General features: G+C 42.4%; 1 protein-coding gene across 3 annotated transcripts; it reads left to right on the top strand.

Moving 5' to 3' along the window:
• The first annotated feature begins 39,300 nt into the window (after nucleotides 1-39,300).
• On the top strand, nucleotides 39,301-136,688 carry SLC44A3 (solute carrier family 44 member 3). Of its 3 annotated transcripts, none has more exons than XM_061633737.1 (16): nucleotides 39,301-39,449; nucleotides 41,041-41,148; nucleotides 45,492-45,634; nucleotides 46,400-46,536; nucleotides 54,108-54,201; nucleotides 61,056-61,225; nucleotides 62,469-62,558; nucleotides 64,203-64,327; nucleotides 68,405-68,591; nucleotides 80,385-80,550; nucleotides 93,126-93,282; nucleotides 110,335-110,418; nucleotides 121,951-122,088; nucleotides 131,681-131,917; nucleotides 134,150-134,248; nucleotides 135,883-136,688. In XM_061633737.1, the coding sequence occupies exons 1-16, from the start codon at nucleotides 39,423-39,425 to the stop codon at nucleotides 135,892-135,894; spliced, it is 1,974 nt and encodes a 657-aa protein (XP_061489721.1). In that variant the 5' UTR covers nucleotides 39,301-39,422; the 3' UTR covers nucleotides 135,895-136,688. The 3 variants fall into 3 exon arrangements, with proteins under 3 accessions (XP_061489721.1, XP_061489723.1, XP_061489722.1); XM_061633738.1 differs by lacking the exon at nucleotides 39,301-39,449 and adding an exon at nucleotides 39,775-39,846; XM_061633739.1 differs by lacking the exon at nucleotides 121,951-122,088.
• The last annotated feature ends 7,491 nt before the right edge of the window (nucleotides 136,689-144,179 follow it).

The following is a 144,179-nucleotide window of genomic DNA, read 5'->3' as shown; positions in this document are numbered from 1 at the left end:
GCACATGGCACCATAGCCCAACCCCCCATATATGCAGTACAGGGCTATTAAGTCCACCCAAGTGTCCACCTACCTCTCCTGTCCCTGTGAATGATGTGCACTCTGTGCGCGCATGTGTACCATCAACCAAGATGGTGGGGGGGCATCAGCCCCTTAGGGAAGCCTCTGCCGCCATCTTGGTTGATGGGAGGCATGCACTTGCAGCGCGCATGTCATTCACAGGAATGGGAGAGGTAGGTGGAGTGTACATATGGACTTATTGAAGTCCACACTGACTGTATGGGGAATGCCCAGGAGCTCACTCTCCATGATCCGTGACAGGGTCGGGAGCCGGCGCTGCTGCAGATCACAGAATGGGAGCACTACCTTCCCACCCTAAGGAGGAGCCCTTCAGGGGGTCCTTGGCCAGCGCCCAACCTTGCTGCCCTCTGGCACCAGACCTGTCTGTAAGTTATCAGCATTTTGGAATGCTTTCTGGTTCTGGAAATTTGATGTTGGACAGTGAATTTGACTGTCTGTTGCAGTGTTCCAACTATGCTCAACCTGTATATTTGTAAATGAACTAAAATATTTCAAGACACCAATAAGCCTCCAGTTACCTCCTTTCATTGCAAATTAAACCTAGGTAAGTGTTCCTCCCCTAGAATTTCTCACTTCTCAGAGAAAGAGGGGATAGTGAGTGTAACAAAACTTCTTGTTTCACCACTTAGAGGAAAGCTCTGGATGGGTCTTTGACTGTAAATAAAGTAAAGTAAAGATAGAGGAAAGCTCATGTTTGTTGCCTTAGACTTTTGCCTCAACTGGTGGGAAAAAATGTGTTTAAGCATCTGGCAGTGCTGCAGTCTTCCCACTTCTAAACATGAGGAATCATTTAAATGCCTGTGTCTGCTTACTCATTCATTTTGATATATGGTTTTTTTGTAACTGAGTTCTTCCATAGAGCATAATCATCTGCTACCTAATTCATTGACCAGGGCTGTCCCTTCAAACTTCCTTCCACATGGCACAAGTAAGTTCATCAGCCAGGTAGCTGGATACTATTCACATAGTCATTTTGTCAGTGTATAAAGAGGTATGAAATATTTTTAAATGGACTCATATTTAGGAAGGATTTTGCAATCTGCTTAAAAAGTAGAACTAGTATGTGATTCAAAATGTATTGGTATAAATATCTCATGGCAATGTGCTGCCGGTTTTCACTTGTTTAAAAGTGTGCAGGCTCATCCCATGGCAGTAAGTCCCTTCATATGGAACAATAATGTGGTAGAAAGAAATTGAATATACGAACATACTGAGATAGACCCTGAGGTAGGCCCTGTGTAGTGATTGCAGTAATTTAGAGACATTTCCTTATAAGAAACATTGGAATGGGAGTTTAGAGATGATCCCTGAAGAATGGGGTGAGGGGATGGAGCCTGACTGGCTGAAGGCACTCTTAAAGAAACTAGTCATTGTTGTAACTGCTACTTAATAAAACCACCATGCTAACTGTTGGCTCCATATTACATGGTATGAGAAGTGGAAGTATTGTGCACCTGGACTTGCAGTAGCTCTTCAAAGCATCAAGCAGAAGTCTTTCGCAACCCTGTTTGCTAGTGATATTGGGGATGGAATCTGGGTCTTTTTGCATACATAGCATATGCTGTCTTCCTAACCTATGGCCCTTCCCATAAATCGAGAATCTCCTTTTGCAAGGAAAGATACATTGTGCTTAAAAAAAAAAAAGACTCTCTACATTCATTCTGAGATGGTGCAGTGCAATGAGAAAACTGTACCAGGACCTGCTTTCTACTCTTAAAGCAGGTTGAGTAGCGCATGTTCCATAGTAAGAGATTTCATCATTGCAATTTAAGCATTTACACAGTTATTAGTTATTTCAGTGTGTGTAATCCTTTTGGTAACTTTGAAGTTCCAAAGCTGATGCACCTTATGTTAGTTTAACAAAGCTGCATAAGGGATTACTCACTCTAGACGAGCCTATTTTCACACTTTAATTTAGTGCATTTTAATCTATGCCATACAAGATGGGTAAATTGTCCAGAAAAAAATCACATCACCCCTAGCAAGTGCCTTGACTCCAGTTCCTGGGGATTAAATGGTTTCACCAGATCTGCAGCAAGAGTACGGCAAACCACAACATGGCAAAGTTGCCTGGCTGTGAGTAATAATATAAGACAAAGTCAGAAAAGAGGCTCCTTTGTGTGAGAGTATAAACAAGACCTTATTTGAGTAGAAGAAGCATGAAGTTTCACTTTAGGCAGGCTGGGGAAGGAGCGGTAGAGTGCGTGCCTAGTCCAATACTGTTGTCACTTCCCATTGCAGTGTGTTCAGATCAAAACTTCAGATGAAGATTGCACGCAGGCACATACCCCACCCTGCAAATTGCAGCAGCATTGAGAAAACTGCCATTCTGGATAAAGTTGTAGAAATATAGTGGGAATTGAAATTGGTGTGTAAGACTGTACACCAATGGTTGTGGGGGTGGGTGGATGCAAAAGACCCTTAACCCAGGAGTAGAAAAATGGAGAAATAATCAAGTGTATGGTGTGGTTGTACCTTGATCTCCAGCCACAAATTCACTATGACTTACCCATTCACTTTTACTAAGGCTGACTTATCTGTGATTCTCAAAGTCTCCAGACTCTGTGCTTGGTTCCCGCACCATCCTTACACATAGCCAATGAGGATTCTGGTGCATGTTCTAATTCCCTGTATTATCACATGTCAGTCAACTATCCCAAAATATCATACATAGGCCTTTTGGAGTGACCACAGTACAGGAGAAGTAGCCAGTATATATGAGCAGGGTCTATTCTGAGTGGAACTTAGCTGAATACAACCCAGTGTATGCAATACTGAGCTAGGCGGACCAGACTGAGTAATCTGACTCAGTATATAAGTTTTCTTTGTCTGTATGTACCAATAACTGGGCAGAAGGGGGGCAGAGGTGGCGACTGCAGGTGCTCCCTGTGGCATTTTCTAAATGGAAACCTCTGTGTCACTTTTGCTCCAAGGAGGCACCTGAGTGTGGAGCACTGCCCTTTGCCTTAGAGAGAAAAAGGCAATTTGTGTGCCATTCCTGCTGGGACAAGAAGCTGCAAGGGGATCATTTTCTTAGGAATGGCACACAGAGTTTCTCTTCCCAATGAGCTCTCCCAGGTCACAACCTCCCCAGATAGGAATGGGTGAATTATGGTTTCTTTCATTTCACATTTTTCCAGTCTTAAGTATGTCACATTTCTGCATCAGTTTGTAATGATATTACACTTTTAAAAATGCTCACAAAAATTTATCTGCATTTCAGTGCACATTTTCCCCAACAAACTTATTTTTATGCAGTTTTGACTAATGTACACATTTTTGTCCTAATAAAGCATTTTTGTATGTTATTTTCACTGATAGATTCATTTTAATGCACACTTTCCCCTAATAAATGCCTTTAAAAATATTTCTTGGTGGAACAGTGCAAATTTGAAAGGATGAGTGCAAAATGGATGTGTGAATGTAGAAGGATGGCTGCTTTTTGATTCTAATATTGTTTTGGAAAGTGCAAATTTGGTAGATTTGGCTTTAAGTGTGAACTGAATCAAATTCCTCCCCCATCCTTGGTTATTTTTCACTAAGTTATGCATTTTTGTTCACACTTTCCCCTAAGACACACACATTTTGTGTGCATTTTTTGGCTGCAGGACTGCGACTCAAAGTTCAGACTATTGTGAATTTCAAAGGATAGCTGTGTTTCAATTTGTGTATTGTTTCAGGAAGTGTGAATTGCATATGTTTGGATTAAAATGTGAACCAAACCAAATTTCTCCCCCAGCCTTTCTCTAGCATGAAAATATTCTCTTTGTACTGTTCCTGGGCCTTTTTCTTTTGGGGATTGGTACCCTCATGTCACTTGCCCCTTTGAGAAGAAAGGGTGGCACTGGGAACACTGATAACATATTTCTGGCTTGTATGAGATACAATAATGTTGAAGTTGTGGGAAATTTGTATACCTGTGAACATGAATGTGTGAGAATCTCATAGGGTGGAATCCAGTTGGTGCCCTTGAGCTTATGGAAGGGCTTTTGATCCACTAATGGATGAGATGGAGAGACAATTTATTACCAATTAACCCTTCCCATGCCACCTTCCACCCTGTTCTGGAGACTACCCCAACTCTTTGGAGACAATTTTCAGGGGATGGGGGCATTGAAGGCTGAAGTGGGGAGTTGAGAAGGAATTGGCAAAAACCTCCTTCTCTTTCCTTCCATTATCAGATGCATCTGCTGCAACAAAAACCCTTCTGTGAGAGCAAAGGTACCATTTGGATCCCACCAGTACATATGTTTAAGTATATGTTGAATCCTCATCTCACCTTTTCACCCTAGCAATTATTATTGTGTTTTCACAGAATCATTGCCATAGTCGCCAATAGGTTACAAGTGCAGTTAAATCACTCAGGAATCCCAATTCCCCAATTGTGTAATCCTTTCCAGATTTTAGTCCTCCCTGTGTAGCATTAGAAGTTTCTTGGACCTAAAATGTTTTTAAGTCCTGTTATTCAAACTAATCTGTAAGTTTACTGAACATGATGCAGCTAATAAAGAGGAAAGGATGCAAGTGTTGTTGCTTCATACTAAGGCTTCAAATGTATACATGGAACCTACTTCCAAGTAAACATGTTTAGAATTGCATTGTAAAAGACAGTTTTGTATAGTATCAGACATTCTCATGTGCAACCTAATATCCAAGTAGTGAGAGATTTCAGGGGATCTAGTGCATACCTTGGGTTTGATTTCCTTGGAATTAAAGACACTGGAAATTGGTGACGTTTTCAATGATATAATGTTTTCTTTTACAAATATATACAGGCTAACCATAAGATGGAAAGGCTCACAACATTAGTACTCCAATAGATCCCCATAAGAACGTTGTCATTTTTTGCCCAGATGCACTTAATCCGCAAGTATGTTAATGGACCAATAAATAAATTCTGAGCAGGATTTTGTACATTCTGATATGGTTAGACGAGTGAGGGTAGGCCTTAACAGATCACTTATGGAAGTAGTGCAGGTAGTTTGAGGTGTTAAGCATTGTCTTTTGATTCCTTTTCTCTTTAATATTTTTCTGTGTGAACAATGTGGTCCATATTGTTTAAAAGAGTAGCCGGGCACATCAATATCCAGGCTGGATGATTCACTGTTCCTGAGGAGCTAGTTATCGGAAGCAACTAGAACTAGAGCCAGGAGCTTTTGGCTCTTTTTGTAGCTGCCCTCGACGTGAGCCATAAAACTGGGATTTGGAGCCTGTCCCTGGTCATTGAAGTATTCTCAGGCTGTGGACTGGCCCCACCCATTCCAGGTGGCTATTGTCCCCTCCTAGACAGCAAAGGTCATAACATGTTTCCTGTTTGGGCTGATCCTTTGCTTGAACAAAAGCAGTCTTCCAGGCTTTGGTATGTTCTGACTCCTAGCTTCATCCCTTGGCAATTTCTCTTTGGCACAACTTCTGACTCCACTCTGTGAATTTCCCTATCCCTGATCTATGTCAATAACATTTCAAGGAAGATAAGACTATCAATTGGCTACTAGCCACAATGGCTATGTTCTGGCTATGTTCTGCCTTCACTGTCAGAGGCAGGATGCCTCTGAATACCACCTGATGGGGAGCACAAGTGAGAAGAGTACAGGAGAAGAGTCCTGCTTGTGGGCTTCCCATAAGCATCTTGCTGGCCACCATCACAACAGGATGCTAGACTTGATGGACCTTTGGCCTGATCCAGCAGGGCTTTTCTAATGTTCTTTCTTACATTCCTCAGCAGAATAGGGAAAATCACTATGTAATGATCTCAATCATAGGATGACTCCTACTTCACACAATATGATTGCGTTTCTGGGGGGATTTGCCATGGAGAGACAAAACGTACAGATTAATGTATAGATCAAATATACTAATTACTGGTGATAAAAGAAAATGACATCTCCTTCCTTTCCTGTGTTTTGACTGGAAAATAATAGCTGACAGGAAAAAGAGATGGACTAGCGTGTTCCAGATATCTGATGTCACTACATTTTTTACCATAAGTGGACAATTATTTTGTTGTGATCAAACCAGATTTATATGTAATCTAAGTCAATAATTTTGCAATGGTCTGTGGGAGCACACTGATGCGTTGCACAAGAACTGCTGGTGTTCCATAAGAAAGTCATTGATTGACAGACTGATTGAAGACACCTGTGACCTCAATATACTGTTCTAGGGTAGTCTCCCTGACCTATTGCTTTGGGAATACCTTCTTCCTATAAACCAAGTGGATGTTATTGAATCATTCAGTCACTCCTGATACAGTGAAGTGCCAGAATTATCTGCTCTCACAGGAAGCTGCCCATTTCTTCTCTTCATGAGCTGCTTCTCTGGGCTAGCTTCCTTTCAATCAGGGCTCCACATAGGATGAATAAGTCTAAACGTGAGCTATAAGAGAAGTTTCTCCAATTTTAATTCAGGAAAAAGTGTGCCCCAGCTGTTGGACATATATGTAATTATGACTGTTCTGAATGCATAGATATTCTTGAAAGTACTGTTCCTCTCTGTTGAAAATTATCTTGGCAAATGTGTCAAGATTTTCCTTCATGGTTCTTACTTGCTCCCAAGACAATTGCTTCTAACAGAAGGAAAAATGAAACACAAAACCAAATTGTGGGATTAAAAATAAGCTTCACACAAGTATATTGTTAACATGCTAAGTAATATATGAAAATACTAAACTATTTTTTTTAGTTCTGCTTGTTAGTCATTTACCCCACATCCTTTATATTGCAGAATCTTCTTGCATAATCTTCTTGGGAATCATGCTCACTAACTGTCCTAACGAGTCAGGGGAAGCCACATTTAGTTAACTATGTGTTTATCTCATTTACATAAAAGTGAGAGGGGGTCTAATTTTAATATCAAAATGGGGTGTCTGAGTGGAAGGGGGAGAATCCACCTACCTTACCTATTCACTGTCCATCACCCCAGGCACCTTTTCCCTTTTCCGTAGCCTGGCTCACTTCTCGCATTGGAATCATGAGGGGGTGGTTTAGAGATCAGGCTTCTCCTTGTTGGAGGGCATGGGATCTCTGTACACATTGAAGCTCTTGTGCCCAGAAGGAAACATCACAGTAGGATAACTGGGCACAATCTGGAGAAAATTAGTTACAGCTACTGTTGGGGCATTTTAATCAACATCAAATATGAAATACCATTGGTAAACGTCTCTTATCACCTTGTATCTCTCACACAGTGCTTTTAAGTGAAGTCAGATTTCCACACTCTGCAAAAAGTGTGAAGTAATAAACTGGAACCTGCTGGATCAGACCAAAGGCCTATCTAGTACAAATCCTGTTTCCTATAGTGACCAACAACATACCTAAAATCATCAAGCACAGCTTGTGGTCAATTGCCTTCTTCTGCTGTGGTTCCACAGCAACTGGTATTCAGAGGTATGCTGCCATTGATCCTGGAGAAAGCAGCAAACAGCCATCATGTCTAGTGGCCACTGATAGTCTTCCACAAATTTGACTAATCCTCTTTTTTTTTTTTTGCACCCTTTTGCGGGACCCGATCTATGCCCAGATTCAGATTGGGGTGACTGTGTGGACACAACCCACTTCTAATATATTTAGAATAAGGGTGTTAATGTAATTTTATCTTTGGCTTTCCTCTGTTTTACATATACTCTTAAAATTCATAGGAATTCAGCGATCATTGGCAAATTCCAGGATTATCACCACCACAAGGTTGTTGCTTAAGAAGAAACTCTTAGAATGGTTAAAGAGAGAAGGAAAGCAAAAGCAAAAGAAGATAGAAACATTGTCAGAACCCTAAATGCAACTATACAACGACTAGTACGTAGGGACAAAGAAAACTATTACAATAGTTATTGTATAGAAATAGAAGAGGACAACAAAATGGGAAGAACAAGAGCCCTATTCCAAAAGATTAGAGAAATGAAAGGGAAATTTAAACCACGACTAGGGATATTGAATAATCAACAGAGGAACACACTGACTGACCGAGATGAAGATGGAAACAATATACCGAAGAACTCTATAAAAGAGATGCAAGGACAAGATTCATTCATGGAGGAACCATATGATGAAGAACCAGAAATTTTAGAATGCGAGGTGAAAGCTGCTCTTAAAATTCTTGGAAGAAACAAATCACCAGGAACAGATGGCATACCAAAAGAGTTGCTACAAGCTACTGAGAATGAATCTGTCCAAAGTTTGACAAAAAATTGTCAAGAAATATGGAAAACTAAACAATGGCCCACAGACTGGAAGCGTTCAATATATATCCCAATTCCAAAGAAAGGGGATCCCAGAGAATGCAGTAATTATCGAACAATTGCCTTAATATCCCATGCAAGTAAAGTAATGCTCAAGATTCTACAACAAAGGCTCATATATGGAGCGAGAAATGCCAGATGTCCAAGCTGGATTTAGAAAGGGAAGAGGCACCAGAGATCACATCGCAAACATATGTTGGATAATGGAACGAACCAAGGAATTTCAGAAGAAAATCACCCTGTGCTTTATAGACTACAGTAAAGCCTTTGTGTAGATCATGATGTATCACTGAACACCAAAGTCAGGATCATTCAGACCATGGTATTCCCGATCTCTGTGTATGGATGTGAAAGTTGGACAGTGAAAAAGGCGGATAAGAGAAAAATCAACTCAATTGAAATGTGGTGCTGGAGGAAAAAGACAAATAATTGGGTGTTAGAATAAATTAAACCAGAACTGTCACTAGAGGTTAAAATGATGAAACTGAGGTTATCATACTTTGAACACATCATGAGAAGACATAATTCACTAGAAAAGACAATAATGCTGGGAAAAAGAGAAGGGAGTAGAAAAAGAGGAAGGTCAAACAAGAGATGGATTGATTCCATAAAGGAAGCCACAGACCTGAACTTACAAGATCTGAACAGGGTGGTTCATGACAGATGCTCTTGGAGGTCACTGATTCATAGGGTTGCCATAAGTCATAATCGACTTGAAGGCACATAACAACAACAAGAAGTGTTGTTACAGACTGAGGCATCAACTCCCCACAAAGTTTCAGCTGCAACATAGTAAGCTTTTAAGTGACAATGTATGGTTCTCAGTTGTGTATTTCCATCCTACCTGTTCTCACTGTAGAGCACTTCTCATATGGGGGATTACAAATTCTCAATGTTATGCAACTATTGTTTTAATTGCAAGTACAGAATAGGGAGTATCTTTTATTTTTTTCTGTTTATCTAAGATTATTTTTAATCACATACAGTTAAGACTGCTGAGCTCTTCGTGTGACTCGTAGGAGTGGCTCTCCCACGATGACTTCAGCAGAAAATTGCAATCATGTTTTTGGAGCTGTGTTTTAAATTTGAGGAAGACTGCTAATTAAACTATGTCATGGTGTAAATAATATCACTGCCAGATTCAATATGCTCATGCCAGATTCTGTGGAGTGCACTACAGCAAGGGAAAGAACAGCTTAATAAATCAGAGAGTGTTTTCATATAAGGCCAGACAGGGCTGGTTCTAAAGGGCGGCCAGGTGAGGTCCTGGCTGAGGGCCCCTGGGGCTACAGGGGCCCCTGAGGAGCCCCTCCACTCCCCTTCCACAATGTGTGGCAGGATTGCTGCCGCGGATCGCAGGGCAGTAGCTTCCACCTGTCCACCATTCCCTCGCCCCACCTACCTGTCTCCTGTGTATTAGCATTGCCATTAACCAAGATGGCAGCCACGGTTTCCCTAAGGTGCTGAAGCCCCTGCTGCCATCTTCATTGATGGCAGAGATGCACGCGCATAGCATGCATACGTGCCATCAACCAAGATGGCGGTGGAGGCTTCATCCCCTTAGGGAAACCGTGGCTGCCATCTTGGTTAATGGCAATGCTAATAGACAGGAGACAGGTAGGTGGGGGCGCATGTGGGGGGCGGAGGCACGTGGGGGGGCAGAGGCATGCGCACAGACGCACCGGGGCCTAGGGCAAGCTGATGCCCAAGGGCCCTGGCATACCTGGGGCTGGCCCTGAGGCCAGACTACTAATTGGAACTGGGTGTTGGGTTTATATGCATAAAGAACTTCATTTGTTGCTCATCCATTTCCAAACACAATTCAATTTTTTTTTGCTGTTAACCTTTAAATCCCTACATAGCTTGGGAACTGGGTACCAGAAGGAACCTGTCCCCGCATCAAGTGAGGTTCAACTCTGGGTGCTGCAGAAATGACCAGCTGTGGTTAATATAAGCTATGATTAGTGAACAAGCCACAATCAGAAACCACGGTTTGATCCTGGCTTGTTTCAGTATTTTATTTATTAGTCATATTTGTTAGATGAGTTCTCCAGGCAGTGTACAAAATCAGTTAAAAAATAACAATGGTACAGTTAAATGATCACACCTTTTAAAAATATACTTTAAACTAATCACAGTTTCTCTTTGTTGGACATAACAAACCATGGTTATTAGAAAAATGGAAGCCAATGTTTCCAATGTCTTTCTTGTCACTACCCCAGAAGGAGAGAGAAGTGTGGAGTGTGCAAAATCGAGGCTCTCTCAGACTCATCCTATAATGGTAAATATGATTTAGGAATTTGCCTGAATTGGCCAACAAAAAACAGAAAAAACAAATTGTATATAAATAATCTGATATATTTATATCCACTGTGCGTATTAAATTTTTTAAAGAGCCTGGTATCCAGGTAGTTCTTAGCCATCCCACTCCTTGCACTCAGTTGCCAGGCCACTGTATGCTGGAGCAGGTTGATTCCTTACAGCTAACTGATACCTTAACTGTGTAATTGTATTTAGTGTGTTTGCGTTTTCCTGTAAAAGCAACCGCTGTGGGGTGCCCTGATCAGATCAGGATTGTGATCCTTGGGGCAAAGGATTAAGCCTTGTCCCCTGGCTGCGCCATAGTCTCACTGATAATTGTCCCACTGAAGCTGCTATTTACCATTGGTGCCAATGGCAGCTTCGTTCCCAGAGAACGTCCGGAAGGGAGAGGAGAGAGAGAAAGGAGATTAGGAGTTTCAGGGATTGGAGATTTTGTTAGTGCTGTGGCACAGAGAGGAACACCCCCCCAGTGCACCATGGTCCCTATTCTGATCACTCCCCCCCAGCTGCTATTTTTAAGAGAAAACATCCCAGATGTGTTAAATGTGATTATGCATATTCACATATTGTTGGTTTTGGCCCTTATCATTTGGACTGAATGCCATCTGTTTCTCATGTCTCCATACATTAAAAAAGGCTAGAGACATATTTACTTTAAAATAATAATTAAGGTTGAACATTCAGGAAAAAGGTCCTAGAATATTCGGGGGGGGGGAAGCCTAGCAGACACCAACCATCAGGACACCAACACTGCTTAAAATATTTTTATGTTTTGGGGATTCATTTTAAAAGGTTCTTTGGAAAATACAAGAAGGTAAGGACAAGCTTTTATATGATGAAAGTGGAGATGAGTCAGATCCTTCCATACACTCACCTCTTCACTTCCATTGTCCTCATTTGTTTTCTTTTCAATGATTCTTGTATCTTTGGAGAGAAAGATACAAAAAGCCAAACCAAATGAAGAATGAAATTAAAAGGATAAAGTAAAGTGATTTGTCTCTTCTATTCTCTCTCCTTTTTATATTGTTGCCTCTCAGGAGAATGAACTGTGCTCATTCATGTGACTCAAAACGTGGCAATGGAGGAATCACTTGGTATGCATGCACATGTTCTATGTTCAACCTCTAGGTTTGCCTCTAAATCTTGCTTCTTTATGACAACACACATTGAGTAAGTTATAAACTAGGCCCTAGTAATATAAGACTTAGGAATGTGCAGAGCTTTACTATCAAATTCCAACAAATGGAACTTTGGTTTGTAATGCAGAAGCTGAAGGCAAATTCAGTATCCTCAGGGTGAGTTATTTTTTAAAAAGCACGTTTCTGTACCTGTGTATGGAGAAAAACAAACACGGATGTAACAGATGGGGAAAGACTGTGGCTCAGTGGTCGACCCCATGCTTTGCATGCAAAACATCCTGGGTTCAATCCGTGACTTCTACAGATAGGGCCAGGAGTGACCCTTTGTTTGAAACCCTGGAAAGTTGCTGCTAGTCAGTCACTGAGTTGGATGGATCAAAGGTCTGACTCAATATAACACAGCTTCATATGTTCCTAAAAATCTTCAAAATGTTACACTGCAATTCAGTGCAGTGTCTGAGTGCTGTTCTGCTCTAGCCCCAAGGTGATTCATGCAGTGAGACTGTAGCTTCAGAGAGTTGTTTCTGCACGCACTATGGAAATAGCTTCAGTTTTCGGTTTTGGCCAAGGCATCACTTCCGGTTCATTCACACTTCTGTTTTCAAGTGAAAGCTTCTCTGACTGGAAAGATTCTGAAATTGCCAGCTCTACACTTCCCGAGTCATGAATTCATACAGACTTATGCTAATGGTTTTGGTTGGAGCAGCAATAACCTTTTTGTGAAGCCCAAATATTTATAGGCACACAACATTTAAAAATGTAATTGTAAACCCATCTTTCTGAGGTCAAAACTATTTGGATATGCACTTCTAAGTACATTAAAGACAACTCCATGTGCACACAAAAATAGCACATAAGGCACTCAAAGGGTATTTTAGATGGTACATCTAAAAATGAAAATTTTCAGCTTTTAAAAATGTTTTCAAAGCTTTTGTTTAAAAAGATGTTTTAATATATTTTAAAGTCTGTTTTTAAGATTTTAGAGTGTTTTTAGTGTTTTGTTTGCTGCTCTGGGCTCCTTCTTGGAAGGGCAGGATATAAATTTAATAAAAAAATAATAAATAATAAAATGCTTAGCCCTGTTCACAGTCATAGTGCCAAGCCAATTACTTTGTTCTTTAGGCTTGCTCTATGTAGTAGTTTTAAAATTTTCTACCTTCAGGGAATGCTTTCCACACTGACTAGTCTTCCTTGGAAGTGGAACTCCTACACATTGCAGCAGATGATTCTGCAGCATATTCTAAGCCACATGCTCCATTTTTGTAAGGCACTAGTCAGGCTTGTGGACCCTGGAGCACACCTCTGCCCCTGTTGCATATTTCAGAAAACTTCTTAGCAGTGGGTTTTTCAGTGACATTCCCCTGCCATCACTGATTTTTCTCCCTGGAAACCTCTGATAAGATTCTGAGGAGCCAGAAAGCTCCTTGAAATGCAGGTTGAAAAATGCAGCTCTGTAGTACAAGAAAGAGATTGTATGCTCTACAGAGAAACCATATGCTTACCTGCTACTGCTGCTATGTAATATAGAACCTAACCGCAACATAATCCCCTTCCTGAGAATCCATATTTGAAATTAGGCCAAACACTGAGGGAAATCAAAGATTGAAAATGAGCAATTATGGTGGTGTAGGGAGATTTAGATATGTCTTGCTAAAGAAATTGTTTGGTTTTATGTAGGGATCTTAAAACTGGGTTGGGAGAGAGAAGATTCAAGATAAAACATTGTCTGCTCTCATACCACATAGCTTGACTTGTTCATTTTAATACATTGGACTTTGAAAGAGTACATTGAGAAGTTTCTCAGAAGGTGAGGTGAAAGATCTGAGACCGGAGATCACATTTCCAGTGGCTTCTGCAATTAATTTGGAGATTTTGATTGTAATAGTACACACGTGGAGAAAGGGTTTGTGATTAGAATGTGAGAGAAAGAGACAGGAGTGTGCAACAAGATATCCTGTTTGAAAAGGGAACCTGAGAGAGTCATATTTTCTTGCATCATTTAAATAATTTTAAATAACGTGAGTGCTTTAGAATCCCAGAGAATGGGATCATCGCACTCTCATCCATTTCATCTTTGCTCCTTGATTTCAAGTAATTTCTTAAGCCATTTTCATAAGACACTCCTGCAGTAGCATTAGCTCTTGAAAATACTTCCAGTTCCCAACGGCTTGGAAATTATTTTAAAGCAGTGCTTTACGTGTTATCTAGGATGTAGTGGGGACAACAAGAGTTTGATATATGCTACATATGTTATACACTTCTAATAGACTGTTGAAAACACAGACACCTTCTGCGCAGTCTGACAAAAAAAGAAAGCATGTCAAATGTGTAATTTTCTAATGATATGCAACCCTATGCCAAATATAATTCTTGCCATGGTCAAGGAATGGCAGAATGAATGCTTCCTCAAATACAGTCTGGTAAAACTTATTGAACAATTGAGTCAAACATACTTAGGTTTCACAGAAAGGCTATAAAGTAGCCTTTCCCAACTAGTGGGCCACCAGATGTTGTTGGACCACAACTCCCATCAGCCTTAGCCAGCATTGCCAATGGCGAGGAAAGATGGGAATTGTGGTCCAACAACATCTGGTGGCCCACTAGTTGGGAAAGGCTGCTATAAAGTGAATGAAATAAACAATAGTTTGCTGGAGTGAGCGTTATGGTTACTAAACTATAGCTTGAGCTCTTTTTTATTTTTAAATAATGCTTGACAATTCACATTTGGTCATTTCAAGCAGAGGTTCCCAGCACAGCACAGTATTCAGTGTCAGTTTAAAGGACTGTAGCCACACAGACCACAAACCTAAATGGCTGTCAGCTAACATCCTACATGCTGAATATATGTTGCTGGAGGGATGCTAAAGTAATATTTACTTTGGACTGTGCCTTTGTTGTTGCTCATGCACTATAATTGAATAATGAGGGTGATAAGCAGTGCAGACTGCAAGTGTTTGGGTCTAGTACTCCTTCAGGAATTGCAGCTGTATAAACTACAGAGCACAACAAATGTATTTTCCCCGAGGCCTCATCACAGTGGATGCCTCACTGTGGGAAAAAACTTTTGGGCAAAGCAGGCTAGATTTCTCTGTACTTTTATAGGAAAGGAAATGGAGGGAAGAATCTTCACCATACCTCATCGTTTAGGGCACTTCCAGATCCATCTGGATGGAGGCATGTGTGTGAAGCTGTAGTTTTGAACTTTTTCAGACTCTGGACCAGAGCTTGGAAGTAACTCGTTATTTTTAACGAGTTACTTGTAATTAGTTACAATTTTAAATAACGAGTGGGTAATTCCATTACATTTGGCAAGTAAAGGAACGACTAGTAATTTCCCTACTTTTCAGCTGCAACTTTAACGTTTCCACGTTAGGTTGGACGTTACTTGGGGGTGGGAACAAGGGGAAGTCAGCTCCTGGCTGTGATTGGTTAACACAAGACATGTGCCTCACACTGATTGGACCTCTGCGCAGACTCTCTCTTCCCTCGTGATCTGTGTTAGGAGACACGAGGGAAGAGGTGAATAGGCAGGGCCTGCTACCGTCTGACTCTGAGAGGAAAAAATGGACGCCGGAGGAAAAAGCCAGGGCAAGGAAGGCAGCAGCAGAATGGCGAAGAGTGACGATGATTTGTGTGTGTGCGCCCCGGTGTGTGTGTTTTTGGCTGGAGTCTCTGGTTTTGGTGGGGGCTCCGGCTCTCTGGCTACCACCCCTTACTCTCCGGACTCTCAGCTTCAATTTAAAAAAAAAAGTAAGTTTCTAGGTGGTCTAATTCCCGAGATATACACCAAAACGTCACCTCCCCGCACAACTTTTTTTAAAACAGATCCGTGCTCTAGCTACAACTCCCATCAGCCAAATCCAGTGGCCATGCTGGCTGGGGCTGATGGGAGTTGTAGTTTAAAAAAGTAACTTTTCAAAGCTCTGGCTGTAACCCTGCCCTTTCATGATTGTAGCCAGTGACGCCAGAGTTGTGACTTGTTGATCCAGGCATGCCTAGGCTGAACGTCAGAATATGGTGGCTTTGAGTTTTTTGCAGTTTGCGTAAGTAATATGGCTTAATGTTTTTTTTTTCTTCTGTCCAAGAGTCAGACCCTGGGCTATGAAATATGAAAGTATTTAATCCAATATCTGCTTTTCTGGGAGTAAAGCCATTTCTGGGAGTAAAGCATGTACCTGGAGTAAACCCCATTGAACTCCATTAGGACTTGCTTTTGAGTAGACATGGTTAGGATTGTGCTATAAATTAATGGGACTTGTGAGTAAACATAGTGCAGACTTGTGTTTGTGTTGTAAATCTCTCTCCCTCCAACCCTATTTTTAAAGAAATTAGGCAGGGTTTATCACAGTTTTTATTATGTAGGAAACTAATACTCATTTTTTTAAAAAATGAATGAAGTTTATTTATTTATTTATTTTTATTATTTGATTTATATCTAGGGTTGCCAGGTTCAATCCCTGAGACTGATCCTGTATCTTTAAGAGAAAAGAAAGTCAGCCAAGTGCAGGTGTTCTTGCAACCCTGTAATGGGAAAAACCACCAGGTGGAATTCTCCCTTCTCCCTGCACAACTTTTAAAGAAACAAAAGACCTCTTGGAGTCTGAGCCTGGCAACCAAGAAGTCTATTGTATCTTTAAAAATTGTGTAGGGGGGATGGAGAATTCCACCTGGTGGTTTTTCTTATTACAGGGTTGCAAGAACACCTGCATTTGGCTGACTTTCTCTTCTCCTAAAGATACAGGATCAGTCTCAGGGATTGAACCTGGCAACCCTATTTATATCCCACCCTTCCTCCCAGTAGGAGCCCAGGGCAGCAAACAAAAGCACTAAAAACACTTTAAAAATCATAAAAACAGACTTTAAAATATATTAAAACAAGACATCTTTAAAAACATTTTTAAAAGCTTTAAAAACATTTTTTTTAAGAAAAAGTTTAAAAACATTAAAAAGCAATTTCAACACAGATGCAGACTGGGATAAGGTCTCAACTTAAAGGACTTGTTAAAAGAACAAGTTCCTTATCACTTGAGGCTGCAGTTTTCCCTGGTTGAGTAAGCCCCATTGAATACATTGGGACTTGCTTCTGAGTAAACAAACATAGGATTGCACTATAAATATCTTTACAGGTTATATAAATAAACATATTTGATAGTCATGCTTATATAAATATTTTCATAGAATCATAGAATAGAGTTGGAAGGGGCCTATAAGGCCATCAAGTCCAACCCCCTGCTCAATGCAGGAATCCAAATCAAAGCATTCCGGACAGATGGCTGTCCAGCTGCCTCTTGAATGCCTCCAGTGTTGGAGATCCCACTACCTCTCTAGTAATTAGTTCCATTGTTGTATGGCTCTAACAGGAAGCTTTTCCTGATGTCCAGTCGAAATCTGGGATCATCGAGAAGAGATCCCGGCCCTCCTCTGTGTGGCAATCTTTCAAGTACTTGAAGAGTGCTATCATATCTCCCCTTAGTCTTCTCTTCTCCAGGTTAAATATGCCCAGTTCCTTCAGTCTCTCCTCATAGGGCGTTGTTTCCAGTCCCCTGATCATCCTTGTTGCCCTCTTTTGAACCTGTTCCAGTTTGTCTGCATCCTTCTTGAAGTGCAGAGACCAGAACTGGACACAGCACTCAAGATGAGGCCTAACCAGTGCTGAATAGAGGGGAACTAATACTTCACATGATTTGGAAACTATACTTCTGTTCATGCAGCCTGATATAGCATTTGCCTTTTTTGCAGCCACATTACACTGTTGGCTCATATTCAGCTTGTGATCAACAACAATTCCAAGATCCTTCTTGCATGTTGTACTGCTGAGCCAAGTATCCCCCATCTTATAACTGTGCATTTGGTTTCTTTTTCCTAAGTGTAGAACTTTGCATTTATCCCTGTTGAATTTCATTCTGTTGTTTTCAGCCCAATGCTCCAGCCTATCAAGTTCCCTTTGAATTTTCTTTCTGTCTTCCACGGTATTAGCTATGCCCCCCAATTTTGTATCATCTGCAAATTTGATAAGCATGCTCTGTACCTCCTCATCCAAGTAGTTAATAAAAATGTTGAAGAGCACTGGGCCCAGGACCGAGCCCTGTGGTACCCCACTCATTACTTCCACCCAGTTTTGTCATGCTGTGTCCCTATAAGTATCCAATTGCATACTATGGTTGTACAATACTTCCTTTACATTTTAAGTATGCCTTGGGGTAGTCATGGTTCTCCATTGTTTTCATCCTGAGGGGCAGATAGGCTGAGAAATGTTGAGTAGCCCATGGTCACCCACTACACTTTATAGCTTATTTCCATTTTGAAAAATTAATTAAAACAATTTACATGCAGGCAAAATTTATTAAGCGGATTCACACAATATGTGTAAAGCACATCCAACTCGCATTTAAAGCGCATGACTTCCCCTAAAGAATTCTGGGAAGTGTCATTTCCCCCTCACAGTTATAGTTCTCACCACTCTTAACAAACTGCAGTTCCCATGATTCTGTGGTGGGATTCATGTGCTTCAAATGGGTGTTGAATGTGCTTTAAAGGAATGGTGTGGATCTGCCCTAGGTATGATGTTCATTCAAGAGTGAATTGAAAAGAACAATTTTAAAAGCTACTTCTTACTCCAGACCTCTTTCTGAAGTAAAGGGTCAAATCTGTAAAAACATTTGGAGCAGCCACATTAAAAGATAAGGGCAGGGTATTCCAGGCAGGGGGTTGCCAACCCTGCTTGGATATGGATGTCTTTGCAGAAGAACCCTAGTCAAGGTTTACCAACAGCACAGTCCAAACTATATCTACTTAGAAGTCAGTCCTGTTGAGTTCTATGGGGCTTAATCCCTTAGTATGTTTAGAATTGCAGCCTTCAGGAGCCTCCATCTTTACTCCCCAAAGCTCCCATCTAACATCTCCACAACACTAGGCTCCTTTGTCTCTGCTGTGGCCTTCTGGTGACTGCCCTAGCCTGAAGGCACTTAACCGTTCTTGCTGAAAGCAAGTAAGCTAGATTAAATGTTCCCTACCCAGGCTCATATATATAAAAGATAAAAGATAAACGGCATTTTGTCAAAAGTATTTTTGTCTACATTTTATACCTCATCCTTGGTTTTCCAAGCTTGGCATGGAATGCTTCTCATACAGAATTAATTTGAAATGCTGCATATTTATTATCATAATCATCATATTCAAAATAAAAAATATATGTACCGCCTTCAAGTTGATTCCAACTTATGGTGACCCTATGAATAGGGTTTTCATGAGGCTGAGAGGCAGTGACTGGCCCAAGGTCACCCAGTGAGCTTCATGGCTATGTGGGGATTTGAACCCTAGTCTCATTTTGTTCTCACAACAACCCTGTGAGATAGTAGGTTAGACTGGCCCAGGCAGGGTTATTCAGTGAGCAAAAATGATGCAAATAGGATCTCTTTTAATTGTGCTATCGACCTGCTTACTTCCACTCTGACTGGGGGATCTTGGAGCATGGGGAAGAGATGGGGGCACATCACAGCTGAAGTTCACCCATATAGGAGCATTATCTCTTGTTTATTACAGAGACACCTGTTGCAGGTTTTGCTGCTGAGAGCAGCAGTCAGTTAGTGCGGCCACTTGAGTCACAGCTTGTTGATCCTGAGGAGGCAAAACTAGAAAGTGAGGTTCAGAAAGGAGGCCCTGTGCATGAGGAGGAGGAGGGCATGAAGCAGTGCCAGTTGCCCACAGCCACATCTGCAGAACAGCAAGTACCATGGTTTGGCTTTGAGAAAGCTTGTACATTTGTGAGCCAGAATGGGAAAAATGTTGTTGTACGATGCAATTACTGCCTTCCAAGGATCAAAAATCTGAGATCAGCTGTTTCCTCCTCATCCAATGTGAAGAAACATTTTGAGGCAAGCCTTTGTCATGCTGGTCCTCAAAGAGTGTCCATTGTCTATTTATGTTTAAATTGTGAAGTTCCTCTTCCATTTTTTCTTGGATTCATGCTTTGTTCTTCTTCCTCAGAAGGCACACCCTGAGAAGCTGAGAGCAATTGAAGAAGCAATAAAGGCAAGGAGACGTGGCCTTCCTGAACCAATGCATGACACCCCTCCTCCCAAAATGCTGAAGCAGCAGCAGACAACCCTTGAGAGGTGGGGATCTGGCAGGGAGTCTGTCACCCAGAGCAATCTCGACAGGAGAATCATTGATTTCATTGTAGAGGAGACATTACCACTTCAGACTGTAGACAAACCATCATTCATTAATCTGGTTCGCATTGGACTCCCCAAAGATCTCACCATCATATGTGCCAAGATTCTGAGAGACAGAATTGAGAAGAGAGCATGCCACATGAGAGAAACTCTTGCAAACCGAATGGGTGCTGTGGCATATATAGCAACCACTGCAGATTGTTGGACCAATGGCAAGAAGAGTTACTTTGGGGTAACAGCCCACTGGATCAACCCAACTACCCTGAAACGTGAGGTCGGGGCCTTGGCTTGTAAGCGTCTGAAGGGGCGCCATACATACGATGTCCTTTCAAAAGCACTGCATGATGTACATGTGCAGTACAGGATCCACAACAAAGTTATGTGCACTACTACAGACAATGGCTCCAACTTTGTGAAAGCGTTCAGAGTTTTCATGGCCAAAGAACCAGTGGAAGCTGCAGGCACCAGTGACGATGATGGTGATAACCAGGAGGAGGAGGAGGCTGAGGTGGAGTTTGTGCCTATCTGTGAGATCCTGGACACAGGACCTGAGGCAGAGGAAGAAGCTGCAGACTCAGGAGAGGATTTTGTTTTACCACCACACCAGAGATGTGCTAGCCACACCCTCAACCTTGTGGCAACACAAGACATAGAGCCCATGCTTTCTGACTCCTCCAAAAGTAGTCTTCTTGGTCCTTTCAAGAAACAGTTTCGTTCCTTGATGGGAAAGTGCAGCAAGTTGTGGTCCAAGCAGAACCAGTCAGCCCAGATTGCTGAGTATATCCGTGCGCAGTGTGGTGTGTATCTGAAGGTACCGAATAAGACCAGGTGGAATTCCACCTTTGATGCGTTGAAGCAACTACATGAGCTCCTGTCAACTGTGCCACTAAAAATGCACGCCATAATGGACCACTGCTCCTTGTCCAGGATCACAGCTGCTGAGATTGAAGTGGTACAGGAATACACAGAGATTATGGAGCCACTAGCCCAGTCCCTAGATATCCTGCAACGGGAGAACGGCATGTTCATGGGGTATTTGCTACCAACGCTCTGCAATCTGGACCGCAAGTTAGAAGGACTGGAAAACAAACCTGAGAGGTACACATACTGTTTTCAGCTGCTGAGAGGTGTGCGCGAAGCCCTAAGAAAGCGGTTTGCAGCTATCTGGGAGGACAAGAGGCTTCTTCTGGCAGCCTGCCTACACCCTTGCTTCAAACTAGATTGGCTGGAATTGTGTCAGGCCACCACCCATACCAACAAGTAAGAACATTAGGGAAGCCCTTTGGGTGGATTACTCCAAGGGAAATGTTGTCTCAAGGGAGGCATCAGAGGGCTTAAGGTGGTAGGCAGGGGCTGGGCCTTTTCTTCCTGGGGCTCCTCATCACAACCTTGGGTTGCTGCAGGTAATCCTTAAGGGTCTGCTGTGCTGCCCCATGAGTGTGGTGACTTGGTCACCTTCCTACCTTCCATGTCATCATCCACAGGCTCAGGCTGGACCCTGAACCAGGGGACATGACAAGCATCAGGAAATGAAGAGCAGATGATGGTTTCCTAACATATATGTGTTAACATATCCTCTCTAAATAAAGATGGGTGTACTTAATGAGGACAGTGATCAGTCTTCAGATAAAGACCAGGAAGGAGATGACTTAGAAGATGACTTCTTTAACTTTCTGCCCCAGGGCAAGAAGTCAGCAGTGGACACTGCTGAGGAGGAACTGGTGAGGTACCTGAGGTCTCCCAGCAGGGAAGTGTCATCACTCCATGGCTTTCCACGTGTGCTGCGGTGTTTTTTGCAGCACAACACAGGCATGCCTTCAAGCGCCGCAGTAGAACGCCTGTTCAGTACTGGTGGCAACGTAATGACTGTAAAAAGACATTCCTTGTCTGACATGCTCTTTGAGCATCTTGTTCTTTTGAGACATAACAGAAACATATTATAAAAGCATTTCAAGTGTAAAATCTGATTTCAAGAGTTGGGGTATCTTCATTGCTTGGGGGGATGTGAGATTCTGTTATGCCATTATGTTAATCTTATGGATAAAATTTTTTATTCTACTACCCCTGTGTGTGTGTGTTTATTTTTAATATTGTTTTAGACTTCTTAGATGTGCAGCAGCCAAGGCCAGCACCTTGTAGGAGTTTTTTAAAAAAAAGTAACTGAAATGTAATTGTAGTGATTACTTTTGAGAAAAAGTAAAGTAATCAGTTACTTTCAGAGCAATTGTAATTGTAACAGTAATTACTACTTTTTGGGCCAAGTAATTGTAACTGTAATTTATTACTTTTTAAAAGTAATCTTCCAAGCTCTGCTCTGGACATACCTATAGCCCAAAGCTTGGCACAAAGGATCCACTTCTAATTCATCATATATGTCTGTTTTCTGCTTCTCCTGTCCCTGGACAGGGGCAGCCCTACCATTAGGTTTTATATTGCCTCTGTCTTCAGTTATCGTTGCATTGCACCAGAAGTGTAACTCATTCATCTCTCATGAAAACCAGCATTAATCTGGGCATTATTCAGTATAAATTCCTGATTCATGACCCTTACCTCTTGATGCCAACACATGTATTTCCTGCACAATGTTTTTTTAAAATTATGTAGAGCTCCCCTTCCCTCCCATTGTGTCTTGCGTCCTGTCTATTGTTTGAGTGTGGGATTGTGGCATGAAGAACAACAGGGGGGATGAGAGGAACAGGATAAGAAATAGAGCAGGGGTCAGCAATCATTTTGGACTTGGGGGCACATTTCAAATTTTGAGAAAGTGCTGAGGGGGCCAGTCACAAAATGCATGCCATGGGGTTGTGGCATAACATAAAATGGCTGCCATGATAGGGAGCATGTCATAACACAAAATTAGAGAAAGTACAGTCACTGCTGCTTCTCCCCACTCCCTGAAAAACGCATGTTTGCTATGCATTCCACGGACGGGGGGCCACAACCAAAAAGGACCTCTGTCTTGTTTATTTATTTATTTATTATTATGTTTATATTCCACCTTTCCTCCAAGGAGCTCAAGGTGGTGTACATGGTTCTCCCCCTCCTGATTTTATCCCCACAACAACCCTGTGAGGTACATTAGGCTGAGAGGCAGTAACAAACACCCTTCTCTGAGAATTGTTCAGAAGATGGCAGTGAGCTTCATGGTTGAGCAGAGATTTGAACCCTGGTCTCCCAGGTCCCAGTCCAACAGTCTAACCACTACACCACACTGCCATCTTCTGAACAATTCTCAGAGGGAGCACACAGAGAAGGGTGTTTGTTAATCTCATACTAATGGGCTTCACCAAAGTACCTTCTGGTCCACCATGGGAAACACAATGCTGGACTACACTGATCATTTGCCTGGGAAAGCCTTGAAAAGTTGAATTAGTTCATGGGTTCCAGTATCACTTCATGGATATGAATAAGGGTGTATACAGTTCAGTGAATTCATCTGTGTTATTGTTGTTTTCCTGGGGCTTTCCTCACCAGTTTATGGACCACGTCATTTTCTGATGATGTGACTAGTTCACTATTGTGCTGTAATGACCATAGAACCCTACCATTAAGTCAGTGGTTGGGGGTTTAGTCATTATAAAGAAATCTAACATCCTGTTACCAAAAATACATTTTTTTTCTATTTAAAAGCACACTTCCTACTGAAAAAAAGAGCTTCCCCTGTAGAGATTCTTAGCCTCTGGATAGACTTCCTGTAATAAGACATTGTGCAAAAGTGTCATTCCGTGATTGCATGCACTGGAGCTCTAAAAAGAGGAATAAAAATAGTTAGATTTGCTTTGCAATTCTTCCACACAAGGAACGATCTCAGGGGTAAGCTTGAGATTTCGTGCTGCAGCAAACCAAAATAGTATCTCTGTTAGGCAATATAGAAATTTCCTCTTTCATAAAGAGTTCTTTGAAACACGTAGCAAATCATATCAACTTGTCAGCTGTCTTAGTGTTTTATGTCTTTTCTATGGTTGTAAATGATCTTTTGTTATTGTGTGAATGTTAAACCCCCTGGTGATTCCAGTGTCTGAGGCATGGTGTTTCGTTTTGAGAATTATCTCCTAATTATAGCCCACATTGCTGGTGCCTGTTTACTTTATCCCACTGAACGGTGGAAGCCACTGAGAACTGAGACAGCCTTATCTGCATATCACCCCTCTGTTCTTCTTCTTGGCCATGTTGGAGTGTGATGTTAAATAACTAGCAAGTATTTCTCATAAGCAGAAAACACCTTTTATTCTTTTTACCTCTTTAAAACACAATTAGTTCAATATATTCTAAAAATGTATCAGAAATACAATAAAAGTTTTTGTAGTTTTTTTTAAGCTCAGAAACAACTTTTGAAAAAGAATACACACACACACATTACAGGACAAACTAAAAAAATCTTATTTCTATATTACACAAGGGAGAAAGAACAATATGGAAAAATATTGTCTGCCATTTTTTCATTCCAGAATTAAGAGAACGAAGCCCGTTTCTCAATAAATTTTCTTGTTGATTGCTATTTTGTGCTTTTCTTTTTTGTATGTTAATTTGGTCATTAATGCCATTTCCCAAATTTTGCCTAGTCATTCTGTTATAGCTAGAGGGTTTTTATTTTTCCAGTTTTGAGCAATTCAAAGTTTAGCACTGGTTAATAAGTTTGTCACCAACTGATAATCTGTAGTTCTTACTTCTGGTCATATCATGCAAAGGAGAGTAGTTTGGGGGTTTCTAGATAATGTATAACCAGTCATATCTTGTATACTACTGTAGGCCAAAATTTATTTATATTAGTACAACTCCAAAATATGTTCACAATCAGCTCTACTCCTTTTATACCTCAAACTGGGACAAAAAAAAAACACCAGCAAAGGCAAGCCTGAAACCTTGGGACAACCTGCTCTAGCCTACTTGGATTGCTTTGGACCTGAACTGCCACATATTTAGAGCCAGTCTGAACATCTCTGGTGATATTTCCCTCAGATTTGTGCTTTGTCCAAAGAGAATGCACAGCTCTAGTAATTAGGTTCTTACCATATATGGAGCGAGAAATGCCAGATGTCCAAGCTGGATTTAGAAAAGGAAGAGGCACCAGAGATCATATTGCAAACATACGCTGGATAATGGAACGGAACAAGGAATTTCAGAAGAAAATCACCCTGTGCTTTACAGATTACAGCAAAGCCTTTGATTGTGATAATGAAACACTATGGAATGCTTTAAAAGAAATGGGGGTGCCACAGCATCTGATTGTCCTGATGCGCAACCTATGCTGTGGACAGGAGGCTACCGTAAGGACAGAATATGGAGAAACCGACTGGTTCCCAGTCGAAAAGGGTGTGAGACAAGGGTGTATTTTATCACTGTATTTGTTTAATCTATATGCAGAACATATCACACGGAAAGCGGGATTGGACCAAGATGAAGGAGGTATGAAAATTGGAGGGAGAAATATCAATAATTTAAGATATGCAGACGATACCATACTACTAGCAAAAGCTAGTAATGATTTGAAACAAATACTGATGACATTTAAAGAGGAAAACACAAAACCAGGACTACAGCTCAACATCAAGAAGACTAAAATAATGACAACAGAAGATTTATGTAACTTTAAAGTTGAGAATGAGGACATTGAATTTGTCAAGGATTATCAATACCTTGGCATAACCAAAATGGAGACAATAATCAAGAAATTAGAAGAAGGCTAGGACTGGGGAGGGCAGCTATGAGAGAACTAGAAAAGGTCCTGAAATGCAAAGATGTATCACTGAACACCAAAGTCAGGATCATTCAGACCATGGTATTCCTGATCTCTATGTATGGATGTGAAAGTTGGACAGTGAAAAAAGAGGATAAGAAAAAAATCAACTCATTTGAAATGTGGTGTTGGAGGAGAGCTTTGTGCATACCATAGACTGTGAAAAAGACAAATAATTGACTGTCAGAATAAATTAAACCAGAACTATCACTAGAAGCTAGAATGATGAAACTGTGGTTATTGTACTTTGGACACATAACGAGAAGACATGATTCAGTAGAAAAGACAATAATTCTGGGAAGAACAGAAGGGAGTAGAAAAAGAGGAAGACCAAACAAGAGATGGATTGATTCCGTAAAGGAAACCACAGACCTGAACTTACAAGATCTGAACAGGGTGGTTTATAACAGATGCAATTTGAGGTCACTGATTCATAGGGTTGCAATAAGTCATAATCGACTTGAAGGCATATAACAACAACAACAAAGTAATTAGCGATGGTAGACAATTGTTGATCATGTGGGTAATGGGCTCTACTACTTGAACCACCTTGTTAACATTCTCAAGTTATGATAACCAAAATCCATCAAAGCTGAAACAGCCAGAGTGAGCCCTCAGAGGCAGGGTAGAACATTATGAGTGAAGCACAAGGTTCCTAACCCTGTATTTTCCTCATGACACTAATGCAGAGACTGGAGGACCATTTTCAGGGGATAAATTGTAGGTGCAGGGGAGAATAGGCAGGTGTGGGAGTAATGAAGCATCCCTCCTTTCTGCTCACTTCTCCTATAAGTTGCCCCCTGCCATATCCCATTATTTCAGCTAATGTGGGGTTGTTGTGACCACACTTTTGCAGAGCTTAAGATCTTCTGCCCTCAGAAATGGGGAAGCTTTCTTAAGCAACTACCAACCTTAAGCAACCAACCAACACAAAACATGGAAACCACATGGAGATACTTTCTCACCAGAACTAGTCTTCAAACTATTCCACAACTATAATACAGAATGTTAAAGCTGTCTTTGCTGGCATCTGCTGGGGAGAGTCTGTAACCACAGCAGCTGCTCCTTTAATTCAGGACTAATAACATTTGGTGTTTCTGGAAGCATACCTGTTTGAAAGTAAAATCTATTGCTTTGAATCGCACATGGTTAACTTTTCATATGTGAACACAAACTTGTTCAATGCACTTGAGGAAAAAACAGCTGCTTCTGAAAGAAGGAAAAACTGTTTACATAAAGGGCTATGCTCTCTGCTTTTTTTCTATGCTTACTTTGCTTTCTTACATAATAAATGGCCACCCGTAGCTGACACTTGTCCGGTTCAGCTGCATTCCTTTGAAATGAGCACATTAGTATAGGTACTGGCTGTCGGAATCTCTCCTTAATTATCAGGCAACAACACCTTGTCCCCCTTTCATTCACAACTGGGCAGGGATGAGTATATGTCCAAATGTATACTTGCTATGGTAAGACAGCATATTGGTGATCGATACTGGCTGGATGGCGGCCTGTTTTGGCTTATTTCTCAAATCACTTTCCCGTGTTCACCTTTGCATACTGAAGATTGTTCTTTGGCCTGAGTTCTAGGCTTACTATTTAGAAACAAAGCAGTCTTCAAGGACATGCTGAAATCTGCAGCTCCAGGGGAGGTTGTTGGCCAGTTTTTACAAGCCATTAATCAAGGCACAATCCTTTCCCCTTAGTACATTTGAGGCCCAGAAAGTAAACTTTACAATAGTCTTTTATCAGGGTTTGTGTGGATTTCTTTTGTTTGTGCCACTTAAATTCTTCAGTTTTAAGATATCAAAATACTTAGCATTAGTGAAAATCTCCATGTTCGTCTCTTGCAGCAAAAACAAAGACTCTCATGGCACTTTAAAGACTGTGGGTGATATTAAACAGTCAAAGTCTATTAAACATTAGTGAAATCAATAGGCTTACATAACTTAACTCCATTGATTTTTATGGGTCTCCTCTCAGTATGATTTAGTTAGATATCACCCTAACAAATCTACTGTGGTATACACTTTTGTAGACTCAAGCCAACTTCAACGTCATGGAAAACAGTGGTGGTATCAACTAGCCTGCAAGCACAATCAGAAAAGCCTCAAATATGAGGGGGTTTATCACTGTGCCACCCATGCTTAACCTGTTATCCTGGGTGTAGAAACAAGATTAACACACGCTGCATATATGGTTTGCACGTGATCAAACACCAACCATTTGCAAAATGCTGTGGTTTCCTTCATGTTGAAAATTGAAGTGGACTGCCTTCAAGTTGATTCCAACGTATGGCGACCCTATGAATAGGGTTTTCATGGTAAGCGGTATTCAGAGGGGGTTTACCATTGCCTTCCTCTGAGGCTGAGAGGCAGTGACTGGCCCAAGGTCACCCAGTGAGCTTCATGGCTGTGTGGGGATTCGAACCCTGGTCTCCCAGGTCGTAGTCCAACACTTTAACCACTACACCACACTGGTTCTCTCCTTCATGCCTTACTCTCACAATAAAGGTTTCCATGTGTCACATTGCTACCCTTAATATCTATGTGATGAATGTAGGCAACTGACAAGATAAACCTGCACACATATATCTCTACACACATAGGCTTCTGTTCAACTGTTGGATTCAATCACACAGGGTTCCTGTTCCTATGAAAGTCTACACACACAGGTTTTGTTTCTCATACTTCCACACTTAATGGATGAGCTTTGGGGATGGGGGCAGGGGAGACGTGAGGTTGGGGTTGGGACCATCAACAGCACAGCCCTGCTACCTCCAACACACAGTGCCGTCTTCATATAAGTAATGCATGAAGGGGGTTGTACCTACATACGGAGCATTAAAAGGGGACAAGAAAGTGAGCATGCCAACAAGTAGTTTTCACCTACCCTCAATGCTGGACCCTTGTGGTTATTTGAAGGAAAGGCACTTTTCATATGTACTATCCCCCTCAGAAATGTACTTTGTCCCTTCTGTGCCCTCCCCAATATTTGCTTCTGGTGCTGTCACTGTCTGCATGTTTTCTACTAAAACTTAAGTCCTTGACTTTCTGAGACTTAACTAAGAAATGTAGGATAAACTTCTATAATGTCATAATCATATTTAGGCTTGGTTCCAGAAGAACTGGGTTTAAATCCCTGCCTGCCTAGCACAGAGATGCAGAGATGGGTAAAACAGTTGTCTTCTGTGAGTTTAAAAGTTGTGCAGGGGGAAGGGAGAATTCCACCTTGTGGTTTTTCCCATTACAATGTTGCAAGAACACCTGCACTTGGCTGACTTTCTCTTTTCCCAAAGATACAGGATCAGTCACAGGCCCTGAACCTAGCAACCCTAGTTCCTATTGATGCTTCTACTTATAATTTTGCTGTTAATTTGAGAACTAGTGTTTCGCAGTGGTTAGAGTTGCACTGGGATCAAAAAGGCCTGAATTCCAATTCTCACTCAGCACTGGGTGACTCTGACTAAGATGCTCATGTGTCCTACTTTACAGAGGACAGTCCTCCATTTAATGGGCTGCATTGTCCAAGTCTGATGTAAAGATAAAGAACCCTAAGGAAGAAAAGCCCCTTTGAACTGCCCATCAACTGTTAGCATCAGGGCAGCAGTCTGAGTAGCACACAGGTCGCTTGATGACAATCTATTCCACTATAGGAAGATTTCTATTTAAATGTTAGTAATTATTTCTAAATTTATATCTATACATATAAAGTAGCAACATGCAAATATTATGCAAATCTGTCTCCTTTGTTCCCTTTTTTTGGTGGTATATTTTCTAGGTTCTGGTAATGTATGAGTAGCCACCTTACCTTGGACTAGTAACTACCAACCTCAGTGGTGGCCCAGTACATTTTGCTCCTTAAAGAGAAGATTAAATGCTTCCCCCTGGGCTTGCAGTTAGTCTTGCTGCACCATTCAGATGCCAATTCTTGCCTTCAACTATTCAGCCCCAACCCCCCATAGTGATAACTGAAGGACTTTGTTTCATCCTGTGGCATGGCAGGGCTGGCCTTGGTTAGCCTACTTTATCTCAGAAGATAAAACAGGATCAGCCCCAGGTATGCTGGTCTTTTTGGAGAAAGGACATACTAATAAAGTGATTTTTTTTAAAAAAAATCACCTGTTTTGTCCCTTGCATCTTTCAGTTAGACATCTCCAAAGCCATCTGATACATAGCTGGTATAGCACAGTAGGGAGGAGTCTGTGAGTTCAAATCCCCGCTCATGTTTCCTGGGTGTCAAGGGCCAGCTAAAGATCACCCCCACAGTGAGTGGCTCAGGGGTTACGTGCCCTGCCACCTGTGGAGCCGTGGGCAAGCTGCATAGTCCCAAGGAGCCCAGTTGCACCCCAGCTGGCAGTTGCGGACAAGGAAGGGGCTGGGTTATGCAGCTGTGGCAAGCTGAGCAGGCTCTAGCCAGCTGAGGAGCACTAGCCTCAGAGGGAGGCAATGGTAAACCCCCTCTGAATACCACTTACCATGAAATTCCTATTCACAGGGTAGCCATAAGCCACTTGAAGGCAGTCCTTTTCCAAAGCCATCTGATAACTGATATAGATGACATTAACAGGGACTCATTCAATCAGAATTCTTCTACATAAACTATATGAGTTAACAATAGTCATACCCAGCCATATAGTTTGAGACAATAGACAGATTATTGAACACTGGCATTATGTGTTTGCATGGGCAGCTTCTGCTGAGGTGTTTGTTCTTTTTCAGACATAAAACCTATTAGGGTATTAATTTCTTCAACTCAGAATATTACCCATGCTAGGACTTCCCCTTTACTTTCTCTCTATTGTCCCCTCAATAATGTGAAGAATTTACATATAACTTGATGGAGAGTATGGTTGTGAATGTGATGATGTTACAAAACAGAAGTCTTCAAAACTCCACAGAAAATATATTACATTTTTAAATGACCTAGGTGTATTAGAACTCTGGGCTAAACATAAAATTATAAAATGACATTCAGCAAAGGAAAATGTAAATAATTATAAGGAAAAACAAACAATAAACCCAAGTATCTGAATATTAAATAGAAAAAATCTGACTAGATTTGTCCAAAAGGGTCCAGGAGTAAAAGTTTGAAATGTAACCCTGTTCTAGTAACTTACATTTTAACTACATTAATTTTAAATTATTGTTTTTAATTGGTTAAATAGTTTTTCCTCTCAAATTCCTTGTATTTGTTTTATTGATCTATGTTATTTTAATGTTGTGTTGTAGATTTTAAATCCTTATGGATAGCACCTTGAAATCCACTTTTGGATAATGGTGAAGTTTATACATTCTTAAAATAAAGCAATAAACAAAAACAAATAAATTAATAGAAGTATGTTTGGAATCCAATTGGAATACATTTGGTCTCAGATTAGAAATTAAGTTGTTGGACCAAATTAGAGATTTAAACATTTTTCATGTTATTCAATTTTTTTAAAATCCTTGTTTTCACTGACTTTTTTTTAAAGTCTGAGTGAAGCACCACCTTTGAACCTAATTTTATTACAGCACAAATTTCCTAAGTTATAGCATGCTCCTTTAGATATGAAACATCTATTGTGAAACACATTATTTATTTATTACATTTATATCCTCAAATGCAAAGATGTATCGCTGAACACCAAAGTCAGGATCATCCAGACCATGGTATTCCTGATCTCTGTGTATGGATGTGAAGGTTGGATGGTGAAAAAAGCGGATAAGAAAAAAATCAACTCATTTGAAATGTGGTGTTGGAGGAGCGCTTTGCAGATACCATGGACTGCGAAAAAGATGAATAATTGGGTGTTAGAACAAATTAAACCAGAACTATCACTAGAAGTTAAAATGATGAAAATGTGGTTATCGTACTTTGGACACATCATGAGAAGATGATTCAGTAGAAAAGACAATAATGCTGGGGAAAACAGAAGGGAGCAGAAAAAGAGTAAGGCCAAACAAGAGATGGATTGATTCCATAAAGGAAGCCGCAGACTTGAACGTGCAAGATCTGAACAGGGTGGTTTATAACAGATGCTATTGGAGGTCACTGATTCATAGGGTCACCATAAGTCGTAATTGACCTGAAGCCACATAACAACAAAATAATCATCATAATTTATTACCCGCCCTTCACCCAAAGGTCCCAGCGTGGGTTGCAACAATGTTAAAATATGACATTTAAAAACAGCCTAAAATCCCAAAATAGGGTGGGTCCTAAAAATACATGTCTGAAGTCTCAAAGGTCAGAGTAAAGAGGTGCATCTTCAGCGCTGGCTGAAAACTATACAGCGAAATTGCCAGACACACCTCTGCGGTGAGGGAGTTCCACAACTTGGGGGCCGCCTCAGAGAATGCCCTCTCCTGGACCACCACCACCATCCCAAGCTTCTGAGGGTGGTAGAACTACCAAACAGGCCCCTTCCTGTCGAGCCCCAACCCTCTTGCGAGGGCCTGGAGAGAGGGGATATGAGTTTCAGGCTTCTCAGCTGTCAGAGGGCAAGGATGGCCCAGGAGTTGTTGAGACTCCGCAAGACCTTGAGCGAGGAAGTAAGGAGGACATGTCAGAGGAGCAGCTGGATGATGAGCTGGAGCGGGCGTAAACTCCCCCTTTACCCAGTGGCTCACGGGATGAGTCCAACACTTTGCTGCCACCTGACCTCGAATCTCTGGGCAAGGAGCAGGTTCTTTCGGATGAGGTGTTGGAAGCACGCCCCCCTTCACCACGCTCTCGATGCAGGGAGAAACGGACAGGCCAAGGGCAAGAATGGCGCAGGAGCCAGAGAGTACGCTCCAAGACCCTGCCTATTTAAGCCTGCCACTTCCGGGTTGGAGCTGCTGAGTCAACTTTCTTTCAACATTGCAGAGCATGCCTAGAGCGCAGTTAGGGAATTCTAGTGAGATAGCTTAGAGGTTTCTATGAAGCGTACTGCTTTTGATGTATCCATTACTTTAATAAAACACGATTTAATTGCACCTGCATCTCCGTCTCGTGGATCCCGCTCAGAACATGACACTTCCGCTGATCTCAACACCTGAGTGGGTCCGTAGGGAAAGAGATGGTCTTTCAGATATTTGGGACCTAAATTGTTTATGCTTTAAATCCCAGTATAAGCATCTTAAATTGGGCTCAGAAACAAATTGGCAACCAAAGCAACTGTTTTAAAATGGGTTATATGAGATCTACATGGAATCCCAGCCAGTAATCTGGCTGTTACATTTTGGACCAGTTGAAGTGTCTGAGCTATCTTCAAGGACAGCCCCACATAGAACGTATTGCAATAATCCAATCTGGAAATTACCAGAGCACGGAGTACTGTGGCCAAGTCATCTCTGTCCAAAAGACGTCAAAGCTGGCCAACCAGCCAGAGCTGGAAAAAGGCACTCCTAGCCACTGAGGCCACCTGAGCCTCCAGTGACAATGCTGGGTCCAGGAGTACTCCCAAGCTGCAAACCTGCTCCTACCAGGGGAGTGCAACCTCATCCAGAACAGGCCATCTAGGTCATCTCCTCACCTCTCAGACATGAGGACTCTAGACACATAACACCTCTGTCTTTTCAGGATTCAGCCTCAATTTATTGGGCCACATCCAGCCCATCACTGCTTCCAAGCACCGGTCTCGCACCTCAGCTGCCTCTGAGTTTCAGTGCCATGGCCAGGCCTGAACCCAGACTGGAATGGATCCAAGTAATTTCTTTCCTCCAAGCATGTTTGAAGCTGGACTACCACCACCTTTTTGAGCACCTTGCCCAAAAAGGGAATATTTGCCACTGGGCAATAATTGTTTTAACACTTCTGGGTCCAGGATGGTTTTTTTAAGAAGGGGACACACCACCACCTTCTTCAAGGCAAATAGTACCTCCCCATCACTCCCTGGACCTACTCAGTCAACCCCCTAGAGGTATATATTACAGTATAAGAGGACATGGGCCAGTGTTTTGACTGAGCCACTTTCACAAGAACAAACTCACAAGGAGCTCAGTAAACTGACCTTCCATAACTGCTGATGGAAAAGCACTGAACATTGTTTGATCGTTTTTACTGTATCTTGTATCAAAAGTGCTCGAACTACCTTATAAAATCATGTGTAAGTGTACCATATGGTGGTTATATACCAGGGTGGGGGGATTTGTGGCCCTCCAGATGTGTTGTACTACAACGCCTACCATCGCTGACCACTGGCCATGCTGGCTGGGGCAGACAGGTGTTGGACACCTAATATCCATCCAGGCCAACAATTTGGGTGGCAAGGAGCAGATGCCAGGAGTTTCACCATCCTCTTTTCCAGTATGGCAACAGCATATTGGGGCTCACCAATATGCTCTAGGACTAGAGGTTCTCAGAGCAATGGGGAGAAGAAAAGGTGTGGATGTGTTTTGTGCCTGGACAGGAGTCCACTGAGAGCCTTGTGGAAGCTATCCTGAACATTGTAAAGGGAGTGTGTGACACACATGTAGCAAACATGGCAGCATCCGAAGTAACAGCTTCTTGTTGCAAGTGTGGAACTAGAATAGATGTGTAGCTATTGTCTCTCCTACTGCAACAACTTCCAGAAAAATTATTTGCTGAGGGGAAGCCTTGACAGGGTCTGAACAGGGTGGTTCACGAGAGATGCTGTTGGAGATAGCTGATTCATAGGGTTGCCATAAGTTGTAGTCAACTTGAAGGCACATAACAACAACAACGATGCTTATCTAAAGGCTAAAGTGCAATTGATTTCAATAGAATTTAGGCATGATTTTCTGGATGTGCCCTCAGTCATGAAATCTAATGTTAATTTTAACGCACCCCAAAACAGTTATTTGCAAAGCGTGTTACATCTTATCCTTTTCAGATATTTGGTTTTTGCTTAAATTGTACAGGAGATTGGTACCTTATGTTAAATGATACGCAGAGCGGCTAAAATGTAATTCATACCAACCAAAGTGCGCTACTTAAATCTTAAATATTTTCAAAGTTCTGTTTCAGCTTCAATTTCAGAGATTAGTGCCTTGATGTTAAATGATATGCATAACTGCATATCTGATGTGCAGATCGGTTTATGCTATTGTAGCTACAGAGGCAACTTTAGTGAGGCAAGCGCATGAAATCTGTTTTACTATGCTACCTGTCAGCTGAAATCCAGTATGGAAAGTTACTACTATAAACCAGATGTACAAGTCTGTGCTGCTCCTTAACTGAAATGCCAGTTAGACTTTCAAGAACTGCCCCTGCTCTGCTGTCTTCTGCATGCCACAGAACTGCATTATGTGATGCTGCTATGCCACATCTGGAAATGGTGGCTTTTTTTAGGTCAGTGGCAGTAATATATTTTGATATATTAGTGTAAATGCAGAGAGAAATAAGGGAAAGATATCTTAATGTTCCACTCAGTGAGGCCATTTCTAGGAGACAGATCAAAGTAAATATTTTTATTCTAATCTCGCCCGACTGCAAGATATTTACAGTTTGTAGATACTTTGGGGATAGTCACACATAGATTAGTAGGTATAGACCCTAATCACATTGTGTTATGGAATTTCATTATTGGGAAACAGCAACCAGAAACAAACAGGAGACTATTGTCATTTGGCAGGCAGTAGAGGGAGGCCAAACTGAAGAAAATATTGCTAGCAATCTAAATTAATACAGTATTGGGCTACCATTCCATGACAGAAGATATATGTGTACTCAAGCTCCTCTCTGCCTTCTTAGTCTCTAGTACAATCAGTGGTGGCTGGAGCATGCACTTCCAGCTTTCTTCACCTTACTCCTTACTTTGGTCTATACATCCAGGAATGCAAGTTCCCCAGGTGCTGCCAATAAGGGTTCCCAACATCACCATCACACATTCATCACATATCTTCAGTTATGGCAGCAGCTCACTTATTCTACTGAAGGTTTCTGGTGAAGATACAGCAGTGGAGACCTTCCCTTGTCCATTGGCATTTTATTTGTCCTGATTGCCTCGTCCTGCTTTCGGCAGCGAAACAACCTTGGTTGCCCTGACTGATTACCTTTATCAGGAGAGAGACAGGGGCAATATTGGATCTCCTTGACTTTCAGTTGCTTGTGACACCATTGACCATGGTGTCCTTCTGGAGCAACTGAAGGAGGAGGGAGTTGGAGGTACTGTATTTCAGTGGTTCCACTCCTACCTGCAGGGCAACTATCAGGAAGTAATACTAGGAGATTGTTGCTTGGCTGCATGGCTTTTGGGCTGTGGGGTCCCATAAGAGTCCATTCTGCCTCCTATGCTATTTAATGTCTATATGAAACCATTGGAAGCTGTCATTCAGGGATATGGAACCCAGTTTCATCAGTATGTTGATGACCAGTAGCCCTATTACTCCATTTCATCTGAATGGCAAGGATGTGATGTGTTGGACAGGTGTCTGAAGGCAATGATGGACTGGATGGAATCCAATAAACTGAGGCTGAATTCTGATAAGACAGAAATTCTGTGAGTGGGTGGTTCCAGTGCCTGGGAACTCGCTGTATGATCTGTTCTGGGAGTGGTTGTACAGTCCCTGAAGGAACAGGTTCATAGTCCAAGAGTATTCCTGGATTTAACTTCTCACTGAGTCCCAAGTGGCTTCTGTGGCTCGGAGTGCTTACACCCAGCTGAGGCTGATTTGCCAGCTATGGCAGTTCCTGGACCAGGATAGCCTGGCTTCACTTGTCCTTGCTCTACTGTCTGGATTGTAATGGGCTGTATAGAGGGCTGCCCTTGAAGACAGTCTGGAAACTGCAGCTAGGGCTAGACTGGTAGGGGGAGCAGCTTGAAGGGACATTGTGTCACTGGCTCTGAAAGCTCTGTACTGACTGCCAATGAGCTACCAGCCCCAATTCAAAGTGTAAGTACTAGCATAAAAAGCCCTAAGTGGCTTGGGACCCAAGTACTTAAAAGAGTGCCTTCCCCAGAATCAATAAATCTTGATCCTACAATTTTCAGTGGTGGCTCCCCATTTGTGGAATGCCCTCTCTGGTGAGGTGAATTTGTCTCCATCGTTATTGACTTTTAGGAGGGATTTGAAAACATTCCTGATTACCCAGGCATTTGATGGCTGAAGGAGACTGTTTCCTGGCAACCTGGAGATTACTGTACGAGATGTTTTAACTGTGAATGTTTTTAACTGTTTTTACAATGCTTTTTTGTTGCTGTTGTTAAATTGTTTTGTTTATGTGTTTGCCACCCTGGGTTTCTTCAGGAGGAAGGGCAGAATATAAATTCAATGCTAGATAGCTAGATGGACTGCCTTCAAGTCGATCCCGACTTATGGCGATCCTATGAATAGGGTTTTCATGGTAAGCGGTATTCAGAGGGGGTTTACCATTGCCTTCCTCTGAGGCTGAGAGGCAGTGACTGGCCCAAGGTCACCCAGTAAGCTTCATGGCTGTGTGGGGATTCGAACCCCGGTCTCCCAAGTCGTAGTCCAACACTCTAACCACTACGCCACACTGGCTCTCCTAAATTCAATAAATAATTATTTATTTATTTAACCAAATTTATATACTGCTTGATTGTAAAACAACTCTAAGTGGTTTACAAAAGATAATTATGCTTATTATAGCAGTATGCTGCAAGACAGTTCTCTGTGTAGGATCTGACCAGTTTTCCTTGAAGGAAAGGTGGCTTATAAATGTAATAATAAATAAATAAAATAATTAAATGACCATTTGCAAACATGACATATATTACAAAGCAGCAAGTAGTGTTCTGTTGAACACAATGGCTACCTAATATGCTATTTTGTACATTGCCTCTGGGGCATTTCCAGACTTCACTATTTTGGGGTGGGATTCAATTACAAACCAGCAAATTCAAGTTGCACAATTAAAGTTGATTTGCAACCAACTCACTTCCCCCCAAACTGGTCTTTTTGCAATAAGGAAAGTGAAGGTGAAATGCCCTGGAAAGTGTGGGATAACATTCGCCCGATGCAACATTGTCTAATCTTCCTGTGAACAAATTAAAATGAATATTAATAAATAGCTGACATTGTCTAACCTCCCATGAAACTTTATGTAAACAAATCAGGATGAATGTTCAATAAATAGATCACCTGGAAGCGACCCTGGTTTGCCTCAGCTTTATTCTATGATTAAATTAATAATAGCTGCAAAATAGCCTTTCCTACATAACAACACAATTCATTTTAAAAAGTGAGAAATCTGAGGATGTAATTGTTTTGTGCGTGAAGGCAGAACCAGATGCTATAATGACTTAAGTTTTCAAGTATCTGAAAACAAAATATCTTCTGGAGGCAGCAAAGAGCAAAAAGTGTGCTTTGAAAGGCACCGAGGGAATAAATATGGGCAAAATGTTTTATAGAAGTATAGCCTTATTTTGTTTTTACCTCCGAAACTTGAAACTGATGTGATCATGAAAGCTCTGCTGCACCCATCTGTGGTAAAAAAAATTCCCAAGATGGCACCATCCTTTCATTCATTAACTGGGAATACAATCCACTAAGAAGTTCTGTGCAAGCACAAATAAAAATGGGAGCTGTGCAAGACCAGGATGGGTATGCATATGGATCAGGGCTGTCTCTATTACACTCTACTGCCCTTAAAAGCATTCAAGATCTGCCACTTGAGACAGGCACATCACTTGCCACATATTAACAGTGTGTTGATAGCTATAAAGCATATTTGCAATTGTAGATTAATAATGATGTTTACGATGTAGCTGCAAAACACTCCTTAATGCCCAAGACACTCTACCCCTGTGTTGTGAGGGTTTTGACCATCCACAAAGATTAAAACATGGCAACCCTATTGGAAATGTGGTTACCACCTGTTCAACTGCTTGGCAAGTTGATGCTGTAATATCTGACTGTTCAGTATCTGTCATGCAGCTGTTATGGCAAAGGAGCTCTTCTAAAACTTTAGGAAGGGTGAAAACCCAAACAGGTATGTGAATTTCAGCAAAGCGCTAGTAGGTATGTGGGCAAATGGAAATGGGCACAGGGTTTGAGGGGAAAACGATTAGTAGACAAGGTGTTTTTTTAAAAAAAGCATTTTCTGAAGAAAAAAGCAAGGTGGTAAGGTAGGTTCCTTTCCTGTTTCTTCATGGTGACTTCAAAAAAATTTTTTTTAACAATATGTTTATTGTAAAGGTTTTCAAATATATAAAGTGACAGGACATAACGTCCAAGTTTCAAAATTTATTATGAGTGAAGACATCTCTCCTGTCACAACAACGCATCATATATCCCTTCTCTATGTGCGGGTGTACACAGTCACACCGTGCCTAAACGCAGCATTCCTGCACACCTTTTACCTGGGCATCTATCCTGGTAAATTTTACTTCCCGGTAACCCTGCATAAAAAAGGATTGCAAGCGACATTTGTGCGAGGAGGGCGAGCTCACTTGGCTGTTGACTCACGTGAGGGGGGGGGGTCTGGTCAATGCTTATATGCGCGCGGAAGGTTATGTTGCATTTTAAGCACCTCAAACTTCTTAATTGAAATCTTGTGCTCCAGAAAGGGAAACCCTTAGAGAAAAATATAATGAAGGAACAATGACTGCCTGGACACAGTCGAAGGGGGTCAGGGGAGGGGAGTTAAACACGGCAACGCTTCCCCTTCAGGGCGCTGGGCTGCAGGCGGGCGAGGCGACGGGTAGGTAAGGAGGTGGGCGGGTAACTCCTGCTAAGCAAGCAATCCGCGCCCAGCTTTGGCGCGGGCCGTGCTTTCACAAGCCTTGCTTCCCGAGGCTGGCAAAGCAGGACGGAGCCGCCCAAAGGGGAAGGCGGAGGTGGGAAGACAGGATGGCGTGCTACAGCGGGGAATACTTGGTAAGAGACCACACACAACAGGACGCTCGGGGGGGGCGCGAGGAAAGGGGTGCGAATGGCGGCGGCGGCGCCACAGCATTTTTCTGGCGGAAAGTATTGAGGAGGAAGCCCCTGAGGAGAAAAGGGCACTTTCAGCGGCGGCTGACAATCCTCCTCTGGGGGAAAGGCTGTTCTTCCCTCAGGTGACCAAACAGCGCCGCCCCTCTGAATGCCCCGACAAGGCGCTGAAAATAATCCCCCCTTTCCCCTTAAAACGTAGTTTCCTCTCTCAAGCTCACACACAGTGCATTACGATCCTGTGGGTTCTGTCGCTTCCTAGGCCGACAGGTGCATTACTTGTCACTCCCAGTGTAACGAGGCCTCCGTTCACGCTAACTTTTTCTATTACGGCTTTACCGTAAGTTACACATATTCAGAGAAGCGGGGGTGGGTGGTAGCTGGGAAGGCAACATACAGCAAGAGTTAAGGAGGGAGAAGGAGAGGTAGCTGGCTCTGATTTGAGAGCATTTCGGAGCCTGATCTCTGCAAACTTCTGCTATGATTCGCCCTCGGGGATAGTTCGCCAGAATCTAGCATTGTAAAATTTTAAATGTAATGTGTAAACTACCCTGAACGCATTCTGTGTATGGAAAGGATGTAAATCAAAATAAATAAAAACCATGTGGCTGCTTTCTGTAATTTTATAGTAGCAAAGCAACCCTAGACTAGTCCAAAGAGTTCCTATGTCTGGAGTGATTTTTATTTTGGTTTTGGCATCATAAATTCAGTAACCATGCAGCAAGAAAGATGCTGATTGGGAGTGATGTTGATCAGAGTAGGTGTTTTCATGACATTCATCCATTAACCATCAGATCATATTGTAAACACACTCAAAGATTACACAGTGACAGATTTCCATATTCAAGTGAATTGGATGTGATGCCTAGTGTGAACAACAGCTCAAGATTATAAAAAGCAGTCCAGCCATGAATGCATTTGTATTGGCCTAGAATAGAGAAAACTTAATTCATTGCACTGTGAGAGAAAGTTTCTGAGATTACATATATACAAATATAATGTCCACACTTTACATTGTTGGGTATTGGCCAATGAACAAGAGCGCGGAACAAGAACTTGGATATTCTGTGCCAATACAAATAAATTCAGTTTTACAATTTGGGTGTGACTGTGTATGAAACAGAAAACTATACAAGGGAAAGCTTGTGCTGCCATCATTCCTGTCAGGAGTATACCCTCGTGGCCTATAGTATTTCCTCACATCTTCAGATCAGAGAGATGGGATAACATAAAATGGACTGAAGACAGGCGCTGTATGAGTTGTGAGAATTGGATATGATAAAACAGGTTATTTGATCCGTGAAGAGTATGGCCCATATAGACACATGCATAGTCTGTGTGTATTGATACCTACTAACTACATCTGAATGTTCCCAGATTTTCCATTACTTATAGACAGCTAATCTTTTTAATGCAGCGATGATTGTATACACTGGCTATATTAAAGGCAAAGGCAAAGGTTATCATACAAGAGGACATTTTATCCACATAAATTTCTTTCATTTTTAATTATTCAAAATATAAATATATCTAGGTTTCTGAAGATGGGTTGCCTGAACCAAGAAAGTGGCGACCACTGATGTATAAGAAATGCACAGACCCCATTTGGTTGATGATATTCTTCCTTTTTTGGTCAGGTTTGGTAAGTATTCCAGTTAAAATGAATTTACTCAAAAGAACAAGACTTTATCGGTGTTGCTAGTAATCTGATCAGAAATCTTATTTTATCAGAGCACAGGTATAAATCTTGGTTCTTCTCCCCCCCCCCCGACTATTTTACATTGGTTTTGTAACCATGTTATACCGATGTTATGGGGAGGCATTGTAGCACAGATGCTTGGGCTCAAGTAGTTCAATCAACATTTTCCTTCCCACACCCCTCAACATTTTATGGTTTTTGGAGACCACGGAGCGTGCTCAATTGTCATTGGAATGCTTTGGGATTTTTCCTTCTTTTAATTTACAAAGAAATATATTTCCACATGCTTACCTATGAGTGGACACATTTCACGACCACACCAATAGATATAGAACTGCCAAGTTTAGTATTAAAGTAAATAAGTGAGAACCATCAACAAATGTTGCAGTATAACCCAGTTCCTACAGGATTATTTTGGTTCAGGGCTCCAGGTAGCCTGGAGAAGTACCCTGATAATCATGTTTGGAGATTATGTGGATAAAGGAGAGGTTTCAAGAGCAGGAAAGAAAAAAATTGTATTTTTAATTAAATTCTCTTGAAATCATTGTGATATATAGCACTAAAGAATTTGGGGCTGCTGGCAACCCTGAACAATTTATTCCTATATATCAGGGCAAGTGCAGGAAGGGCAAATGGTATCCTTTTCCTCCTATCTGAAACTTTTGTGTATCATGCAATAATGATAGTTTTACAGGCTCATGCCACATACTCCCCAACCATAATTTCCACCTCCGCATATTTACTCTAAACTGTTAATGCGATGGTGGGTAATCTGTGGCTCTTGGCTTAATTTCATGCATGTGGCAAGGATGGAAAGAATTAGGAGAAATGAGGTGATAGAAAGGGAGAGAAAAGGGTGACCCCATCTACTTTTTTGCTCTGGTCCCATTTATTGCTGGTATGCATACACACACCCTGATTATCCATGAAGTAATGTGGTTCTTAACAGAATAAAGGTTGCCCACCTCTGTTTTATGATCTTGAGCAGACCATTCTTTTTCTTATCCATTTTCACTTTCTTTCCCCTCTCAACATTCTATGGAATTTTAAATAATTTTAAAAATTCTTGGCAAATGCCAATGTCTATGCTGTACACTTTCATACGGCCGGAGTTCGATTCCAACGAAAGAAGAAAGTCGAATCTCCGGTAAAAAGGGGTCGAGGTCCACTCAGCCTTCCATCCATCCGTGGTTGGTAAAATGAGTACCCGGCATATGCTGGGGGGTAAAGAAAGGCCGGAGACGGAACTGGCAATCCCACCCCATATATATGGTCTGCCTAGTAAACGTCGCAAGACATCACCCTAAGAGTCGGAAACGACTCACACTACAATGTGGGGACACCTTTACCTTTTTTAACTGAAAAAAGTGGCTTACAACAGCCCTGCAGTGTATCCTACTGTTAATATTGTAGTTCAGAAGTGGGGCTGAAGCTGGTCTTGATTTCCAGCGAAAAATCCCTCATACAAAGTCCTCTTCAATTTATAGCAAAGAATTACCCCCTCAGACTCACCCAGCCAACATCCACACTCAATTGCATCTAGAATCCTTGTGCTTCATTGATTTGTATGCAGCTGCAGTTCAGCTTTTAATGTATATAAAAAAATTGAAACCACATTTTTATATGAAATAAAGCTGAAGTTAGAAACATTGAAAATGAACTCCTGAATATCTTGTAGGTTTAATATATTTAACTAAAAGCCTCTTTGATGATCATGATATACTGCCTTTGATCCCGACTTATGGCAACCCTACGAATAGTGTTTTCATGGTAAGTGGTATTCAGAGGGGGTTTGCCATTGCCTTCCTCTGAGGCTGAGAGGCAGTGACTGGCCCAAGGTCACGCAGTGAGCTTCATGGCTGTGTGGGGATTCGAACCCTGGTCTCCCAGGTCTCAGTCCAACACTTTAACCACTACGCCACACTGACTCTCGAAAAATTTCTTGCACAAATTTAAACTACCATGATCTGGATATACACCACGTGATCAACCTTTCACTTTCAGTTCTTATCATGAGTGCCCATTCCTTGATTTTGGCCAGTGCACATAACTGCCCTTTCGTAGATTAGGCACTACTACAGACACTGGCTGCACTTAGATACAATGCTGATCTTCTGTGGTTTAGTGCTGTGTGAACGAACCTCAGGCTTGTGTACTTTCTCCTACACTTCTCCAGCACAACTGCAAGGAGGAGAGCAGAAGAATTTACTTCTCTTTTCATAAGTATGTTATGATCAACCAGGACAAGTTGTGGTTAGTTTTAACTGTGGTGTATATATAAAAAAAGCCAATTTCAAATTGGATAAATCATAGTTAAAACTGGTTTCAGTCCCCCAATTTGGATGACACTGCAGAAGTGTTTTCAATCTCCTTGCAACTTAATCAGAGGAGAAGAGGGAGCAGGCTTGTATATGTAACACTAAACTTCATCTAGTAGTAGTCACTGACTTCTAGTATGGCTGGAACAGATCCAGTTGCCAATATGGGGACATCAGTTTGCTTTTTTTGCTGGTCTGGGATTCTTTCATCTGATCATGTGGGCTATTTTGCTTATTCGGTGTTTTAGATTTAGGCTGCCAGAAGCACTTGATGTCCTCTGAGCTATATAGCAAAAAATAAGGGGGAAACATTAACACAGAACTATTTAGCTATTACACATCAGTCTATTTCCAGCTCGTTGGTTCACCAGTTGTGACTATTCCCAGACTTTGATAGCTTGATCATAATATTCCATGTTCTGATAACTTCCCATTTAGAGTATTGTGCTCTACATGGGGCTGCTCTTGAAGACAGTTTGGAAATGACAACTAGTTCAGAATGTGCCTGCCAGAGTGTTGAGGGAGTAGCATTGGTTGCTTGTACACTACCAAGTCCAGTTCAAGGGATTGTTGTTGTCATATGAAACCCTGAATGATTTGGGACCCAAATACCTGAAGGACCACTTCGTCCTATATAAATCTTTCCAGGCCCTATGATCTGGAGAAACCCTTCTGCAGGTCCCACCAGTACTTGTGGTACATCATAGGAACTTGGCATAAGAACTTTTCTATGGTGTCACCATGGCCATGGAACTCCCTCTGATCTTTGGGATGGTATGGGATTTGATGCCAGCTGAAGACATAGCTCTTTACCAAGACATTTGATGGCAATTGATCAGTGTTGCTTGTATGTAATGGGGGACAGCTTTCTTCTGTTGGCTAGATACAGATTTTAATGTGTGACTGTAATTTTATAGTTTTAAAAATTGTACATGTGTAAACTGTTATGAGGTTATTTAAGATGGGTGGTATAGAAATTTATTGAATAAATAAAATAAGTCTCCACTGAAAAAGTGGTTTGATTATGCAGTACTAAAAATAAATCCTAAATGGTATAATGGTTTCATAGTGGATCTCAGTAGACATTTCACTTTGAATACATCATTGTCTTTGCAAATTTGTCCCTAATATGTGAAATGTATGCATAAAATGTTCATTGGGAGACATGTGTAACAAAGGAGCACTTGCTCCCACCTTCCTTGCAATGGAGCACAGATTGGAAGGTGCCCTTTATGTTACCTACTGCCAGTAGCTGCTGCCACCACATTAGAAATCCTAAATCTGAACATGTAGAAGTCCAGCTCTGCAGAGGTTTTTTAGAGAGGAATGCCAAACCTGAGGTCAAACTTCTTCCACTATTTAGTATAATTAGACATAGCATCTGACTGTGGCTGAGATAATCTAAAAGGCTTTTTAGCCAAATCCAGGTTTCCAATTCAAGATACTGGATTAAAGATTAATCAACTAGGAGAAATGAGGTTGCATTTAAAATAAAAACAATTTGCTAGCTAGCCCTAATCTAGTTTCAATAACCTGAATGTGAAAGCAAAGGCCAAATAAATAATAAAGACATGTCCAAACTGTCTGGTTTTGTGTTGTGCTCTGGGTGCGTGGGATAAGGAGAAAATCAGGTAGGATCCTGGGCTTTTTAGGTTTTGCACGTATGCATAGATAGTGATACTTAACACATTGTTTAGCTCATGGAAATAACTTTAAGAGATATCCTTCAGGAGGTGCCCTGGAGAAGATGTCTTCATTCCCTTCCTGGTAGACAGGGTTTCCCAAGGAAACCACTATCTTGTGGATTTAAGCAAAGGGTCAGGCTCAGGTCTGCAGCGAGTTAGCCTCCTTGTTATAATGGAAGGAAAGAATCCTTGGCAGATGTCAGTGATTCTGAAGGAGGAAAAGTTGCTGTAGATTCCATTACAGCATGACATAGTGTGACAGATATCATATATGTTCTTACAGATGTTTATAACTGGCTATGCTATAATGGCTGGAGCTGCAGAAAGACTTGTGTTTGGCTATGACAGCTATGGAAACATATGTGGTCGGAAGAATACTCCTGTGGTAGGTGCACCATTGTCAGGACAAGATATGAGAAACAAAAAGTGAGTATGTTGTCGTCTTAAAGGGCTTCACATTATCAAAATCTATAGCAAATAAAATTTGAAAAATCAGGAATACATAATTGATGTTTCTACTAGGTAGTATACATTAAGACAAGAGTGTATAAATACACCTAAAGTAACAATTGTAAGAAGCAATATATTGACTTCAGTGTGGTTGAGATGTACTGCTGAATGTGGGAACTGAATGTGGCCCTCTGGCTCTCTCTGTCTGGCTCTTTGGCCTCTCTCACACCATGCCCCTTTCCAGGCCACACCCACTCTTGCCAGGCTGTAACACTCATTGACCTTCTGCATATCCTACTGGAGTACTTTTGCATGGTTAGAATGTATCCTTGGACTATAATAATAACTATTGCTTGCCTGGATGGAGGGACATGTATGACTTTTGTGTGGCATCACCCACGTTTGCCTCTGGCTCTGCCCATTTTGCCTCTGGCCATGCCTACCGCTGGCATGTGGTCCTCCGAAGTTTGTATATGAGAGAATGTGGCCCTTGCATTAAAAAAGATAATTAGCTCTAGGACATCAATATTATTCCCTACTGAGTTAGTAGTAGACTTTCATCTGTATTTTGATTACAATAAAACTATTGTACATTATGTAGCATGTGAGGGAGAATCACTTTTATTTATTTTGTAAATCTAAAAATTCAGTTTTGCATAAGAAAAACAGATTGTCAGAGAGGCAAAGTGAACATTTAGTTGTTTCTTACAAAGAAGCTCTCTCTCTCTCTCTCTCCCCTAGATACGTTTTCTTTTTGAATTCATGTAATTTGGAAATAAAAAATCTTAAAATTAATTCACTTGCATTGTGTGTATCAAGTTGTCCACAAGAGCAGCTTACTTCCCTGGAAGAAATTCAACTTTTTGCAAAGAATAACGGTATGTGATGAAGTCCTTTATATATATTTATGTGCATGTATGATTTCTTTTTTTAAACAACTCTTTATTAATAATATGTTAATAAATATACTTTTAAAAGATAGCAAATGCAAAGGTATCATTGATAAGCAGCAACATCAACATGGAAGTGCAAACATACTGAATATATATATATATATATATTTAATACATTTTATTTCTTCTTTGCCATACAAATATCAGAACAGTAGAAAACAATACATAACATAACCAAAGAAAGATAAAAAGGAGCACTATTCACATCATTGCACATAAAGAATTCATTTTTGTGTAAATTGCCCTTGTTTAATAATTGTTCTCTTTCCACTTTGAGTTTTCCTGTATAGTCTTTTTAGAGTTACTCACTCATTCATTCACTCACTCACTCACATAACGCCATATCCAATAAGACATGACCAAGATGCTCAAACATTTTCTACTACATTTCTTAAATTCTTTCTTTTTGGTCTTTCTTTTTGTTTAAAATCAACTTCTTAAGTGTACAAATCAAAAACTTCATAACAATTTAAATGTGTGTTACAATGTACTGACATACATCTTATGTATGATTTCTTTCTTTTGTAATATCCTAATTGGTTACACAATAAAGACTTGATTTTAGATACATATGAAAGAGGCAATATTAAATACATGTGGTTGAAATGTATGTTTGCCATCAGCTTGATAACAATAGTGTAGCCATGCTTTAAGGCTGCAATCTTATACTCTGTGAGTAAGTCCCATTGCTGTTTTCCAGTGTATATACAGCTGGAGAAAGGAGAATTCTACCTGGGAAGTGCATATTATTATTATTATTATTATGTATACATGCTTAAAAGCAATACACTATAGATTCAAAAAGGCAGCTATACATCTAAAATAATAAAAAAAGTTTAATGGCCAAGATCCATAAAGCTACTTTAGATGCGCCAAAGGCTTAAGTATGTATGCCTCATGGGATTTTTTGACTCATTTCCCTTGAACAGCAAACTCCTTTATGCCATAACCCAATCTGCTTTCAAAATTCCTCTCAGTTTCAAAAGTGATTTGGCATGTGGCACAGAAGACTGCTGTTCAAGAAATATGACCAAAGTCCTGTTTGGCATGCAGAACTAATTTCTTTCTTTCTTTCTTTCTTTCTTTCTTTCTTTCTTTCTTTCTTTCTTTCTTTCTTTCTTTCTTTATACATATTTGAACTACAAATAATATTTATTTATTTACCTGTACTTCACCATAAGGTGTCACGGCAGGCCACAGAAATTAAACATAAAATACGAAAAACAGTGTAAAACAAATTAGAATCACAAGAAAAGGGTGGGTTCATATCTATAAAGTGTCAAAGGCCAGGATAAAGAGGTGTATCTTCAGCATATGACAGAAACTATATAATAAAGGTGCCAGATACACCTCCATGGGGAGGGAATTCCACAATTTAGGGACTAGTGCAGAGAATGCCCTCTCTGGGCTGCCACTTCTCAAACCTCTGAGGGTGATGGAACTGCCAATAGAGTCTTTACACCTGAGAGGGTCTGTAGGGAAGTAGATGGTCTTTCAGATATTTTGGTCCTAAGCTTTAAATTCTAATGTGAGCATCTTGAATTAGACCTGAAAATGAACTGGAAACCAATGCAGTGGTTTTAAAATGGGGGTTATATGAGTTCTAAATGGAGCCTCAGCCAGTAAATTAGCTGCTGTAGTTTGGACCAGTTGAAGTTTCTGAGTCATCTTCAAGGGCACCTTCATGTAGAGTGCATTGCAGAATCCTGTTTGGAAGTTATTGGAGCAAGGAGTATAGTGGCCATCAAGTCATCTCTGTCCAAAAGGGGCCATAACTGGAAATAGGCTCCCCTATCCACTGTGTCCATCTGAGCCTCAGTGACAGTGTTGGATCCAGAAGTACCCCCAAGGAACAGGTGTGCTCCTTCTGGGCCATTTACCCACCTACTGGACATAACACATCTGTTGTTTCAGGATTCAGTTTCAATTTATTGGCCAACATCCAGCCCATTACCGCCTCAAAGCACTGGTGTAGCACTTCAACCGCCTTTTCCAATTCAGATGGAACAGAGAAAAGAGTTGGGTGTCATCTGCATATTGATGACACCTCACTTCAAATCTCTTGATGACAGCTCCCAGCAGCTTCATATACATGTTAAATAACATGGGAAACAAGAAGGAACCACAGGACAGCTGCTGAATATCCACTCCCCATAACTACTTCTTCTGATTCTGAAGGTAGAGTAGAACCAATGAAGTATAGTGCCCCCAACCCCTACTTCCCTGAGGTGCTCCGGAAAAATACCATGGTCAGTTGTATTGACAGCTGCCAAGAGATCAAGGAGAACAAATAGAGTTGTACCCCCCATTCTCCTGACAAATGTCATTAAACAGGGCAGCCTGGGGTGCCTGGGGTGCTCTGCAGCTGAGGGGCAGAAGGAGCTGGATTCTCAGGAGGCTCCTCCGTGTCTCCTGCTGCTCCTGGGTCTGCTGCTGTTACTCCCGAGTCGTCCTCATCTGAGGAGTCCTCTGACGGGGCCATGACACTAACGCTGATACCATAGTGCATCCTGCCCCCTCCGTGGCCGTGTACTTAGCCATCTGACAGTGTATCCTACCCCCTCTGTGGTCGTACACTGTCCCTGTTCGGGTCTCTACATTCTGCCCCCGCTGTGGCATGTACTGTTGATCCTCTACCAAGCCGCCTGAACTGTGCATTCTGCCCCTACATGGCAGTGTACAAGACTGTTGATACATACAAGGCTGTGAATACTATACAAGCGGCTTGACTTTTACCCCACATAAGAGCCGTCTTAACTGTTAACTCTATACATTCTGCCCCATCGTGGCAGTGTACTTAGCCATCTGCCAGTGCATTCTGCCCCAGTCGTGTGCCGTGTACTGAGCCTGTTCTAAGCCTGTTCATAGTGTACATTCTGCCCCATCGTAGCAGTGTACTTAGCCCCATCGTGGCAGTGTACTTCGCCATCTGCCAGTGCATTCTGCCCCAGTCGTGTGCCGGGTACTGAGCTCCTTCAGGTCTGTACATTCTGCCCCAGTCGTGTACCGTGTACAGCTACCCTAATATTTTTATGATGGCAGAACAGCTGGAAACAACCCAGGCGCCCATGCCAAAACATCATACGGAGAATTGCATTATTTTATTGATGTATGTATTGCTATATTGTATTATTGTATTTATATATTTTGATTGCTTTATTGTATGTACACCGCCCAGAAAGCCCTTGGGCTTAGGGCGGTATATAAATAAAATAAAATAAATAAATAATAAATAAAGCCAGGCGACCAAGCCTAAACCACTAAGGTGGTCAAACATAAGCATACGAAAGCGGTTGCCAAAACAAATCACCTCTCTGGCTATAGCACTGCCAATCGGCCTCGCTATGTCTCTGTTCCGACTCCTCAGGGGTCAACCCCTGCACAGCTAACTACCCTTTTTCGGTCTCCTGCTGCCTCCTCTGACGAGGAGGACTTTCCAGGTTTCCTGAGCAGCCAACTGTCATCCCACCAGGGGCTTACTCTTCTACCCTACCCGTGGGGCCGCCCATTCCACCTGCCCAAGAGCAACCGTCCACTGTTCCAGCCCTGCAACTATCCCAGGAGTTTATCTCACAACTCCAAGGCATACTCTCATCTTTCACTCAGAGACAGCCACCCTCACAACTTCCTGCTATCCCTCATCGCGCTGCAGATGAAGGAGATGATTGAAGTGACCATTCTGAGCATGAACAGGACACATCCTATCGCTCCTTCGACGCCTCAGACTACCAGCCTCTGGCGCGCAGAGTGTTGAACACCCTTGGCCTTCAATCCACTCCAACTAGAATGGGCTCACTCCCTACAAGCACACCGCTTTATTAACATTGCGGGCAGACTTTATGCTTTGGACCCAGACTTTGTTACCAAACTGGACGTCCCTGGCAAAGACGAGCCTGTTTCTAGCTTAGTTTCCAGATCCCTCTTGCCAAAGGAAGGAGAATCTCATTTGAAGGATGCTACTGAGCGGAGACTGGACTTTGCACTACGCAAAACCCATGAGGCCACCGCCTTTTCTATGCGTGCATCAACCTCAGCTTCTATCTTCGCCAGGGCAGCGATGATGTGGTTGGATGACCTCATCAAGGATCCCAATCCAGATCCTTTTTCAATGCGCAGATTGCTTATAAAATTCCACAAAACAGCTGCCTTCGTGGCCGATGCCACCTTGGACGCGAATCAACTAGCAGCACGCGCAAGGACATCTCAAGTCATGGCCCAACGGACCCTCTGGCTTCGTCACTGGCAGGCCGAACCTGCGGCCAGAGTTAATCTCTCATGGGTACCTTATGCCGGGTCATTACCTTTTGGCGAGGAAGCACTAAAAGCGGTGCTTGTTGACCCTAAGGACACTCGAAATCCCGTCTTGGCCACTGTCAAAAACAGGGAGCATAGACTTTTTAGGCGTTTCGCTTCATACCGCATGTCTCAGCCCTTTCAGGAACGCGGCCTGGGGGACGAGACCATGAGTTCCCTACATATGATTTCCACTCCTCCAGAGGAGGCTGGAATAGACGCTTCCAGGGTAGAGACCCATGGTTGGCTAGTCAGCTTCAACAAAACCCATCTACAACCAACGCAACGTCTACAGCATCTAGGTGTAATGTTGGACACCCTGCAAGCGAAGGTGTCCCTATCATCAAATCACATAACCGCTATTACAGACATCGCAAGAGCTCTGATGCACAAATCCTTCGCAGACGTCATGCTCCTAGCCAGGGCGCTCGGAATGCTCATTTCTACTATCCAAATTGTGCCATGGGCTCGAGCTCATACTCGCCACCTCCAGTGGGCCTCGAGCTCATACTCGCCACCTCCAGTGGGCCTTGCTACCGTCCCAACATGATATTGCCAGCTCAAACCACCGAGCAATCCCCTTAAACTCAGCTCTCCGCCTTTCATTCCGCTGGTGGACGAGGGTCCAACATCTTTCCAAGGGCATTCCTTTCAGAGACCCCCGCAGGACTGTTCCTCACCACAGATACCAGCCTCATTGGCTGGGGAGCCCACTGCAACTCCCAGTATGTTCAGGGGGTCTGGTCCTCGGCAGAGCAGACTCAGAGCATCAATTGGCTGGAGCTAAAGGCTGACCACTTGGCTCTACTTCATTTTCAGTCTCTGTTTCCTTTGGTCCATGTCCTCATTCGAACGGACAACACATGTGTAAAATCACATTTGAACAGACGGGGGCACCAGGTCCCGTCCTCTGCAGGACCTAGCTCTCCTCATCTTCGGCTGGACAGAACAACATCTGCAATCCCTGAAAGCAGAACATCTCGGAGGGATCTGGAATATGACTGCAGACTGGCTCAGCAGACAACAGTTCTTTCTGGGAGAATGGAAACTTCATCCAACCGTTTCCCATCGTCTCCAGTGTCGGTTCGGCTACTTTGCCATCGACTTGTTTGCTTCCAGCCGCAATTGCCAGCTTCCCAGGTATTTGGCCCGATACCTAGACACAACAGCGGAAGCAGTAGATGCTCTGTCAATATCGTGGCCAGACGGTCTTTTGTACGCCTTTCCTCCAATACCATTGTTAGCCAAAACCTTGAGGAAGGCGTGGAATGAGAGGGCACAACTGGTTCTGATAGCACCATATTGGCCACGTCGACCATGGTTTTCGGATCTTCTTGCAATGTCAGTGACGGATCCTTGGACACTTCCAGTCAGGCCAGGGCCCAGTGTGGCATCAGGACCCCACTTGGCTCAATCTTAACAGCGTGGTTTTTCAACGGGGACATTTGAGGTCGGCTGGCCTGTCTGACGCTGTTATTGATATTATCTTGGCCTCAAGAAGACCATCTACCACTCGGATTTATCAACATACTTGGGTGGCTTTCTCCAAGTGGTGCCAGTCCCACCATCACGATCCATCCCAGGCAGGTGCTACAATTTCTCCATAACGGATTCATGATGGGACTTAGACCCAACACCTTATGTCGACACGCCTCGACTTTGTCGTCTATTCTATCAGTTTCTTCTTCTGGTGCGACTATTGCCTCACATCCGTTCATCAAACGTTTTTTGAGGGGAGTCGCCCTACGATCTCCGGCTGTTGTCCATCGGTTTCCCTCATGGAGTTTGCCGAAGGTTCTGCAGGCGTTGCAACGTCCTCCATTTGAACCCATCAGGACTGTGCCTCTACGTATGCTGTCCTTCAAGGTCTTGTTCCTGATCGCAATCACATCTGCCAGACGAATTTTCGGAGTTGGGCGCATTGTCTTCTGCTTGCCATCTCTGCGTCTTCCATAAGGACTCTGTTGTACTGAAGACTGATCCTTCCTTCCGTCCTAAGGTTGATTCAGTTTTCCATTGCAACCAGGACATTGTTTTGCCTTCCTTTTGCCCGAATCCTACCCATCCTCTCGAGAAGGCTTGGCATTCGTTGGATGTCTGGAGGGCTCTCAAGACCTACCTGTCTAGGACCCAGGATATAAGATGAACTGAGTATTTGTTTGTATCCTTTCATCCAAGGTTTATGGGGCATAAAGTAACCAATTCTACCTTATCCCGTTGGTTAAGGGCATTACCTTAGCATATGAGTCCCTTAAGCTGCCAGTTCCAGCTAGTATAACAGCTCATTCTACTAGGTCAGCTGCCCCTTCGGCTGCTTTTGCTTCTAATTTGCAGGGCTGCTGTTTGGTCTACCCCACACTCGTTTATAAGGCACTATAAAATAGATCGTTATGCCTCTGCCGATGCCTCCTTTGGCAGACGAGTGTTGCAACAGGTTCTTAATGACGATTATCATGTGGGTGGTCCCTCCCTATTATGGGCTGCTTTGGTACATCCCGCTGTGAGGACCGGACTCATATGGAAAATGGACCATTGGTCTCACCTGAAGGGTGATTTTCATGAGAGTACGGTCCTCACGACCCTCCCAGTTGGAGGATGTATAGATTTATTACTAAGCTGTTATATTTTACTGCTACGCTATTATATTTAAATTTAAGAGTGAAGTCAAGACTTCTAGTTCTGTTATATCGCTATGTTGGAGTCATGTTATTATGCATGTTACTATTGTGTTATTTTCCTGCTGGCAGGCCTGTTGGCCTTGTTCTTGTATTTTTAGATTTTCTCTATAGACTCGCTGCGAATGAACTGGAGAGTGGGAGGGGCCTGACGCCCCTAGTCTTGACTTCAAAGACATTCTTGCCTTCGCACGATAGGTGGAGCCATTACCCGCTGTGAGGACTGTACTCATATGAAAATCACCCTTCAGGTGAGACCAATGGTCCAATTTATACACAGTTTTAATAACATGTGTATTTGACTTTATTAGTCGTTGTTTTCTTCTGCTTATTGTGTCCTTCAGGTATTTTTGATTTCTTAAATTGTGTCGTACTTTCACTGTAATTTGGTTCTTGCATTGAGAAATGTTATGCTGGAAGGTGGGCTATATATTTTCTAAATAAAGAAAAGTAAGTTGCATTCATATGATTTCTAATTTTTTAAAATTATCACCAGAATATTATTTTATGGGGATTTGTTCTCTGTAGGTTCTTGCCTTTGTGTTTACAATTTGAACGTTACCAGTTGTACACACAGACTCAAAACTGCTGAGCTTTGTCCTGCCCTACCAGTTCCACCAAGGTAAGGAATACTGTGGATATTACTTTAATCAGAATCAAATACCTAAATTTGCCTACAGGTTAGTTTTGCATTCAGAGCAATTTAACCACGCATTTGTTTATTAGTATTTGGTCTTCAGGTTTTGGGGAAGGTATTGTATATTACCAGTTTGAATATTATTTCTACTTTCTACCTGCTTTTTTATTCTAATACATTTTGTAAACTTCTTAGGGTGCAATCCAACTTACCTTTCTGCCAGGCTAGGAAGAGTTGGATGCTGGCAGGCTCCTGGTGCCCCCGGGCTCCACTGGCAGCAGCCCTCTGCCGCGGCTGAGCTGCATCGCCACCAGGGATCTGCTGGGGATGGCTAGCCTGGCAGATGGAGGGCTGGAGGAACCAGCAGAAGCCCTGAAAATAGGATGTGGTGGGGGCGTGGTGGGGGTGGAGCTGAGGGGCAGGACTTACGTGAGATCCTCTTCATGTTCGGAGCCCTCCCCTGGGTCCTGATCTGCCAGGAAACTCCGATGGCAAAAAGGCCAGTTCAGTAAAAAATTGTAATGGGCCTCTACAGGGAGCGCTTACTCCCTGGGAGGCTGATTCGTGGGAGCTGGCACTTCCTGGCCAGCTTGTGTGCATGGCTCCCGATGGAGCTGGTGCTTAGCTGGACGGGCAGCTCCTGAGCAGGAGGAGGATCCCATGGTACTTTCTGCTGGCTCCTCTTCTGCCAGCCCCCGTTTCGCCAGCTTCCCAGCATTTGGATTACTCTGCTCAAGGTTCTGTTTACAATCAAGCAGTATATACATTTTGTTAAATTAAAAAAAAGATCATTTTTCACAACAAGCAAAAAGGACTGAATTTCACCTATAGCCCAGACAAACTACCTACTCACATAATCTTTGCCTTATTTGGCTTCAGCTTCCTAGGCAGCTATAACAACCATACAGAGCTGACTTGTCAGGAGCTGCTCAGGACTTCATGGGTGCCTTGACAAACATAGGACTCTCCCAGTAAGTCACCACCACAACCCTGATGTTCTTGACTAGCTGGGAAGATGGTGACCTGGATGTGGGGGACTTTTCATGAACTCCCTTTTCACATGGTCAGATCCCTACTGCTGAGGTTTAGGCTTGCAGTAGCTGTTCTATTCTGCACAGATGTTAAATGTATTGAGACTGGTCTGCCCCATAGGCCGATGGAATCTAATAGATTCATACATGCCCTTGGGATTTTCCAGTTGGTATGATTGGTGCTTCTGTTGTTACTTTTGTTATTTTGTGGAATGTGGACGTGACCAAGAATAAACGACACAATCACTTCTAAGCATTGTCTCGCCCACTGTAAAGCATGTTCTGCTGTTTCGTTTACTGGGGAGTTGAGGACAGTGAAACAGGATGGGCAATGACTAGACTGCAAGTGGTGAAAGACTTGATATGAATTTGATTGGATACAGGAAGATGTCATAATGAGCTTCCGTGATGGCAGTGAAGAAGCAATACATTTGCAAAATGTTTGCATCCTCAGAGAGATGTCCTGTGGAGCTTTTCCACTTGCTTCAGAATGTCTACTCCAACTTGATCCCTGTCAGAGGTCCATTGTGATTTTTTTACAAAGCACTTGGAGAGAAAAATTCTTGAATTTTCCTCTGCTTAGATGTCACTTTTTAAATGAGGCAATCCAGAGAAGAAAAGTGACATCCACTGTACCTTCTAATCTGGTTTTGTAGGATGAGTTTCATTTGTTGTGCCCGAGGATGTGGACATAGTGCTTGTAGGGTTCTACTCTATTGCTTGTAAAGTTGTCCCTTTCCCTTGATGGCTTAATTACATCTAGCAAGGCCCAGAAGGTTATAAATGCCTGTTTGGCAGAGGTGTAGATCATGTTGAAGGAAGTTGTTGTAACATAACTCCATAAGAAAGCCTTCTTTGATCACCCAGAGGATTATAATAACTATGGGCCAGTCACAAATGTGTACAAGGTGTCAGAGTGATTGATTGTCAGCCAACTCCAAGCATTATTGAATGAAATTGATATCTGGATCCATTTCAATCTGGATGCAAATCTGGATTTGGAAATGAAACTGTCTTGGTCATTCTGATGGATTAGCTGTACCAGGAGAGAGACAAGAGAATGAAATCATGTTGATTCTACTGGATCTCTCAGCAGCATTTAATAGCATTCTCCATGTTATTCTTCTAGATAGGCTCTCTGGGTTGGAGAGTGGAGGTGGTTTGGGGGATTTTACTTCAGGATCATGTTATTTACATGATTTGCTCCCTCAGGGTTCCATTCTGTTCCACATGTTGTTTAACATTTATATAAAGTCACCAGTGCTGTGGAGTCGGAGTCGTGGAGTCAGAAGCAATTTTAGGTGGAGTCGGAGTTGGTAGAAATGTACCGACTCTGACTCCGGCTTCAAACTAAATTTTGATTGACAATTTAAAAAATATATAAATTCACAATGTCAAAGAAGCTTCCCATGAAGTCAGCTGTAGTTGAGCATTTCACCATAACTCAAGATGAAAAACATTTTGTGTGTCAGTGTATGACACAGGACCCAGATGAAGACAAATGCTGTGATGCCAAGATCAGCGCATATTCAGCAGCGATAAAAATGCTCCTATGAGAGCTTCCAATTTAAAAAGATTTACAGAGCTTTCCAGGGCTGTGGAGTCGGAGTCATGGAGTTGGAGTCGGAAGCAATTTTGGGTGGAGTCGGAGTCGGGCAGTAGAAAAATAAAGGAGTCGGAGTCGAAGGTTTGGTGTACCAACCACAGCCCTGAAAGTCACCGGAATGTAGTGGGAGAAGGAACATAGCTCAGTGGTAGAGCATCTGCGTTGCATATAGAAGGTCCCAGGTTCAATCACTGGCATCTGCAAGTAGAGCTGGGAAAGACTCCTGTTCTGAAATCCTACAGAGCCACTGCGAGTCAATAGACAATACTGAGCTAGATTGGCCAAGGATCAGACACAGTAAAAGAGAGCTTCTCAGGCTCTTGTGAGGTCATCAGAAGATATGGAACTGGATATCATCAATATGCTGATAGCATCCAGCCCTTTTTTTTCTTTTCCGGCTTAGTCAAGTGAGGCATAGGAAGTGCTGATCTAGTATGTCGGAGTAGTAGTATAGTGGGTGAAGATCAATATATTGAAACTAAATTCTGACAAGATGGAGGTGTTGTTGGTAGGTGGTTCATCTGCATAGGGAATTGATTTTCAACCAGTTCTGGAGGGAATAGCAGGGGTAGCCTATTTGGTGCCCTCTAGCAGGGCCAGGGCCAGACTTCAGGGGACCTTGAGCATGGTGCGGCAGATACCCCCTCCTCTGCCACAGATCCTTCTCTTTGTAGTGGCAGTACTGCTGATCCTCCTCTATCTCCTTTGGTCACTGTGGATGGAAGCCAGGCCTGGTAATGAATGAGTGGATGACAAATCAGGCTGGTGAAGAGCCTTTCTGACTCCTAGGGCCAATGGCCAGTGCCTAACCTGGCTGACTGCTGGTGATGGGCCTGCCCTCCAGAAGTTGTTGGACTACAATCCCCATCATCCTTGCAGTTGATCATACTGGGTTGCAGTGATGGGAATTGTAATTTAATAAGCATTACACCACACTGGCTACCTCTGCCCTAAAGAAGGGGTTGCCAATCCAGTGTCTGTGGGTGTTATTGTTGGAAGTGGGGCAAGAGCAATTCCTGTATGGGTTCTTTTGTTTGTATTCCAGAAGGAAGATAGAGTTCTCCATTGTAAACTGATATGCTCAGGGAAGCTGACTTGCCCCTCCTTCCATTGTCTTCTTCTTTGACTGTCCACCTGGCACCCCTGTTACTATCATTTAGGCACCAGACAAAAGCATTTCTGTTTTCCCATGCTTTTAAGTATTGCTAATATCAGCCTTTTTCACTGAAAGTGTTTTTTATTTTACTGTCTAGTTCAGGGGTAGCTAATGTGTTGCCCTCTAGATATTGTTCGGCTATACTTACCATTTCTGACCTTTGGCCATGCTGGCTGGAGTTGATGGGAGTTTGAGCCCAGCAACATATGGAGGACATCACATGACTACTCCTGGTTTAGTTGAATGGATTGTTGCAGTTTTAGTTGTGTTAATTTGCTTGCTTTGTTTTATTATTTTAATTTTTGGGATTCCTTTAATGTTTTGTATGACATAAATTTATTTATTTATTAGATTTATATCCCATCCTTCCTCCCAGTAGGAGCCCAGGGTGGCAAACAAAAACACTGAAAACACTCTAAAACATCATAAAAACAGAATTTCATGTGTATTAAAACAAAACATCTTTAAAAACATATTTTTTTATAAAAAACATCTTTTTTAAAAAAAAGTTTTAAAAAAACATATTAAAAAGCAATGTCTACCATCAGCTGTCTTAACGGGTCGTTATCAAGGTATCCCGCTAGAAAGACGCTACTGTATTTGTAATCAGAATTTACCTGAAACCCTGGAACATGTCCTACTTAACTGTGAGATATACAGTGTTCCAAGAGTTATATTAATTCTACCATCCATTTCTACCTTTTCTGATAGAACACCAGAATGGATTGTTCACTTTCTTTTGTCCGATAAAGACAAAACTCTAACAGAACTAGTTGCCAAATTTCTCTATGTATCACAATCCATACGTAAAAACCAGGTTCGAATTATGCACTCTTGATTTAATGACTTATTTTAATTCTCTGTTCTTGACAAATTGCTAGACGAAGAATTTTGCCTATTAGCTTAAAACTGAACTTTGGCTTATTTCTATCTTGTTTTACTTTTAATTCTATTACTGTTAAATGTACTTACCTGTATATTTAAATTGTATATAACCAGCTCGGGTCTATGACCGTAATAAATAAATAATAATAATAATAATTAAAAAGCAATACAGACGCAGACTGGGATAAGTTCTCTACTTAAAAGGCTTCTTGAAAGACGAAGGTCTTCAGTAGGTGCCAAAAAGATAACAGAGATGGCACTTGTCTAATATTTAAGGGGAGGGAATTCCAAAGGGTAGGTGCCAAATTTATGTGGAAGATGTGGGATATATATTTTGTATAAATAAACTTCCACAGGGTAGAGCAGTAGTTCTTCAGCACTGTGCTGAATGCTGCCAAGGGGTCTGGAAAAATCAACAGGGTCACACTCCTTCTGTTTCCTACCCAGAATAGGACATCCAACAGAGTGACCAAAGCTGTGTCTATACCAAACCCAAGCCTGAAACTACATTGAAATGGAACTAGGTTATAAACATCATCCAAGAATGTTGGGAGTTGTCCAGTACCACTCACTTGAACATTGTATCTCAGAATGTTTATTGGATTCCAGTCAGCAATTAGCACAGTCATTCTCGTCTAGTGTCCCACCTCCCCACAGGGCTACACAACCATCTTCTTCATTGCAACAGGATTATTCTCTCACACAACGATATTGATGACTTCCAGAACCCAAATAGTCAACCCCACCCCTGTTATATGTTGTAAGCCAAGATGCTTGTACAATCATATCTAGTAATGCAATTTGTGTCTGTACCTTCTTCCTACATTGCAACCTCTGTAGTGTACATATCCCTTACATAGCCATTTTCTTGTAATTTCTGTGCATGCAATATGGGTTGTGGGTTCTATGGGTTGTGATGTGCCTCTCTCCTACACAAAATGTAAATGCGTTATTCAGGAAAGTAAAGTGCATCAAGGATACTCAGAAGTGTTATGCAAGATTTTTTTGAATCCCGAAGTGTGTCTGAAAGCATTCCACTATGGTTGCGATATTTCTTATTTAAAGCAAAAATGTCAAAAGTAAAGTCACTCCAAGACTTACCAGTAAATTATAACTGGGAAGATAATGCTGTACTGATTCAGTTTATTTTAGATCTCAAATCCTTCCAACAGCCAAATGTCAGTAAATTTTCTTGGGAAATGCATAACATATTCTGTGCTGCATACGTTCATTTAGATGTTCAGGTTTAGCTGGGCTGTCAATTTGCTTGTCAGTCATTTTGCAATTCAAATGTTTGAGTAACTAAAGTGCTACGTGAAGTTTATGTATGTTAGAAATATTTGTGTTGAATAAGATTAATACACCCTTTTACAAGCAAAATTGCTTGTTTTCATCCCATCTGAAAATCAGGTCTGGAATCACCTCCTAGAACCTGTTAAATCAGAATATGTTGAATATGTAGAATATGTTGACTCTTATTAGAAACCCACCATGTCTTATCTAAATTAGTACTCAATAATGCATATTTACCATGCTGTCTTAATACTAAGAACTTGTTTCGCTTTACTAAAGAATTTGTATGCACACATTTTTGTGAGTACCTATTTAATTTGGCTAAGCAATTTGTGACCAGACAAGTACTTGCAATATTTGAATATGCGCATATTAGAAGCAAACGGTACTGCTGTTTTGCAGTAGTAGATGTGCAGAGGTTAGCTGTGCAAATGAGTAGCTAACAAGAGACTTCTTATTCTTCCCTTGCACTCTCTGGGTTTTTCTGTGCAATCAGAAGAATCAGGAAAACGTCAGCTTATCATTCATGTAGGCATTCACTTATACGGAGGCTGCTCTCAGAGACAGCATGACACTAAATCTGGCTCCAGTCACCTCAGTTTTTTGTGGAGAGTTTTTTCCCCCATTTTACAAATATGAAGTTTAGAAAACGTTCCAGATTCAAGTTTCCCCAAGCAGTCTAATGCACACAAACAAAAACCATGGGAAATTTGGGGTCTCATATTTCCTATAATGCCAGAAGAAGCTCTTGGATCTGTTTATCCAGATCAGTGGTGAGTAATTATCCTCCCTCTCCTCCCTCCCTAAATTTAACAATGCATCTGAAACATTTAGCCCAATATCTTGTCTGTTTTTTTTTAAATTCCAGTGTATCTTTCCCATTGTTTAATCGATGTGTTCCACGAAACGCTGAGTGCTATTCCCAGTTTGCATCGGTATTGATAGATGTGGTTAACGAAGTTGATATTTTTCATCGTGTTCTGGGTGGAATTATGGCAGGAAGAGATACAGTAATAGGACTATGCTTCCTTGCACTAGGTAAGCTAATAGCTATATTTATTTTATATAAATTGCAGTATTTCATTTAAGAAGTGGACTGCACTTACTATAATTTATTTGAATATGCTGAGTCTTATTATTTAGTAGTTTACAAGATGTCTTACATAATTATTGATCAGACAAGAGTTACTTACAGTAAAAGAGAGGTGAAATTTCCCAAAGGACCTCTGAAGAAATATTCTCTAATAATGGATTTAGTTAAAGAACTCTTGGTGATGTCCAGTTATGTCTGCCCGATTAAGCAACAGACTTCCAATTGTGCAATGGAACTTCCCCCCTCTCCTCCCCACTGTAACCCCCTGCACATCCTCCAAATATTTTCCAAGGATTCTCTTTCTCCCCCCCCCCATATAGGGAATGGGGAATTTGGGGGGTGTTGTGGGGCTGCAGGGGGAAGGAGAGCAAGGGGAAGTCCTTGCATGAGTAGAAGTCCACTTCAGCGGCACTGGGTGCAACCCTCTGTGTTCTGCATGAAGCTAATGTGCCTCAGGAGGGATTTGGTTTTTTATTTTGAATGTTTATTGAAATACAGAACAACACAGAGTTGCTATCTTAAAACAATCCTATTACTGTTTCAGAATTTATTCTTTATTTCTCTTTCAAGAATTAATAATTACTGTTTTGCTAATGTTAATAAATTGAACATACACTATTAATCCTTCACATTTATGGTACAACTGAGAAAGATTAATAAATGAATTTTGGGAATTATATAGGACAGTGTTTTGCTTAATCGCTAAAGAGATAAGCGAACTGACTTGATGTGAATGCAGTGAAAACAAAAGAACAGCCTGAGTAGAATCGAAGGTTGATCATAGATCTCTAGCATGATCAATCAAAACTAAATGTTGTACATAGAAATATGGCACTGATTCCAATGGGACATTGAACCAACCAGAATGCCAATTCTGTACTGAATCAACACACATACAAAAGAAGGCTATAAAAGTTGTCAAAATTATTAATATCAAAGTCTGCAATCATGCACACAGTAAAGCTGCTTAAATTCCTTTTGGGTTCGTTGGTATTTTGACAGAGAAATTGGCAGGAATTTAGTAACGTCTAAAATTCCCATGTAAACCATTTAGGCTGCAATCCTATATACACTTACCTGGGAGTAAGTCCAATTAAACTCAGTCTTCTGAGAACACATGCATATGATTTTGTTATTAGTCATCTTGATTAATCAGTCAACTATTGCAACATTTTGTTTTACTTTCAGCCTTCTCTGTAATAATCATGTTAGTCTTCAGATTCATCAGCATGCTTCTGATCCATATTTTTCTTACACTACTTATATTTGGATTACTGTGTAAGTATTGATCCTCTTCATATATATTTTCATATTACTTTTTATATATATTTAGCAAGGATGGGATTCAAAGTACCATGTGCAATGTTCCACATGTACATAAGGGCTTTTTAGTGGTCTCCTTAAAAGAGCGATCTCCCCTTCAAAGGGCCCTCAAAGTTCAGGAGTTCCCTAGAATGAAGGACTGCCTCTGGAAGAAAAAATGTCCCCCATATACATGCAGCATCACTTTGCACACATGCATGTATCACTGGTAAGATAATGCTTAAATCTTTTAAAAAAGCAATTCTGATTTCTGTTAGGTGTCTACCAGCAAGTTAAATTTATTGTGGGGAGAATTCATAGCTGAATGACAGACTGCATGCTTCATGTGTAAAAGGTTCCTGGTTCAATCCCTGCATTTTTACTTGTAAGATCCGTGTCTGAAACCTATTGCTCTCTTCTTAGATGGCCATCTTGATGGCTTTGAGGATATCACCTGTCCCATTCCTCCTTGTTTATTAGTTAAAGCATTGATGGGGCAGTGCATTCTGCTATTTCCAAAATTTGTTTTCAGATCAGAAAATTCATGCCACCCAGTCTTCATTCAGCATCATGTAGTCCTCACTGGACAAGCATGTTAGTCCCTGACTAGTAAAGGCATTAGCTCACTTTAATACAACTAGTTAAAGTACTTTTTAAATATTGTAAGCTGGTTAAAGAAATCAGCAGAGGGAGATTTCATTTAATATCTTAAACATTGCAATCCTGTGTTTACTCAAAAGTAAGTCCCACTGAGTTCAGTGGAACTTATTCCCAAGTAAGCATATATAGGATTGTAGTCCTACATGTTTGTTTTAGATAGTTGCTTACAGAAGACTTGGCTCTCTGTTCCAAATAAGGTACTTATTTTGGGTTGTATTTCTTTTGTACTGCCTGCAATTAAAGCTGATAAGAGGAACCTTGCTAGGGGTAGGGTGGCAGTAGAAGTCTCTGTGGAACAAAGTACAAATCTTGGAAGCAGGAAAAAATCCAAACTTCTTAAAATATTCACTTCTTGTTATCAGGTTAAAGTAAATATGTCACCTACAGAAGTTCTTTATTTGTTCTTGCAGCTTACAATTTGTACATAAAATTGTCTAAGCATAAAGTTGTCCTGGTGATCATCTTATCTAATTGTTTTGCCTTAAGCTTTCTAATAGATACCTTGCATTGTTTCCATTTTTATTCCAAAATGACTCTGTACTTTATTTGAGTATTTTATTTGCACTTCATAATGTAGTGTTCCTATTTTTCTCTGTTCACATTATGATTTTTATATTATCGTGGTCTATTATAAATAATAATGTTGATTTGAACTGAAATTTATCCCCAATTTTTATTTACCTTTACACTTAATGATTGCATTTAACTATTACAACTGGCTCAATATGTAACTTTTAATTAGCAGGCTTTTGGAGTAGAAGGCCCCACACATCAACATTGCTTTCTTTCAAGAGTGCAAACTAGAGTACAGTTTTATATTTTTATTCTACCATTTGATAACAGCCTAATTTTTCAGTTTCTTTGGCATTGCAGATGAACTGCAGGTAAGGCAAGTATACCTAGATAGCATACATCTTTCAGATGAAATAAATGTTGCCTGTATTTCTGTATTTGTTCTAGTTGTTTCTGGAGTCATGTGGTGGTTGTATTATAATTACACCATCGAGGCCAGCATAGAATTAGAAACTGAAAAGGAAAATATGATATTGTTATTTGGATTTTCTATCTTATCTACAATTATTACGGTAAGACAGTTTATCACATAATCACTAGTATTTTGTGGACAATTGGTTCAACATAGGGTATTGAATATGATAATCTGGAATGCTACAGGTAATTTTTTGGTTTTTGTTTGCCACACCACTGCAGGACTCTGGCAGGCAAAAATCAATTATATCATTTTATTTCCTTCCAAAGGAGCCCAGGGCAACAAACACATGAACAAAACAATTCAACAATATTCTAAAAACAATTAAAAACATTCTAAAAACAGTTACAGTTAAAACGTTCTTTCATCCAGTGATCACCAGGTTGCCAGGAACAGTCTCCTTTAGTCATCAAATGCTCAGTCAGGGAGGTGGTTAGGCAGAAGGGTGGCTGATACACCAACAAGATCCCTCTTCTGTCTCCCAACACCATGGGATTTATTCCCATGCAATCATGCTTAGAATAGGTAAAACTGACCATGGGGGAAGGGGGCGGAGGGGATGGGGAGGGGAAGGGAGGGGGAAGGAAGGGTCAAGAGGGAGGGGAGAGCAGGTTTGATCATTTGCATGCTTTTTGAGTTCAGTGGGATTTACTCCTGTGCAATCATGCTTAGGATAAGTGAAACTGACCCGGGGGAGGGGCAGGGAGAGGAGGAGGAGGGGAGGAAGGGGAGGAAGAAGGGGGAGGGGAGAAAAATGGATGGGTGGGCACTGGGCACAGGGAAAGTCCCTTTCCTTTCCAAAAGGAAAACATTGGGAACAGTATCATTCTTTTTCAGGGTTTCCCCCACTTTTTTTATTCTATAGCAGGCACATATAGCCTCCCACCCAAATTTAAACCAAAGCTGTCCCTGGCCACATCCACACCAGACCTTTATTTCACTTTACGCAGTCATGGCTTCTCCCAAAGAATCTTGGAAAGTGTAGTTAGTGAAGGGTTCTGAGAAATGCTAGGAGATGTCCTGTTCCCTTCACAGAGCTTCAGTAAGCTGACTGTTAAACCCCTCTGGCTGACTGTTAAACCCCTCTGGCCACTGGAGCTCTGTCAGGGGAATAGGAGTCTCCTCTTAGCACCCTTCACAAACTACACTTACCAGCAGGGCCGGCTCCAGGCATGCACACACACACACGTGCACGGCCCTGCCACCCCCACCTACCTGTCTGCTGTCTTTTACCATTGCCCTTAACAAAGATGGCAGCTGCGGTTTCCCTAAGGGGATGACGCCTCCGCCACCATCTTTGTTGATGGCACGCATGCGTGCTACGTATGCGCATCTCTGCCATCAACTAAGATGGCAGCAGGGGCTTCAGTACATTAAGGAAACCGCGGCTGCCATCTTCGTTAAGGGCAATGGTAAAAGTCAGCAGACAGGTAGGTGGGGGCAGGTTGCGGGGGGCCACAGAGGGGCTGCTGAGGGCCCCCCTGTAGCTCCAGCCTCCAGGGGCCCTCGGGCCAGTGCCCCACCTGGCTGCCCTTTAGAACCGACCCTGCTTCCCAGGATTCTTTGGGGGAAGTCATGACTGTCTCGAGTGAAATAAAAGTTTGGTGTGGGTGTGGCCCCCTGATTAGGCAAGCCCAGCAGCTCTGAGTCTGGCTTTGAGAACACTGACAGTTCGTTCTTACTGAGCATGCCCGGGCTTATCATTGAGTTCAATGCTAAATTTTTTAAATTAATTAAAAATCAGCCAGGCATTTTTTTAATTTTTAAACTGCAGAAGATGCAGGTCAGAGTATGGGGCAAGGTCAGTAATAGGATTACAGGTACTCTGTGAACATGGCTGATTTTTAATTAATTTCTTCTTTCTCTCTTTTTACACTTTGAACTCTCAATTCTCTCTGAGTGTTTCGTGTATTGCCATGAAAATTTAGGGGGTTGCTAAGCAATTGTTTCTGAGTTTTGAACTATAAGTTTTGTAAGGTTTTGTTTTGAAATGAGCTTATGGGAAGTATCAGAATGGCATGGGGGTATTTTCAATTTAACATTGGGGAATGTGAAAAATCCATGCTGACTATAGTATACAGCCACTCTCATGGCTGTATAATAATCAAATTAATTACATTGATAATCCTAATATTATAATATTTTAAATTATGAAATAGCCACTTCTCCAGTGAGCACTAAAACACCCCTGAGTGAGTAATATGTTCCTCCAGCAATCATTAACACACATACTGTATCAATTAATATTATTTATGTTTAATTTATTCATCTCATTCCTTTTATGAATCACTTCCTATAAAATATCTTGATGTAATTTAACAATAAAAACATACGCAATAAAAACATTTATAACAATGTAATATATAAAACAAAACAATTTCATATACAAAACAAGTTTCAATACAATACAGTTACAGACTGAGATAAATTATTTATGTTAAAATATATAAACCTGATTAGCATATGATAAAACTTCCCAGGGCAGTCAGGTATTAATAAATAATATAACCAGCAGCCAATTCTTCCAAAGTGGTAAGTGAAGAAAAGGGCAACCAGATTTCTTAGCACAGGGGTAGCTAACCTTTTTTTGGACTGAGGGCTGCATTCACCTTTGAGGATTGTATGCCAGCAGTGGTAGTAGCCAGCCACACTTGGGCACACACTCTTGCATGTTACACTTACAGAGGGCACACACAGAGGCACATAGCCCCCTCCTTTGGCTTATCTGTGCAGATCAGCCAAGGAATGGGGTAATCGCTTCTCTCCACACATCAAATCTAGTGACTGGAGAAGGGGTGATTTGCATCTCCATCAGAGTGCTGGGCTTTGCCCACCCCAGTGCTGGGACTACTTTAATTTTTTTCCTTCCTCCAGTCTGAAACAATGAGGCCAGAAAATATCTTGGGGCAGTGGAAGACAGAAAATAGTGTTTGGTAGCTGGATCAGGCCCGTGATCTGCATGTCAGACAGTCCTGTCACTGAAACAGATGCTGTCTGATATGGCCTACTCTCTCTCATGGTCTGGTGCAGTGACAGAGGAAGGGATGATGATCAGTCTCTTTCCCTGTTGCTCTAAGAAGTCACAACTAATTTAAGTCGTAATTCCTGTGGAACTTGTATACAACTTATTTGCTGTAGACCCAACTCAGCCACACTATATAACTTAGTATTAAATGTGAATAATTAATGGAACAATTTGCAATTTGTCTAGTTTATGATTTTCAGATTGCAGTGGAGTAGGGTATGCTTGTATATTGTTGATAATGTTGCAGAAGAATTCACCTTAGTTACATATGACCATTTGTTATGCTTAAATTCATGTTACAGTGTAGCAGAGAGAGAAAGCAGCATTGAGCTGCTGTATAGATGGATTATAGCACTATGTAATAGGCATCTGCGAGCCATTTTCAAAGATAAGAATGGATTTAGAGAGCACAAGAGCCCGTAAAGATACATGTGAGAGAATTCGATCGGCTGGCATACTCTGTTGTTGGCACATGGTGGCAGCAACTATGCTAGGAGAACAAGTATGTTTTTCTACTTTTGAGATGCATAACTTGTTTGCACTGTTAAAGCTGAAGCACAGACATCTTTTGCTGCACAAGAAACAATAATACTTCAGCAAGGTGTAACTTTGTGATCTAGTATCTTTCCTTTACCTATAGATGTAACAGGTCTCTTTAATTTTATAGTAGTGATTCTCCTTTATTTGTAGCTTTTCGTGTTAGAAACAATAATGAAACTAGAAAATGGTACGTGACCTAAGAATGTAATCATTTTATTTTTATTATTTATTTATTGCATTTATTTTCCATTTTTCTTCCAAGGAGTTCAAAGTGGTATACATGGCTCCCTCTCCCCAGGTTTATCCTCACAACAACCCTGTGAAGTATGTTAGTTTATTGAGCTTATCAGGATAACTTGCACCTATAGTCCATGGAAGAGACAGCATATAAATGTAAAAAGTACCGTTTTTGTTCAAAATAAAGTTATGATTGAGACTGATCTTAAAATGTAATTCTTCCCCACCACCAAATTTTTCTAACTTGCTCACTGAAACATTTTTTCATCTGTTAATATATTTTAGAGAGTACAAGAGCCATATATGATAAACAATAGTAGCAATTCCCCCCCACTGAAACATTTTAATGTATTATTTTTTCTTTTTTCATAGGTTATCCTAATTCTCCTGATACTGATACTAAGGAAGAGGATTCACCTGGCCGTACAGCTGTTTCGTGTTGCCAGTAAAATAATTGGCAATGTCCCTTCTTTGTTCTTTCAGCCTCTTTGGACTTTTATAATACTACTTTTCTTCTGGGTGTACTGGGTGGCTGTGTTACTTAGCTTAGGAACTGCAGGTTAGTAGTCTTGTTTTTTATGATACTAGGCTGTAAAGTATTAAGTATTTTCTGTGCGATAAATAAATGTCTCTGTGCCTTCTGATGGTAAAAATATACACAAGGATGAGTATGAACGTGTATGGGTTTTTTTGGGGGGGGCTGAACTGCAACCACACATTTTTTGTACTGTAACCATAAATGAAAGATAAGTGGTCTGGCACACTACTAAGGTTAAGCTTGTAAAATCCAATAATGTTAGTCCCTAAAATAGCTCTTACATGTATTGAATTTGTAAAAAGGCCTTGTCTTCTGATACAAACACTGTACCTGTTCAGCTCTGTAGTGTGCTCAGAATATGTGTTGACTGCAGTTGTCAGTAAGGAGCTGGTGTGTATTGTACCCACTTCTAGGTGTCAACCAGAATTTGTCCAGCCCTCCTTGAAGCATTTTCTGAGCCATGTGGTTTCATTTCCTATTTTGATTTGCTTCTCTTGGCATCATTTATAAAAGCGAGCATTTGCTAGCAAAACTAGGGTTGCCAGGCTCAGGGCCTGAGACTGATCCTGTATCTTTAGGAGAAGAGAAAGTCACCAAGTGCAGGTGTTCTTGCAACACTGTAATGGGAAAAACCACAAGGTGGAATTCTCCCTTTCCCATGCACAACTTTTAAAGATACAGAAGACCTCTTGGAGGCCAGGCCTGGCCATGTGGTGCCAGTGTGTCCAGAGAGTATATCCAAAAGTTCTCCCTTTTAGTCAATGCTGCTGAATCTGTTGGCATCTCTATAGCTGTTATAGAAAAGTCCAACAGGCTGTGACCCTCATTGCTGAAATGTTTTGCAACTGGTTGCTCCACTTTTTTTTGTTAAGATTGCCGATTTGTGGTTTCTGAAGCATGTCCGTGGGTCAGTTGTGGTTTTTCCTACGTATTTGATATGACATCCTGGTCTTTTGCATTCGATGACATAAATTATATTATATATAATAGAATCATAGAATCATAGAGTTGGAAGGGGTCTATAAGGCCATCAAGTCCAACCCCCTATCAATGCAGGAATCCAAATCAAAGCATTCCTGACAGATGGCTTTCCAGCTGCCTCCTGAATGACTCCAGAGTCGGAGAGCCCACTACCTCTCTAGCTAATTGATTCCATTGTCATATGGCTCTAATAGTTAGGAAGTTTTTCCTGATGTCCAGTTGAAATCTGGATTTCTGCAACTTGAACCCATTATTCCGTGTCCTGCACTCTGGGACGATCGAGAAGAGATCCCGGCCCTCCTGTGTGTGACAACCTTTCATGTACTTGAAGAGTGCTATCATGTCTCCCCTCAGTCTTCTCTTCTCCAGGCTAAACATGCCCAGTTCTTTCAGTCTAGTCCCCTGATCATCCTTGTTGCCCTCCTCTGAACCTGTTCCAGTTTCTGTTCCTTGTTGCCCTCCTCTGAACCTGTTCCATATATATATAGTTTGGAGCCTCATTTTCCCCGACTTATCGGATCATCCTCATATCGGGTAAATCTGAATTAATAGGGGAAAAGTATCAAGTTTGGTGTTGTTTGAGGGTGACGCTGTATGGACTACGGAAATTAAATGGGAATGCAAATAGCTGCAAGCACACAATAAACTTGGGTGTGAACAAGCCCTGTCACATTTTAAGGAGGTTTGAGTAGTTGTGACCTTGAGTTGGGAAGTTAGTGTTGATAAATCCATGCTTTTCTAGAACACATAGCTTATTGTTGCAGTAACAGAGTATACAGTGTTTTGATTCAATGAACCACACCTGTTAAGGAAATATTTTGTTTCTGCTGTAGAAAAAGTGAGGAGAGAGTCAAATGTGTGCAGATGATACATAAGATAATAATGAAGATTGTATGAGCACAGTTGTATATCAACACAATGGCCTGCTTCACCCTAAGTTTGGCTTAGTGTGTCATGTGAACCTGAGGTTGTGGTTTAACTCTCTCCTTACTAACCGCAAGTTTTAGCCAAGATAGTGGAAGTAAAAAAGTCTGAAGAGGAGCAAAGTGGCTGCAACTTCACCTTGAGGAGCCCACATGTCTGTTTGATCCTTGTAAGCCATATTTTGGCTTACTGTGATGTACTAATGAAATTTGATGTGTGAAATTCGATGGGCAAACTGCTAGAAGCAATAATTTCCTTTCAGTGGAGAGTCAAAATGTTTTTTGTTATTCCTTAGATGCCAGTTTCATCGTGTTGTTGTTATGTGCCTTCAAGTCAATTACGACTTATAGCTACTCTATGAATCAGCAACCTCCAATAGCATCTGTTAGAAACCACCCTGTTCATATCTTGTAAGTTCAGGTCTGTGGCTTCCTTTATGGAATCAGTCCATCTCTTGTTTGGTCTTTCTCTTTTTCTACTCCCTGCTGTTTTTCCCAGCATTATTGTCTTTTCTAGTGAATCATGTCTTCTCATGATGTGTCCAAAGTATGATAAGCTCAGTTTCATCATTTTAGCTTCTAATGATAGTTCTGATTTAATCTGTTCTAACACCCAGTTATTTGTCTTTTTCGCAGTCCATGGTATCTGCAAAGCTCTCCTCCAACACCACATTTCAAATGAGTTGAAACGTATCTCCTTTTGCTTTTGCTTTCCTTCTTTCTTTAACCATTTGAAGAGTTTCGTCAGTCATCCATTGAGGTCTTTCTCTCTTTGTAACTAGTTCTTCCATAGTTCTTCTGGTTCTCGATCAACTAAGTTTAAAGCCTCAAATCTGTTCCTTATTTGATCTTTATGTTCTTCTGGGATGTTATTTAACTTGTATTTTGGCATTATGATTGCTTTGTTCTTCTTTAGCTTAACTCTGATTTTCGATATGACCAGTTCATGATCTGTACCACAGTCTGCTTCTGGTCTTGTTTTCACAGAAAGTATGGAACTTCTTCATCTTCTGCCACCAATTATATAATCAAGTTGATTCCTATATTGACCATTTGGTGATGTCCATGTGTACAGTCATCTTTTTGGTTGCTCAAAAAATGTGTTTGCAAGAAACAAATTATTGGTTTCACAGAATTCAGGAAGAGTCTCTCCTGCTTCATTTCTGTCTCCTAAGCCCCATTTCCCCACAATTTCTAGTTGTCCTCTGTTCCCTGCTTTTACATTCTATTCCCCATGATTATCAGAACATCTTGTTTTGGCGTGTGATCAATTTCTTCCTGTACTTCTGCATAAAATCTCTCCAATTTCTCTTCTGCTGTGTTTGCCATTAGAGCGTAGACTTGGATGATGGTTATGTTCATAGGTTTCCCATTTAATCTCACTGATATCACTTGCTCAGACTTTGCATTATAGCTCCTAACTGCTTTTGCTACATCATTTCTCACTATTAAAACAACCCTGTTTCTTCTTAATTTCTCATTTCCTGCATAAAATATTTTGTAGTTGCCTGGTTGAAAATGTCCCATTCCCATCCATTTTAATTCACTCACACCAAGTATTGTAATGTTGATCCGTTCCATTTCTTGCTTGATAATTTTTAACTTTCCCTGGTTCATGCTTCTCACATGCCATGCTCCTATTGTGTACGTTGTACAACTCCAGACTCTCCTTTCGCATCTGCGCATCAGCCACCGGGCTTCCTTTCAGCTTTGACCCAGTTGCATCATTAGTCACAACACTACTTGTGCTTGTCCTTTGTTCTTCCCCAGTAGCTCTATGTGTGCCATCTGACCTGGGGGTCTCATCTTCCAGCACTATCTCGTGTTGCATTTTGAATACTCTGTTCATAGGGTTTTTGTGGTAAGAAGTATTCAGAGGTGGTTTACCATTGCCTTCTTCTGAGTTTCCATCTAAGGTCTTGTTAGTGTATGTACAATTTTAATATACAAGCTAAAGTTTACTGTGTAGAAATAAAAACAACAATGAGTCCAGTGGCACCTTAAAGACTAACACATTTATTCTGTCACAGGACTCTTTGGGCTCATCTACACAGGGTTTTACTGTGTGTCTGGTGCTACTCGCATCCCCTTCTAATTCTCATTGTTCACATGACGTTACTGGCAAGCAGAAGCTATCACACAGCTTCCCCCCTGTAAATGCGTACTAACCCAATCCTCTGATAATCCGAAAAGGGAAGTCTTCACTCTGTATCTCTAGGACTTGCAGATGCTTTACTCCAGTGCGTTTAGTTGGGTGTGTCAATTTTTCTCCCTCTCCACGCCCACTTCCTCCTCCTCCCTTTGTTCATTTTATTTCCTGTGGGCTGAAGAGAAATTGCCACTGCTTTCTCCTGTGCTGCAAGGCTTTCTTGTGTTGCTGCAAACTGTGCCTTTATTTTCTTCCCCCCCCCAACATGTGCGCAAAAGCATAACACTATTCAAACAAAGATTTTATTTTAGCTGTATTGTACCAGCGAAAATGCAGATAATCGCAGTTCTGGGTTGTTGTTTTTAAATTAAACTTACTGGTAGAACAAACTGAGCATGCTCGATTGCCAGGTAACAAGAAGGAGTGGAAATGTTAAATTAGAGGGCATGGTCTTTAGGAAACTGCGTGATTGATGCTTCCCCTCAAGTGTGACTAGAAGCCACCGTGTTTGCAGCTGGCATTGAGCCCTTACTGTGGATGGTGCAAATAGAAAACGGAGGTAAAAACAGCGTCTTTAGCATGAAGTTATGCTCCCATGTAGATAAGCCCTTTGCTGTTTTTGCTGCAAAAGACTAATATGGCTAGCCTTCTGGAAAATATGTAGAATTAGTTGCCAAAATATCACCTTTTGTTTTCAGATGCCTTTAAGCAAGCAGTTATCAGCTTTAATCCTGCCGCTGTTCAAGCTGTCACAGTATAAAGCATTAGCTTGAAGTAATTGCTGTAAAACTAATTCGACGTCTCTGTGTTGCCTATTATTTGCACATAGGAAAACATTGCTGGATAAGGTCACAGTGTTGCCCTTCAGTCAAGTCACAGAATTGCTCCTCACTCAGCAAATATTTTTATTAAGTACTCATTGTGCTATATCAGTAAATAGAACTGCCAGGGTTGGGGCCCACCAATCCATATTCTCCTTCAGTGCCTCAGGCATGATGTCACTTCCGGGGGCTTTTCCGGATTTAAGCGTGTTAATAAGGGAGATGATTTCAGAGATAGTTACTGGAGGCCATTCCAGGAGAGAATGCAGCTCCTCCCTCATGATGCACAGATGGCTGTGTGTCTTAGCATAGATATCACGAAAATATGATTCCCAGACACCTACCGGAATGTGGGAATCCAGGGCCCTTAGGTTGGATTGCCAGCCCTTAGCCACCAGTCTCCACAATGCGGCCGAATCTTTCAGCCTGGAAGCTTTAATTAAATTTTGCCAGGCCACGCGCTGCGCCTCTTTCTTTTTTTCAGATAGCAGGGTTTTATAACTTCTCTTCAGTGCCAAATAATCTGAGGGCAGAGACGGAAGATCAAGGGCTCTATAAAGCTTATATTTTGCCAGAAGTGAATTTTTCAAAAGAATGCATTTTTTATCATACCATGGTTTGGATACTAACCGCAAACCAGGGTGTCCGTCTGCTTTATTCGTGCTCCCAGTGTATCCTAAAGCAGTGATAATTCCTTGATATTGTGCTAGAATAAATTCCGGGCAGTTTGCTGACAGCAGAGCATTGTGCTGGCTAAGGGCCTCCTCTGAGTTAAAAAACTCAGAAAAGGCCCTTGCTAATTTAGGTGTCCAATTCAGGCGCAGGGCTCTTTGTGACATCCTTTGCTCTGTTGCAAGATTTAACATAGGTTCGCAAATAGCAGAGCCCGTTTGGATGCCTAAATTAAGAGAAAGAGACAAAGGGAGGTGGTCAATACATTTTCAGGTGTCAATACATTTTCCCTGCTCCAACAGCAGACATGCATATGTATGTATATATGGCTGTTTTATGTATTGCTTTTTACATGCTCACTTTTTATGTTGTTTTATGTTGTACAGTATTTAATTGTATTTTTTGTTAGATGCCTTGCTTTTGAGTACTTCTGGGCACTTGGTCCACAGTCTTGCATATCTGTTCGAGTGTGGGCCTTGTCTTCAAGTCAGGAGCAAACTGGCAAGATAGAGTCTCCTTCCTGATACCAGTGTTGCTGCAGTTTACAGGGATGAGGCACAGCGGTGTGAGGTGGGGGTGTGTTGGTGCATTGGTGAAGCCACTCTCACATTCCTGCCAGTGCGCCCCCACAGCTCCAGTGTTGCTGCTGCCCTCCCCAGCCCCGTCCAGGTAAGCTGTAATAACATCTGTGTTGGGAGGGTAGCTCCACCACAGGCTGTTCCTGCATCTAGCTCTGGTCTCCACACTTCAAGAACGATGTAGACAGACTGGAACAGGTTCAGAGGAGGGCAACAAGGATGATCAGGGGACTGGAAACAAAGCTCTATGAAGAGAGATTGAAAGAACTGGACATGTTTAGCCTGGAGAAGAGAAGACTGAGGGGAGATATGATAGCACTCTTCAAGTACGTGAAAGGTTGTCACACACAGGAGGGCCGGGATCTCTTCTCGATCGTCCCAGAGTGCAGGACACAGAATAATGGGCTCAAGTTGCAGGAAGCCAGATTTCGACTGGACATCAGGAAAAACTTCCTAACTATTAGAGCCATACGACAGTGGAATCCATTACCTAGAGAAGTAGTGGGCTCTCCGACTCTGGAGTCATTCAAGAGGCAGCTGGACAGCCATCTGTCGGGAATGCTTTGATTTGGATTCCTGCATTGATAGGGGGTTGGACTTGATGGCCTTATAGGCCCCTTCCAACTCTACTATTCTATGATTATATGGTTCGATTATTCCTGTTTCAAGTAATCCATCTTGCTGGTGTATCTGGAAAAGCCAAAAAGGAATTGGATATTTTTTCAGTTGACTTACATGTCTGTAAGAAGATGAAAGTATATAGTGCCAAAGGTGTATGGACTGCATTACCAGAAGTTTTGAATTATGGTGTTAGGTGGTAAAAAGTCTTTGTTCAGCTGCAACTGTATGTTTTCATTGTTATAAGTAGGACTAAAAAATTAAGGTTGATATAGTTATGAGAATACTCAGTATAAATTTAATAAAACACATAAAAAATATGCAATAGAAAGGAATATAAAAGGTGTAACATACAAAAGTCAAACAATGACAGACATGATACTATGATCTTCAAAAGTATGTAACTGAAACAATATACATCATGAAGAATGTATCTGATGTGTACAAATTTTGTTCAGATGGTCCGTTTCTTTTATGAAGAAAAGAGAAATAAGTTTTTTGTTAAAAAGGTCCAGCCAGACGCGTTTCGACAGATGTCTTTTTCAATGGCTACTGATATGACTTTCAACAGAAATTGAATATAATGCGATAACCAAAGGAATTGCTAATATGACTTCAACAAAAATTGAATATAATACGATATCCAAAGAAATATGACATTCACTTCTTTAAACACTGTAGCTTGGTACTAGTCTTCATTGTTATAACAACCTGTTAGTATTACTAATTAGTTCAGGAAGACTGAATTCCCACTTGCCTCAGAGAATCCACTTTTTGCCTTGCACCAGAGATGGAAGTGTGGAAGGAGCTCCATGTGCAAAGCAGCTGGCCAACAGTGGATGGCTTTGCCTTACCTCAGTGTGACTAGTCTCTTCCTCTCAGCCAATGAAGTTATGGCTTAAGGTGGAATCAGTGCTCCATGGGAGGACGTGAATGAGAACTTCTTCCTCTGATTCACTACCTCTATAAAGGCAGGTCTTCCATCAACCTGGCTGTTGTATTCCTGGTCTGCCCCAAACCCACCCATTCCCTTTCTCATTTATTGTGTGGCTTTGCTGCTTTAAGCATTGTTGTACATTGCAACGGAATTAGTGCTAGCCAACCTACAGTTGGAAATGAATTTTACCCATGAATTTTAAACTTACGCTTCCAAGCTGCATTCAGACATCACATTCCTTATTCTCCAAACCATGGCTTGGACTAGGGGTGGGATCTGTTAGCTGGTGCCTCTTTGAAAGCATTCTGTCAACCTAACAGGTAATATTGATTCAAATTTGTTCTTTGTGCACTATCCACTGGTTTTATTGGTCTGATTTTTCCCCTCTCCAAAAATATTATATTAATATTGATATTTCCTTCTAAATATTGATATTTTGAAAGGAAATGTCAATAAATGAAAGAAAATATTAATATTTTGAAAGAAAATATTGATAAAGGACAAGAAAACCGTTTCACCACCTTCTCCACTGTGACTGAGGTTGATCAGTTTTCACGTTAGCAAGCAGAGACTGACTGTTTTCCTCTTGGAAAGGAAATGAGGAAAGCAACTTTCAGTGTGCCTCCTCCTCCTTGGCAAGACCGGAGTCAATGTGAGACTTGGATTGCTTCCTCCCACTTGGATTATTCAAGTGGTGTGGGTGGCAGAGAGTGAGAGAGCAAGAGCATTGTACTGCTGCACTGTGCTGTGACTAAAACAATAAAAGAACAATATATTCAAGGGAATATCCGAGCGGTAAAAACGGTGTCAGGGGAAAGTGTGATGTCCTTCCCTGGTTCTCCCTGTCAGGTTCCCACCTGCTTGTGGCTACTGCCTTTCACTAGGCACCACCAGGGATACCACCAGTCCGGACCATCCTTTATATGGTTTCTCACTCTGCTCTAGCACAGATCTCACTAGATCCCCCTGCTAGGCAGCACCACCAGTCACGTCCTATAACCAATACTCCCAGAGACTTTGCCTGAGTCTCTCTCTAGCTGGTTACTTTTGTGACTGCGTGCTTATGCTGTTCCCAACCCCCTTGTATCTTTATAGATAACACATAAAACTCTGGGTATGTTTCATCCAAGAGTACTTGCAGCTGGTGTGCCACAACCCTCTCAATCACCTTCCCTAAAAGGGGGGTATTTGCAACCGGTCGGTAGTTGTCACAAACGAATGGGTCCAGGGCGGGCTTGTTCAGGAGTGGTCGAATCACCGCCTCTTTCAAGGCGGCTGGAACCACTCCCTCTCGCAATGATGCATTGATCACGCCCTGGATCCACTAGGTCGGACCCCCTCACCAAGCTTTAATAAGCCAAGAAGGGCAAGGGTCGAGAGGACATGTTGCTGGCCACATTATCGCAAGCACCTTCTTGCCCATCCTAACTTGGACCATTAGAAATAAGCTACAGACTCCCTCTTCCTATCACATGCTTGGCTTAACAGAACACTTCCTGGTTTGTTGAACCACAGTTTGTTATGATTTGAATTTGAAATCTTGGAGGGAGGGATTTGGATGTCATGGCAAATCAAGATTTGAGGAAACCAGGAAGTCTTCTATTGAGAAGAAAGAGAAGGAGGGAGCAGTTCGGCTCATCTTTCATTTTAAATCCCCCCAACCATGGTTTTTTTCCTGTCTTGACCTTGATTAAAAGTCCATGAGGTACAATGGGACAAGACAAGTCAGTCGTTGCAGCACCGTGGAAACCTCCGAATGATCAGTTTGCAACAATGTGTGGGACTTGACTGCCTTTTATGTCTCCAGGTCTAGATCAACCCTTCCGGGCTACATCCCTTTCTTGAGGAGTAGGAGGCCTTAAAGGTGCTGGCCTCTCACTTGGATCCTAGCACTCCTACTGCTGTCATTGCCTGAATTGGCAGGCCAGCATAGAGATGTGGGTCAGTCACTTGCAGGGAGAGAGGCTCTGAGAGTACAGACTAGAGTTTCTGATTCAGAGGTCCCTGGCTTAGGCTTTAACCCAGTTACGATGTTGATGCTCAGGTTGGTTTCCTGCACCTCTGTCTGTGGTGTCATTGGCCTGATTGGCCCCTCCAAATCCAAGCTCAGATTACTGCTCAGGGTGAGGATTTGGACAGATATGATCAGTAGTGTAATTTTGAATGCTGTCCTATCATTTCTGTTCTGTAAACTAAATCATTGGCAAATACACAAAGCACCACACTGTGTTTTATGTTCTGTCACTATTGTATGTAAATATGGGTCCATGACTAAAGTCCTGGACAAGATTATATAACTGATTCATTAGCCCTCTTTAGCTGCTCCAAAGTAGTGACAACAAATATGTGTGTGAGAAAAGTGGGGATGATCATACCTAGTTCTGACCCTTCCATCGCCATTTTTGTATTCTTCCAACTATCTGAAATTGTTTTTATCTATGAAGGCTTCCTGTGTTTTTAAAAATCATGGAAAATCAAGATTCTAAATGTGCCGGGAGCCTCAGTGAATACAAAAGGCTCCCTGTTGCAGACAGTTGCTTTCCACTACCTGCTTGGAAGACAATGAAAATAGCAATGGAGAGGTGGTAGAGCTAGGGCACTTGTCCCCATTGCCCATTCTCACATGTTTACTGTTACAACTTTGGATTTCCTGAAGAGGACCATTAAGTTGTTAGAAGAACATAGTTTTATTGTAAATTAGAAGCATCAGTAATCAGTTCTGTCTTTGGTTCCTGTAGCTTAGGAAAAGTTCTGCTGTATTAGGTGTCGTCACAAGGAAATGCTTTCTACAGCTTGTCCTTGGAGTATCCCTCCTTACTGTAAGCAGGAGTGTCCTTGTCGTGAAGGTCACATATTTGGCTTTAAGAATGAAAACATGTTCCTAAGACAATGTGCTTCCATTTAGAATGGCTTTTCTTTTATAGTCCCTTCTCACCATAGCATTAGAGCCTGCTAGAGGTCATACATGTTAATATCTGAAGTTAAGCAGACTTGAAGTTGTTGAACACAAATTTTCTTATCATTCATCTATAGACTTCCTTGGGTCTTTTTTTCATTTCTTTTCTGGCCAAGGTGTTCATAGGAAAGTATATCTTAGTAGAATAAATTACCTTTATTTCAATATTTATTTATTTTCTAGTAAAATAAGTTTGCATTTTGTAAGCATAGATACAAGTTCCCGGCTGCTACTGAAAATCTCTCATCCATGTCCAAGTCTGATTCATGCCATTTGGCTTGTTCTCCCATGCTGACCTCTGTTAGATAAATTTCATGTTTTGACTTATGGCTATGAAATGCAAAACTGTCCCATTATTTCTAGTAATCAGCATTTCTTAAATTCAGTAGTGGGTGGCATGGTGGGGTGGCAGCACTCAATTGACCTCCAGTTGTCTGCATTGCTGCTGCTTACGGGGAGGTAGAGGAGGTTAGCACAGTGCAAACACAATGGCAGAGCCAATCTGGCACTCCACCTCGCCACTGCCTCTCCCCTCTGTCTCTAGCTGTCAGTAAGCAGCTAACTGGAGATCATGGTGGCCTGCCCCACCATGCCGTCTGGTATTTCTTGGCTTATCTGTGTACCAAATTTTAGGGTTTTTCAGCTAATTTTGGGGTAGTAGCATAACCATTTTTTTTAATTTAGTAAGGGGTGTACAGATGTTTATTTTCATATTTTTCTAGTAATCCACATGCCCCACTTGGCAATCTCATCTTTCTATGAAATGTGTAAATATCCTAATAATAAATTTTATATTCCAAACAGTTAGTCAACCCCAAGCATCTTTAAATGCAGCCTGTGGAGGTAACTGGTGGCCAGGAAGGGAACCATCCCCGCATGGCTGTGTGTGGAGACACATTGCTGCCCATGTGGGGCTCTTCCTCTTCTTTTCCAGGGCATCCCCGAGGTCCATCCACAGCCTGAGGTCAGCCATCCTGCTGCCATTCTCCATTGGGCTGGTCCACCAGGATTTGTATATTGCTCCTGAAACCCTCTTAACAACTAATCAGCTGGATTTTATAGAAATTAAATCATGGGTAGAATTGTTGAAGTAAAGAAAGGTATATTAGAGGAATATTGCCATTTTCCAAAATATTTTTGTTTGTTGAGTCATTATATATTTTTTCCTTAAATTTGCAGGCAATGCCCACGTTATTTCAAGAGGTCAAGTGGAATACAAAATTCGGCTTTGCATTCGTTACATGTGGTGGTACCACTTAGTTGGGCTTATATGGACAAGTGAATTCATTCTAGCTTGTCAGCAGATGAGCGTGGCTGGAGCAGTGGTTACTTGCTTCTTCAACCGGTATGTGCAACATATATTGTCTTGCCAGAATTTTTATTTCTCAGTATTTATTTTCAGTGTATGGTGAAACAAATTGTTTTCTTAAAAAGCCATGAATAGTTGGACCTTAGAAGCTAAGGCTACAGTCCTATACTCATTTGCCTGGTAGTGAGCTCAGAACTTACTTCTGAGTAGATATGGATAGGAATGCAATGTTGGTTATTTTAACAATGTGAGAAGTGAAGTGCAACGAGCTGCTGTAGCTTAATAGCTAAGAGGCTGAACTGTGAACTAAGCAGTTCTTATTTAAAATGTCACTTCAGTATGAACTTAGTGGCTGTATTTGAATATAATACAAAACCATGGCTTAGTGCTGTGTGAGTGACACCTTGCCGGCTCATGCACTCTCCCAGCTTCTCCCTCCAGTGCAACTATGGAGGAGATCAGAATAGTTTGCTTCTATTTTCATTTAACTATAATTTATCATTATGTGGTTAGTTTTATCTGTCATTCCTATTAACAAACCAACTTCAAACCATTGTTCATGATTTTGACTAGATGCAGAAGACATAACAAGCTGTAATTAGTTGGAAACAGAACTGGATGAATTCAGCTATTGTTTAGTGTTCTGTTCAAACAAGGGCAGTCTTTGAGTTTAGGCAGGCTACTGTCTCGGCCTCAGCTTAGAATAATAAAACTGGACTATTTTGGAGACTTCTTGTAAGGATTACTGAGATAATGTATGTGAAGCACATATCCTAAAGTGATACATAAATGCTAAGTAAGCAATCATGGTTCTCATAGTCTCACATGTGTTAGAGTAAGTGTGAGGGATATGGGCATTGTTATAGGTTCTAGAAATAGTATACCAACACAGCTTCAACAAACGTCAGGGGATGAGATTTTCCATAGGAAGTGGGCCATCACTGTGGGAAATAGTTCCACCTATCGTGCGAAGGCAAGAATGTTTTTGAAGTCAAGACTAGGGACGTCATGCCCCTCCCACTCCCCAGTTCATTCTTGCCTTCGTACGAACAAGATTGGAATTTCACGTAGCATTTAGCTAAGTCTCGTATTTGTTTCTCTTTTTCTCTTCAAAACCTTTTTGCTGTTTTTTGTGTCTAGCCTACTGAGGATCCCCTCAGAGACCGCGGCTGCGGCTCTCTTCCCCCTTTCCTCAGGGCTATTTAATTCCTTTTATTCCCTTGATTGGGGTGCTCTGAGACCGCGGCTGCGGCTCTCTTTATTTTTGCAGTTTCAAGCCCCCTCCCCCCCCCGTAGCCAGGGGGCTCCCTCAGTGACCGCGGCTGCGGTTCTTCTTCTTCTTTTTTTTTTAGATCGCTTTTGATCGCTTGTGAGGGAAGGGGAATCCCTCTCCCTCCCCCCCCGATCGTTGCCGCGGCTGCGGCTGATCCAATCTCTGCGGGAGCTTGCAGCTGCGGCTCCCGCCATTACTACCTTACCGCAGATCGCCCTCGCTACGTGGCTTAAATCCCACTGCGAAGGGCTTTACAGACCGCGACGGCGGCTCTCTCTGCGGCGGCTGCCGTGTGTTCCTCTACCTGCTCTTCCAGAGTTTCTTTTCCAACCGCTACTGCAGCTTTCAGCGAGTCCGTGCTGGCCAGCCCTTCCCCCAGTTCGCTTGCGACGGCCGCCATTGCTCCTTCTCCCTCAGCCCCGTTTTGATCGTTTTTTCCCGCCCGTTTTTTTTCCGGGCGCCATTTTTTGAAATTCAAAATTCCCGCCTTTTTTTTGTTACCATCTATTTAGCTTCGGATACCTCCCCTGCAGGCTACCTATCTGTATGTTTGTGTGTATGTGCTGCTGACAAACTTACACAAGGCTGATTTACACACATTTTTACTGTGGCTGTAATCATAGTGGCTGAATTGTATTATTAAGGCTGGAGCTCCAATCCTAGTGGGCTGGATTGTATTATCAAGGCTGGATCTTTAATCCTAGTGGCTGGATTACATTATCAAGGCTGGAGTTTTAATCCTAGTGGCTGGATTACATTATCAAGGCTGGAGCTTTAATCCTAGTGGCTGGATTACATTATCAAGGCTGGAGTTTTAATCCTAGTGGCTGGATTACATTATCAAGGCTGGAGCTTTAATCCTAGTGGCTGGATTACATTATCAAGGCTGGAGCTTTAATATCAGTGGCTGACTTGTATTAAATCTGATTTACATTACATATCCTGCCCCCTATGGGGCCGTGAACAAGCCAAAAATCCAGCCCACAGCACTAATCTGAGTGTGCCAACTCTAAAACAGCCTATATTATATCAACGTGGATACCTCTGTGCATTCTGCCCCCTCTGTGGCAGTGCATTCGCCATCTGCCAGTGTATCCTACCCCCTCCGTGGTAGTACGCTGTGCCAGTTCGGGTCTTTACATTCTGCCCCCTCCGTGGCAGTGTACTGCACCCAGGTTCATATAAGATGGCAGAACAGCCAGGCATGTCACCATCAACACACATGGTGCCAGATCAGCCAGACATGCCACAATCAGCCAAGCCACAACATACTAACACGTCTAAGACCAGACATGCCAAAGCACTGGCTAAGACAAAACATCTTTCCAGCCATAGTAAACCAAAGCGTCCTCGTTATGTTTCTGTGCCAACAACCACCACAGCACAGACACACATAAGTGATATTTTCCATTCTCCTGCTACTGCCTCTGACAAGGAAGAGTTTGTTGGCTTTCCCCCTCACGGTTCGCCTAACGAACCTACCTCTGGCTTACCGCCTCAGACATCTGTTCCAACAGCCCACCAGGCACATACATCTCACACATCTGGTCTGCAGCTGTCTCCTGATTTCCTCTCCCAACTCCAAGCCATGCTGGCTTATTTCACACAAATGCAGTCACTACCACAGGTTCCTGCCATACCCCCACTCAACATGGACCAACGCGCGTTCCATGCTGCTCATCCTTCCTGCTCGCCAGATCCCTTCGATGTAGCCAGAGGCAGATGTACGGATGAAGCCTCGTATGCGGAGGAGTTAACTTTCACTGACCATGTTGAAGGAGACGACTGGAGCGACTATTCAGATCATGAGGAGGATACATCGTATCGCTTGTTCAATACCTCAGATTACCAACCGCTCGCCCGTAGGGTACTTCATACCCTTGGTCTCCAGACTGCGCCCTCAACTTCGTCCGCTCCAACTCTCAAAGGGGCCAAGGTCCTCAAATCCCCTGCACCTACTGAACACTACATCCCGGTGCCGGACCCAATTGCCAAATTAGCTTCCGATGAATGGGCCCACCCGCTCAAAGCTCGACGCTTCAAGAACATGGCTGACAGACTTTACGCCCTAGCCCCAGACTTCGCCACCAAGTTAGAGGTCCCTGGCATAGATGAACCGATCGCTCGCCTCGTTTCACGATCTATCTTGCCCAGGGAAGGGGAATCCCACCTAAAAGATACTACTGAACGTCGAATAGACTTCGCCCTCCGCAAGAACCACGAGGCCACTGCCCTAGCCATGCGTGCCTCCGCCTCCGCCTCAGCCTCCATCTTCTCCAGAGCATCTATGATGTGGCTGGATGACCTTCTAGAGGATGATAACCCTGATCCTGTCGCCTTCAAAAGAGCACTATTGAAATTACGTAAGACAGCAGCTTTTGTGGCCGATGCCACTTTGGATGCCACCCAATTAGGGGCACGAGCCATGACGACTCAAATAGTCGCTCGTCGTACCCTCTGGCTTCGCCACTGGCAAGCTGATTCAGCGGCCAGATTGAACCTGTCCAAGGCCCCTTACTCCGGATCTCTACTCTTCGGCGAGGAAGCTCTAAAGGCAGTTCTGGTTGATCCAAAAGACGCCCATAAACCGGTTCTAGCCACAGTCAAGAACATCGACCACAGGCCCTTTAGGCGATTTCCCTCCTTTCGTTCTAACCAGCCTTTTCGAGGAACGCGGCCAGGAGGACGAGGCCGCGATTTCAGACCCTATGATTCCAACGCATTCAGGGGTTCCTGGAACCGACGCTTCCAGGGCAGAGGTCAGTACCAAGGGCGCAGGGGCAACTCATCGTCCTCATATAGGGGAGGTCCTCGCCTACACAAGTAGTATTAACGCCATCCCCATAGGTGGCAGATTACTTAATTTTGGAGATCGATGGCTGCGCCTCACTAAGGTCTCCTGGATCAGGGACCTCTTCACTTATGGCTATACCATAGAGTTCTGGGCAACCCCATCAGACAGATTCCACCCGTCTCCTTGCCCAAGGGCACCAGCCAGGCACAACATCATGCAGACAGCTATACATCACCTCTTGCACATAGCGGCAATAGAGCCAGTTCCCACAACTGAGAGATCGGAAGGGGTGTACTCCCTCCTATTTGCTGTGCCAAAACGAGATTTATCTTGGAGGGCGGTATTGGATCTCAAGTTTGTCAACCGTTTTGTAACATACCGCAAGTTTAAAATGGAATCTCTCCATTCCATTACCGAGAGTCTGCATGAAGGAGACTTCCTGGCTTCTATCGACCTTAAGGAAGCGTATCTCCATGTACCCATTTGCATAGCCCACAGAAAGTTTCTTCGGTTTGCTTTTGGCCACCAACATTTTCAATATAGAGCGATGCCTTTTGGCCTCTCCTCTGCTCCAAGAGTATTTTCCAAGGTGCTACTCATCCTAGTGGCTTACCTTCGGACCCAAGGGGTTCATATCTACCCATATTTGGATGATCTGCTCATACGGGCCAAATCTGAAGAGCTGGCTCATCATCATTTAATGATCACCCTCAATGTTTTGCAGACCTACGGCTGGCTTGTCAACTTCGACAAAAGCCATCTCCAACCAACCCAACGCCTACTACATCTTGGGGCAATGTTGGACACCCTGCAGGCAATGGTCTTCCTGGCTCCAGATCGCATCACTGCCATCACAAGCATCGCAAGGTCCCTGATGCAACAAACATCCGCAGACGTCATGCTTCTCGCCAGAGCGCTCGGGATGTTTATCTCCACAATCCACATTGTGCCCTGGGCTCGGGCTCACACTCGGCCCCTTCAGTGGACTCTGTTGCCTTTTCAAAAAGACATTGCCAGCTCCAACCATCGCAAAGTTCGTTTGAGCCCCGCTCTGCGCCTCTCCTTCCGCTGGTGGACCAAGGTTCAACACCTCTCCAAGGGCACGTCGTTCAGAGAACCCCGCAGAACCGTCGTGACCACAGACGCCAGCCTCATAGGTTGGGGAGCCCACTGCAACTCCCAGTACGTTCAAGGGGTTTGGCCCAACGCAGAGCAATCTCGAAGCATCAACTGGCTGGAACTAAAGGCTGTCCACTTGGCTCTATGTCATTTTCAATCTCTGTTCCCTTTGCAGCATGTGCTCATTCGAACAGACAACACGTGTGTAAAATCACATTTGAACAGACAGGGGGGCACCAGGTCTCGTCCTCTGCAGGACTTAGCCTCCCTCATCTTTGTCTGGGCAGAACAACATCTACAATCCCTGAAAGCAGAGCACCTCAGAGGGATTTGGAATGTGACAGCAGACTGGCTCAGCAGACAACAGGTCTTCCCAGGAGAATGGAAACTTCATCCAGCCATTTTCCATCGTCTCCAGTGTCGGTTCGGCGCCCTCTCAGTCGACCTGTTTGCTTCCAGTCACAATTGCCAGCTTCCAAGGTACTTTGCTCGATACCTGGACTCAACAGCAGAAGCAGTGGATGCTCTGACAACACCGTGGCCAGACGGTCTATTGTATGCCTTTCCTCCCATACCATTGTTAGCCAAAACCTTGAGGAAGGCGCGAACCGAAAGGGCACAGCTGGTTCTGATAGCACCATTTTGGCCACGCCGACCGTGGTTCTCAGATCTACTGGCAATGTCAATGATGGATCCTTGGACACTTCCAGTAACGCCAGACCTCCTATCCCAGGGCCCAGTACTGCACCAGGACCCTACTTGGCTCAATCTAACAGCGTGGCGTTTGAACGGAGACACTTGAGGTCAGCTGGACTGTCTGACGCTGTGATTGATATTATTTTGGCCTCGAGAAGACCATCTACCACTCGCATTTATCAACATACCTGGGTGGCTTTCTCCAAGTGGTGTCAGTCCCACCACCACGATCCATCCCAGGCCAATGTGCACCAGGTGCTCCAATTTCTCCATACTGGCTTTATGATGGGACTTTGACCCAACACTCTACGTCGACAGGCGTCTACTCTGTCATCCATTCTCTCAGTGTCCTCTCCTGGAGATCATATCTCCTCACATCCGTTCATCAAACGTTTTTTGAGGGGAGTCACCCTACGCTCTCCGGCTGTTGTCCATCGGTTCCCCTCATGGAGTTTGCCGAAAGTTCTGCAGGCTTTGCAACGCCCTCCGTTTGAACCCATCAGGACTGTGCCCCTACGTATACTGTCCTTCAAGGTCCTGTTTCTGATCGCAATCACATCTGCCAGACGCGTTTCGGAGTTGGGCACATTGTCTTCTGCTAGACACCTCTGCGTCTTCCATAAGGACTCTGTTGTGCTGAAGACTGACCCTTCCTTTCGTCCCAAGGTCGATTCAGTTTTTCATTGCAACCAGGACATTGTTTTGCCTTCCTTTTGCCCGAATCCTACCCATCCTCTCGAGAAGGCTTGGCATTCGTTGGATGTCCGGAGGGCTCTCAAGACCTACCTGTCTAGGACCCAAGAGATTCGACGAACGGAGTCTCTGTTTGTATCCTTTCATCCAGGGTCTATGGGGCATAAAGTATCCAATCCTACCTTATCCCGTTGGTTAAGGGCATGCATTACCTTAGCATATGAGTCCCTGAAGCTGCCAGTTCCTGCTAGTATAACAGCTCATTCTACTAGGTCAGCTGCCACTTCGGCTGCTTTTGCTACTAATGCTCCTGTTGCCGATATTTGTAGGGCCGCAGTCTGGTCTTCCCCACACTCGTTTATAAGACATTATAAAATTGATCGTTATGCCTCTGCTGATGCTTCTTTTGGCAGACGAGTGTTGCAACAGTTTCTTAATGAGGATTAACATGTGGGTGGTCCCTCCCTATATGGGTTGCTTTGGTACATCCCACAGTGATGGCCCACTTCCTATGGAAAATGTACCATTGGTCTCACCTGAAAGGTGATTTTCATAGGAAGGGGCCATCACGACCCTCCCAGTTGGAGGATGACTAGCGATTTTATCAATGGGTTACATGTTATTGTTTCCATATTATATTTAAATGTAAGAGTGAAGTCAAGACTTTTAGTTCTGTTATGTTATGAAGTTATGTTAGAGTCATGTTGTTATGCATGTGACTATTATGTTATTTTCCTGGCAGGCCTGTTGGCCTTGTTCTTGTATTTTTAGATATCTCTTTTAGACTCGCTACGAATGAACTGGAGAGTGGGAGGGGCATGACGTCCCTAGTCTTGACTTCAAAAACATGCTTGCCTTCGCACGATAGGTGGAACTATTTCCCACAGTGATGGCCCCTTCCTATGAAAATCACCTTTCAGGTGAGACCAATGGTACATTTAATGTTACATTAGCACAAGATGTTTGAGAGCTGATATTGTACAAGCAGCAGAGCACTAACTAAACTGTGATAGAGTATTATAATAAGGGTTCTGCTACAGATTGCACAACATCTTTCACAGGTGCAAAACACCTATTGACCAAAACTTCCACTAGTTGTTGCATGAGTGGGCTGCAACAATTGGATATTTCCCAGTGGTTCTGGCACCGATAAAACTGCAATCCAAACAATGTTTATTTAGTTTTAGCCAGGAATGAACTGTGTACTAGCAGAATAATTCATGTATTGGCAATCATTGTAAAATGATTTTCCACTTCTCTCTCCTTTCATGAAGTATTGTAAATCAATCTTTAAAACTGTTGCAGTTCAAAACTCTAAATTTGTTGTGTCATGTTGTGCAAACACTATCTGTAATAATCTCTAAACAAGAACTCTGACTGTTACATTTTAAGAAATACTTTAAGTTTCTTTTTTAATGTTCAAATCATCCTAATTTAGAAATACAAACTTCTGTTTTCTTCATGCCATACTTCTTCCTACTACTACTCTTCTTGCAATGTGATGTGTTCTCAGCTGTCTGGACTAATTTAGATTTCTTCATATATTTCCCAGATGAATTTTTCATATTTTAAAGACCTGTCTGGTTTGTCCAAGCTTGTCTGTATGCATGAGGCTGATTTGTTGGATTATGACTGTTGTCCTTTTCACTTTGCTGATTGTTCATTCTTTGAATTTTGAATGTTCCCAAATGATACAATGATGCAATTTGTCATTCTTTAATACCATATGTTATGAAATCAAATATCATATGAGGAATACAGCCTTTGGAAAGAAAAATGTTATTTGCATTCTTAGTTGTGGAATAAGGTTTATGCTAGGAAATTCTTGAGATAATAGTAGATATTTTTAGAATGTTCTTGGTGGTATTTGTATTCATGGTAGCTCTTCCAGCCTATTTCCCTCCTTTATAAAATCACTGTGTGCTGATCTCTTTAAGAATTTATTTCAAAGTTCCACACTTGTCTGTTTCTCTATAATGTTTGTACTGGTCTTTTGGGATGCTGTGATGACAGTCTAAGCTGTCAGGAGGTGCAAGAGGCACATGGACTGAGCCAGTCCTTGCAGGAATCCACCTCAGAGCCCGAATGAGTCGCATCAGAGAAGGAGAACAAGAAGGGGAGGCATTACCATGACCTGCTGAGGGTGGAGTCTCCCTCTCTCTCTCCCTCTCTTTCTCCCTAATCCTGAGGGAACTTTTTTCTTGCAGGAGATTGAGAGAGAGAGAGAGAGAAACCATGGGGGAAGAAGTTGAGATATATTGTCCTTTTGGAGAGAAGCTATGGGTGGGAGAAAGGGTGGTCTGGGGAGTGGGGGAGATATTGTGAAACTTTTCTGGGTTTGGGAGCTGAAGAAGAAAGAACACATTGTGGTCTTGGTGAGGGGAAATGAGGCAGAGAGAAGATGTTGTCCTTGAGGAGAAACCTTGATGGGGGAGATATTGTCCTGGGAGGAAAACTGATGCAGGGAAAAGTTGTGGTCCTAAAGGTAAACCAAGACAAGGAGAGGGTCCTGGAGAGGGAAACTCTCTGAGCCTTTGCCTCAGCAAACCTGCTTCCTTGCTACATACACAAAGCAATCCAATAGGCACTCTAAAGTCTCTCCAGAAGTGGAATGAAAAGTGGAGAGGGTGGAGAGTTATTTCAGCTGGATTAGTTTTACAGGGGACATCTGTTTGACCTGAAACAACAATACTGAAACTGTACTTTGCTTTCTTTTATTTTTGATAAAAGATGCATTCTTTAGAAGCCGTAATAATTTAATAAAAGCGTAGAGGTTCATTTAATACCCTTTTATGATTTTCAAAAGCAGGGCTCAGTATCTTGAAATCTGCCTTTAAATAGAAATGTATCTATCTAATTGAGAGGTTACATACCAAGATTACCATTTATGGTTAGAAGGTATGCATATTTGGTACTTTTTTGTGAGTTGCAGTGCGGTTGAGTTAAAAAGAATAAGTGGGTATGGACTGAAATCCCAGCTCAACCATAACTTCACTGGGTGACATTGGGCAGGTCTGTAAAAACATGAATGGCGCTATTGCTACTATTTAGCATTTATGTTGTGGCAGAAATACATAGAAGTCATCAAAGGATTGCTGGGTAATAACATTGCTGACTTCTCTCCCACTAAAATCAACTGTTTTTAAAAGTGCTGGACCGCATCCTAAGATCAAGTTCTCTGATGGTATGGAATGAGGTACCTCATACTTCTTGTGTTTCACATAGGAAAGAAAGGGAGATTCGCTTCACAAATATTTTGATATATTTATTATGTAAACAAATCCACAGTAAATATTGTGAACGTTGATTATTTTATTTACTTTGTAATAGCAAAATGAACAGGGTCCATGCCACCATTTCAGCAAGTAAAAATTCATGTTGTAAAGATGTCTGCAACAGTATCATGGGTATCTTTTTCACTTAAGAGTTTGCTTGAATCCTCTTAACAGTTCTGCTGTAGAACCCAGTTAAACATAGCACCATATAGTAACCATGTATACTGCTAGGAAGCTGTTCATGATAATCTCTCCACTCTCCAGCACCAACTCAGTATCCTTATTAGATTATTTTGGAATCTAGTTCTGCAGTTGGATACTGCTGCTTGGGTTGATGTACCAGTTCTGAACAGGGCTGGCGCCAAAGGGCAGCCAGCTGGGGCCTTAGCCGAGGGCCCTGTGGCCCACAGGGGCCCCTGACAGGCCCCTCATTAGGATGTGGGAGTAGCGCTTCCCTTCCGCAATCTGCAGCAGGGAGCTGTGCACCCACTCACTCACCCTCTACCCCGCCTGCTCTCTCACTCATCCGCCCGCTCCCCCCGCCTGCTCGGCCTGCCTTCCCGCCCCCTGGCCCGCTTGCTCACCTGCTGGCCCACCACCCACCCACTCAGTAGGTAGGTGGGGCATGTGTGCCTCAGGACCCAGGGCAGGATGGTGCCAGCCCTAGTCCCCAAGCCATATTAGGTCTGGTAACTGTCCCTTACCTTATAACCTTTGCATTCTTGGTTTTGATCTTGGATAAAAGCAAAGTCTTTGTTCTATTTTTTGACCTTAAACCCAAGAATGACCTGAAACATTATGAGAACCTGTTCTCTTCTGTTTTCCTTGGCTGGAACCAGGCAGTTAAAGAATTTGTTATAGCTTTATCCAAACACACTTCAAAATTTACCATGTGACTTCATTAATGAAGACACTTTAGCTAATCTTACAATGAAAAGGTATTCATACAAGTAAAATTTCTTCTTGTGCCTTCAGTAATGAATTAATAATTAATAAATACATAATCCTTCCCCTTTATGTATGTTCTATGCTTGGTTAATATTTTTATTTTGACATTATGCAGTCATTTTCTCTAGGTGTTTCACATTTAAACATTTATGAAGAGACATTTTGATTAAGCTAAATTCTAACTGAGATAAAAATCTATTTCAGACACATAAGAATGATGTATTTTGGAAAGTATGTCAGTGTACTTGTTTTACATAGAAATCCAGCACTCACCCCTAAACTGTTCCCCTGGCCTGAAAAACTGAAATGAATGCATACCATTTTTCTGGTATTTCCTAATGAAAATAATGTGGAACATGCGTATATAAATATAGCCTTATAGCTGTAGTTTAACTATTGCTATGGAAAGGCTGTTGGGATTGTATTACTATGATACCTAGGCTGATGCGGTTATGTCTATTTAAATTCCTGCTTAGATGAAGATTTAATAAAAATATATTTAAAGAACCTCAGTTTCTTACTTCACCCATCTGCTCTTATTCTCTTGTGAACACTGCTTCCATTTTGTAAAGGTCATGGCAGAAAATGCTGAAGGAATACTTAAAGAGTGAACATTTTAATGTAAGATTCTGGTTTCATTCATTCAGGCTTGTACTGAGTTTAAATTAATGTGAATTTGAATTCAAATAAGAAGCTCTGTCACAAGTGTTTCTTGTTGTTCCTGTTAAGCTCACCTTTAATGCCGGCTGATAGAAATATGTACTTTATTTTTTTACATCCGTTATAATGCTACAGTCAGTCCTGGGCAGTTTCATAATTGATAATGATTCAGACCAGTTTTATAGTTTTGGGGAAAGAAGGCAGATTCTTATAATGGCAAATGTGAATTAATTAACAGTGTGGGGAAACAGATTAGTTAAATTAGAAATTTATATAATTCAAATTTCACAGTAGCTATTGTGTTAGAAGTCTTTTAGAATCTTATGCCCAATTTTTATTTATCTACAGTAATTTATAAACTGCTAATGCAAAAGGTTTCCAAGTGGTACATAGCATATTAAAAACAGGATAAAATTCACAAATTTGAAGGACCTACAGAATCAGAATAAAAGAGAGTATATCTGTTCTCTTAAGGCTTGCTTGAATAAAAACATTATTAACACACCATTGGTGAATGCTATATATCAGGAGACAGTGTGTTCAATAAAACTGGTGCCATCACATTGACTCCCCTCATCCAAGTAGTTCTCAAACAAACCTCAGAGGCATGTGTCTATATCTATACATATGTACTAAGCCTCTGGTGATTTGGCACTATACCATTCTTTTTACTGGAAGCACAATGTACTCAAAGGAGCTTTCTTGTGTCCATCAGATCAGGAAAGTAATGACAAATCACCCCAGAGCCTCAATAAGGATGTGAAATGGCCTTTCCTTAAGGGAATCTCCTAAATGTGTGTAAAGACAAATCTCAATAGGGTACTTAAGAATATTATTTATAGAATAGGATTGGATAGCACATTCTTTTTATAGGATCTTGTGGCCAGCAGAGCCCTCACATACAGAATGGAGCTTCTGGAATAGGATGGTTGAGAGCACGTAAACTATAATGCTTTTAAATTTATATTAATCCAATAAAGTAGTAATTGGGCTTAATTCAGTTTTTCTAAGGTCAATAGTCATGGGGCTACTGTCCTTATAATAGCAATATTAGAAGGGCTTCCAAATTATGAGATGCAGGTCTTAATAGCTATATTGTGCTTGCATGTTATTTTCTGTGTACGTTTACATGTTTGTTTATTTTTCATTCTAGAAATAAGAGTAAACCACCAAGTCATCCAGTCCTGTCTTCCATATCAGTTCTTTTTTGTTATCATCTGGGAACGGTTGTGAAAGGGTCCTTTTTAATCACAATAGTGAGAGTCCCAAGGATTATTCTATTGTCTGTTTATAGCATCCTGAAAAAAAAGGTAGGCTTATACTTTTGTTGTGTAACACCATCATATAGCAGAAGGGAATTAATGATATCTGAGCAACAAAGAAGAATATAGCCTTTAAAGAGTTCTCTCTCTCTTATTTATTTATTTATTTAGCTTTAGAGCCTACCCCACCCCAAAGGCTCACAGCAGGTTAAAAACTTCAAGGTACAACATTTCCATGAGGGAATAGGGATGGAAAGATCTGTCCATTTGAGTTCTCTCCATTTCCCATTTTTTCCAGTCTTAAGTTCAGTTCTCCGCATTTCTCCAGCATTTTACTGTGAGTTTCTCCTAATAAACACATTTATATAGGCAGTTCTGACTAATGTACACATTTTTGGAAGCAATTTCTTGTCATATAATGCATGTTATTTTCACTCATATATGCATTTTTATGCACACTTACCCTAATATGTGCAGTTTTGTAAAAATTGGTTGGCAAAGTGCATGGCAAAATTTGAATAAGTGTGAATTTCAAAGGATGGCTGTGTTTCAGTTCTCTTATTGTTTCAGAAAGTGCAAATTTGATAAATTCAGCTTGAAATGTGCACTGAATTGAATTACACCCCCCTTCCTAATTTCTCTTGTGTACTCTTAAAAGCTTCCACTCCTGGGTGGCTTACCTCTAACCTAGAGGTGGGGAACCTCTGACTTGTACGGCTGATTAAGCCCAGCGCTGGTCCCAGTTTGGTGCATGAGACCATTTTCCATACACCCACTTGACAATGTACCTTAAAAGGGGCTCTCTGCAAGCTCCACCTTGTCCATTTGCAAGTGCAGTTTATGCAAATAGACTTCAGTGGGGCTGGCATGCCTTCAAATGGGCTTACTATGACTGCCAATCAGCTGATTGGAGTTATAGCAATTTAAATGAAGCTGTCACTTGACATTGTAATGATGCCAGGTGATTGATTAGTGGGCGGCAAAGTTGTCCTATAGGGGTGACGGAAGTAAGAGTTGGACCTGCCAGCAGGATCCAGTTTTCCACAAGTGTTCTAGCCCTGGTAACCAATGCAAACAGGCAAGCTTTGAAAAACGCTTTTTATAATGCTTCCAAAAGCTGCTCAGGCTTGGAGTTTGGCAAATTTCCAAGCAGAGGAAATTCCTTAACTGGTGGAGCAGTTTTGAATGGTTGTGCACCATTCTGTTTAAACTGGGCTCTCAGATTATACTAAGAGGCATCTGTGATGTTCCTATATATTAGTGTATATATGGTAAGTGCTGGTTGTTTAGAGTATACATGGTAAGTAGTGAAAGAGGAGGGGGAGTGAATGGGCAATAGAATGCTTGATGATTGGCTGAATGTTTAAAATGGCTGACAGTATAAATGAAAGGATGACAGGTAAATCTGGGGGAATGTGAGGTGGTGAATTGTGGAATCTGGGGGGAGAAGAGAAAGAGTGGATTGCTTGGGGGGGTTTAGAGAGTTGTTTACCAGGAGGGAGGTGGAGTTCGGATTAGTATTGAGTAAAACCATATGCTTATGTGCCTTAAGAAGAAATCTTGTTAATCTTGTTAGCTTTGTTATCTGTAATAAATACTTAATTTGGTTTACCAAAGGCCTGATCCTTGGCTGGGGTTTCACAGACCAGAAGGGAGGGTAAGGTAATGACCAGAGCTTGGAAAAGTTACTTTTTTGAACTACAACTCCCATCAGCCTCAGCCAGCATGGCCACTGGATTGGGCTGATGGGAGTTGTAGTTCAAAAAAGTAACTTTTCCAAGCTCTGGTAATGACCAAGGCTGAAGGGGAACTGTAACAAATGGTGGCAGCGGTGAAGAGAATAACAATACCAGTATTCAGAGTCTCTGGGAATACTAGTATTGGGACGTTACTGGTGGTTGCCTAGCAGGGGGATCTGTTGAGATCTGTGCTAGAGCGGAGAGAGAAATCATAAGAGAGAGCGGTCCGGACTGGTGGAGTCCCTGGTGGTGCCTAGAGACAGGCAGTAACCACGAGCAGGTAGGAACCTGACAGGGAGAGCCAGGGAAGGACGCATCACATGTGGTGTCAGTAGCGGTGGGATACGAACATCAGAGAATCCAGATACGAACCAAAGAGAGTCCCAAAGACACGTGGTGACAAAGGAGACTACGTCACAGGTGTTGGCTGTAGCAGTGAGATACGAATACTAGACAATCCCTAATAGTTGTGTGGCAAACAGAAATAACAAAACAAGATTTCTTGTGAGAGTGACTGGCAAAGAGTGTGTGGCAAAGAGTGAGTGAACTCAAACACCATGGCTAAATACATAAAAATGAAAAGAGAGGAGCTGGTGGAGAAGTGCATAACATTCAATTTACCTCATGAGGGTAAAGGGGTAGATGAATTGAGGGTAGCACTTATAGGATTTGCAACTGCCCAGCAAAAACAACCTGTCAGAGAAGAGACCCCAGAAGGATATTTAAGCAATCCCGCTTATATAGAGTACTTGAGAGAGAAGTTGAGGATGGAAGGTGCAGAGAAGGAAAAACAGAGAGAGTTGGAAGCTGAGAGATTGAGGATGGAGGCTGAGGAAAAAGACAAGCAGAGAGAGTTGGAAGCTGAGAGATTGAGGATGGAGGCTGAGGAAAAAGATAAACAGCGGGAGTTGGAAGCTGAGAGATTGAGGATGGAAGGTGCAGAGAAGGAAAAACAGAGGGAGTTGGAAATTGAGAGAATGAGATTGGGGTTTGAGGAGAGGGAGAAGCAACGAGCATTGGATGCTGAATTACAAGTAGAAAAGTTAAAATTTGATAGAGAGAAATTTCACTCTGAGGAGACAAGGAAAGAGAGAGATGGAGCAAAAATAAAAATTAGTCCAAAGGACTTTGCTGTCTATGAGCCTGGTCAAGATCCTCAAATTTACCTCAGCACCTTTGAAAAAGCAGCTCAGTTGTGGGGGCTACCTGAAGATAAATACATGCAGTATTTATCAAACCTGATTAAAGGGGAATTGGCTGAGGTATACCAATATTTCCCCTCAGACAAGCCCGTCACCTATGCTGAATTCAAAGAAGCAGTGTTTAAAAGATTCAGACTGGGGCCTGATTATTTTAGAAAGCTTTTCAGAAACTGCCAGATACAGACAGGGAGGTCTTTTGTGGAACTGGGAGCAAAGTTGATGGATATATTTGGAAAGTGGATGAGTAGTGCCAAAGCTCAGTCAGTGGAAGAGGTGAAAAGCCTCATGATACTGGATCAATTATACCATCAGTTACCACCAGAAATAAGGCTCCTGGTCAAAGACCGTTCCCCTACATCTGTGCTGGAGGCCGCAGAGATGGCGGATCACTTCGCCTCCAATAGAACTGGCTGGGTGGGGAAAACATCAAGAGATTTTAAACCCAGACCATATAGTGCTGGCAGAAGGGATGTGGTACCACAGCGAGTGAGTCCTCCAGTAAAATCTGAAGGGCACAGGACACCCCAGAGTGGATCTGTGTACCCTAAAAGTGAGGAGAAATTATGCTACAAATGTGGTAGACCAGGGCACCTACGTTTTCAATGTGAGGTTGCCAACCCCATTAGTAATCCTGCTCAGACAAGGGCAGTGAAAACAGAGCCCAACGCTTTAGAAACAGCGAAAAAGGTTCAGTTTTGCCAGATAAACTGGACAGAAGTAACAGACCTTGATTCAAGTCTGAGAGAGGAATTGAGAGTACAAGGGGCAAATTATTGGGCATTGCTTGATACTGGTGCCGCTCAGACATTACTGAGGCCAGATTTAATAAAATCTGAGGTAATATTACCTCAGGAAACTGTGACTATCCAAGGCGTGAGGGGTCAACCAGAAAGTTTGCCTGTGGCCCTGGTGGAAATGACTTGGAGAGGCCGAGAGGGCCGATATAAAGTAGGCATTAATGCCCAGCAACAAGAACCAGTAATACTGGGAAGGGATGTAATGGGCGCCCAAGGAAAGATCTATGTAGTGACCAGACAGCAAATTGGCAGAGAAAAAGAAGCCATATTAAGGGGGGCTGAAACAAACAGGGTGGAATCTGTTAACCAGCCTCAGGTCACCATAGCAACCACTAGCAGGCCTGCTGAAGAAGACAAACTGTATCAAGTGGTCTCTGGGGAAGAAGCAGATCAATTCAGGGAAGAGCTGCATAACGATACCAGTTTGAATCAAATAAAGGAACAGGCTCTGGCCCAACAGATTCCTTTCACTGACAAACTGAGGAATCAAGTTGTGTGTGAGAATGGGATTTTATATAGACTGTGGATGCCTGCTGAGAGAAAGGATGAATGTGAACCAGTGAAACAAATGATGGAGGTGGTGAAAAAGAATCTCAGTCAAGCACAGGAGAAGCAAAGTTACTGGTATGACAGAACAGCCAGAGAACGTGTGTATGATGTGGGAGATATGGTTATGGCGTTCATACCCAGGAAACATGACAAATTACAGGCTAACTGGGAAGGACCATATACCATCAGAGAAAGGCTTGACACAGTGACATATGTAATCACCACAGACCAATTAAACAAAAGCAAAGTGGTTCATGTAAATATGTTGAAGCCTTACCATACCAGGGATGCACAGGTGTTGCAAGTTACCTTATTCCCTGAGGGAAGTGGGCCTGAACTTCCAGATTTGGTACAGGAAAGCAAAGACAAAGGAGGGGTAGATCAAGTGGAATGGTCAGAGGAGGTAGAGGAGGAAGTAAAAGAAGAGATTCTGAGAGTTTTGAAAACCTATAGGAATCTCTTTAGCAACAAACCTGGCTGAACCAGTATAGTTATACATTCCATTGATACTGGAGATCATGCCCCAATCAGATCTGTTCCGTACCGTGCGAATGGGAAAGTTTTGAATGAGGTCAAAAAGGAGGTGGAAGATATGCTGGAATTAGGAGTGATCAGGGAATCCATCAGTCCCTGGGCCTCAAGTATTGTCCTGGTTCCGAAAAAAGATGGAACGACAAGGTTTTGCATTGATTATCGGCTAATCAATAAAATTACTGTCCCAGATGCGTATCCTATGCCTAGGGTAGACGCTATGTTAGAGTTATTGGGGGCAGCAACCATTATCTCTACACTAGATCTCTGTAAAGGATTTTGGCAAATGGAACTAGACGAGCAATCCAGAGCCAAAACTGCCTTCAGTACACCAGATGGGTTATATGAGTTTGTGACCTTACCCATGGGACTAAGGAACTCACCAAGTTCATTTCAGAGGCGAATCAATACTGTGTTGCGAGGCATGTCAGATTTTGCAGTGGCCTATATCGATGACGTGGCCATTTTTAGCAAGTCGGTGCCTGAGCATGTCCAACACCTGACAACAGTATTGGAGGCCTTAAGAAAAGCAGGCCTCACAATAAAAGCTAAGAAATGCCAGTTTGGACTAAAGGAAGTAATCTATTTAGGACATAAGGTGGGGAGTGGGAAAATCACCCCCTTATGGAGCAAGGTGGAGGCAATACAAGCGTGGCCGATCCCCTTAACCAAAAAACAAGTAAGGGCATTTCTGGGTGTGGCTGGATTTTATAGGAAGTTTGTGAGAAATTTTGGGGAAATAGCAACCCCCTTGCATGAATTAACAAAGAAGAAGTGTTCTGAGCGTGTGGTATGGACAGATGAATGTCAGAAGGCTTTTGATCTGCTGAAGCAAGCCTTGTGCCAAGGACCCATATTAATAGCACCAGACTATGAGAAACCATTCATCGTGGCTACAGATGCGTCGGACCTCGCGCTGGGAGTCGTCTTGCGGCAGGAGAGAGAAGGCACCAGACATCCAGTGGCGTATCTGAGTCGCAAGCTGACGCCGAGGGAGAAAAACTATTCGTCGGTCCAGAAGGAGTGCCTAGCGGTTGTGTGGGGACTGAACAAGTTGCGCCCATACGTGTGGGGACAAAGATGCACAGTGACTACGGATCATCGGGCCTTGTTATGGTTGCAGACTATGAAAAACCATAACACTATGCTGCAGAGGTGGTCCTGGGCCCTACAGGACTATCAAGTGGACTTCCAGTTCATCAAAGGCAAGGACAATGTACTGGCCGATGGACTTTCCAGGCAAGTGGCTGGGACTGCAGTGACGTGACCAGACAGAGGAACAAAGAAAGACATTTTCCCCATAGAGACTTTTATTTGTTAACGCGACGTATAAATCCTGGAACAGGAATAATACTCTGCAGTTGTTTAAGGGGGGGGAAATGTGATGTTCCTATATATTAGTGTATATATGGTAAGTGCTGGTTGTTTAGAGTATACATGGTAAGTAGTGAAAGAGGAGGGGGAGTGAATGGGCAATAGAATGTTTGATGATTGGCTGAATGTTTAAAATGGCTGACAGTATAAATGAAAGGATGACAGGTAAATCTGGGGGAATGTGAGGTGGTGAATTGTGGAATCTGGGGGGAGAAGAGAAAGAGTGGATTGCTTGGGGGGGTTTAGAGAGTTGTTTACCAGGAGGGAGGTGGAGTTCGGATTAGTATTGAGTAAAACCATATGCTTATGTGCCTTAAGAAGAAATCTTGTTAATCTTGTTAGCTTTGTTATCTGTAATAAATACTTAATTTGGTTTACCAAAGGCCTGATCCTTGGCTGGGGTTTCACAGACCAGAAGGGAGGGTAAGGTAATGACCAAGGCTGAAGGGGAACTGTAACAAATGGTGGCAGCGGTGAAGAGAATAACAATACCAGTATTCAGAGTCTCTGGGAATACTAGTATTGGGACGTTACTGGTGGTTGCCTAGCAGGGGGATCTGTTGAGATCTGTGCTAGAGCGGGGAGAGAAATCATAAGAGAGAGCGGTCCGGACTGGTGGAGTCCCTGGTGGTGCCTAGAGACAGGCAGTAGCCACAAGCAGGTAGGAACCTGACAGGGAGAGCCAGGGAAGGACGCCTCACAGCATCCTTGGGTTATTAAGGTTGCAACTGGACACATGAGAAGAGCTATTTAGGGTTTCATGGAGTAAAACTGGAACCTTGAGTTATGACTACAAGATAATATGGAGCTAGTGCGAATAGTGGAACACTAGAGCAATTCATTTTCTCCACATACCCTCTTTAGCAATTGAGCTACCACAGTCTGCAGAAGGTGAAGCTTCTGAATAGTTTACAAAGACAAGACAATTTTGAATGTTTAGGTCTGATCAGGAAAAGGCTGATGGCACTAATCAAGAAAAGGCAGCAACGCTTGTTTCAGGGATTAATTTTAGATTTGATTTCTAATTTCTGAGCTCATCTCTGTCACATACTGAAGTTATTAAGAGTTTTTCCAACTTTATGAAAGGTAGCTTTTATTTTCCTCTTCTAAAGGAGAATAAATGGTCTTGAATGTCTGTGGCTTTATAATAGTGTATAACAATAAACTGGAGATCACAGCTTAATTGTGAGATGGGCAGAGCAATCCTAATGCCAGGAGGCCAATGGAAGGGGGGCCAGTGGAGGAGGGAACTGGTGGAAAGCCCACGAGATCCACCTCCCTCTCAGGAGCCATCAGCCCAGCTGAACGCCAGCTCCATTAGGAGCCACGCGTACAAGCCAACCAGGAAGCGTCGGCTCCCACAGATTGGTCTCCAGGGGAGTAAGCACTCCTCGTAGAGGCCTGTTACAGTTTTTTTTACTGCACTGGCCTTTTGGCCCACAGAGTTTCCCAGGAGATCAGGATCCAAGGGAGGGATTGGAATGTGAGGAGGATCTTGCATAAGTCCACCCCTGCGGCTTCAGCCCCGCAATGCCCCCAGAAAGCTCCATTTTGGGGGCTTCTGCCAGCTTCCTCCAGCCCTCTGTCTGCTAGGCTGGCCATCCCTGGTGGACCCCTGGCAGTGCTGGCAGGCTCCTGGTGGTGCCGTAGTAGAGGGTTGCTGCAGGCGGAGGCCGGCAGCACCGGGAGCTTGCAGTGCCCCTGGGGATCTGCAGCATCCAATTCCCCCCAGCCTGGCAGAAAGGTAAGTTGGATTGCACCTACGTTTCTCAGCAACTATGTGTTATGAATAATGTGATCTACATGTGAAGGAGGCAGGATGATATTGAAATATCTGGATATATCTGGATCATACCAATGCTGTTTCCACGGCCGGCCCCAGACATGCCGGGGCCCTTGGGCACTAGCTTGCCCTGGGCCCTGGCACGCATGTGCACACACACACATACACGTTTGCAAGCGCCCAGGGCCAGCCCCAGACACACTGGAGCCCTTGGGCAAAAGCCTGCCCCAGGCCCCAGCACTCGCCTTCTGTGAGTCACACATGGCAAGAGCTTCGGGACTCCGCCATTCCCTTCCTTAACTTACCTTGTTCTGTGGTTGCACACACAGCGGTGCCCTTAAGAAAGATGGCAGCTGAAGTTTCCCTAAGGAGCTGAAGCCTCTGCCGCCATCTTGGTTCATGGCACCTGGTTGGCCACTGTGAGAACAGGATGCTGGACTAGATGGGCCACTGGCCTGATCCAGCAGGCTCTTCTTATGTTCTTATGTTCTTATGATGCAAGCGCACAGCACGCATGTGTGCCATCAGCCAAGATGGCGGCAGAGGCTTCAGCACCTTAGGAAAGCCTCAGCCACCATCTTTCTTAAGGGCTCCACTGCGTGTGCAACAGCAGAGCAAGGTAAGTTCAGGAAGGGAATGGCGGAGCTCCGAAGCTCTTGGCCTGCGATCCGCTGCAGCAGTCCTGCTGCGAGTCGCAGAAGGGGAGCAGAGGGGGCCCCCAGGGGCTCCTGTAGCCTCAGGGGCCCTCGGGCCAGTGCCCGACCTGGCCACCCCTTGGAACCGGCCCTGGCTGTTTCACTAAATATTATAGTAACCTTATGTAGATAAAATGTCAAAATACTAGTTTACACTTTTTCTCTCTGATACCTGTTTTCAGGTATCAGTCCCAAGAACATAACAGGTTATCTAATGCTCCATTGCTTTAATTTTCTGACATCTTGTAATAAAAAGTTTTCAAGTATATTAAAGATTATGTTTCTTATGGTCCATAGAACTTCAAGTGCTGTGTAACTATCCTACAGGTTTGTTGTTGTAAGATCTTTATTTTTGAAGAAATCTTCTCAATATTTATTTTATTTATTACTCTGTTTATATTCCACCTTTCCTCCAAAAAACTCAAGGTGATATACAGTCATGTTTCTCCCCCTTGTGATTTTATCATCACAAGAACCCTGTGAGGCAGGGCTGAGAGACAGTGACTGGCCCAAGGTCATGTTGTCTAAATCCTAACCATAGTTTGTCTGTTTAAAACAAAGCACAAACAATAACATACCTTGGTTTATTTCTAGTGTGTCAGGTTTGGATGACACTATCATATGACTTCTTTGAGCCACGCAGTTGTTGGGGGTGTGGGGAAATTGGCAGGGGACCCACATGGCAGGGGGGAAAGGCATATTCAAGATTAAAATGTGGTTTAAGACAAATGGTGGCTAATTGTGACATGCAAACAAGGCTGCTATATTGCAATAACATTTTCCATATGAGGTCGGCCATCACTGCGGTATTAGCTCCACCTATCGTGCGAAGGCAAGAATGTTTTTTTTTAATAATTTTTATTCAAATTTTTCAAAAGACAAACAAAACAAAGTCAAAAAACATAACAATACAACAAAAAAAATAAAAATAAAATAGTTGACTTCCGATTTGTCGCAGATCAGCTATGAGTATATAATATACATCAAACCTGTCCCTTAATATATACATACAGGATCACTTGCGAAGGCAAGAATGTTTTTTGAAGTCAAGGCTAGGGGTGTCGAGCCCCTCCCACTCTCCAGTTAATTCTTGCCTTCGTATGAACAAGATTGAGATTTATATAGCGTAGCATTTAGCTAAGTCTTTTGTGTTTGTTTGTGTATTTGTTTGGCAGGGTGTGAGGGTATTGTCATTTGTGTGTATCCAAGTGCTTCCCTTCCCTCTGTCTTGTATTTAACACTGTTTGTTTTTGAAATTCCTGGGGAATTCCCTTGGGGGGGGTTCTCCCTTGCCCGGGCCGTTTTTCTTTCCCTGGCTTTTTAGCCTTAGATCTCAGAGAGACCGCAGCTGCGGTTCTCTCCATCCTTAGCGGGAGCTTGCGGCTGCAGCTCCCTGCTTTACCCCTCGTCTGTTTCGTGCCTTCACGATTCATTCTTCCCCTAGGAGGTCATTTGTTTCTCTACCGCTCCGAGCTCTGCCGTGGCGTTTTGCCTCGCGGATGTACCTTTAAAATTCACTCGGGAGCCTGTGGCTGCGGCTCTCACCTCGGAGATTTTTATCCGTTGGATTGCCTCTAAGTCCCGGCTGTCACACCCAGACTTGTGGCTTTAAATTCTCGCCGCGAAAGTCTCTGTAGTCGGCGGCGGCGGCTGCTTCCACAAGGCGGTCCACTTCCTTATCTGCTACAGCCCGCCATTGTGCCTGTCACATATGGCTATCGCTCGCTCTTGAGACTGCGCTAGGCAGTCGTTCAGTCAGTTCGCTGTCGCACCTCAGCGTCCGCCATTTTAAGTGTCCTTCTTCCCGCTCCCTTTACGGGCGCCATCTTGTTTGTCCCGTTTTTTCCCGCCCTTTTTGTTTTCGTCTGTCCTGAACTAAACAAAGGGGGTTTCTTACCTTGAGAAGGTTTTCTTGTATGTGAGTTTTCAGATAGGTCTAGTTAGCTCTACTAGAGTTCCTCTCTCACTGGCTTATACTGCCGCCTATTGCAATATTGGCCCTCTGCAGCTACTGAACGTACCTCCGCTGCTGTTTGATCTCCACATCTGTCCAACTTGTGGCCGTCGCCCAGCCAGTTGCTCCTGTACAAACAACTTATTTGAACTGTACATTCTGCCCCCTCCGTGGCCGTGTACCAGGGTGCTCTATACTGTACATTCTGCCCCCTCTGTGGCCATGTACCAAGTCTGAAGTCTAGTCTGCATTATATTGACGCTGTTACCATCATACATTCTGCCCCCTCTGTGGCCGTGTACCTAGCCTGAAGTCTAGTCTGCATTATATTGACGCTGTTACCATCGTACATTCTGCCCCCTCTGTGGCCGTGTACTTAGCCATCTGCCAGTGCATTCTACCCCCTCTGTGGTCATGTACTGTGCCTGTTCGGGTCTCTACATTCTGCCCCCGCTGTGGCCGTGTACTGCACCCATAGTAAATATAAGATGGCGGAACAACCAGACATGTCTCAGACAGCCAAGCCACAACCATCTAAGGCAACTAAGACTAAGCATGCCAAAGCACTGGCTAAGACTAAACATCTTTCCAGTCACGGCAAACCCAAGCGTCCACGCTATGCTTCTGTTCCGAACCCCACTACAGCAGTCCAGGAACAGCTAACGGATATATTTCATTCCCCTGCTGCCTCTTCAGATGAGGAGGACTTTGCTGGCTTTCCTACCCAGCCAACACTTAGCCAGCCTCCTCCCGTGTTGCCGCCCAGGGCTTATCCTCCAGCTCAGCCCACTGAGCCAACTACTCAGGCACAACCATCTGCTTCAACGGGGCTGCAGCTGTCTCATGATTTTATTTCACAACTTCAAGGCATGCTGTCATTTTTCACTCAAATGCAGTCACCACCACAAGTTCCCACCATACCTCAACGCACTATGGACCAACATGTATGTCATGAGGCAAATCCTTCCTGCTCCCCAAATCCTTTTGACGTAGCTAGAGGCAGATGTATTGAGGACACTTCGTATGGGGAGGAGTCAACCTTTGCTGATCAGGCTGAAGGAGATGAATGGAGTGACTATTCGGAACATGAGGAGGATACATCGTATCGCTTGTTTAATACCTCAGATTACCAGCCTCTAGCTTGCAGGGTTGTTAACACCCTTGGTCTCCAAGCTGCGCCCCCAACAGCTACCGCCCCAGCCATTAAAGGGGCCAGGGTTCTCAAATCCCCTGCACCCCATTGCCAAACTGGCCACCGAAGAATGGTCATCCATTCCAAACTCGCCGCTTCAAGAACCTGGCTGACAAACTTTACTCCCTAGCTCCTGACTTTGCCACCAAGCTGGCCATCCCCGGCATAGATGAGCCGATCGCTAGCCTAGTTTCGCGATCTCTTTTGCCTAGGGAAGGAGAATCTCAACTAAATGATGCTACTGAGTGAAGATTAGACTTCGCTGTCCGCAAAAATCATGAGGCCATTGCTTTCTCCATGCGAGCCTCCGCATCAGCTTCCATCTTCTCCAGGGCAGCAATGATGTGGCTGGATGACCTTCTAGAGGACCCTAACCCTGATCCTGCTTCTCTCAGAAGGTCACTGATAAAGTTGCGCAAGACAGCGGCCTTTGTAGCTGATGCCACTTTGGATGCCACTCAACTGGGGGCACGAGCCATGACGGCTCAGATAGTCGCTCGACGGACCCTCTGGCTTCGCCACTGGCAAGCTGACTCTACGGCCAGAGTGAATCTTTCTAGGGCTCCTTACTCCAGATCTTTGCTCTTCGGCGAGGAAGCTCTAAAGGCAGTGCTGGTTGATCCCAAAGATGCTCACAAACCGGTTTTGGCCACTGTCAAGAACATCGCTCATAGACCTTTCAGGCAATTTCCTTCCTTCCACACTAACCAGCCCTTTCGAGGAACGCGGCCAGGAGGACGAGGCCGCATTTTCTGACCTTATGACTCCAATTCCTTCAGGGGAACCTGGAACCGACATTTCCAGAGCAGAGGTCAGTACCAAGGGTGCAGAGGTACCTCATCGTCCTCATATAGGGGAGGGTCTCGCCAGCGCAAACAGTACTAATGCACTTCCTGTTGGCGGCAGACTACGTATGTTTGGAGACCAGTGGCTGCGTCTGACTAAGGTCGCCTGGATCAGGGACCTTTTTTGTTCTGGCTATGCAATAGAGTTTTGGGCGACCCCACCAGACAAATTCCATCCATCCCCTTGTCCCAGGGCGCCGGCCAGGCACAGCATCATGCAGACAGCTATACATCACCTCTTGGACATAGCGGTGATAGAGCCTGTCCCCACAACAGAGAGGTCAGAAGGGGTGTACTCCCTCCTATTTGCTGTGCCCAAACGAGATTTGTCATGGAGGGCAGTACTGGACCTCAAGTTCGTCAACCGTTTTGTAACATACCGCAGATTCAAAATGGAATCCCTCCACTCCATTACTGAAAGCCTGCAAGAAGGAGACTTCCTGGTGTCTATCGACCTAAAGGAAGCGTATCTCCATGTGCCCATTTGCATAGCCCACAGAAAGTTCCTTCGGTTTGCTTTTGGCCCCCAGCATTTTCAATATAGAGCGATGCCGTTCGGCCTCTCCTCTGCTCCGAGAGTATTTACCAAAGTGCTTCTCACCTTAGTGGCTTACCTCCGAATTCAAGGGGTCCATCTCTACCCATATTTGGACGATACTTTAATACGGGCAAGCTCTGAGGAGCTGGCTCATTGTCATTTAACGCTCACCCTCAATGTTTTGCAGGCCTACGGCTGGCTTGTCAACTTCGACAAAAGCCATTTTCAACCGACCGACCCAATGCCTACTACATCTAGGGGCGATGTTGGACACCCTGCAGGCGATGGTGTTTCTGTCTCCAGAACGCATAACTGCCATCACAAACATCGCGAGGGCCTTGATGTAACAAACAACTGCAGACGTCATGCTTCTAGCCAGGGCGCTCAGAATGTTCATCTCTACTATCCGTATTATGCCATGGGCTCGAGCCCACTCTCGCCACCTTCAGTGGGCTCTGTTGCCTTTTCAACAGGACATTGCCAACTCCAATCATCGCACAGTTCCTCTGAGCCCCGCACTGTGCCTTTCATTTCGCTGGTGGACGAGGGTCCAACATTTTTCCAGGGGCACTCCATTCAGAGAACCTCACAGGACTGTTGTCACCACAGATGCCAATCTCATCAGCTGGAGAGCTCACTGCAACTCCCAGTACATTCAGGGGGTTTGGTCCACAGCAGAGCAGACTCAGAGCATCAATTGGCTGGAGCTAAAGGCGGTCCACTTAGCTCTACTTCATTTTCAGTCTCTGTTCCCTTTGGACCATGTCCTCATTCGAACGGACAACATGTGTGTAAAATCACATTTGAACAGATAGGGGGGCACCAGGTCCAGTTCCCTACAGGATCTAGCTTCCCTCATCTTCGTCTGGGCAGAACAACATCTACAATCCCTAAAAGCAGAGCATCTCGGAGGGATTTGGAATGTGACAGCAGACTGGCTCAGCAGACAACAGGTCTTTCCGGGAGAATGGAAACTTCATCCGACCATTTTCCATTGTCTCCAGCGTTGGTTCGGCGTCTTCTCAATAGACCTGTTTGCTTCCAGTCGCAATTGCCAGCTTCCAAGGTACTTTGCCCGATATCTGGACACAACAGCGGAAGCAGTGGATGCTCTGTCAATACCGTGGCCAGACGGTCTTTTATACGCCTTCCCTCCAATACCGCTGTTAGCCAAAACTTTGCGGAAGGCGCGGAGCGAGAGGGCACATTTGGTTTTGATAGCACCATATTGGCCACGCCAACCGTGGTTCTCGGATCTTCTTGCAATGTCGGTGATGGATCCTTGGACACTTCCTGTCAGACCAGATCTTCTATCCCAGGTCCAGTATGGCATCAGGACCCCATTTGGCTCAATCTAACAGCGTGGCTTTTGAACGGGGACATTTGAGGTCGGCTGGACTGTCTGACGCTGTTATTGATATTATCTTAGCCTCAAGACGACCATCTACCACTCGTATTTATCAACATACTTGGGTGGCTTTCTCCAAGTGGTGCCAGTCTCACCACTGCGATCCATCCCAGGCCACTATGCATCAAGTGCTGCAATATCTCCATAGCGGTTTTATGATGGGACTCAGACCCAACACTCTACGTCGACATGCGTCCACTCTGTCATCCATTCTTTCAGTGTCCTCCACTGGTGCCGCTATTTCTTCACATCCGTTCATTAAACGCTTCCTCAGAGGCACTGCTTTACGTTCACCGGCTGTAATCCACCGTTTTCCCTCATGGAGTCTGTCCAAGGTCCTACAAGCTTTACAACGCCCTCCGTTTGAACCCCTTAGGACTGTGCCTTTATGTCTACTATCCTTCAAGGTCTTGTTCCTGATCGCCATCACTTCTGCCAGACGAGTTTCAGAACTGGGCGCATTGTCTTCTGCCTGCCATCTCTGTATTTTTCATAAGGACTCTGTTGTACTGAAGACTGATCCTTCCTTCCATCCCAAGGTCGATTCAGTTTTCCATTGCAATCAGGACATTGTTCTGCCTTCATTTTGTCCGAATCCTACCCATCCTCTAGAGAAGGCCTGGCATTCGTTGGATGTTCGGAGGGCTCTCAAGACCTATCTGTCTAGGACCGAGGAGATTCGACGAACGGAGTCTCTGTTTGTATCCTTTCATCCAAGGTCTGTGGGGCATAAAGTAACTAATTCTACATTATCCCGCTGGTTGCGAGCCTGTATTGCTTTAGCTTATGAAGCTCTTCAGCTTCCAGTTCCTGATAGTATCACAGCTCATTCCACCAGGTCAGCGGCTACTTCTGCTGCCTTTGCTACCAACGCCCCTGTTGCTGATATTTGCAGGGCAGCTGTTTGGTCTACTCCACACTCGTTTATAAGGCATTATAAAATAGATCGTTATGCCTCTGCCGATGCTTCTTTTGGCAGACGAGTGTTGCAACAGGTTCTTAATGACAATTAGCATGTGGGTGGTCCCTCCCTATTATGGGCTGCTTTGGTACATCCCGCAGTGATGGCCGACCTCATATGGAAAATGGACCATTGGTCTCACCTGAAGGGTGATTTTCATATGAGGACAGCCATCACGACCCTCCCAGTTGGAGGATGTATAGATATTATTACTAAACCGTTATATATTACTGTTACGCTATTGCATTTAAAGTTACTAGTGAAGTCAAGACTACTAGTTCTGTTATATCGCTATGTTAGAGTCATGTTATTATGCATGTTGTTTTCCTGCTGGCAGGCCTGTTGGCCCTGTTTCTTGTATCTTTAGATATTTCTCTATAGACTCGCTGCGAATGAACTGGAGAGTGGGAGGGGCTCGACGCCCCTAGTCTTGACTTCAAAAAACATTCTTGCCTTCAAAAAACATTCTTGCCTTCGCACGATAGGTGGAGCTAATACCGCAGTGATGGCCGTCCTCATATGAAAATCACCCTTCAGGTGAGACCAATGGTCCATTTTCAGCAGTATCAAAAAGCTCCTTCATCTTTTGGCAGTTTTTCAACAATGCCTGTGGAAATGTTCACCTGTTCATTTACATTATCCTTTCTTATGCTCACTCTAATTGGTTGCAATGTCTCTCAGTTATGTCATCATACAGCCAAATCTAGATTGACTATGTGATATTGTGACATCCTATTTTCTATGTAATATTTTATTGGTTTGCTTTGCCATTTGACTCATCCAGGGGGAAGAAAGAAGAAATAAATAAATAGGTGAATAATGCAGAAGCACTAGTAGATATGGGAAACAATGGCAGTGAACAGGATAAAAAAGTAAATTTTCACACAATTAAAAGGTTTATTAGGAAATATTTTTACATCACATAATTTTCACCCCAAAATATCAAAACAGAAGAATATTCAGTACAGTCTTAGTTTGAACAAGTGTGTGCTTGGAACATTCGATGAACAACAGAGATGGTAACAACAGAGATGACTGATGCTAAAGTACTTCACGCTGTTCTCTGATAATGGAGATCCTGGAATAAGGAAAACTTACTTAGGAGCAATTCTTTTGATTGTTCACAGTGTGTGAGGCCCAGGCTATGGTCTGAAGGCATATGAGGCCAGCTCCCTGCTGAAGCTGAGCAGGGTCAGGTCTGGTCAGTGCCTGGATGGGAGACCATCTGGGAACCATATGTAAGCCGCCTTGGGTTTCTATCATGAAAAGAAAGGTAGGGTATAAATGTAATAAATGAATACAATACAATCTAATGGTTTCTTGTGCATGCAGGAGCTCTTGTGTCCAAATGAACATCCCAAGTACAAGGGCTTCCCTAAGCATTTCTCATTTGGGGAGATGATCTCATATATATCTTCTGCATACATGGAAGGGTGAGATACAGTATGATTTCACAACCCATGAGTATAAAACACTAGATTTGTAAACATGTTTTCTGGCTTTGATAACTGATTACTACTTTTCCCCCCTAGGAGAATGCATGTGCAAGATGCATATTCAAATGCTGTTTTTGCTGTTTCTGGTGCTTAGAAAGAGGCCTAAGATGCTTAAACCAGGTATATTATATCAGCTGAAGTTGTATAGATGTTGTATAGATGTTTTACTTGGTTGTTTTTAATGGAAAATTTCAGAATGAAAACATGTAAATCTCCCTATAACTCTCATTGAATTCAGTGGGAAAGATTTAAGCTCAAGGTGGATTGTTAACTGCTTTTTCCTGAGTCTTTTAGCAGCTATAAGAATCCAAATGGAGATTCCTTGGGATAAAATAGATTCAAGTTCTATAAGCATAATCAAATACAGCTTTGGTACAAGGCGGGGGTTCCCAAACTGTGGTCTGTGGACTACCAGTGGTCTACGAGCTTCATTCAGGTGGTCTGTGACATTTCTGCAATTCAGTATTCATATTGATTTTTAATTGCATATTATTGCTTCTTTTTTATATTGTATTTTATTGTATTACGATTTGAATTCTATGGAATGCAAATTGTAATACAATAAAATACAATTAAGAAATAAAAGAAGCAACAAAATACAATTAAAATCAAATAGCATTTTCACAGCACATTACAATTGCTACTACTACAGGCAGAAAAATCATTAAGTGGTCCACCAAGACTCTCAGCAATTTTCTAATGGTCCATGGGGGGGGGGAGGTTTGGGAACCACTGCTATAAAGGCATTCTTACCCGAGGATGTTACTGTTACTGACATTTCAGTCCCAAATTAATTTATCTAGGACTGTGACTCTTTGATTAAAATGTAATGTACATCGGGGCTGTCTGGGGAAGGCAGAACCAGCCACAGCAGAGTTTACCCTTCTCTTGCACCCTCCTAGTTTCCCTGGGGTCTCTCTAAAGCCTCTTTTGTGACTTCTAGGTGTGAGGGTGTTTAAAATAAGTAGAGACCAGACAGGATTTATAAAATGAAGAGTTTACTAAAACAGAAAAAAATGTGGTGTTTAAGGCGTGCAAGTGATATAGAGAAAGAAATGCAATGCACCCAAATTACAGAAATCCAGAATATCCCTTTGGAGTAAAAACACATTAAAATTGGTTAAATGCAGTACACTTGCCCTAGTCTAAAACAGTCCCTAAACTCAATAGGCTCTCAGTACAATTCATGCATATTAGTAGCCCTTTGTTCCTTGAAGCCTTTCTTCAGCAAATTTCTGATCTCCTTGATCTGATTGCCTCCAGGATGGCTATATTTTGACATAGACTCCCCTTGTCAGTCATATGCCCCACCCCAGTAGGTCACAGGAAGATATGAATCCCCCAGACTGAGATGTTACTTTTCTCATATATGCAGTGATAATTATGCTTCAGGGTATTTGCTAGGACTCGCTGTTGCAAGATGCAGCAAGACACGCAAGTAATGCATATATTCCCAGAAAGTGAAATTCCATTCCTTCACAGCATCAATGCATGCTATAATTACATTCTTCCAACTTGATTCCTGCTAGTTTCCAGAGGGAGCTTAATTGGTTTCAGGGGAGAGCTTAAAGCCTTCCTTAGGCCGTATTTGGTTCAAAGACTACATATTGCCAGACCATATTGCAAGAAGAGGAAAGGTCAGGAGAAATTACTCGCTTTTAAACTTTAAAGAAGGCATCGTGCACTATAGCGCACAGCTTCCTGAAAACTTCCAAAACTTAGAAGGAAAGAAACAGAAAAAAGAAAAGGAGCTCCCGCTCTGAAAGGCGCCTTTCTTTTCTTGGGAAGCAATGCCTGAAAAGGTGTGCAGTTCTGTCCAAGCAGGTGGATAATGATAGTGATTATTCACAGTGCAGTCCCATCCATGTCTACTCAAAAATGAGTCTCATTGCGTTTAATGGAACTTACTCCCTGGTAAGTGTGCTTGGATTGCAACCTTGGTCTCAGCAGGACTTAGTTACTTTTGAGTAGACATATATAATGTTGCACTGTAAATTGCTTTTTTAAGGGAAGAATCATATTTTTAATGTACCTTGGAAAAGAAACTCAATTGGAGCAGTAAAAAGCAGTTTCCTTTCATTTGCTGAGTGCTTTGTTTTCTTTTAGCTTTCATTTTCATGCAAGTTTTTTCTTGATCTCCTCTAAGCCAACACTACCCAACTTCTTGACGTCTACAAATTTTTTCCTTGAACTTTCTATTTTCCTTTTCATTAAGACTGTTTCTGTTGAACTGTGTTCTTTATGTTTTACAATACATTACATCCATGTTGGCAGCCCTCCACTTTTGGAGAGGAAACAGTGGAAGGATATTGCCTACATTTATCCAATGGATTGAAAAGCAAAAATCTGGCCCCTTTCTTCTGCCCCCAAATATCTCAAGTTCAGTGTTCTAGTGCAGCCTTTCCTAACCTTTGGGTCCCCAGATGTTGATGGACTACATTCCCCACCATTCCTTACCACTGGCCATGCTGGCTGGGGCTGATGGGAGTTGTAGTCCAACAACATCTGGAGACCCAAAGGTTGGGAAAGGCTGTTCTAGTGGTAGGTTAGTAATCAGGCATCTCATGATTTCCATTCATATATATGTATTCATAGTCTTAACTTTCAGTTAGGCTGCTTTCAGACATGTGGCTTATTGCATTAGTGTAACGGATTAAAATGGTAGTGCTTCTAACCCAATTTCTAAAATTCCTTTCTTACTTGTGTTAAGGAACAGCAGCTTTTTCAGCCGATATACCGGCATTTTGTGCAAATTTCTTTCATACGGTTGCAATGAACCTCATCTTGTTTTCATCCGTCACCTGTTGTACACATGCACACTGTGTTTCCCATTGTGTGGGAGGTCTACAATCTCATCCTGTTGCCATGCAACCCCTCTTCCTTTAGCATCTCACTTTTTTTTTTTTAGTTGTATAAACACAGAAGTGTAGGGGGGAAATGCTGCTGCTACCTGCGCCTAAGCCGGAATACCGGTACAATTTTTGTCAGGCAAACAAACCCGCATGCCTAGGGAGCAGGAGTGCACTGTATGCTGGGATTATTTATTTATTTATGCCTGTCATGTGAGCAGCTGCAGCTAGCGAAAAACTCCTGCCATTTTCTGGGTTCTCAAGCTTGCAAACATATTATTTCTGGTTTTATTTATCACAAAAACTAGCCCTAAACTTGCACTATATTCCACAAGATTTCTGGAACTAGCTTGTATGTCGTGTGAGAGATCAAATATAATGCACATGTTACCAGGTAAGAAATAGTCAGAATAACTAATAAAGTGCAGTGTGAAAGCAGTCATAGTCTGTCACATATCGTAAGGGAAATATTTTTAAAGTTAGATAATTTTTAATTGCTCAGTTTAGCATTGATTCGGACATGCTCCACTCCTATTTTGAGTACGCTCAGTTTGACAAAAGAATCTCATTTATAATGGCAGAAATCCCTACCTACATCCTGTGACTAGTATGTGTGTCACAAAAATCAAGTCAGCTGCATACTGTGATTAGCATGTATGTCACAAAGATAAAGTTGGAAGGACTTTAGCATTAACTAACCCTATGGTCTTTGGATTCTTCTATATGGAAGATTCCATCTCTGAGGAGTAAACACTTGTGTGCTTGGTTGATTCTACTGTATAGATTTTTGTTCAGCTTTCTCTATCCTTTTGAAGTCTGTAGGCTCTTTCTGCAGCTTTGATGACAGATTAGTCCCAAGACAGTGATATGACAATTTGTTTATGCTTTTCAACAATCTATGTTTTCATATATACTTGTGGTTTTTTTATTTTGTTAATAGGGGTTTCCACCCCTGTGCACTTTGCACACCATCTCCAGCGCCTAGCCCCAGGAACAGGAATGTCGGAGAACCCCCCTTGCCATATGTCCAAGTACCACCATGTGGTGTGCTGGGGCACGTGTGTTCCTCGGGCTTCTTACCTAGCCTCACCCACCTGCCTTGCCTATTCCTCTGCAGCTTGCCCAAACTGCTCACCTCATCCCCCAGCTGGTGCCTAGCCCATCCTCCCACCACTTCACCTAGCCTTGTCTGTCGGCCTTCCTCCCTATCTTGCCGGCTTGCTGCTGCTGCAATGATCCCACAGCATTTAGAAGGTTGTCATCATGTGATTATAGCATGATGGCAGCCTGAGAAAAACATAACATGCATGAAAGTCTCCACATTTCTTTTAAAACAGATATTTGTAGGATAACTGCAGGTGTCTTTGCTACTATTGCTTGAAATTATTATATGGGATGTGTTCTTAATGTTTCCTAGATATGTTTGTTTTATGGAGTTACATCACTTTTGTTAGCTACTTCAGGCTTATTTTAAAAAAGAAGGAAATGTGGACTATATGTATTAATGCAAAATGGTAATTTTTCAAATTTACTTTGCCAGTCATACTAAAGATTTCATACTTTCCTATTTTTGATGGTTTTAAGAAAATTTAACTAAATCTAAGTGATCTTAATCAAAATCAGAATCTTCTGTCAAGAGTATGCGTTTTTAGCCATTGTCCTTGTTTCGTTCTAATTGTGCCATTTTTTGTACCTTACAATCATGTTCAGTGCATTTCTTTTGCAGTAGTGGTAAGTTGAAGCTGATAGGAGTTGTAGTCCAAAGGATCTGGAGGCACCAGGTTGGCAAAAGCTGCACTTGGTTTTGTTATACTCACTGTGGTTCATTCTTAATTTGAAAGGTGATATTGTATTAACCCATTCACTTCTTAACCCATTTTACTTCTGTACATAGTCTACCTACCTGATATAAATAGTCTACCTACTCCCAAAGACTACACCATATCTCCAATATGCTCTGGCTTTTATGAGCCATTCATCATCTTACTATGCCAATATGTACCTGGCAGAATTCAATGTGCAGCATGGATTGAGACCAGCCAGATTGAAAGTATGAGCAGACCAAAGAAGCTAAATAGTCTGACCAGCTTGTTTTTGGCTTCATTTAAAAGACGATTCTGTTGCCATGGCACTCCTCTTTTCACTGAGCTCTTTTTTAATGGAGTCTTAGAATGGAAGACTAAATTCAGCTGTTACACAAAGTAGCAATTATTCTTCACAAACAGGGAACTTCAGGTCCTGGACCTGTGCCACAGGGCTTTTGTCACAAAGCTAACAGATCAAGACCCTTGACATTCATTCCGTGTTGTGAAGTACAGATGGGTTTTTTCCCCTAAATGTTTTATTTGCCTACTGTGCTATTTCAAAATATGTAAACAATCCCATTCCCTGTTTATCTGAGAAATATGTCTTTGGTTCCCAGGCACTGAAACGTTGATTTTTTTTATAAAGGAGGTAGGATAGCAATGCTATGGGTCTATGTATAAGTTATTGTTTGTGTTCCAGACTTTCTGGTTTGTGCTGCCATTATAATTTTGGTTGTCTTGGTCTATGGACTTGGAGTGAACAATGGATTTAAGTCTATAACAAAGCATGTGTTAAAGTAGTGAGAACAACAAAGAATGTTGTGGCATGTTAAATACTAACAAATAAGCTGTTATAGTTGTTGTTAAAAACTAACAATATTATTATTATTAATTTAGATTTTAGTTGCTTGTTACACAGAGGTCTCCATGTGACTTACAACATATTTAAAAACAAACATTATCAATGCATTATAATAACACATTCATACAAAAACACATGCAATTTATAGAAAATACACACACCAATAACAGCTGAAAGAAGCTGTGGCAGCACACTTAGAGCAAAAACATATAGTCCATCAAAAGCCTGGTGGGAAAGGTAATATTTTACCTAGCGCGTAAAAGATGGCAGCGAAGGTGCCAGGCAGACCTCACTGGGGAGTACATTCTACCAGTGGGGATCCACAACTGAAAAGACAAAGGTTTTCATGGAATACAGTCTACTTTATCCAATTCAAGTCCACAAAAGCTTCTCCAAAATTGGTTAGTTTTTAAAGTGCCACAAGGCTCCTTTGTTTTTGCCATAACAGATGAACACTGCTACCCCTCTGGAAATTGCTATAGTAGTCATGTTTGTAACTTTATTTTTTATTTGATCTTTGTTCCCCTTCTCATTAGCCTTTTTCCTTTGAGCTGTTTACTCTGGGAAAATAAATGTAAGATTTAAACTCAGTCCTGAGAAAATTAAACATACTTAAGACCCATATGAATCAAAGGGATTTAAATGTAATTACATCCTGAATCCCATTGATTCCAATGGGAGTAGGTATGATTATCTGGATTGTTACTTATTAGTTGAATGGTAGCAATTATTTTGTAGTTCAAGAGATGAGACATTTTTCTATATGAGTGCAGCTTGATAATACAATTGTACCTTTGTCTAGAGAAACAAATGAAATCTGCAATTATCTCCTCCCCTGAACGATGGTGGTCCCCTTCCTCCTGCAGACACTGTGTCTCCCTTATTCATTTCAGTGGACTTTTTCAGTTGTATTATTTCAGTATTATGGGATAGTCTATTAGTTTCTTAGTGGTAAAACAAACAAAAAAGATATTTTTGTACTTTATGGAAAGTTGAATCCATCTATACTTGCATTTTCTGCTACAGGAATAGCTAACCGCCAGTCCCCCAAATAAATTTTCCTGACGCCCAAGACTCCACATGTTTTGGTGGCAGGCAGCAAAAGGAGGGGAAAAATAAAATAGACTTGGTGTTTGTGTGGACAAAGAGGTTCGAACCTCTTTGCTCAGTGCAGTGCCCTGATGGGGATGCAAATCACCGACTCATCAGCTGATCTGCACGGGGCTGTGTGAAAGAGTGGAGTGTCCACACCCACTTTTGGCTACATACCACACTGGTATGTAGCTCCCAGAGAGTTGACCAAAGGTCAGTTTGGCCCCTATTCTATTACGATCTCTAGATTGAAAGTGCTATCAGCCCAGAAAATCTTTTGATATTGCTAACTTGCACTAGCGGTATTGAAAAATATTTCTATAGTTGTTACAAGGAAAATAATTTGCATATTTATGTACAGGAGATTATTGTTCAGAACTGAATGCACAGCCTTAATAAGAAGTTAGTAAGCAAACTTACTAACTGAAGCGGACTGAAGTGGCTTTGCAAAATGTAAGTTACTTGGGATTCTTTTATGGGTGCCCTGCCTGAAATTGTACAATTCACTCTTCTTGTTAATCTTTTTAGAGCCTATGGAAGCATAGCTTTGATGCTGCTAGGTTAATTTTTTTTCAGCAAAATGGCTCACAAGAATTATTACTGTGCCCTAATAAAAATGGCAAATAGTCCTGCAGTACCTTAAGGATTAACATATTTATTGTGAAATAAGGTTTCATAGGCGCAGCCTATTTCATCAGATGCTACTTCATTCAGTTACTACTATATTGGCAGCAAACGTCTACATTAATTTTTACTGTGTTCATTTTAAAAATAGTTTCATGGTACAAACATACTGTAACCTTCCTGATGTTTCAGACTTTATAGGAGATTTGGTATAAGACACCACTAGATACTGATATTTGATTTGATCCTAAGTACCGTCAGCAGAATCAGGCTTTCCTACCCCCTCTGACTACAGTCTCCTGCACCCTTCTAAAGCTGCTCTTGAGGATCAGGGAGCCCTCTGAAACTGAGAGATAGCGTCTCCATGCTATTTTGGCCCATTTCTCCATCCTTATTGAGCTCTCCATGCTCCATCCTATGCAATTCCAGAAGGTCCCCCTACACCCAAGAGTGGCTTTTTGGTGTTGCAGTTGGGAGGAAGAGGTGGTAATGTCACTTTCTACAAGTTTCCTACCACTCATGCTTCTCAAAATCCATTGTCTTTGAGCATAAAATCACCAAGAATCCAATGGCACCATAAAGATCAACAAAGGCTACAACGAACTTCATCAGATTCTTTTTTAATGTTTTGTATGCTCTTAATCTAGGCACCAGATCTATATTTCTGAACTAAAACCTCCCAATTGTGCTATGAAGTTAAATTATGTACAGTTGTGTGCATTTACTTAGGTTTCATAGAATCATAGAGTTGGAAGGGGCCTTGTAGGCCATCGAGTCCAACCCCCTGCTCACAGCAGGAAATCCACAGCTAGAGCATCTCCCGCAGATAGCTGTCCAGCCTCTGCTTGAAGACATCCAGCGAAGGGGATCCCACCACCTCCCTAGGCAGTCGGTTCCATTGCCGAACTGCCCTTACTGTCAAGAAGTTCCTTCTAATGTCCAATCTGAATTTACACTCCTGCAACTTAAAACCATTAGACCTAGTCCTACCCTCTGGGGCAGCAGAGAACAAATCTGTACCCTCCTCTATGTGACAGCCCTTCAGGTACTTAAAGAGTGCAATCATGTCACCCCTCAGCCTTCTCTTCACCAGACTGAACATGCCAAGTTCCTTCAACCTTTCCTCATAAGACTTGTTCTCCATACCGGCTATCATCCTCGTCGCCCTCTTCTGAACCCGCTCTAACTTGTCTATATCTTTCTTAAAATGAGGCGCCCAGAACTGAACGCAGTATTCCAGATGAGGCCTGACCAATGCAGAATATAGTGGGACTATTACTTCCCTCGACCTGGAAACTATAGCTCTGTTTATGCAGCCCAAAACCACGTTTGCCTTTTTTGCCGCAGCATCACACTGCTGGGTCATGTTCAACTTACGATCCACTACAATTCCAAGGTCCTTCTCACATGCACTACTGCTAAGCCGGGTATTTCCCATCCTGTACCCGTGCATTTTGTTTTTGTAGCCTAAATGCAGAATCCTGCATTTGTCTTTATTGAATGTCATTTTATTAATTTCAGCCCAATTTTCTAGTCTATCCAGGTCCCTTTGGATTTTATTCCAGTCTTCCATTGTGTTAGCTATCCCTCCCAGTTTCGTATCATCCGCAAACTTCATAAGGCTTCCCTCCACCCCATCATCTAAGTCATTGATAAAAATGTTGAAGAGTATCAGCCCCAGGACAGAACCCTGTGGCACTCCACTCGAGACCTCCTTCCAGTCCGAAGCAGAGCCACCGACGACCACTCTTTGAGTACGATTTTCCAACCAGTTGTGAATCCACTTGACAGTATTTCCATGTAGTCCGCATTTGACTAGTTTGCTAATCAAAAGGTCGTGGGGGACTTTGTCAAACGCCTTGCTGAAATCTAGATAGATGACATCTACAGCATTTCCACCATCTACTAAGCTAGTGACCCGATCAAAAAAAGAGATGAGATTAGTTTGACAGGATTTTTTCTTGACGAAGCCATGCTGGCTCCTTCTAATCACAGCATTGTCATCTAGATAGTTGCCAATGGACTCTTATTATCCGTTCTAATATCTTTCCCGGTATTGAGGTCAGGCTGACCGGCTTGTAATTCCCCGGATCTTCTTTTTTACCCTTTTTAAAGAGCGGGACGACGTTTGCTCGTCTCCAATCCTCCGGCACCTCTCCCATTCTCCAGGATTTCTCAAAGATGATGGCAAGAGGTTCCGAGAGTACATCCGCAAGTTCCTTCAATACTCTGGGATGCAGTTCATGAGGCCCTGGAGATTTGAACTCATTTAGGTTAACTAGGTATTTCCTGACTATCTCCTTATCAATCTCGAACTGCAGTCCCGACCCCTTATTGAGATTGGTACCGATGCAAGGTTACACACTGTTCCCTTTTTGGGAGAAAACGGAGGCAAAATAGGTGTTGAGCAGTTCTGCTTTTTCCTCGTTATCTGTCAACATTTTGCCATCTTCATTGAGCAGCAGTCCCACCGTTTCCTTGGTCTTTCTCTTGCTTCGAACATATCTGAAAAAACCCTTTTTGTTGTTCCTCGCTTCCCTCGCCAGCCTCAGCTCATTCTGGGTTTTAGCTTTCCTTACGCTATTCCTGCAAGCCCGAGCCGCTCGTCGGTACTCTTCCTTGGTGATGCGTCCTTCTTTCCATTCTTTATACATGCTCTTTTTTACTTTTACCTCCTCCACCAGTCTTCCGTGTAGCCACATTGGCTTTTTCCAACGTCTTCCATTTTTCTTCCTCTTTGGAATTGTTTGCGATTGCGCTTTTTGTAATACGTTCTTCATGAACTCCCACGCTTCTTGGGCTCCTTTTTTCTTTAGTCTATCTAGCCACGGGATCCTACCCATCATTTCCCTGAGCTTGCTAAAATCAGCTTTCCTAAAATCCAAGGTCCATGTTTGACTATCTTCTTCTTTGGCTTTCCCCAGAATCCCGAATTCCAGCATTACGTGGTCACTTTCCCCCAAGGTACCGACCGCTTTAATTCCCGTGACCAATTCGTCCCTGTTAGTTAAGATCAGGTCCAGGATTGCTGATCCCCTTGTTGCTTCTACTTTTTGAAAGAGGAAATTATCAGCAAGGCCCATCAGGAATTTGTTGGAGGCTTTGTGCTTCACAGAGTTTGTCTCCCAGCAGATATCCGGGTAGTTGAAGTCCCCCATCACTACTACTTCTTGCCTCCTTGAGATTTCAGAGATTTGTTTGAGAAAGGCCTCATCTACCACCTCTTCTTGGCCAGGGGGTCTGTAGTAGACACCTACTACCATTTCTCATAGATTCCAAAAATCCCAAAACTATAAGAACAAAGTCAAAATTTGGTGCATAAATCTTAGTCTGAATAATTCTCTTCAGTAGATACTAAGGACTTTTTCAGTTTTAAAAAAAAGCAAATGGATTGAAATGTGTTCAGTTCCCAAATAATTATTGGAAATCTACAAATTCTTTATGCAGAATAACTTCACATACTGCTAATGTCTACTAAGAATGCTAGTATGGGATGATTTTTTGAAATAGTTAAAAGAATGATGAAATCAATTTTTTTTAAAGCAAAATATGATTTTTCAGACTACCGAAAAGTTTCACACATTCCTTTCATTTGCATATTCAGTTTGTTATTCAGTAACCAAGGGTGCAATCCAACTTGTATTTACACTGGACTGAGAGGAGTTGGATGTGGTGGACCTTTACTGAACCGGCAGGGTCCCGGCTCCATCAGAAGAAGCCCATTGCCCCAGCTCAGCCTCAGCAGATGTGGTGCCAGCGGAAACCAGTGTAAAGCCAAAAAAGGGGCTTTCCAGGGGCTTGTCGGAGGAGTCAAGGGGGGACTTATGTGACATCCAACTCCCATTCAGAGAGCTCCTGAGGGTCCTGATCCAGGCCAAAGTAACACTGAGAAAAAGGTCGGTCTAAGAAAATTATTACAATGGAAATCAGTGGGGAATGCAGCTCCCAGCTGAGCTGACATTCCGCCAGCCGGGTGGCTACCAAACAGCAAATGGGTGCCATGGAGCTTCCCGCTGGTCCTCCTCCGCTGGCACCACTTCCGCCAGTTTCTCCTGACTTGGATTGCTCTGTAAATCCTTGAGGAATGTAGGTCATTGATCTTCAGAGGTTTAAATAGATTTGGAAGGTGTTTGTTTCAGTTTTGTGTTAGTCCTTATGGTAAGAAGTTTAACTGGGAAAAACCTTTCTTAACCATTTCAGTTAAGAAGATAATTATATAGGTTTTTAAAATTAGGTTCAAAGATTGTGCAAGGTATTTTCCATAGAATAATGGAATATACACTTTTTGACAGAAATATTTTGAAGTACCTTTGGCCAAGTTAAAGTTTAGGATAAGATTTCTAATTTAAACTTTTCACCCAGTCTCCTACCTTCCTTATTCCTTCCTTTTTTTTTTAACCAATTTGCATTCTGATTACAGAATGCTTACACAGCAACAGCCATAAACGGGACAAATTTTTGGACCTCAGCAAAAGATGCTGTCATTATTTTATCAAAGAATTCAACTAAGACCATGGCAATCAACTGCTTCAGTGACTTTATCATCTTTTTAGGAAAGGTAAAACCCTATCATTATGTCCTTGATTATCAATTGAAACTATAGCCTTGTCAGTATATTGTATGCATTCAAAATTCTCAAAGCTAAATTCTTCTGTCATGGTAATTAATATTCCTTTTTACGTGAAACCACCAGAAGTCAGTATAAAATATTTAAGTAAACTAATATTCAAGGGTGATATTTAGAGAAGTAAGATTGAGATTTTTCTTCAAGCAACAGGGAAGTACTGTTTGGGTTGGGTTGTCATAATGTCAAGTTGGCATTACATGAGTTATCCATTGCTCTCCCCTCTCACCCTCCTTGACTTCCTTTTTTGCATCAAATCATAGTTTGATTTTGCAGCCAAATTGGCTAGACTATGCTTTAAACAAACCATGGTTTGATTGTGGTTTCCAATTCTGGTTTATCCTTTATAGGCAAACTATGGTTTTCCCTTGAGAGTAAGATGTCCTCCAGTGGAATGTGGCCTTCCAGTGCTTGAAGGCAGGAATTTTGTTGCTTCAAAGGTTTTTGCTGGGTAGCCTCCTCTGAAACCTCAGTTCATTCCTACCTTTGTTTGAGAGCAGACACTGGATCCCACAATCTTTCTGTCTCTTATGCGCAGGCCTGTTCATTTTGTGTGTGTGTGTGTGTGTTTTCTTGTTGGGGTATATTGTATTTACCTGAAGATAATGGATAACAATCCTAATAGGGATGATGCCTCCTACTGGAAGGAACAGGGGAAGGTCCACTAAAGCATTTTACCTCCTCTCTGGGGGGGAGGGAGTCATCCTTCTCACCAAACTGCCCCTGCCTGTGGTTATTGACAGTTGGATCCTCTTATTTTCTCTTGAGTATTTGCCTTTTCTTGGTCTAGTGCCTTACGAATTTTTGTCCATTTTGGAGCTGGTTTTCTGTCATAAAGCTTGCTTTTCTGTGAGACTTGTTAATATTCCAGTAGCTTCATTGTTGGGCTCTGCGTGTATCCTAAAGATGCAGATGTCCAGCTTACATCTGAATGTAAGCTAGATTTGAATCTGCACCAGGAACATGAATCCACTTCAGTGTGCCTCTTCTCATGTTTGCTTGTGTATCTCTCCTGTGGCATGAAGTTCAGCCAGTTTTTCACTTGCTGCTGGTCCCCAAAGGTGGAGGTGATAGATACCCTGCAGTCTCTGTCTACTATATGTATTCCTGCCAACTCTACTGCTCTCTCACATGTTGAAGAAAGTAAGGAGGAGAGAGTGACTGGTCTTCCTACTGATGTTGTGGATATTCTGGCATCTGGATGTCATTCTGTGCTATGTCTGTATCAATCTGCTTGGTCGGTGTTCATCTCCTGCTGTCCATAGTCTGTCAATGGAAAACCAGAATCTCCAAGTTTCTCTTGTTTTTCCAGAATGGACTTAAATTGGGGTTATGACTGAACACCCTAAGAAGTCTTCAGCTCTGTCATCAGTATTATCAACATCTCCAGACAAGCCTTTAAGGACACTCTCACTATTGAAATGCTTCCTTTGAGATACGGCCCTGAGTACTCCTTCTGTGTAAGACTGTTTCTGGATGTGAGGGCTACACAAACTCTGACCGCCTACAGTGTCTTCCATTTGAGCCAGTAAAGTCCCATGTCTCTGAGAATATTATCATTATAAGTATAGTTTCTTGTAGCCATTAATGCTGCCAGGAGAGTTAGTGTGCTCAATACCTTGTCCTTAGACAAGAACCTCTGTATTTTTCATTATGATAGTTGCATTTCATATGGGCCTTTCCTTTATACCAAAAGTCAATTCTCAATTTCATAGACGATAACAGGAGCTAGTGCTACCAACCTTTTGTCCTTCTCAACATCCATATGAACTTGCGAGGCACTCTCTCAACGTTCATAGGACTCTGAAAGTTTATATTTCATGTACCAAGACCTTTAGACTGCCATATTCATTGTTTGTTTTCTTCCATACTAATTCTCTTGGGAGAAGGGTATCTAACATCATTCTATCTCATTGGATCAAGGCATGCATTAGACTGGCTTATGCAGTATTGTGTTTGCCCCTACTGATAAAACTTACAGTGCATTCTACAAGATTGATAGCTACATCAGCAGCCTTTTTCTTAAATGCTTCTCTGCATGAAGTCTGTTGCACAGCAACAAGTCCCAACACTTTCACAAAAGTACAAAATTGATATTTATGCCTCTACAGAGGCTGCCTTCAGGAGACGGATCCTGCAACATGTATTTCTAGGGTTGCCAGGTCCATGGCCTGAGACTGATCCTGTATCTTTGGGAGAAGGTTGTGAGGCGTCCTTCCCTGGCTCTCCCTGTCAGGTTCCTACCTGCGCGTGGCTACTGCCTGTCACTAGGCACCACCAGGGACTCCACCAGTCTGGACCGCTCTCTCTTATGGTTTCTCTCCCCGCTCTAGCACAGATCTCAACAGATCCCCCTGCTAGGCAACCACCAGTAACGTCCCAATACTAGTATTCCCAGAGACTCTGAATACTGATATTGTTATTCTCTTCACCGCTGCCACCATTTGTTACAGTTCCCCTTCAGCCTTGGTCATTACCTTACCCTCCCTTCTGGTCTGTGAAACCCCAGCCAAGGATCAGGCCTTTGGTAAACCAAATTAAGTATTTATTACAGATAACAAAGCTAACAAGATTAACAAGATTTCTTCTTAAGGCACATAAGCATATGGTTTTACTCAATACTAATCCGAACTCCACCTCCCTCCTGGCAAACAACTCTCTAAACCCCACCAAGCAACCCACTCAGTTCTCTTCTCCCCCCCCAGATTCCACTCTCACTCTTCCTTTTATACGTTCAGCCATTTTAATCACTCAGCCAATCATCTCGCATTCTACTGCCCATTCACTCCCCCTCTTTCACTCCACTTACCATGTATCTTCTAAACAACAACACTTACCATATATACATTAATATAGGAACATCACATTTCCCCACCCCCTTAAACAACTGCAGAGTATTATTCCTGTTCCAGGATTTATACGTCGCGTTAACAAATAAAAGTCTCTATGGGGAAAATGTCTTTCTTTGTTCCTCTGTCTGGTCACGTCACTGCAGTCCCAGCCACTTGCCTGGAAAGTCCATTGGCCAGTACATTGTCCTTGCCTTTGATGAACTGGAAGTCCACCTGATAGTCCTGTAGGGCCCAGGACCACCTCTGCAGCATAGTGTTATGGTTTTTCATAGTCTGCAACCATAACAAGGCCCGATGATCTGTAGTCACTGTGAATCTTCGTCCCCACACGTATGGGCGCAACTTGTTCAGTCCCCACACGACCGCTAGGCACTCCTTCTGGACCGATGAATAGTTTTTCTCCCTCGGCGTCAGCTTGCGACTCAGGTACGCCACTGGATGTCTGGTGCCTTCTCTCTCCTGTAGCAAGACGACTCCCAGCGCGAGGTCCGACGCATCTGTAGCCACGATGAATGGTTTCTCATAGTCTGGTGCTATTAATATGGGTCCTTGGCACAAGGCTTGCTTCAGTAGATCAAAAGCCTTCTGACATTCATCCGTCCATACCACACGCTCAGAACACTTCTTCTTTGTTAATTCATGCAAGGGGGTTGCTATTTCCCCAAAATTTCTCACAAACTTCCTATAAAATCCAGCCACACCCAGAAATGCCCTTACTTGTTTTTTGGTTAAGGGGATCGGCCACGCTTGTATTGCCTCCACCTTGCTCCATAAGGGGGTGATTTTCCCACTCCCCACCTTATGTCCTAAATAGATTACTTCCTTTAGTCCAAACTGGCATTTCTTAGCTTTTATTGTGAGGCCTGCTTTTCTTAAGGCCTCCAATACTGTTGTCAGGTGTTGGACATGCTCAGGCACCGACTTGCTAAAAATGGCCACGTCATCGATATAGGCCACTGCAAAATCTGACATGCCTCGCAACACAGTATTGATTCGCCTCTGAAATGAACTTGGTGAGTTCCTTAGTCCCATGGGTAAGGTCACAAACTCATATAACCCATCTGGTGTACTGAAGGCAGTTTTGGCTCTGGATTGCTCGTCTAGTTCCATTTGCCAAAATCCTTTACAGAGATCTAGTGTAGAGATAATGGTTGCTGCCCCCAATAACTCTAACATTGCGTCTACCCTAGGCATAGGATATACATCTGGGACCGTGATTTTATTGATTAGCCAATAATCAATGCAAAACCTTGTCGTTCCATCTTTTTTCGGAACCAGGACAATACTTGAGGCCCAGGGACTGATGGATTCCCTGATCACTCCTAATTCCAGCATATCTTCCACCTCCTTTTTGATCTCATTCAAAACTTTCCCATTCACACGGTATGGAACAGATCTGATTGGGGCATGATCTCCAGTATCAATGGAATGTATAACTATACTGGTTCGGCCAGGTTTGTTGCTAAAGAGATTCCTATAGGTTTTCAAAACTCTCAGAATCTCCTCTTTTACTTCCTCCTTCACCTCCTCTGACCATTCCACTTGATCTACCCCTCCTTTGTCTTTGCTTTCCTGTACCAAATCTGGAAGTTCAGGCCCACTTCCCTCAGGGAATAAGGTAACTTGCAACACCTGTGCATCCCTGGTATGGTAAGGCTTCAACATATTTACATGAACCACTTTGCTTTTGTTTAATTGGTCTGTGGTAATTACATACGTCACTGTGTCAAGCCTTTCTCTGATGGTATATGGTCCTTCCCAGTTAGCCTGTAATTTGTCATGTTTCCTGGGTATGAACGCCATAACCATATCTCCCACATCATACACACGTTCCCTGGCTGTTCTGTCATACCAGTAATGTTGCTTCTCCTGTGCTTGACTCAAATTCTTTTCCACCACCTCCATCATTGATGTTAATTTATTGCGGAATTCCAATACAAAATCTACTACAGATGTTTTGTACTCTCCCAGGGTTCCTTCCCATGAATTTTTTAATAGTTCCAAAGGTTCCCTCACTTTTCTAGTGAACATGAGTTCAAAGGGTGAGAAGCCTGTTGACTCCTGAGGGACTTCTCTGTATGCAAATAAGAAGCATCCCAACCGTTCATCCCAGTCTTGTGGGTGATCTTGAACATAGCTTCTGATCATGCCCTTCAAAACGCCATTGAATCTCTCTGTTAACCCATTAGTGGCAGGATGGTAAGTAGTGGTCTTTAGATGTTTTAGACCACAACATTTCCACATACATTGCATCACGTCTCCCATGAATACACTGCCTTGATCTGTCAGCACTTCATGAGGGAAACCCAGCCTCATAAAGATTTTTAATAAAGCCTCTGCCACTACAGGGGCTTCCACAGATCTCAGTGCTTCTGCGTCTGGGTACCTGGTGGCAAAATCCACCACCACCAATAGATATTTCTTGCCATGCCTTGTGGGTTTGGAAAAAGGGCCCACCAAATCTATTCCCACTCTATAAAAGGGTTGTCCAATTATAGGAAGGGGCTTTAAGGGTGCCTTAGTCTTTACTCCACTTTTTCCCACCTTTTGGCATATTCCACAAGATAGACAATGTTGTTTTACATCTTTGGAGATGTTTGGCCAATAATAGTGTGCAGCCAATCTCCTCTTGGTCTTTTTTATTCCCAGATGTCCTGCACATGGGACATCGTGGGCTACCTCTAGCAATCTGGTTCTGTATTTGCTAGGTACTATTAACTGCTTCACTGGTTCACATTCATCCTTTCTCTCAGCAGGCATCCACAGTCTATATAAAATCCCATTCTCACACACAACTTGATTCCTCAGTTTGTCAGTGAAAGGAATCTGTTGGGTCAGAGCTTGTTCCTTTATCTGCTTCAAACTTATATCTTTTTGTAGCTCTTCCCTGAATTGATCTGCCTCATCATTATCAGAGACCACTTGATACAGTTTGTCTCCTTCAGCAGGCCTGCTAGTGGTTGCTATGGTGACCTGAGGCTGGTTAACAGATTCCACCCTGTTTGTTTCAGCCCCCCTTAATATGGCTTCTTTTTCTCTGCCAATTTGCTGTCTGGTCACTACATAGATCTTTCCTTGGGCACCCATTACATCCCTTCCCAGTATTACTGGTTCTTGTTGCTGGGCATTAATGCCTACTTTATATCGGCCCTCTCGGCCTCTCCAAGTCATATCCACCAGGGCCACAGGCAAACTTTCTGGTTGACCCCTCACGCCTTGGATAGTCACAGTTTCCTGAGGTAATATTACCTCAGATTTTATTAAATCTGGCCTCAGTAATGTCTGAGCGGCACCAGTATCAAGCAATGCCCAATAATTTGCCCCTTGTACACTCAATTCCTCTCTCAGACTTGAATCAAGGTCTGTTACTTCTGTCCAGTTTATCTGGCAAAACTGAACCTTTTTCGCTGTTTCTAAAGCGTTGGGCTCTGTTTTCACTGCCCTTGTCTGAGCAGGATTACTAATGGGGTTGGCAACCTCACATTGAAAACGTAGGTGCCCCGGTCTACCACATTTGTAGCATAATTTCTCCTCACTTTTAGGGTACACAGATCCACTCTGGGGTGTCCTGTGCCCTTCAGATTTTACTGGAGGACTCACTCGCTGTGATACCACATCCCCTCTGCCAGCGTTATATGGTCTGGGTTTAAAATCTCTTGATGTTTTCCCCACCCAGCCAGTTCTGTTGGAGGCGAAGTGATCCGCCATCTCTGCGGCCTCCTGCACCGATGTAGGGGAACGGTCTTTGACCAGGAGCCTTATTTCTGGTGGTAACTGATGGTATAATTGATCCAATATCATGAGGTTTTTCACCTCCTCCACAGACTGAGCTTTTGCACTTGTCAGCCATTTCCCAAATATGTCCATCAGTTTTGCCCCCAGCTCCACAAAAGACCTCCCTGTCTGTATCTGGCAGTTTCTGAAAAGCTTTCTAAAATAATCAGGCCCCAGTCTGAATCTTTTAAACACTGCTTCTTTGAATTCAGCATAGGTGACGGGCCTGTCTGAGGGGAAATATTGGTATACCTCAGCCAATTCCCCTTTAATCAGGTTTGATAAATACTGCATGTATTTATCTTCAGGTAGCCCCCACAACTGAGCTGCTTTTTCAAAGGTGCTGAGGTAAATTTGAGGATCTTGACCAGGCTCATAGACAGCAAAGTCCTTTGGAGTAATTTTTATTTTTGCTCCATCTCTGTCCTTTCTTGTTTCATCAGAATGAAACTTCTCTCTTTCAAATTTTAACTTTTCTACTTGTAATTCGGCATCCACTGCTCGTTGCTTCTCCCTCTCCTCAAATCCCAATCTCATTCTCTCAATTTCCAACTCCCTCTGTTTTTCTTTTTCTGCTGTTTCAAAGACCCTCTGCTTGTCTTTTTCCTCAGCCTCCCTCCTCAATCTCTCAGCTTCCAACTCTCTCTGTTTTTCCTTCCCATCAGCTTCCATCCTCATTTTCTCAGTTTCCATCCTCAACTTTTCTCTCAAATACTCTATATAAGCGGGATTGCTTAAGTATCCTTCTGGGATCTCTTCCCTGACAGGTTGTTTTTGCTGGGCAGTTGCAAATCCTATAGGTGCTACCCTCAATTCATCTACCCCTTTACCCTCGTGAGGTAAATTGAATGTTATGCACTTCTCCACCAGCTCCTCTCTTTTCATTTTTATGTATTCAGCCATGGTGTTTGAGTTCACTCACTCTTTGCCACACACTCTTTGCCAGTCACTCTCACAAGTAATCTTGTTTTGTTATTTCTGTTTGCCACACAACTATTAGGGATTGTCTAGTATTCGTATCTCACTGCTACAGCCAACACCTGTGACGTAGTCTCCTTTGTAACCACGTGTCTTTGGGACTCTCTTTGGTTCGTATCTGGATTCTCTGTTGTTCGTATCCCGCCTTTACTGCCACCACATGTGATGCCCTTCCCTGGCTCTCCCTGTCAGGTTCCTACCTGCGCATGGCTACTGCCTGTCACTAGGCACCACCAGGGACTCCACCAGTCCGGACCGCTCTCTCTTATGGTTTCTCTCCCCGCTCTAGCACAGATCTCAACAGATCCCCCTGCTAGGCAACCACCAGTAACGTCCCAATACTAGTATTCCCAGAGACTCTGAATACTGGTATTGTTATTCTCTTCACCGCTGCCACCATTTGTTACAGTTCCCCTTCAGCCTTGGTCATTACCTTACCCTCCCTTCTGGTCTGTGAAACTCCAGCCAAGGATCAGGCCTTTGGTAAACCAAATTAAGTATTTATTACAGATAACAAAGCTAACAAGATTAACAAGATTTCTTCTTAAGGCACATAAGCATATGGTTTTACTCAATACTAATCCGAACTCCACCTCCCTCCTGGCAAACAACTCTCTAAACCCCACCAAGCAACCCACTCAGTTCTCTTCTCCCCCCCCAGATTCCACTCTCACTCTTCCTTTTATACGTTCAGCCATTTTAAACACTCAGCCAATCATCTCGCATTCTACTGCCCATTCACTCCCCCTCTTTCACTCCACTTACCATGTATCTTCTAAACAACAACACTTACCATATATACATTAATATAGGAACATCACAAAGGTCAGCCAAGTGCAGGTGTTCTTGCAACTCTGTAATGGGAAAAACCACGAGGTGGAATTCTCCCTCCCCCCTCCACAACTTTTAAAGATACAGAAGACCTCTTGCAGGCCGGGCCTGGCAACAAAGAGGTTTTCTGTATCTTTAAAAGTTGTGGAGGGGAGAGGGAGAATTCCACCTCATGGTTTTTCCCATTACAGAGTTGCAAGAACACCTGCACTTGGCTGACTCTCTCTTCTCCTAAAGATACAGGATCAGTCTCAGGCCAAGAACCTGGCAACCCTGTGTACTTCCCAGACAGCAGGCAGCTTGACAGTAGGCAGCTCTAATGGTCAGCTTAGAAACATCCCACTTGAGGAGACCTTACACTCAAAGAGACCATTTGTCTTACATGAAAGGAATTCTCACTTGAGTGTAAAAATGTCCTTAGACCCTCACCCTTTTCATCCATCACGCATGTCCAGAGATTACTTTGTTCATGCTGTTTGTATGTATGTTGTTTATGCTTTTTTGCATTTTTGGTGTGGGACTCTATAGCTTTGTCATGAACTCAAGCTTCAAAGGAGACAAGTAAAAACCTTTGAAGCAACAGCATTCCTGCCTTCAAGCATGAGGGGGAGCTAACATCCCACCTGAGGACAACTTTGCAGTCAGGTTAAAAAATACCTTTCAGGTAAGGCCAATCGAGCCTTTGTGCACATAGTAGTTTTTTCAGTTCTGATGTAGTAGCAAGCTATGGATTGCTGTGAAATCATAACTCAGAGGGAATCAGATCACACAAGGAGAGGGAGAAGATGTATATAAGCATGAGGCTTGTTCATGTAATATCAAACCTTGGTTTGGCATTATATCTGAACCACGCATTAGAAAGTGTGAATACTTTCCTCAAGTGGTTACTAGTCTTAATTTAAGACAATGTACAACTAAGAAGTAAAAAGAAAAGCAAAAACAGTAGTAGTCAATAGTGCTGTGAGCAGAGGGAATGCTTTAATTCAAACATATATGATCTTTTGAACGCAATTTCTAAATACATAAATGTTTTGGTTATGTTTGACAATAGCTTCTTCTGAAATATAGTGTCTACATTTGTTTTCATATAGGTGTTTGTGATATGTTTCACAGTTTTTGGGGGTTTGATGGCATTTAACTACCATCGTGAATTCCATGTTTGGGTAGTTCCACTGCTGCTGGTTACTTTTTTGGCTTATTTCATCGCCCACAACTTCTTATCAGTATTTCAAACAATAGTGGATGTCCTGTTCCTTTGCTTTGCTGTTGACATAGAAACAAATGATGGATCTCCAGAGAACCCGTACTTCATGGACAAAGAATTAATGGTAAGCAGTCACAAGGGCAAAACTTTAGCTCAGGGTAATTAAGAATATAACCTTGCTGGATCAGACCAAAGGTCCATCTAGACCTGCATCATGATTCACATGCTGGCCAACCAAATGCCATATTATCTTTCCTTTAATGCTACTTTTGGCTTTTTTATTATTCATGTGACAGGATAGAATTCAGTCGTGACAGAAATTTAGCAGTTAGGATAGTTCTTACTGTGTATATGCTACAAATTAATTCCTCACAGTCCTACTCTTGAGTTATGGTGCCCTGTTGTTACGTTTAAGCTTTTATGAACTGAATTAACTCGAGTGACCACAGATACACACATGTATAAAACAAGTGGTCACTGTGGTGGCATGGAATTAAATTTGATACTGTCATTATATTGTTTTATTATGTATGGTATGCTTTTTATTCTTTTGTACACTGTTTTGGACTTTTTAAACATTAAAGTGGTTTGTAAAAGTTTTAAATAAATTACTTAACTTAAAGGTCATAGCTCAATGGCACAGCATCTGCCTAGCTTGCAGAAGGACCCAGGCTCAATCCCCAACATCTCCAGGGCTGGGAATGTCTCTTGTCTGAAACCTGGGAGAATCACTGACACTCAGTGTAGATAGGACAGAGCTACATGGACCAATGGTCTGACTCGTATAAGGCAGCTTCCTATGTTAATAAATGAATAAGCTCACTGCTGCTTCTAATAGTAGCACCAGTTTCTAGCTTTTTAGAATGTCATAGCACCCCAATTATCATAGGAAATGGGTAAAACATCAGGGAGAGTTTTAAATAAAGTGGGTCTTAAGATGCCTGACTCCTTCAGTTCCCATGATCATTTTCCCCCACTTTCACAATCCTTTAAATAGTTCTTTCTAATATTTTACAAAGTTTCCTGTGACATCCATTTGGCAACTAGCTAAATTAGTCTTTGGTTCAATTAAGTCCTCTTTCACTTAAACATTTGTAGGCTAAAATGCAGTTTTAATCATGCTTATCAGATCTGTTCCTCATGAAAGTATATTTACTGCTAATGTAAAACATTGGGCATTTGCATACAACATATGTATTGTGCAATTCTGTACAGGTTTACTCAGAAGTAAGTTCCATTGAATGAAGTGGGACTTATTCCCAGGTAAGTGTGTGTAGGATTGCCACCTTAACATGATGGACAGTACAGTCCTGTGCTGGTTGACTCAGAGGTAATCCCCTTTGTGCTCAATAGCTCTTACTCCCAGGTATTCGTAGGACTGCAGCCTTAAACAATTCCTCCTTAAGGTCTACAAATAACATAATCCTAAACAGATTTAACTGGAAACAAGTCCCACTTCATTCAATGGGTTTTTCTGCTAAATACGGTTAGATTGCAGCATTAAATACCAACCCTGTATTACAGAATGATACAGTAAAATATGGAATTATGTAATCATGTCAAAACTATATTATGGTAGAGGTAGCAAAATTTTAGTCAAGACCTTTTTATTTTAAAATGGAGTAAACTTGTGGATTACCATAGAATAAATGATTTATCCCCAAGTTTTGAGTATGGATTTTCAGTGTTTTGAATAGGGATAGTCAAGAAATTCGATTCAGTTCACATTTCAAGATGAATCTATCAAATTCACTTTCCAAAACAATATGAGAACCAAAAAACAGCCATTCTTCAACATTCTCACTTATTCTAATTTTGCAATGCAGTTTGCCAACCAATGTTTACAAAAATGCATATGTTGGGGGAAAGCGTGCATAAAATCGAATATATGAATGCAAATCACATACAAAAATGCATTATATGATGAGAATTGTTTGCAAAAATGTGTACATTAGTCAAAACTGCCTACAAAAATGTGTTGTTAGGAGAAATTCACACTAAAATGCTGGAAAATTTTCACCAGGATTTTTTTTTAAAACAATTGCAAATCACTGCAGAAATGTGGAGGACTAAATTTAAGATTGGAAAAATTAGAAACTGAGAGAAACAAAATTTACAGATCTTTCCATCCCTAGTTTTGAGCAAGTTTAATATTCCAATTTTGATTCTTTGATGTTCTGTTTATTTCGAATGCATTAAATTAGTGCTCTGGAATTATATATAACAATAAAAACTTTTAACATTCAAAAAAGAAAGGGAAAAGGGTAACTTTTGGCAAAAAAAAAAATCAGAAGTGGGTTGTCAATCCTAATGTAATATTGACCAGATTTTAAATTGCTTGTTATTGTTTATATAGGACTTTGTGTATCAGACCAGCAAGCTTGCTTCAGAGAATACAAACAGAAATAAAAAGACCCTTCATAACAAGGAATATGGCACAGAACTCCAGTCTATGGTAAGAAACAAATAAATGTCTTACTATATGCACAGCAAATGACATGGTATATTTCCCGTTTCAGTACACGTATACTTTGTGTTTCCAGTACTTAATTTCTAGAGGGATGCTAAGGCTCAAGTCTATCTGGCCACTTACCAGAACACCCTGGTCTGCATCTGATTGTTAATCAGCTATGAGAATCTGTTATGGCTGAAGCACTTTGTACATTCTAAGAACTGAGCCATCTTTATTTTAATTATAACTTTTGTTTGGTGTCTGAACTCCTGCCATTGAAGACAGGTTTCCAAACCCAGCAGGGGTCACTTCAAGTCCTGTGTAATTCCCTGAAATGGCAGACCTTGACTGGGTGACCAGATGCAAAGGAAAGGTAGGACTCATCATAGACTTGTAGAAGAAAGGATCTTGGCAGATTTGGCTTGTGATATAGGAACAAAAGCTTAACCTGCTTAAATTCCATCTTCATCACTTTTTAGGTCCCTTCCGTCATATAATTCTGTTAAGAATTCAGGAAGAACCTGTCCTTCTTTTGTATCTTATAACCCTAAGTAATCCCAAACTCTTCCTTACCATGTTCTATGTGCTTGTAATCATAGCTCTCAGTTTTGACACAGGAATGAGAGGATACTTGGGGAGGCAAAGAATTTATAGAGAAGGACATTTTGCTTGTGTTAAGTAGAGCATGCTCTGGGTTCATCTTTCTGTTTGAAACTTAGATATTGGGGTAGCCACGCAAAAAATAGATACAAAGTTTCAAGCCTACATTCTGATGTGTAATCTTTCAAAACTATATTGGAATATACAGGAGGATCAGGCTGCCATGACCTTCAGTGTTCCTGCGTACATTTATTGAAGTACTTATATGCCTTTATCTATTTTGGATCAAAAAGGGGGATTCTCTCCAATCACCATTATCATGTGTAAGAGATCAAGTTTTTAAATCAACAGCCAAACCAGCACTAATCAATTGCACTTCTTGCTGTGGCCTCTCTTTTATGTGAGAGTCATTGTGGTAGAGCCTAGCTAATATAATTTGTAGTTTCTGCTAAAAATGGAAGCAGAATCTTTAAAATGGTGTCTCTGGCATAATTTCACTATAGTGTCCACTTAAAAATTGTAATAGCATTTTTAAAATAAAACAGTGTTTCTGTGGCATAATTGCCTTCAGTTTTTTAAAAAAGTCATTGGATGCTTCCCAGAATAGTTTTTTTGTAGGTTTTGCAATAGCAGCTATCCTTTTTCTGCTAAAATAGTTTATGCCAGAAAAAAAAATCACATAGTGGTCACATTTCTGGATTTTCTTCAAGCTCTGGCAGGCTTAGGCCCTTGCACAGATATATTTTTTCCAGAACTTTCTGGTGCATGGAATAAACTGGTCTGTCAGTCTGGAAATGAGGGTTTAAGTTTATTATTGTGTTTATGAATGGCTGTCCTTGGTTTATTTATTATGTGGGTCTGTGTGTTTTTGCCAAAAAAGAAAAAAATCACACATACACCAGTAGAATGAACTAAGGTGTTATTTTTATGCAGATCTTTCTCTTTGTATCGCTTCATATACTTTGTGCTACTTTACAAACCTTGTGTTACTATTATGACTAATTCTATGCATTATTTTACTTTTTTCCTAATTATAGGCCAGCACTTGAGATGGCTGTAAAACTATATGTGGCAAAACAGCAAAATTCAGACAAAATAAAATGAAGGTTGCCAGTGTTTCAAGATAAATTATATCCTTAATTGGTTTGTACATTTTGCACTAGAAGAAATGACTAAACTCACTCTCCCTCTGTAAAAAAAGAAAAGAAAATTCAACACACATGGTTTTATCAAAATAATATTTAAGGTTTTTATAAAATTGTATTAATAATAAACTCTGCTGTAATATTTGTGCTTATACTTTGACATGACAAAGTCAGTGCTAGTTCGGCAGCACATTTGATTAAGAACAGCCGTCGCCGTGATCATATCACTCCGGTGTTAGTAGATCTACACTGGCTACCAGTTGTCTACCGGGCCCAATGCCCTATACGGTTTCGTCCCAGTTTATCTAAAGGAGCGCCTCCAGCATCACCAGTTATGCCGCCCGACAAGATCAGCCACACAAGACCTTCTCTCGGTCCCACCAGCTAAAACAGCTAGGCTGGTGCGGACCAGAGAGAGGGCATTCTCGATTGTGGCCCCCACCCTCTGGAATTCCCTTCCTTTAGATCTTCGTCATGCCCCCTCCCTGATAGGTTTCCGCTGGGCCTTGAAGACCTGGCTGTTCAGGCTGGCCTATGGGATTTCTGAGATGGGTTAGCTTTTAATGCTGTTTAGTTTAATTATTGAATGTGGTTTTCTGGTTTTATATTGTATTTTATTGTGTCAATGTACGTCACCTAGAGTGACCGTTAATTCGGCCAGATAGGCGACTCATAAATAAAATTTTATTATTATTTTATTAGAGGGATCCCTGTTGTAAGAAATACGTTGCAGAATCATTATGTAAGAATTTTGAGTAACGCTTGTACAATGATCATGCCTTCCATTGTACTACTTTGTGGAAAGCGTATAGTGGAACTCAAAGCTATCAAATCCAAAGACAGCTTGAAGAACAGTTGTATCCTGCCAAGGAAAATCAGTGATCACTCAGTAATGCAAGTCTTTAACAACAAAGACCAAGAGCATGAAAATATGTGCTCTGTGTGCTCCTTTTTCTTTGGTGCCATTCATAGGAATAAAGCCTCATTATATTAGACATAACTATAGTGGCTATTCAGGAGTACCTGTATGGTTGTAAATGTATAGTTACTACACTATACATTTTACATACATGGGTACATTTCCATAAAATCATGTTCCATGACATCTAATGATTATATCCCTGAGTCGCCAGTAGTCTGTTTTCTAGAAAAGTAATAATTTTCTGTGTGCGTAGATGTAGCCTTATTATCTATAGTATTACAATTAGAATATTAATATGCAGTGTTTGTGGCACACACAACATTGGCCACAAGCCAGCCAAGTCCTTTTTATATATTCAAGGGAGCATCTGTCGTATGCACAACAGTTTTCCTGAACATCAATACCCCTTCCATGACACCACATTCACCTTTCATTTTAGGACCTTAGGCTGCTTTCACACATGGGGCTGATTGCGTTAGTTTAATGGATTAAAAAGGGAGCACTTCTGTTCCAATTTCTAAAATCCCTTTCACACTGCAGTACCTGTTGCGTTAAGGAACAGCAGTTTTTTCAGCTGATATACTGGCATTTCGCATAGCTGTCTTTCACATGGGTAGTTTTTGTCCCTCACCCATGCACACTGGTCCCCACTGTGTAGGATGTCTAAGATCTCATCCTGGCACCATGCAAGCCCTCTCCCTTTAGGATCTGACTTTTTCAATTGTTTTAGTTGTATCAACACGGGTGTGTGTGGGAAATGCTGCTGCTATCTGCACCAATGCCGGAACACTGGTACAACTTTAGTCAGGCAAAAAACAAACAAACACGCATGACTAAAGGGTGGGAACACACTGCATGCTGGGATGCCTGTCACATGAACAGCTATAGCTAGTGAAAAACTACTGCAATCTTCTGGGTTCCCAGCCTTGCTAACTGATTATTTCTGGTATAATTTATCAAGGAAATTAGCACTAAACTTCCACTGCATTCCGCTAGAATTCGGGAGCTAGCTTGTGTGTCGTGTGAAAGATCCAGGGCTTGGAAAAGTTACTTTTTTGAACTACAACTCCCATCAGCCCCAGCCAGCATGGCCACTGGATTGGGGTGATGGGAGTTGTAGTTCAAAAAAGTAACTTTTCCAAGCTCTGGAAAGATCAAATATAATGTGCAAATTACCAGGTAAGAAATCATCAGAATAACAGAATAAAGTGCAGTGTGAAAGCAGCCTAAGTGTCAAAAGCATCCTGTTATATAATGTTGCTGACTAGTATGCAGAAAAGGAAGTCCAACACTGCATGTAGATTTGACCTTGCATTTCTCCCTGGAGAACAGCCCATCAGATGGGAAATAGCGCCACCTAGAATCAGCGGGCAGGAATCATGTTTTTTGAGGAAGTAGCAACCCTCGCGAGACCCCAGACCATTCCTGCCTCCTGTGTCTAGGTGGATTGTTTTCTCCTCGCTCCTGCTGAGTAGCTTAGTTTGTCTACCTTTCCTAACCTTTTCTATCCTTTTCCCCCCATTTTTAAATTTCTAGCATCCATCTCTGTCCCTTTTCCATTTCCCTCAGCCCATCTACCCTGCTCTGGGGAGTGGCAGTGCATGTGACAGCGAGCCTTGCGAGGGCTAGTTTTTCCTCTCCTGAGGACTAGTTTTTTTCTTTTTCCCTCAGACCGCTGCAACGTGAGGCATCTCTCTTGCAACGTAAGTTTTTTTCTTTCAACCACGTGGCGTCTGCCATTTTTGGCGGTAGCATGGTTGCCACCATTTTTTCCCCGTTTTTCCCTCAGACTGCCTGCCCTGTTGTGTAGAGCGACAGCACTACAGTGTCTCTTTCTACCACTGCATTGTTTTTTTAAAGTGGCAGAGAGGCTGGAGCCATTTTGAGAGGTAGCGCGCCTGCTGCCTTTGTTGTGTTTTCACCTTCTTTCGCATTCACAGAGCTTATCTTCTGTCGCCCTCTCTACACCATTGCTTACCTCACTGGTTTGTGAGGTCCTAATTGCTTAAAAAAATAACACCACCTGCTTTCTTTTTCCTCTCTCTTTCCTGATCCATTGCAGGAAAAGTTTTTTGTGGGACTGAATTAGTGTCCATATTCACACGAACATAGAGGCCGTTTGGAATACGCTACCTCCATACCCCCAACCAGTGCATGTGAGTTGAGCAGTCTGTATCATACGCTTCCCGCGCCCCCACCCATTTGGGTCAGTTGAGCTGTGCTGTCATGGCAGATATATATCTTGTTGCTGAGATCCAAGATCAGAAAAGTGGCACAGTCATGCCAGATGATGCCAATGACATATCTGTTCTACATGCAGAGTCCTCTGCCTGTGCGGCACATCCTTCTATAGTGCCTGCTTCAACTTTCACATTACAGCACCAAAAGGCCTTTAAAAAGAGAAAGCATTGCAAAGCTGCCTCATGCTCATGATACTGAAAGTGCACAGCATAAGGCAAATGACAAACCTCATCAGGCACAACTGAAGTCTGCTGTTACCAAGGCCACTAAGAGCTCTGTACTTTGGCACGCCAGAGCATCCAGCCATGAAACTGCATGTGGTGGCCATTCAGTTGCTGATGGAGAGTGTGTTGAACATCTCCTGCCTCAGTCATCTGCCACAGACCTTTACCCACCTTCACTTCCACATGGTCCTCAAATTTTGCATTTGACTCCTGAGGCCTGCCCAACTCAAAGATGCCGTTTGGGGGGCTTTTTCAAATGAATTGCTGCAGTGACCTCTTCAGGGTCCACTTTCTGCCTTTTTTATTGGAAGCATTAGAACAGCAGGTTCAGTATTTCTAAGAGACCTGTTTTCCCTTATCCCTAGGCCTGAACAGCAGCAGGCCATTTTCCAGGGCAACAGTAGAATAATGTGGTGGCTCCTCTAGGAGACCTCAGTGTGGTGAGGGCATATGGATTGTGGGCTTCAGTTCCAAAGCTCCAGTTGTCCCAAGAACTGAGTAGCAGCAGGCAATTTCCAGAGGCAAAATATAATATTTGGTAGCTCCTCCAGAGGACCTCAGTGTGGGGGGGGGCATATAAATTGCCTCATGAGCCTTAGCTCAAAACTCCAGTTCTCCCAGGCCTGGGCAGCAGGAGGACATCTACAGAGGCAACAATAGAATAATCTGGTGGTTCCTCTTGGGGCCTCAGTGTAGTGAAGGTATATGAATTGCCTCATGAGCTTCAGCTGAAAGCTCCAGTCTGTTCCTCCGAACCATTGCAGTCCTTCATAACTGTCTGTGTAAATTTTTACAGCCTGTCATAGGGGGCTTCAGTGTAGTGAGGGTATTTGAATTGTTCATAAGCTTCAGCACAAAACTCCAGTCCGTCCTCTGAACAGTTGGCAGCCCTTCATAACTCTGCAATTTTTTTTTTGCAGCCTTGTCTAAATTTTTGGATTTATTCAGTGACTTCTTTACTAAGGAGGTTCTTACTGTCAAATGATCTCCACCATGCCCCCTCTATCATGAGCTGGCCTTGAAGACCTGGCTCTTCAGGCAGGCTTTTGGGGTGGTCTAGGTTTTATTATTGTTGTTGAGATTTTTAATGTTTTAATGTATTTGTATGTTTTTATTTTGTACGTCGCCCAGAGTGGCTGGACAACCAGCCAGATGGGCGACTAATAAATTTAATAAATAAATAAAATCCTGGAGGGTAAAACATAAATAAGCAAGATAAGTAAATTACACTGAATACAGCTTTGTCAATTACATGACGCTTTCTGCCCTATCTATTTCTAAGGCGTCATGTCAAAGCTCCACTTTTCTTCTCTCAACAGTTATAGTCCTTCATAACTCTGAGTAAATAATTGGATTCATCCGGGAACTTCCTTGGAAGATTTAGGGGTTCCATAGTTATCCTCCTGGGTAAACATACCTTAGCAAGATATTGTAGATTAAACTGATTGCTTGGTTAAGTCTTGCCCTTCGCCAAAAGGTTTCTGAGCGACTTAAGGCAATTTAAAATTCCGTTTAGCCTTTGGGCTTACTTCACTGTTGTTCAATTTGTGTAACTAGGCTCAAGGTTACTCACATTGGCATATATGTTCTGCGGTGCAGTGGCCTGGAAGGTGGTGGTTGTTCAGTCAACTCCTGTCCTTCATCTGCAAGTCCCTGGGCGACTTACAACAGTTTTTAAATTCCATATTAAATTTATCAAAGCAATTTAGTCTTTGATAAGGCTTACTTCACTGTTCAATTTGTGTGACTTTGCTCAAGGGTACACACATTGGGATATTTGTATGGATATTTGGCTTCCCTATTGGCAGTTCAGCTTTTCAGTGGTTAAAGGGGAAAATAAATGATAAATATATAACTTTGATTTTACTTTTTCACAGATACTGTGCAGCCCTTCATAACTCTGTGTAATTTTTGCACTCTTTGTGTAATGTTGGCAGCCCTTCATAACTCCAGTCTGTTCCAGTGAACTATCTGGGGTTACTGCACAGGTTCTTAGTCAGAATATGTCCCTGGGTATTTACTTCCTGTGGCTGACTCTCCAGCAGCCCCATTTGCCCAGGGGAGGCTCAGAAGAAGGACATGAGTGCAGCAGCGTGTCCCCGCAGTTTTGGGTGGCTAAGGTTTTTGAACTTTTTTGTTGTTTACGCTATTTGCTTTTTCCTCTTGGACCCAGCCGCCCCCTCCCTCCCTGTGTAACTTCAGGGTAGTTGTAAGACAATAGTTTATGCAGTCAGAGCATGTTCATCATGTCTGGTGACTACTGCTGGTCTTGCTTTCCATGTATTTGGCTTTTCTTCTTGGACCCAGCCAAGCTGCTGGCTCCTTCCCTGTGTAAGTGCAGGGTTGTCATAAGACAATAGTAAGGCTACCCAACCTGTTGGCTATCTCCCTGTGTAACTACAGGGTAGCCTTAAGTCAATTGTAAGGTTATGAAATAACTCCCTAGACTTGTAGATTCCATGGAGGTGCAACCTTCTTCTTCTGCCAGGAACTCCATAAGGAAGAAACCCCATAAGGAATTATGATTGGTTTTCTGAGGGCAATAGTCTGAGATGTTCTTTTCATTTTGGAATTCATCAAGTTGTTTAAACTTGCAACTGGTTTTGTCTTCAAATAGGTTTTTGAATTTTACCAGGTGACCATATGATGTAGTTCCAGTCAGACATCATGGCCAGTTGACCATGTTTGCTGGAAACATTAAGTTGGAGTCTACTCCACCATGACATTTCCAGTGCATCTAGCCATGCTATTTTCTAGGTTCTCTTTGGCATCTTAGTCAGGTTTGAGAAGACGCCCCAGGGGCCGATGAACTATCTAGACCTGGTCTGGAGACTCACTGGGCTTCTGAGAATGTTGTTGTGGTTTTAAGGCCACCATCTTGGTGTGAGTGGTCTCATCTTAACATGCCTGACAAACCTCTGCAATCTACTTAGCACAATCTGGTTGCAGTGTTCTCCAGGACAGTTACGCTGCTCAGAAGAATCATTTCACTGGGCCTCAAGCTTAAGATATAGCACCAACATCTGTCTGCTCTTTACTTGGCTCATCCCCCATGGAGGGTACTCTGCTGACAAATCTTCAACCAGTCCTCTAGCTCCTGAAGCCAGGCGTTCCTACGATTTTCAATGGCTTAGCAGGAAACTTAGCATTGTTCCAGCTTAGCAGGCAACAAGTGGGGCTATAGGGATGCAGACTGCATTGCAAGGTCTTCCACCTGTGAATCAAGATGAAGAGATCCGCAACACTCACCATTCCCCGCTTCTTCATTAGCTGTCTCAAAATGGAAGCAGAGGTGGTTAACACTTCCTGGCAGTCTACTCTATGCCTGGACTTCTTTACTCCTGGTGGGAGGGCCTGACTTCCCATCTCCTGGGAAACTGGCCATGGTGTTCAGTCCTCCCAAGTCTGTCCAACATAGATTCAAGGAGGTTGCCAACGAGGCCAGGACTTCTGTCCCAGGAAACCTTCTGGAATCTGGTCTTTTTAGCAATGGCAGTCAGATCATTGGGAGGTTTTCTGGCCTCGGGCTATTCAGATGGGCTTCTGAAGGCAATTGCTGCTCAGGCATTTCCTTCATTAAAGGATTCAGAGTTTTCTGCCAACTCTCTTCTTTTTAAGTCAAACCTCCATATGTAGGCAGTGCACTCTCGCCTCTAGCTGCCTCATTAGTGCAACTGCTTATTCTTTCAATAGGAACTTGGCTGTTTCCAGTGCTTGTGGGAGCTTAGCAAAGTACTCTGGTATTTGTCAGTTTCCATGTCCCTGGTTAGGGATGTGCGGTCTTGACTGTTGATTGCAAAGGGTTGGCTCTTATACAGTTACTCTAGCCTTCTAGGCAGGTACCTTATGGATTTCTGTTCAGTATTCTACATAACTGTCAGGTCTCCTGTGCACCTTTCCACCAATATCTCTACTGTCACGGGTGCTGGAAAGATGCGGTACGAACACACTATAGTGGTATTACCACCCCATTCTGGCCAAGTCAGTCGTTTCTTGGAAATAAGTATCTTGGCAATTACTTCACCATGGTATCTTCCAGTGCATCTAAACATTCTGTTTCAAGGCCCCCTTCAGCACCCTAGCCTGGCTTGGCTGAATGTCGCAGGATCCAGTGAACCATCCAGACCTGGTCTGGCTGAGGTTGACACCCTGGCAATTACGCAATGATATCGGAATAAGGCTAGTCTCTCACAGCATGTGACTGACATCTCAATGTTATTGGCAGCATGTTGGGGTTCTCCAAGCACTATATGGCAGTCACCTCTGCACTAAGATTTTTGGAATTAAATGTCCTCTCTGTTGCTAAACATCTCCACTTGTTCTATGCGGACAGAGTGTTTTCTTTGTACAGATCCAGTCTTCCTTCCTGTCCCAACATGAGCTGATTCTACTTACCTTTGTCCCAACTGAGGCCATCCACAAGAAAGGGCATGGGGATTTGCTGGACATTCATTGAGTATTGGAGGTTTGTATTCAATGAACAACTTTTGACAGGCTGTATCACTCTTAAGTGTCTTTTCATCCAAAATCTATGGGTACACAAGTGTCCTCTGCCATCCTGGCTGGTTGACTTAAGGCTTACATTATTTGGCCTATGAGTGTTTGCACCTCCCTGCACCATCACATGTTATATGCATCTGCAGAAGCCACCTTTGGCAGCCGTGTGCTACAACATGTTACCATTCATATCTAAAGCATATCTATGTGATTTCTGGATCAGTCTTGGGCAGCTTCCCACTCTTTGTCTTCAGATGCTTTGGTACATCCCATCTGATGGGCTGTTCTCCAGGGAGAAGGGGCCG

This window comes from Rhineura floridana, chromosome 6 (genome assembly GCF_030035675.1).
Source record: "Rhineura floridana isolate rRhiFlo1 chromosome 6, rRhiFlo1.hap2, whole genome shotgun sequence".
Taxonomy (NCBI): Eukaryota; Metazoa; Chordata; class Lepidosauria; order Squamata; family Rhineuridae; genus Rhineura; species Rhineura floridana.
Note: the sequence above shows the minus strand (reverse complement) of the source record. Positions and strands in the feature narration are given on the sequence as shown.

Coding starts and splice junctions, on each gene's coding strand:
- SLC44A3 (XM_061633737.1), top strand. CDS start 39,423: ATGGCGTGCTACAGCGGGGAATACTTG. Junction 39,450..41,040: donor GCTACAGCGGGGAATACTTG/GTAAGAGACCAC, acceptor AAATATATCTAG/GTTTCTGAAGATGGGTTGCC. Junction 62,559..64,202: donor ACTTATATTTGGATTACTGT/GTAAGTATTGAT, acceptor TATTTGTTCTAG/TTGTTTCTGGAGTCATGTGG.